Genomic DNA, 144179 nt, shown 5'->3' on the forward strand with positions numbered 1-144179 from the left:
GTATAAAAATCATCATCTCACCTCACACTTCAGGCCACTTCCTTTTTTCCCCAGATCTACAAGGAAGATTTCTTCTTTTGCCTAGAAATAACATTTATATGATCACATTCTGCTCTTTTACACAGACAGTTTGAACTGTATTAAAGAGAGTCCTTACCTTTGTCTCTTTTGGGGGATTGACTAACACAGCTTCCAGTTCAGTAACAAGCTCCTTTAATACAGTCTTATGCATTGCATCCGTGCCTTTCAACGTAAAACCCGAGACGAATACAGTGCAGGCGAGCAGCAGAAGTGTCTTCATCATTTTGTCTGTTTGCTTGGATTTCTCAAAAGATTAGTGGTCTGAAGGCCAGAGGTATACCTGATCCTCTCTCAGCTGCATGCTGTGTATATATACGCTCTCCAAAAGGCAGGCCCTCGCTATGAAACATCCTTTTTGCATTGTAAGCTAAGCGCCGCTTATTACTGCTCGCTCACAGAATATCTTGATTGAGATGTGGTCGGTTGATAACAACAGTCCTAATTTCCTAGAAGTGACACTGTCTGCCCTGAAAATCATAATGATTTTGGCTAGATTGGGGTTGAAGGCTGCATCTCGACTGTTTGCTCGTGCAAATAAGTTTCATTATTGCAATATGATCAAAACTGATAGCTTTTGCTGCAAATCTGTGTGTTCATAAATGAAGTTGCTTGGTGCCTACAGCTGATGCTGATATATTGTGGTTTAATCAGTCATACAAACGACGGCATCAAAGGTCCAATGACGAACATTTGAAATCTTATTATAAGAGGAGTAAAAATTTGCAGAATATTTTTAGAGACAATACATAATGACTATGGAAGGTTCCATGCAAAATGAAAGAAATGATCAAATAAAAGAAAGAACGAACAAATAACAACTAAACACCCACAGCTTAATAATTTGATACACAAATTCTAACCTGAATTTTTAAAAAATCTCATTAACTTTTACATTTATTTGACAAAAGATTTACAGATCTAGTAAATATACACACAAATATCAATGCACTTAAAAAATTAAGGTTTATTTTATTTTTATTTTGACATAAAACACTCTAAATAGTTAGGCCAGAGGTTAAAAATGTGTAAAGGTTATAGAATAACTTTATAAGAATTAAACTGTCTTAAAATAATAAGATGAATAATTGAGGGTTTCATGTGCACTGTAAAACCCAAAAAGTTAAGGTAACTCAAACCGTTTGAGGAAACCGATCGCAACAAATCATTTAAGTTCAAATACTAATTTTACGTTAAGTGGTTGCAAACATTTTATTTGGGCTGAATTTAAACAAACAAATTAAGTTGAACATTATTAAACTTAATTTGTTTGTTTAAATTCAACACAAATACATTTTTTTGCAACAGTTCTGCATGCAACACTTTATTTCATTGTAATGAGTACTGTGAACTTAATCCATTTGAGTAAACAAAGCAATTTGAGCACAGTAAAAGCCAATAAATGAAGAGAACTCAAACTAATGGAGTACTGGAAAACCCAATAAGTTAAGACAACTCGAACCATTTGAGTTAACAAAACAAACCTATATGAGTTCTGTGAACTTACTCCATTTAAGTTGAGATAATGAGGTATTTAATTAACCCATTGCCTTCAACACTGAGTTCAAAACTGTTCAAAGGAGTAAACTAACTTTAAGTCAATTTTTGAGTTAACTACACTCATTTTATTTGATAAAGTTGATTTTTTTTAAAGTTTTACAGTGTGGGCATAAAAGAAAGAAAATTGGGATCATGACTCATGACCTTGTTTTTTTTTTTTTACCACAAGACATGAGAGAATCGTCAAATACTTTCAAAAATGATTTCTCAGCCTCAGCTCAATGTGCCCAACTTGAGAATCTGGATGGCACTACATCACAAAAGTCATGCTGCTACGTTAAATACACTGTAAAACCCAATAAGTTAAGGTAACTCAAACCGTTTGAGGAAACCGATTGCCACAAACCATTTAAGTTCAAAAACTAATCCTAATGAGTACTGTGAACTTACTCCATTTGAGTAAACAAAGCAATTTTAGCACAGTAAAACCCAATAAACGGAGAAAACTCAAACCAACTGAATACTGGAAAACCCAATAAGTTAAGTCAACTCAAACCATTTGAGGAAACCGATTGCATCAAATTATTTGAGTTAAAAAAACTAATCCTAATGAGTACTGTGAACTTAATCCATTTAAGTTGAAGTGATGAGGTATTTAATGAACTCATTACCTTTAACACTGAGGTCCAAACTCTTTTCAAATGAGTAAATTAACTTTCAGTTAACTACACTCATTTCATTAGATAGAGTTGACTGTTGGGCTGTACAGCATATAGCCACAGAAGTACTGTTATTGAATATTCAAGAATTTTCTTGACAGGCCTGCCTGTATAGTCCATGAACATGTATGGCCCAGAACAATAAGAAGAATCAAATTAAAAGCACGGTGGAGTATTGCACTGAAGTCTTGTACTGTATCAACTGTCTGATTAGGCAATATCTAAATATTTAATTACCAATAAATAGTTTTACTCTACTTTGTCAGATTTATTAATGTAGTGAATCATCTAATTTTTATTGAGCAGGTTTAATATTCATTAATATTATTTAATCTGATTATTTTATTCACTATGTGCCGCTGTTTGGGGTGGAATGATAGTTACATCATCATTAACCTGCAGCTGTTTTATTTCCTCACAGGGCCACAAGAAAATAATGAATAAAAAGAGTGAGGCTATGGTCAAATAAATAAATAACTAAAAAAAGTGCAACTGCTGAGATTGCAAGCAGCTAGGGACAACGGCCCCCACGGCCAAAAAATGGACCGGCCCACTGGGAATTCTCCCGGTCCACCCGATTAGCCAATCCGGGCCTGTTCAGAATCTATCATCGATCTAATTTTTTCAGATCAATTTTTTCAATTACTTTCCCTACCGTGTGTGGAGTCATGTGACCCTGCTCTGTTAAGGTTGAATTATACCTGTATTATGATTTATTACATTATTATACTTCTGCCAAGGGCACGTGCACAGTCCAGCGCAGCCTTCACATACCCGAGCACCTCTCAAAAAAACTTACACGTCACAGCGACACATAGTGCAAGCTTTGTGATTGGTCGGTTTGGTAGCGGGTAAAGATCGTGGGCAGCGCAGAAAGCTGCGTTTTAGGCAATGCGTGTTTTAATTTCAGTTGTTCAGCATTGATGTTCAATAAATAATCATACATAGTAAACAGTGTGTGTGTTTACTTCAATTAATTTAAAAGCAAGTAATGCACCCTTAATTTAGAAATCTCTCACTTGTAATATGTGAGCATATTTACTGTACAAAACCTGTCATTGAACTATGAGGGCAAAAACATAAATAAAATAATTGTGAATTAATTGTAATCGAGTTAAATTGTTTAAGGCCAAATCGCCCAGCCCTATTTACAATTTCATCATACAATTTTGTACAAATTTTGCTCATCTTCCAATACCAGATGGGTTTAGGGCTGAACGTTGGCGTCACGTCTCCTTAAAAAAAAAAAAAAAAAACCCACAAAAATAAAACCCCACCAATTAGTCATCATACTGAGATAAAAATCTGCAGTATCTTACAGTTCACAAACTTCAAATATCCAAATTAGGCAAGGGATGAAATGCTTTGTAAAATTTGCCATTTGATACACTTTTAATAAATGTTTGAAAACTTCCTTAAGAAATGCAGCTTTCATATCACACCAGATTGTTTATTTTTATTATTGCTTTTTTTTAAAATCAGTACTATTACAGTACATGATCTGTCCTCAAATTCATTAATTTATTACATTTTATTAGTGAGCGACTTACTTTTATCTGGGTTCATACACATTTTAACTACTAAAATTCGATGACTTTTCCAGAACTTTCAAGTACATTTTCATGACGTAATGTTTCATGTAATGTCTAAATGATAAATAATAAGAAAAAGAATGACTTTTAAATTTCATAAAACACGCAACGATCTATTTAGCTTTAATTTGTTTTTATATCCATGTAAAATTGATTTTGATCATGCTTACACAGCAATAACAATGTGAGAGCAAGTTTTTGGCCAAGGACAGAAACGAAGTAAAGACAACTAACCTATATTCATCTTAAGGCTGCACAATATATCGTTTCAGCATCGATATTGCAATGTGTGCATCCGCAATAGTCACATCCCAGGATTTGCAATGTTGAGATAATAGTTTAATATTGAGTTTAATCATAATGGAGTAAAAGTTTATCATCTGCATGTATTTTTAAAGAGATAGTTAACCCAAAATTGACTTACCATTTTCAATACACCCTTTACTTGTGTAAAACATCCATGAGTTTTTTTTTTTTTTTTTTATGAACCCAAAGAAAATAATTTAATAACTCCTACAGTATTGAAACAAGTGAAGTGTGAGTAAATAGGGAGTACATTTTAATGTTTGAGTGAACTGTCCCTTTAAGGCCTGTGACTGTGTGAACGTTTCAGTATTTTACATTTTAAAACATCCGGACACAAGAATATTTTGTAGCTTTAATAAAGATTAGATAATACACAATGAAGACTATGCAGTGTTGATTACTCAATCTCTGTACCCGAATAGTGAATACCTGAAAACTAGAATTCACTTTTATCTCTGGTTGTAATTTATTTGTTATATATTATTCGAGATTTACTCTCTACAACCCCCCCAAATAAATCCAAATAAACCTGTTAAATCACCTGGTGAAATTATATTAACATTGCAATATATATCACAAAGATACAAAATATGGTAATGTCAGATTTTTTCCAATATAGCGCAGCCCTAATTCAAGTGTAGATACAAATTTTCATGACTTTTCCAAAACTTTGTGGGTTTTTCTGTTTTTCCAAAACTTTTCCAGGCCTCAAAACTATATATGTTAGACCTTTCCAGGTTTTCCATGACCGTGTGAACCCTGTTTATAATGTATTGTAAGATTGGTCAGACAATAAATAACAAAAGTAGGTAAAACTATTTTAACAAAATCAAAGTCATCCAAGAGGAGTTCACTCTGCTATAAATGGTCATCTGAATAATCTGAGATTAAGATTAACATGTAAAATCTATGACCAACTTGAGAACATTACTGACGAAAACAAATAAATAAGGAATGAATTCAGGCAATGGACTGAAACAGTGTGATTGGGCAATCACAAATCAAAGTGAATGTGCTGTAAGCAATCTTATGGAGAAACCAGGCATGAGGTTGATAGCAGCCACAGATAACCGATTGCAAGATTACTATCTGCAATAAACTGACCAGAGACAAACATTCAATAATTACATATACACAACAAATTAGTCGCAAGGACTTTACACGGAGGTTATTGTAAGCTTATTTTAATGTTCCATTCTTATTCACAGAGAGAAGATCCGGCTGGTCTTCAGAGAACTGTGGGTCAGGTGATGGAAAAAAACATATGTTCTTCTTAACCATTGATCGCTACAGTACCGCAAATCATTTGTTCCCTGTATATTTTCCCCAATCTTTTCAACACATTTCTAAACATAATAGTTTTAATCACTTATTAAAAAAAATATATTTCTTATATCTTTTCCATTGTGACATACTTTACTAGATATTTTTAAGATACTAGTTCATTTATTTTCTATTTTTTTTAGCTTAGTCCCTTCATTAATCTGTTGTTACCACAGAGGAATGAACCGCTAACTTGTCCAACATATGTTTTATGCAGCGGATGCCCTTCCAGCTGCAACCCATCACTGGGAAACATCCAAACACACTCATTCACTTATATACACTATAATTTAGCCTACCCAATTCACCAATATCACTTGTCTTTGGACTGTGGGGGAAACAGGAGCACCCGGAGGAAATGCACGTGAACACGGAACATGCAAACTCCACACATAAACGCCAACTGACCCAGCTGAGACTCGAACCTTCTTGGTTTTAGGTGAACTTGCTACCCACTGCTCCACCAAGCAGCCCAAGATACTATTATTCAGCTTACATTAATTATTAATTAGGAAAATTATGGTAATTAGGCAAAAATGGTTTAATCCTAAAATGTTTTTTTTTTAAAAAGTGCTTTTATTCTAGCGTAAATGAAAAAATCATAGGAAATAAGGAAATAAGTAAAAAAAATCTGTGCTTCTTAAAAATAAAGAATAAAAATAAAAATAAAGGGGGTGGGGGGTAATCATTTCATTATCCTGTCTATCCGGAATGACATGAATAAACAGAATAAACTGAGACAAACTCAATCCTGGACAACTCTGGCAACATCTCTAAGTGTGCTTTCACACTTGGTTCAGTTGCCTGGACCGTTCGATTGTCCCCCTTGCCACCTTCTCGGTTGGTTTGTGTTCACACTGTCTTTTTTCCTTCTGAACCCCGGTACGCTTGCGCCATCGAGTTGCTGTTGTGTGTACGGCCTTTGCTAGGTGATGGACAAAAAAGCAAAGCACTAAGATGGAAAGACGTACATACATCGCGGCCGTTCTGTTTTTACTAAATCTTTTGGTTTTGGACATACAACAAGCGACTCGTATTATAAACGTTTAGAGCATCACGCGATGTCTGCAGAAGCTGTTTTTGATGGAGACAAGCAGACATTATCACTGTGATTGCCCTGGCTCAATCTTGCTTGTCACCAAGGTACAGTTTGAAATACACAGACACACACATGAATGAACGTTATAAAAATGATAGTTTGTTGTACTGTTTGTGGTTCGCTTCCGTTATTTGGTACAATAGCAATCATACCAGAAGTGAACTGGACCAGAGTTCGCATAAACCGTACCCCAGACCAGCTCTTTCAGGCAGACTCGGGTACAGTTCGTGGGTGCGTACCAGAGTACAGAAGACATGTTAGCTAAACGTACCATACTCTGATGTCAAACGAATTAATACCTGTATAAATGATAGTTTGTTGTACTGTTTGTGGTTCGCTTCCGTTATTTGGAACAATTGCAATCATACCAGAAGTGAACTGGACCAGAGTTCGCGTGAACCGTACCACAGACTAGCTCTTTTAGGCAGACTCGGGTACAGTTCGTGGGTGCGTACCCGAGTTCAGAAGACATGTTAGCTAACCGTACAGTACTCTGACGTCAAACGAACCAATACCTGTATATATACATTATAAAATATACAGATAAAATAAATCAAACTATTAGAGACAAAATTCAGAGTCAAATTCATGAAATAGTTTATGCCAATATTCAAGGTCATAAAGAGTGAGCACAAACGCAAACTGCAATAAGAATGAATTCGGAAATAATTAGAGACAGGCTTTTATATATATATATATATATATATATATATATATATATATATATATATATATATATATATATGATCAATCGTATATATAGTTCAGAAACAGGCAATAGTTCAGAATTAGAATTACGTTAAATCATGTACCTAATCCATAAAACAAATTCCTACGTAAATTGTTTAAACCATTTTCACATTACTTGTTGACCTGAATTAAATACAACACTTTTACATGAGCATGTTATTGTGGACGATTTACAAAGACATTAGTTCTGCTCATGTTTCCTGAACAAGGTGTGATGCAAAAAAAACGCACTGACTGGTTGCTTACGATTTTTTTTTTAAAGTACAAGACAGCTGTGCACCTGTGCTAACTGAACTTTGAACATGTCACCTCTGAAAACATCTCTTTCCTCTCTCATCTGATCTGACATCAGTGCAGGTAGGAGTTGAGGCTGTTGATACTGCATTTGCTGATCTCTGAGCACTGATCCTGGTTCTTCCTGATCCTGTAGAAATGCTCCACATAGTTGGATCTTCCCAGGAGCTCCACGAAATCCTCGTCATGAGTGATGACAAGCAGCTGGAAGTTGCGCTGACGAGAGCGACTTTTGATAATTCTGTAAAAACAAACAGTGAATGAAACTTCTAGCTTTATCTCTATCTTTCTACTTAATAACTGGCTGTATTTATGTTTTAATTATTGTGACTGTATAATTGTGTGTGGGTGTTTTTAATAAAGACTTACTCCACAAGTGCATGTGCCAAAGACTCTATATTCTCCCTGTCTAAGTTGGTAGTGGGCTCATCCAGTGCCAGAATCCCACAGTTCAGGCAGAATGTCTCAGCTAGAGCCAATCGGATTATAAGAGAGGCGAGAACCTACAAACAAACGTGCAGGAAAGTATTGTCAGAATGACAAAAATGTGCAAAATTTGTAAGTACGTGTTTGGTACTGTAAATTAAATAGAAGCAATTGTCTACATCACGTTTAATGGAAATATTCTAAATAGTGGTGGGCCATTATCGGCGTTAACGTAAGGCTCTTAACGAACATAAAAAATAAAAAATAAAAAAAAATCAACGTTAATCAATTCTCAAGGTTGGGTTGTGTGCTGGGTCTGTTCTACGCAAACTGTGATGACTTTCACCTTGATATTTTAGCGCAGATGTATACCTGACCGGTGAGCCAACTGACAAAAAAGTGCCCTTCTGATTTAAATCAGCAGGATGCCCTTCTGGATCTTTCAATTACTTCAAAGAAACTGCTGACTACGTTTACATGGACATCTTTAAATCGAGTTATTTGCCTTTATAGACAATAATATAATTAAGGTGTTTACGTGGAGTGCTTTCATGGAAGAGTTTCCTTTAATTTTGTAACTTTAACTGCAGTTCGGCAGTTTTACTTGTGAACATTTCATTCATGCCCCTGTGACAAACTTGAATGTGCAAATAAGGAGTAAGGACTAGTGAGAGTGTTATTGATTTAATAACGCACACTGAATGGAAAGAAAAAAACTTCCGCAGTTCGCTATGTGTGTGTGTGTGTGTGCGGTCCTTTACTGACAGTCACGTGTGTGGATCTTGTCAAAAAATATGGCGAAAAGTCCTACATGATGGTAATAGTTTGATTGCTGTGTTTACTTTAATAATGCCACTACTATAAGCATAGTCCACATGTCTTAATTCCATTTCTGTTTAGTTCAGTTATGACCTTAGTCGGATTAAGGTGATCAAAAATCGCTGTTTGGAGCTTATGTAGGCCTGCAGTTCAAAATTCATGTTTAACTGAATAAACAGAGAGTAAACACAAGTACATCTTATTGAACATCATTTATTTTATCACCAATTATCACAGTAGAACAGTTTCTCAAGCAGTTTGTGATGCATTTTGGAAACAGGAGATGAGCCCCTGGTCTAATGCGCCACCTGGCTTGAGAAACCCGTTTTCAAAGACTTACTTTTAGTCATTATTTGGGTAGCGCACATATTCGGTAACACTTTATAATAACTACACACTGTAAATCATTTATTAAGCATTAGCTAATAGTGAATTTATCATCTGTTAAGCATTAACTCTACATTAACAACGCAAGTAAGCAGTTTATAAATGCAGCTACAAATTCTCTATTCTTGACTTATAAGCACCTGTATAATGTGTTTAATAATTATACTTTCATACTTAGTTAATGATTTATTTTTCATTACTAAATTAAGCATTGCATTATTTACAAACCATTTGTATTTAGGAGTAGTTGAGGGTTTTTAGGATCACTCAGAATGAGTTAGTAAATGATTAATAAACTATTGAAATCAACATTTATATGTCTTATTATTCAGGCATATTCTAGTGGTTACCATGTATATTAATAAATGCATTATTAACTCAACTTCATCTAGTTTTGTAACCTAATCTTAAGTGAGGACTATTTATGCTTTATAAACCACTTATAAATGACAAATAAAGGCTCAGTTAAATTCTAAACAGGAAAAAAAAAATGACTTTATTCATTCATATTCATTTAAAGATACACAAATGAAACTGTATTTCTGTATTAATGAAAAATTAATCTTTGCAACTTTATCTAAAATAAAATCACTGTACAGTTTAAAAATTGAATCTTATTATATTGTTAAATTATTATATTGTTGTTGTTGTTTAATCCAGTTTCATGTCGTATTTTGACACTCCTGTTATTCAGCAATGTTTAAACTTTACGGTAATTTTACTTTTTTAGAAAAGTTTGCAAGGATTACTGTTCACTTGATTCTGAGCCTTTAATAGTCATTTATAAGGGATTTATAAAGCAAAAATAGTCCTCACTTTAGATTAGGTCACAAAACTGCACAAAGTTGAGTTAATAAAGCATTTATTAACACATTAGTTAACTATTAGTATATGCCTGAATAATGAGATATATAAACATTGATTTGAATAGCTTATTAATAATTTACTAACTCATTTTAAGTTATCCTAAAAACCCTCAACTACTCTTAAATACAACTGGTTTGTAAATAATGCAATACTTAATTTAGTAACGAAATATAAATCACTGACTAAGAATGAAAATACAATTATTAAACAAATTATTTAGGTGCTTATAAGTCAAGAATAGAGCATTTGTAGCTGCAGTTATAAACTGCTTACTAACATTTATTAATGTAGAGTTAATGCTTATCAGATAATGAATTCACTAGATGCTAATGCTTAGTAAATGATTCATAGTGTGTAGTTAATATAAAGCGTTACCCACAGCCATATCACCCTGCAGCCCAAGACCGGTTACTCACTGAAGCTAAGCAGGGCTGAGCCTGGTCAGTACCTGGATGGGAGACCACTAGGGAACACTAGGTTGCTGTTGGAAGTGGTGTTAGTGAGGCCAGCAGGGGGCGCTTAACCTGTGGTCTGTGTGAGTCCTAATGCCCCAGTATAGTGAAGGGGACACTACACTGTCAGTGGGCGCCGTCTTTCGGATGAGACGTTAAACCGAGGTCCTGACTCTCTGCGGTCATTAAAAATCCCATGGCACTTCTCGTGAAAGAGCAGGGGTGTAACCCCGGTGTCCTGGCCAAAGTCCCTCTATCGGCCCTTACGATCATGGCCTCCCAACCATCCCCTTCCACCGAATTGGCTCGATCACTGTCTCTCCACTCCACCTATAGCTGGTGTGTGGTGAGCGCACTGGCGCCGTTGTCCTGTGGCTGCCGTCGCATCATCCAAGTGGATGCTGCACACTGGTGGTAGTGTGGAGAGACCCCCCTCATGATTGTGAAGCGCTTTGGGTGTATGGCCATACACAATAAATGCGCTATATAAATACACATTACATTACATTACATTACCAATTAATATAGAATAAAAAAAATGATCTATGCCCATCTATAATTCTAAAACAATTCTCAATGGAAGATGCATGTAGTTGCTTTTTGACCTTTTGTCCAGCACTGCATCGACCCCGCATGTCCAAGGCTGCGTCTCCTTTCACCATTACCACTCTATAGTTATAGGTCCTTCTCTTCACACCAGCAGATGCATTCTCATCCACATCAGAGCGAATCTCTACATACTCGATGTCTGTGGAAGATCAGAAGACACACTCTATAAACATTTATGCCAAAAGGCCATGTCAAACAATTCAACAACTACAGCAATTATAATGTTTATTCTCTCATTGTGTTTAAGGAATGAATCAACCTGAGATATATCATTAATTTGTTAAATCCCATGTAAATTCATGGGTCACACTTTACAATAAGGTTCATTAGTTAATGTTAATTAATGCATTTACAAACATGAACAAACAATGAACAATACATTTACTACAGTATTTGTTCATGTTAGTTAACGTTAGTTAATGAAAATACAGTTGTTCATTGTTAGTTCATGTTAACTCATGGTGCATTACCTAATGTTAACAAGCATGAGTTTGGATGTTAATAATGCATAAATGTTCAATTAAGATTAATAAATGCTGTACAAGTGTTGTTCATGATTAGTTCATGTTAGTAAATGCATTAACTAATGAACCTTGTTGTAAAGTGTTACCGATACATTCTTTCAACATATCGTTTAAAAACGAAGACAGACCTTGTCCTCTGTATGTGCTCCGCCACAAATCTCTGATGATTTTATTAATCTCCTCCATCTTCATGCTGTGAAACCTCATTATTGTTCTGTAAAAAAACAAAATCATAAATATATATTGTACAGGGATATATGATCTCTTTCAAACCAATAATCAAAAATGTACTATAATTTTGTGTTGTGATGACTAAACTTATGCAAAATATTGTTATTTAATCATATGAAGTACTTTAGAGAGACAATCATAACAAACTTTTGTATGAATTAAGACTTTAGACAGGGTTTCTGCAGATACACTGCACAAAATGCTTTTCTGGCTTAGATTTTTTGTGTTGTTTCAAGTCCAAATATCTACAAATTCTTAAATCAAGAAGCATTTTCTAGACAAGCAAAACATATTGTCTTGTTTTAAGAAATAATACGCCAAAATGAAGTGAGTTTTACTTTAAATCAAGCTAAATATTCTGCCAATGGGGTAAACAAGATAATCTTAACACAAATCGAAAAACAAGAATATTTTGCTTACCCCATTATGGGTATAAATTGTACATGTGTCATATGAAAAATATGAAAATAAGCCAATGTAAAATACTCAGCTCGGGTATCCAAAATACTGTGTATTTAAGTGTAAATAACTTTTATACAGTAGAATAAAAACCAAAGTGATGCATATGTGCATGAAATATAAATTCTACACTTTCAAACGAAACCACTGACGGGGGTCTGGTGCAATGCTAGCGCTTTAAATCTTCAAGCGAAAGTTGATGACGTCATGGACCCGGTACCGGGTTCGCGGAGTTTAACTGGTTAATTCAGTTAAACACAAAATAAGATATTGTGAAGAAAGCTGAAAACCTGTAACCATGACTTCAGTCATATGCAAAAAATACTATGGTTACACATGACTCGAAATCAACCTTTTCGCTTGGTAGCACTTCTAACTTTAAAAATTTAGGCGCATCAGCCAAAATTTAGTCGCACCCACCAATTATGAGCACCGTTACTACAAGTGTTATACAAACATATTGATTGTATTTGAAATCAACACTGATTAAACTAACAAGCAAAAAAAAAAAAAAATCATATATAACGTTATATGCAAATGTGAGGAAAATATGTCTCAACAAAATCCCGTTATCACAAGAAAATAGATTTTTATAACAGAACTGAGTGACCAAGGCATACACGGAGCGCTCACCGGCCCTGCACGCACTGCTTGAATCTGCTTGAATTAACGTGTTAACGGTATAACTAGTAAGATGTGTCATTATTTGCAACTGTAGATGCCATGGTTTCTAAAACTAAATCTGTCAGTGTTATCTTCATTCTCATCTTCAGCGCTTTACAATTTTTCGCGGTAGTAGCTCTCTGTCATCCGTGATTGACAGCTGATATTAACCAATCATTCGCATTCAGTGCTAGAGCAGTGGTGGGCCAATAAGAAGAGCGCGAAGGCGGGGCAAGCATTACGGACTTGGATTTGTTTACTGCAGCAAGTTGACATGACGACTGTTTTAAACCGTTCCTGAGCGATGCGTTTGGCGTTTCAAGTGCAGACAAAGAGCTTAGAGATGCATTCTGCGTGAATGTCTCCCGAATCCGCGCATGTGCTGAACATTTTGCAGTAAAAATTGGTCGCACACTACAATTTTAAACACTCGCAGAAATGCCCCCAAATATATTTCAAGGTCGCATAGATAAAATTTCGGGCGCATATGTGACCAAAATGGTCGAAATTTCGAGCCCTGTTACAGGTTTCCATCATTTAATGTTCAGCAGAAGGAAGACATGTTTGAAACAAGTAAAAGGTGGGCAAATAATGAAAAAATTGTCAATTTTGGAAGAAGTGTCCCTCTTACATTAGATCACGGGTGTCAAACTCAGTTCCAAAAGGGCCGCAGCTCTGCACAGTTTAGTTCCAACCCTAATTAAACACACCTGATCAAACTAATTGAGTCCTTCAGGCTTGTTTGAAAACTACAGGTAAGTGTGTTGGAGCAGGGTTGGAACTAAACTATGCAGGGCTTCGGCCCTCCAGGAATTGAGTTTGACACCCCTGCATTAGATAAAGCTTTATGTATCATCAACTAAAAAACAATTACAGCATTGATTAATCTACTACACATCGATTGATGGCTACACATATAACACATTTCAAAAAGCTTTGTATCCGCAGAATATTTATATCAGTGCACCTCATTCATACAGTAAAAACATTACAAAACAATAACGCAAATTTACATACCATGCATGTCAAGCAAACAAGTTGTTAAAGAAATAACCCTGTAATGAGGCATTATTTTGACTATTTTCAAATGTATGCAATACACTGAAGAAAAAAGCTAATTATTATTTGCTCTATGTTTTAATAGTGTGACTCATTTAACTAAACGTGAGAAACTGTTTTTTTCAGGCTTTTTTTTTCTTTTTCCAAAAACAAACCGTTATTAGAACTGATATTAGAAGAAATCGATATCTGATTGCCACACTTCCTCTGCTCCTTTGCACAAACAGCAATGATGGTATCATGGTGAGAAGAACAGGTCAGCTAGTTCAATGTGTGGTTTAATGAGGAAAACTGCTTTACCAGCATGCATTCAATCAAACAAACGCCTAGAAAAAGTACCACGGGCAGCTGTCCGTGCTTGATGTCCATTTGAAGTCTGAAAATGACTTCATTTTCAAGTCTGAAAATGCTCATCATTAATATGTGGATTCTTAAATGCATGCATCATTTCAAATTCTCAGACTTGGCGTGTGTGCAATCATGACATGTACAGTTGAAGTCAGAATTATTAGCCCACCTGTTTATTTTTTTCCCCAATTTCTGTTTAACGGAAAGAAGATTTTTTTTCAACACATTTTTTAAGCATAATAGTTTTAGTAACTCGTTTCTAACTGATTTATTTTATCTTTGCCATGATGACAGTAAATAATATTAGACTAGATATTTTTCAAGACACTTCTATACAGCTCAAAGTGACATTTAAAGGCTTAACTAGGCAGGTTAGTGTGATTAGGCAAGTTTGTTTTGTAGACTATCGAAAAAAAAATGCTTAAAGGGGCTAATAATTTTGACCATAAAATGTTTTTAAAAAAATTAAAAACTGCTTTTATTCTACCCGAAAAAAATCAAATAAGACTTTCTCCAGAAGAAAAAATATTATTAGACATACTGTGAAAATGTCCTTGCTCTGTTAAACATAACTTAGGAAATATAAAAAAAAATTCAAAGCATGTGATTTAACGAAAAAATAAATAAATAAATAAAAATAATTAACTGTTTCAGTCGAATTCAGATTGTTTTATGTCTACAAGTCTATATTCATATTAGTATTACAACATTGATCCAGCTTTCTAATGTACCGTCTTCAAATAGTATGCTAATACATACAATATATAAAAATCATACATTAAAGGGGATCTATTATGCTCTTTTTTTAACAAAGAAATGAAAGTCTCTGATGTCCCTAGAGAGTGTACTGTATGTGAAGTTTTACCTCAAAATACCCCACAAATACATTTTTTATAACTATTTGTGAAACTGCCTTTTTTAGGCTTTGATACAAATTGTGTTGTTTTGGTGACTGCCACTTTAAATTTGCACTATTTATTGCTATTTTCAGTCAAATACTACCCTAATTTTCAAGTTTTGCTCCACAATGTTTAAATAACATCCATTTGTGCTAGTTTGTGGGTGTTCAGGTCTGAAAAGGTGGTGTGTTAAAATGCATTGTTGGCGCATTGCTATTATGAGAAACTGAAATTGACTGAAATTTATTATCAGTTTTTTCTCAATCTGAAATTGTTCTTGAAGTAGACTACTGTTCTATGCTAGCCTACTGTATTGTTTTATGCTTAAATTGGTTAGAGACCTTATTTCATGTTTTGATAGAGATAAAACCTGCTGTGACACAAATTAAATTTAAAACCGTACTATTTTGATAAATGTGGTTTAATGAAGTGTAAGAGATAATAATAATAATAATAATAATTCCTTACATTTATATAGCGCTTTTCTGGGCACTCAAAGCGCTTTACATAGTGGGGGGGATCACCTCATCCACCACCAGTGTGCAGCATCCACCTGGATGACGCGACGGCAGCCATTTTGCGCCAGACCGCACACCACACACCAGCTGATTGGTGGAGAGGAGACAGTGATGCAGCCAATTGAATATGGGGATGTTTAGGTGGCCATGATGGATGAAGGCCAGTGGGCAGATTTGGCCAGGATGCCGGGGTTAAACCCCTACTCTTTTCGAAGGACATCCTGGGATTTTTAACGACCACAGAGAGTCGGGACCTCGGTTTAACGTCTCATCCGAAAGACGGCGCTCACTGAGCAGTATAGCGTCCCCGTCACTATACTGGGGCATTAGGACCCACACAGACCGCAGGTTGGGCGCCCCCTGCTGGCCTCACTAACACCACTTCCGGCAGCAACCTAGCTTTCCCATGTGGTCTCCCATCCAGGTACTGACCAGGCGCAGCCCTGCTTAGCTTCAGTGGGCGACCATGTGAGAGTTGCAGAGAGCTAGCTGCCGGCTATGCCGGGATGTTGTTAATACACTTTTATTTTCTCGAATAAACAATTTTTAAAAAATGTGTATGTTTGACCCCTGACTTTACTCACAACACTCAGTGCGGCCCTTACCAAGTTTGGATTTGACACCCCTGCTTTATAGCATCCAGCTGAGTGTTGTTTTGGGAGGCATATTTTATCGCTGTACCTTTTACCTTCTTCCTTGACCCTAAATGTACCTGCTATGTGTATAGAAAGAATGCTGATATGACATATGAAACATAATCGGTAGTTGGCAAATATATTGATTTGATATGTATGTAAATCTGACTTTAATAGTCAGTGACTCACCAGCCACAAACCTCAATGCACGTCATTGTTTGAGGCGGCACTCATGTCTAGGGCCAGACAGAATCTGCTGACATTTTTTGATATTTCTGCAGAGAATTTAATAAAAATTTGCAGTATTTATGCGGAATTTTGGAGTATCATAACTAAAAACTTAAAATATTTATCTTTTATTTTAACTTTTATTTAATGTTTCAATGCAAATCCAATTAGATCCATTTATTTGGTCAACAAAGCAAGTCTCTCATATAATATCTCTACTAAGAGAACATATTACTTTACAAACTGTACTGGAAGTAAATCATATGAACATTTAATATTATTATTATTATATCACAAAATATTAGTGAAATTAATTTAAATGCTGAATAAATATAAATTTACTCACATATACACAAGTAAATAAATAGACTCAATGATGGGCTAAAATTCTGTGGAAATCTGCAGATTTCTGCGCATGCAGATTCCGTGTGGGCCAACTCATGTCTCATCACAGGAGCAAACAAAACTGACATTTAGCCTACAATCCTTGCACAACCTAAACTTTTATCTGTTATTTTTCTTTTTTTAGGAAACAATTTTAAGGTGAGAGTTTGGAAACCAGATCTAAATTTAGCAGGAACGGTTGGGTCGGGTAGAAAACTGGGCGGGTCGGGCAGCGGGTGCACAAAAGCTGAATATACGGTGGGAGCGGTAAGTCGCGGAATAAAACCTGGCGGGAGCTGGACTAAAAATTTAGTCCTGCGCAGATCTCTATTTAGATACAACCACACTTCATTATTATTGTTCATTTATTTATTTGCTAAAAAATAGAAATGAATTTAGAAAGTTTGGAAACAAATCTTTTCACTTAACAAACTAAATTAAATATGTAGGCTAATAAATGTCTTCAGTGGAGTGCGTACAACACCGTTTCCTTATTCATGAGAGTAAAGGAGTAAAGAGTAAAAGTAAAGTAAAAAGAAAGTAGAGGTCAAATATAGGAGGCTCATTCTTTATCTTTGCGCTGCAGATGGTCTGTTCTCCTGTTTTCTTGCTAGTAAAGCATTCAGTTTTTCCTCTTACAAAGTCAGCCGTGTAAATCACAAATGCATCATGGCGTGACGCAAATAAAGGGAACGGGAGATAAGATTGGTTTGATGCATGTTATTCTCAAAACACACCTATAACTCATTAAGGCCCCGTTTACACTGCCAGTTAAATGTGACCAGTTCCATTTTTTTGCTCATATGTGACACAGATCGGATCTGTTTTTGGCTGTGTAAACACGAAAAAACACACATGCATTCGGATATTCAGAGATCAGTTTCAGGCCTCCTTCATGTGTGGAAATAAATCAGATATAGATTTCGGATATGTGACAATGCGACTGTCATGTAAACAGGCAGATCGGATTTATTGAGGCATTCCGTTCTGTACATCATTAAACTTGCGACAATGTGGAGCTTCTCCGTGGTTTAATGACAAAGAAGGAAGAGCGTGTGTGGAGATACCAACGCGGTAAACAACAACAACAGAGGAAACATGGAGGAAAGTGGTCAGTCGCCAGAATTTGCTCCGACCATACTTAAGATCTCTCGTACCCGCAAATTCCTCTGAATGGTGGAGGACATCCTAAAGCATAAAAACCATAAGCGCAAGCTGCGATGACGGCCCCCTTCCCAACTCCTCCGCCTCAAAATTATTTTAAAGTTGGGCGAACTTTGTGTTGTAACGTTTGCTTTTTGTCGCTATTACTACAGGCACAGATAAAGGCAAAAATCATACTCAAGTTAAAAAGTACCATTACTTGCCAAAAATGTAGTGCAAGTAGATTAAATGTATCTGTTGTAAATATTACTTAAAGTATAAGTAATAGGTAGCCCTTTCAAAAGTACTCAAGAGTAGTGAGTATTGAGTATTACCGACACAATCTCACGGCAATTCGTAACTTTTTCATTTAGTGGTTAATTCGTATGAATTCGTACGATTTAGTACGATTTGCTTTTCCCCTAATGACGGTTGGGGTTAGGGGTGGGGTTAGGTGCCACACCTCCTTTCTAAAATCGTATAATTTCGTACGACTGAAATCGTACGAATTCGTACGAATTAGCCACTAAACTGGCAAAACGTAAAATACTTACGTTTTCTTGTGAGATCAGGCTGGTATTACACTGTAAAAAGCTGATGCATTTACAGGTAATCTGTACATTCTGTAGTGCATTTAGTTATTGCCCAGCAACGTCATAAGACATTAATATTAGGTTTGATTTAGGTTGTGATGTCAGGTGACCAAAATTCAATGTCTAAGGACAACATTATTTTGATGTCCAATAACAACATCAAATGACATATTTGGTTGAGTTTAGATTGTGTTAAAAAGTGATGAAAATCCAACGTCGAGCCAGCATCTTAAACCAACGTCATATTGATGTCAAATACTGACATTTATTGGTCCAACCAATATCTGATAGACGTCATAGTGGTAACGTCCACAAACCATCAAGCTGTAACATCATTAGATGTAGATATTTGGCTGATTTCGGGTTAAACATTGATGTTGGCCTTACGTTGGGTTCTGACGTCAACCTGATTTTCATTTCCAAACAAAATGCAACGTTCCATGACGTTAAGGTACAACTTCAATCTGATGTCATGTTGACGTCTTGTGCCTGCTGGGTGTTTAAGGCCATTTCGGTCTTCGTTCAGTTAACGTCCATCATTTTTCATCAGTGACATGTCTCTGGGTCAATGCGTGTAAAGATTTTGGACATTTTCTTGAACACTTATATTGCTTCCAAACAGTTTGCGGCAATTATAAATCGTTCATGCCTTGAAGTTGTTCATTATTATGCGATTTACCTGTTTACTTCTATGTCTGATTTGATTGGACAGGAATCACAGGACCGAATTTTCTAATCCCCATAAACAAGAAAAAATAAAGTAGTTACTGCAGTTTGAAGAAACGTAATGGAGTAAAAGAACCGACACAGCATTAAAAATGTACTCAAGGGAAAGTAAAAGTACAATTTTTAAAAACTATTTAGCAAAGTATAATTTCAGAGAAAAACTACTCAATTACAGTCATTTGAGTATTTGTAATTTGTTACTTTACAAATGTGATAATGATAGATGAAGATTAAAAGATTTCAAAATGGAAACTAAATCCGCTGTACAGGGTCGGTTCGATTGCAATTTTAAAACCTAAAAAATGCGAATTTACAGCATTTTAAGACAAATTAGAGCCTTATTTTTATACTGTGGAATTTAAGACTTTTAGGATCCGTGGACATACTGTTTACTTTAGTCAAATGTATGAGCTTTAAATGATTATACAATAAAACTGTTACTTCTATTTTGTTATTTGTGGCCTGTGAATGTCACAACAGTGTTCCTGGCATATACAATAGTGGCATGTGGTGTGTTTTCATTCAGGGCACATTTGATGACAATCAGCACCTCCAAGTCCGAGGCCATGGTGCTTCACCGGAAAAGGTGGTTTGCCATCTCCAGGTTGGAGGAAAGTTCTTACCCCAGGTGGAGGACTTGAAATATCTTAGGGTTTTGGTGCAGCGGCAGCAATAATGCGGTCAATGTAACGGTCTGTTGTGGTAAAGAAGGAACTGAGCTGAAAGGCAAAGCTCTCGATTTACTGGTCAATCTACGCATCTACTCTCACCTATGGTCATGAGCTTTGGCTCATGACCGAAAGGTCAAGATCTCAGATACAAGCAGCCGAAATGAGTTTCCTTTGCAGGGTGGCAGGTAGATAAGGTGAGGTGCTCTGACACCTTGGAGGAGTTTGGAGTAGAGCCGCTGCTCCTCCACATGGAGAGAAGTCAGCTGAGGTGGCTCAGGTGGCTCTGTTTCAGATGCCTCTTGTACACCTACCTAGGGAGGTGTTCCAGGCATGTCCCACCAAGAGGAGGCCTCGAGGAAGACCCAGCGCACGCTTTAAGGACTATGTCTCTCGGCTGGCCTGGGAACGCCTTGGGGTCCCCCCAAGGAGCTAAAGAAGGAAGTCTGGAGTTTTCTCCTAAGACTGCTGCCCCTGTGACCCAGCCACGGAGAAGCGGTAAAAAATGAATAAATGTGTGGAAAAAACTGTTCATTCACTCGCTCATCCAGTCATTTCATTTTATGTAATGTAAACAAAATTGAGAATGACGCCAGGAAAAACCAAGTGGCAAACTTCTAAAATACACATGAACGTTTACTTTTCTGCAATATTTGCCAACAATTCAGATTACAGTATGTGAATTGTTACAAGAGCAGCACACAAATCAAACTAATCAATCTGTTACTTTTTTATCAACTCCACTGAATTTATCTTCTTTGGCTGTGCTATCTAATGTTGTGGTGTGGTAAACTAAAACGACATAAAAATAACTTTGAATAAATATTTGATTAAATATACAACATCCCTGAAAAGAACGTGAACACTGAAATGGCCTCATATCCAGTGGTCACATTCAGGGTTTGCTAAAAGATAAGCAACAAACCCTGAAACCTTGAAAGAACATGTTGTGGATTTACGTTGCGCAATTTGACCTAAAACAGTCATTACTGTTGCAAAATGAACAAAGCCCAAAATAGACATGCAATAAAAAAAGCCGTTGACCTATTAAGAACATATTTAGAATTCAGAAACAATGAGTCATTAATAAACTTCTACAGCTACTGCATCTCCAGCGCAATATTTGTATCAATGCCTGATTTGTATAGTATTGACAACTGTGACACGTTAAGTACATTAAAATTGTGTACATTATTTCTAAGGAAAGTGCAGATTAATGCCTCAAACAGTCAGGATATCATCACTGTAGATGTAAATGTGGCTGCAAAGCTACTTAGACACCCACAGTGTGGAGAGACCTTCCCTCATGATTGTGAAGCGCTTTGGGTGTACGGCCATACACAATAAATGCGCTATATAGAAATACACATTACATTACATTACATTACAAGTCTGCCATTAGAAAAAATAACTTATACTAAAAGCTAAACAACGTGTATTTGAAAACATATGGAGTCCTTTCATTAGTTATATCAAAGAAGTGGAATTAACAGAGGAAGAAGTTGATGGATAATTTTTGATGGACAATGCAGTTCTAGCTTTATAGTTCCTGAGTACCTAGTACTCAGTATGATTATAATTGTCATGTTAAAAATAGACATGCAATAAAAAAGCCGTTGACCTATTAAGAACATATTTAGAATTCAGAAACAATGAGTCATTAATAAACTTCTACAGCTACTGCATCTCCAGCGCAAAATTTGTATCAATGCCTGATTTGTATTGTATTGACAACTGTGACACGTTAAGTACATTTAAATTGTGTACATTATTTCTAAGGAAACTGCAGATTAATGCCTCAAACAGTCAGGATATCATCACTGTAGATGTAAATGTGGCTGCAAAGCTACTTAGACACCCACAGTCCTACTGATGTAATTTCTGTGAAGACGATACCAATCTAAAGCAATGATGACGACTTGGGACTTTCTCTGTAAATCACAGGAAACAAGCAACACCATTTCAACCAATAATTTCATTAATCATTAATTATTGATTAATAATTAAATAATAATGTTACTGATGACTCTGTGTATGTTAAGATATATATATATATATATATATATATATATATATATATATATATATATATATATATATATATATATATATATAGTAGAGATTAGGATTTAGGATTAAAGACAAAATTATAAAAATTTCTGTGACATTTAAATTCTTTTAAAAATGTTGAATTCTTGTTGAAATCTTGAATTTTCGGATAAAGAATGGGAAGCAGCTTGCACTAAAGCTCACACTATGTCTATAAATTCACGTCTTAAATTTATACAATATAAATGGATCATGCGGACATATGTAACAGCAGTACAATTAACTAAATATAATAAAAACATACCAGATATATGTACGGAAGCTAGAGGAACCTTGTTTCACTGTATTTGGCAGTGCACAAAAATTTAATTATTTTGGGAAGAGGTAAGAATCATAAATGAAAAAATTATTTCAAAACAAATCCTCCTCGACCCAAAGCGTTTTTTGCTAGGTTTATAACTAGAGGACCCAGCGAATAAGTATTTATAGACCTCAGCTTGCTTTATGCCAAAAGATGTGTAGCTTTGCTATGGACAAAGACGCAAAGACCAATTGCTACTCAATGGATAAGACAAATGTCATCTTTCGGATGAGACATTAAACCGAGGTCTTGACTCTCTGTGGTCATTAAAAATCCCATGGCACTTCTAGTGAAAGAGCAAGGATGTAACCCCGGTGTCCTGGCCAAAGTCTCTCTATCCGCCCTTACGATCCTGGCCTCCCAATCATCCCCTTCCCCTAAATTGGCTCTATCACCGTCTCTCCACTCCACCAATAGCTGGTGTGTGGTGAGCGCACTGGCGCCGTTGTCCTGTGGCTGCCGTCGCATCATCCAAGTGGATGCTGCACACTGGTGATGGTGTGGAGAGACCCCCCTCATGATTGTGAAGCGCTTTGGGTGTACGGCCATAAACAATAAATGTGCTATATAAATACACATTACATTACATTACATTACAAGTCTGCCATTAGAAAAAATAACATACTAAAAGCTAAACAACGTGTATTTGAAAACATATGGAGTCCTTTCTTTAGTTATATCAAAGAAGTGGAATTAACAGAGGAAGAAGTTGATGGATAATTTTTGGTGGACAATGCAGTTCCAGCTTTATAGTTCCTGAGTACCTAGTACTCAGTATGATTATAATTGTCAAGTTTGAATAGATTACCATTAATGACAAAAAGAGGAGCAGTTTTACTTTTATTTTATTTATTTATTTTTTGTTTCTTCACTTTTAGTTTTTATTATATATATATATATATATATATATATATATATATATATATATATATATATATATATATATATATATATATATATATATATATACAGTTGAAGTCAAAATTATTAGCCCCCTTTTGATTTTGATTTTCTTCTTTAAATATTTCCCAAATGATTTTTAACAGAGCAATGAAATTTTCACATTATGTCTGATAAAGATAAAATAAATCAGTAATTAGAAATGAGTTATTAAAACTATTATGTTTAGAAATGAAATCGGGAAAAAAATAAACAAAGTGTAATAATTCAGGGGGGCGAATAATTCTGACTTCAACTGTGTGTGTGTGTGTGTGTGTGCATAAATATATAGTTGAAGTCAGAATTATTTGCCCCCTTTTGATTTTTTTTCTTTTTTTTATATTTCCCAAATTATGCTTAACAGAGCAAGGAAAATTTCACAGTATGTCTGATAATATTTTTTTTTCTGGAGAAAGTCTTATTTGTTTTATTTCGGCAAGAATAAAATCAGTTATTAATTTAAAAAAAAAAATTTTTGGGACAAAATTATTAGCCCCTTTAAGCTAATTTTTTTCGATAATCTACAGAACAAACCATCGTTATACAATAACTTACCTAATTACCCTAACCTGCCTAGTTCACCTTATTAACCTAGTTAAGCATTTAAATGTCACTTTAAGCTGTATAGAAGTGTCTTGAAAAATATCTAGTAAAATACTGTCATCATGGAAAAGATAAAATAAATCAGTTATTAGCAATAAGTTTTTAAAACTATCATGCTTAGAAATGTACTGAAACAATCTTCCCAGAACAGAACAGAAATTGTAGAAAAAAATAAACGGGCGCTAATAATTCAGGGGGGCTAATAATTCTGACTTCAACTGTATATATATATATATATATATATATATATATATATATATATATATACACATACATACATACATATGCTTATTGTCGAACCCTGCTTTTAAGAAAACTAGAATTTAAAAAATTATTTCCAACCAGCCAAAGTGGCTAGTGGAGGTGTCTGTCTAACCAGCCAGAGCTGAAGTCTACCCGCATTTGGTGGGTGTTAATGTAAAGCCTTGCCTAAGATGCATTAATTACGTCAGGTTTCCACTTTTTTCTTGTGCTTGAATGTTAAAACTGGCCTTCTTTGAATTGTCAATCACCGAAATGGTTAAATTATTGTATATACTGTCAACACATACAGAATAGCAAGATAACTGTTGCAATGGTATGGTAAATATTTCAGGGGAGTTCCTGTGAAGTCCACTTGTTAGTGATGATTCATTTACTGAGTCAGACTTCCTCAAGTCTAGTTAATCTCTTAAATGCCCTGTTGCTGACTGACGCTTCTCTGATACGGTCTGTTGAACCACATCAAAACCAACCTACACATCCTGACAAACCGCTACCTGACTCTACCCATTAGAAACCCCCTGATAATAAAATCAGCTTACTGGTCTAGGGCTTTATAGTAGATGTCCAGGTCTTTATTGGCCAGCTCTGTTGTTCTCATCACAATCATTTTGTCTCTGTAGAGATCCTCGGCCCGGCAATATTGATCCTCATTGAGTTCTTTACGAAAGCGGAGGATCTCATCCTCGTAGCCTTTCTGTCGACCAAGCGCCACACTGCGGTTCTTTTTTAGGTCCTCCAACTTTCGCTCTACTTCTCGTCGCTCACTTGACAACAATAAATACATTTTAAAAGATGAATTTAGGTTCACATTAAAATGATTAGAAAAAAAATTAAGTGGGATGGAAGTTATATAAAGTATTCAAACTGTGTTAAATTATTGCATGCTAACAAATGATTTCATACTTGCGCAGCTGCAGGACTTGCATGTTGCCCATTTCCTTAATTAAGGCCTCTCGTTTTCTGGACACCTCTTTCAGCTCCTCCACGCGCTTTCGTAGAGTCAAGTTGTCCTGCAGCCAGCGCTCTTGAACCTTAAGTTAGACAATACATGCAGTTGAAGTCAGAATTATTAGTCCCCCTGTATTATTAGCGCCCCTTTTTATTTTTCCCCCCAAATTCTGTTTAATGGAGGGAAGATTGCTTCAGCACATTTCTAGGCATAATAGTTTTAAAAACCTATTTCTAATAACTGATTTATTTTATCTTTGCCATGATGACAGGAAATAATATTTTACTTGATATTTTTCAAGACACTTCTATACAGCTTAAAGTGACATTTAAAGGCTTAACTAGGTTAATAAGGTGAACTAGGCAGGTTAGAGTAATTAGGCAAGTTATTCTATAAAGATGGTTTGTTCTGTAGATTATCGAAAAAAAATTAGCTTAAAGGGGCTAATAATTGTGTCCCTAAAATGGTGTCTAAAAAATTATAAACAGCTTTTACTCTAGCCGAAATAAAACAAATAAGACTTTCTCCAGAAGAAAAAATATTATCAGACATTCTGTGAAATTTTACTTGCTCTGTTAAACATAATTTGGGAAATATTAAAAAAAGGAAAAAAATTAAAAGGGGGCTAATATTTCTGACTTCAACTATATAAATGCATACACACACACACACACACACACAGTTGAAGTCAGAATTATTCGCCCCCCTGATTTATTAGACCCCGTTTATTTTTTCCCCGATTTCATTTCTAAACATAATAGTTTTAATAACTCATTTCTAATAACTGATTTATTTTATCTTTACCATAATTTATTCATTCACTCATTTTCTTTTCGGCTTAGTCCCTTTATTCATCCGGGGTGCCCAGAGTGGAATGAACCACCAACTTATCCAGCACATTTTAAGCAGGGGACACCCTTCCAGCTGCAATCCATCTCTGGGAAACATCCATACACACTCATACACTACGGCCAATTTAGCCTACCCAATTCACCTGTACCACATGTCTTTGGACTGTGGGGCAAACCGGAACACCAGGAGGAAACCCACGCGTACACGGGGAGAACATGCAAACTCCACACAGAAACGCCAACGGACCCAGCCGAGGCTTGAACCAGCGACCTTTTTGCTGTGAGGCGAAATCACTACCTACTGCGCCACCACGTCGCCCTCTTTGCCATAATGACAGTAAATAATATTTGACTAGATTTTTTCAAGACATTTCTAATCATAATATTTTTAATAATCCATGTCTAATAACTGATTTATTTTATCTTTGCCATGATGACAGTAAATAATATTTTACTAGATATTTATCAAGACACTTCTATACAGCTGAAAGTGACATTTCAAGGGTAAACCAGGTTAATAAGGTCAACTAGCCAGGTTAGAGTATTAGGCAAATTATTGTATAACGATGGTTTGTTCTGTACCCTATAGATCGTTTAATAATTCAACTGTACTGTCATCATGACTAAAGAAATTAGTTATTAAAACTAATGTGTTGAAAAAATCTTGTCTGTTAAACGACACTATTTGAAAATGAATATTTTAAAATCAAGCAAAATGATTAGCCCTCCTGTAAAATTGTAAATTAACTGTATCAATTTTAGAATGAGTCATATAATACCGCAGGTCTACTACATTGGCACAATTGCAATTGAGGTAAAAATGCAAGGATAATAGCAAAGGTGCTCGGCACCTTCTGAGTGTCAATGTCTTGTCGGATGTTGCCCATGTCTTTATTGGTCTTCTCCCGCTGTTTTTCGGCCTCATGTAGTTGTTTGTCCATCTCCTGTAGTTCAGTTTCTTTTTGCTAAATTAGAAAGAGCAAAAATAAATAGAAAAAAAATATGAACACTGGAAATCAAATTTAAAAGAAAACACGCAAATATGTCGTACCTCTTTGTAGCTGTCTTTGCCCTCTTCAATGTACTTGGTGATCTCTTTTTCAAAGAGGGTGATGTTTTTCATTTTTTCCTTAATCGCATTTATCTAAACGAAAGTATAAAGCTTTTATATATGACGCACATTTTGATAAGCAAATTGAACGTAATACCTCTAAAGTAGTACATTGTGTTGAATCATTTCACAGTAAATAGAAAATATCAGATGAAAACTTAAAACACAAATGCCGAAACAAACACCTTTTCCTGTCCTTCCTCCTGTTTTTTCCTCCTGCGCTCAACGAGGTCCTGTTTCTCCTGCTGGAGCTTCTCCAAAGTAGCAGCTAGAGGAGAGGCCTGCTCCTTTGCATCCTAATAAACACAATTTGAGATAACAATAAGAACATGCTTACACTACCTTTTAAAAGTCTGAGGTCTGCAAAATAGTTTTTTTCTTTCTTCACACACTAATCTAACCCCCTATACTAAACCCCTAATCTAACCCCTCTATACTAAACCCCCTTAGTGCCTACTCACACTGTGCCATCCGTCCCGTGCCCAGGCCTGTTTCCCGGATCGTTTGAGAAGTGTGAGTGCGCTGAATCGGGCTCAAGCACGGTTCACTCGGCCGGCCCTGGCCCGGTTGGAAGAGGTGTGCCTGAGCGCGGTTCACTTTGGCTTTGGCGCGGTACGCTTGTGTGTGAGTGCAAAACGTGCCAAAGCCCGAAACTGAAAGCGAGACGTGACTTTTCAGGGGCTGTTTCATATGGATTTATTAATCATTCTTACTGTTCAGTGAACGCAAACTGCCGTAGTTTATTAAAGACGAGAACTCCTCACAGCACAACAGCTGTGAGGGTTCAGCAGACCTCCTCATTCCTGAAGCACGAGGGCTTTATGATTGTTTATGAGCGCCAAAAGTGGTGGATCTGTACGGCGAAATATCTGACTGCGTGTCACCGCATCCCTAAGGACTGTTTGGCGAAATATTTGACTGCATGTCACTGCATATCAAACGTCTGACACAATATAACTAGAGAAATCTCCACTGTGCTGCTGAGTGAGAGAGCGCTTCTCACTGAACAGCGCAGCAGCGATGACGTAAGCGTGCTCATTTGTGGTATGAGTGCGGGCCGTCGGGGGAGACGGGAGGGGGTGACAAGCATGCTTTGGCCCGGTTCAAGGCAACTGTACCTAGTGTGAGTACTGCCTTAGACTTTTATCTTTGGGGTCATCTGAAGGCAATTTTCTATGGTGTGACGATACATGATGTGCAGCACCTGAAACTACCCATACTGGAAGCCTGTGCTGGCATTTCTCCTGCGGTGTTGCTATCAGTGTGTGAAGAGTGGGAGAAGAGGGTTGCATTGACAATCCAACACAATGGGCAGCACATTAAACACATTTTATAAGTGGTCAGAAACTTGCAAATAATTCATTAAAGAATAAAGTTGTGTTAAAATCAAGTACACCATTGCTTTTCTAGTGAAATTCCCAATAAGTTTGATAAATGGCCTACCCTGTAGAATAAACTTGCTGTATGGTTTGATGAACTTAGTGACAAACATTAGGCATGACACCAAACAATCTGATAAAAAATTTAGAATCCAAAAGAGGAAGGATGTGGTTGCATAAAACTGATCAACCTGCCCGGAGGTACTGGATAGTGCACATATGAGTGCAAAAAGCCTTCTGCAGATTTAATGCTATGAGATATGACAGACATTAAACTGTTTTGAGCCCTCAGGGGCTAATCCTTATGGCCTTAGTGTTAAGCCAACTGCTCATCAAAAATCCCTGACTGGCTCAGCAGTCAAACACAAGCATGTTCTAATGGATGTCTGAATCAAAGCCATGACTATAGAGTTGTGTCCAGCAGATTAGCCAGTGGCGGATCTAGGAATGTTTTAGGGATGCACTGATATAGATTTTTTTGGCCGATATCGATAACCGATAACTCTTTAGATTTTAGACTATTACTTGTGTGTATTTAAATGCCTAAAACATAAATGGTTCCACTTTATATTAAGGGGCCTTATTTAATAGTTTGTTACAATGTACTTATTGTGTAAATACATGTATTTACTATGTACTCATGCTTGATTAAATACATACCTTAACCCACCCTTAAACCTACCCATACCACCAAACCTGTCCATAACCCAACCTCTATCCCAACTTAAAGGCACCACAAGTGTTCTCAAATACATTAAAAACACAGTAAGTACATTGTATTTATTTTTTTGATGTAAATACATAGTAGGTAAGGACACTTAATGGAACCACATAAATTAAGCATTAGGCGGTTAAATTGTGATAATATGATACGTCTTTTTTAGCAGGGTTAAGTTGGTTTTGTTTTCAAAAAGAAAAGAAAAAAAGAAGCACTTTTCCGACGGTCCCTTAATGAGAGCTCTGCTCAGCGCGCTTACGCTAACTTGTCATGCTTATCAAGCTGGATAACGAGTAAAACATCAGCACCAGGGACTTTACAGTCCTCACTTCAAAATGGAACAAAAGTAGGACCCTGCTGTCGAACTCCTTTCCTTCTCATCCCTGTCTATGAGGCGCCGAACTCATCATCGTATCTGTGCGCGAGAGACCGTGTTCACTCCGCTCCACACTGAACTAAAGTGTTTTTTAATATTCAAACGTCCCAATGTCACGCGACACAACGAATCAATTATGAAACTCGTTGCCAACGCTTTTAGTAATTGATTTTTATCGATTTGTTGTTGAAGCACACACTCGCATTAAGGGTGATTTATACTTCTGCATCAAACGCCGGTGTATGCTACGGCGCTGACGCATAGCCCTTCGCCGTGGCCGTCGCTGACGTGCACCTCTCAAAAATTGTAACTACACGTCGCAACGACGCATAGTGCAAGCTCTGTGATTGGTCGGCTTGGTATCGCTGATGAGTCTGGGCAGGACTGAGAGCCACGCGAATGGCGCGAGCTGGACGCAAGCACAATGGAGCGATTGTTTATAAGTGTGGAGTCCCGTGAAGGAGCTCCGGATGGAAAGTTTTGTTCTGGGTGTTTACTTCATGGTTAAAGTTGTTGCACGTCCGCCTGTTCCTGCCTCAAAATGTGCGAGTTTGAGCCACTTGTACATCCATGAAGTGTTCAGAAAAGCAAAACAGAAGCAAAGAAACTCGACACAGAGGAACATTTACACCTCACTGCCAACTAGCGTTTCGGAAGTGTTAATGCAGACCAACAGAGACAGCGCGCAGAAGTATAAATGCACAGCTGCACGTGTTGCCTGCGCCGTGAGTTACGCCGGTCACTTGATGCAGAAGTATAAACCAGGCTTTATGACTTAGACACGTTAAAAGGAAGTTGGCGATTCTCACTCGAATGTCCCTGTGGAGTGTCTGGATCTCGGTGGAGAACTCCACACACTGCTCCTCCAACTGCTGACGCTTCTGCATGTTGCTGGAGATCTGCAGCTTTTCTCCACGAATCTCGTTCACACTGCTCCTCAAGGCCTGGATCTGCTCCTGCTGGTCCTGAATTAGTTTCCTCTTTAGCTCGATCTTACTGGAAGCTACATATGTTGAGCATCACAAAGACAAACAAAAATGAACAGGGTCATATTTGCATAACATTTTCATAATAGTTGTTATATACTGAATTCATTAATTTTTTTTTTCTGCTTAGTCCCTTTGTTAATATGGGGTCGCCACAGCCATATAACCACCAACTTATCCAGCATGTTTTAACGCAGCGGATGCCCTTCCAGCTGCAACCCATCTCTGGGAAATATATTGAATTACTTTTATATATTGAATTAACTTTTATTGTTATTTAAACTATCATTGGGTTGCCTGATATAAGTGTTTTTATTAAAGGTGCTGCATGCACATTTTTGACTCTTCTAAAACATAAAAACACCAAAATATGCTTGCAGATATTTAAGAAACAAGCTAAATGAACATTCTTGTTTATCTGAAAAACAATGCTGATATTCTACTTTGTGGAAAACACTGCATTTCATTCATTCATTCAGAAATTGTGACCAAATTGCGACATCCGGTGGACAGTAACAACCTCTGAAATGAGACGCAGATTCAGAGTTCTACATGAAGTGGTTATTAATTAGCAAATAATATAAATATTACGGTGAGTAGGTCACATTTTCACCCCTTTGTAATTACAACACGAAACATGACAGAACTTTAAATACCACCATTCAGAAGCACAGAATAGTGCACTTACTGCACTCCAATGAAATGGTAAGGTTTATAATCTAATTAATACATATTAGACCTCTTTAACATTATTAAATGTACATGCTCAATCACTGACATGTGTTAGTTTGCATTGAGTCATGGTTCTAAAGTTCAGTTTCAAAGGGTTTATTTCATTTTCAAGATCTGAGGTGAACTTTTTGTTGCTGCTTTCAGTAGTATGGCAATAAATGTCATGTAAAATAGCATTCAAACTCATGTTTTTTTGCATTAATCACTGAATAAAGCACAGGGGGTGTACCTGAGGTTTCTGCTGTTCAGCTACAAGAAATAGAAGTCGTTTCTAAAATATATATTTCAGGTGTTGGTTGGAACAAAAACTCCTTTTAAAATGGAAATTATTCCTTCTATCGCTATTGCTTTTATTTAGAACATGGTTTAAACAAGCCTTTAGGTTCAACAATCAGGCACACTGCTGTTGGTTTTGTCAATCTGGCAACCTGTGCTTGCCTGTGTTTTGAATACCTTGAACTTAATATACCTGATGAAAACATTTTAAAAAATATTTTGAAATGTTATAGATTTTATTAATATTTTATATAAAATATTTAAATTTAAATACATATATTTTTATACTTTAATATTTTTAAATATTACAATTTGTATATTTTTTTTATTTAAAATTGTTTATATTTTATAAAACTATATTTTATATTTTATAAATGTTATACAGTTTTAATTCTAGAAAATCAACTGAACGTACTAGTGTCCAGGCGGTGTTGAGTCTCCTGTTTCTCCTGGCTGACCTGCTGCATGGTGCGACTGAGGTCAACTCCCTGCAACTTGGCTGCATGTTGAGCAATCTTCCTCTCTACATCCTTTAGATCAAGCTACACATGACAGAAAACATTCTGATTATGCACAATTAGATTACTTCAAATTAGTATGCAAGTTTGAGAATTTTTTGGGGAATCAGAATTTCTGAAATTGTGTATGATTTTAAAATACTTACACATGTAAGCAAACCAAATCTGATTCAAGTAACGATATCATATAAACATAGCAAAAAAAAAAAAAAAAAAGCTATTTTAAAGAGCCATACACAATTATCCACTATCTAGACAGAGAATTTTTTGCTTTGGTTTCTGATATCTTAACAAGATAATGGCTTACTTTTGCTCTGTTTATTACAAAGCTATTGTATGATTTTATAGGACTTGGAAATTAGATGCAATACATAATAAACCTGCAGTAAAATTCACTTTTAACAAGACCCTTCTAAGTAATAAATAAAAGCTTTTAAATGTATGCTGTGTTGTACTGCCATGTTACATTTCACCTAATTCTATAGTCTGTATTTGAACTGACTGGACATAAGTTTAGACCTGAAAGCGATCCATGAGAGAGATGTCCTGCAGACAGGCTTTGGCTGTCTCCTCCTCAGACACCAGCGTGCACAGCAATGTCTCCTGCTCCTCGATGTCTCCTTTCAGTTTCTCAATGTCCCGATTCACACGCTGGAGTTGATTTCTTAACTCTGGTAGCTCTTTCTCTTGGAGCTCCACTAAGGACTGCCTGTCATTACAAGAGACATACCAGCAAATGATTCACTGATATTTAACGCTTTCTTAATATGATGAAAGAATAGATGATAAAAGGTTTTATTTATATTTATTAATATATTTATAAATTCTTAAATGATCTTAGCATTTCACTTCAGTCTTTACATTTTTTTCCAGTTACATTTAGAATAGATTTTTTTATTTATTTAGAACAGAATAATAATTGGATAAAAAAAATAATACTTTTATAAATAATAAATATTTTAGAAAAAGTATTTATAAAAAAAATCTATATTTTTTAGATTTATAAATAAATGGGGGCGTGATTTGGTGTGGGATCCTTGTAAAACAACCCGAGCTCATTCTGAAAACGTAGTCCCGCAGACGTTTCTGGAGACAGCGGAATACGTCCCGGCGGGTACGTACGGCCGCGTTTATTTTTTTCAAGCAAACGCTGCGGGGCGGTGTGACGCTGTTCCCTATCGCGCTTGCCGGCAGGCCGGCCGACCGCTTACCTTCTTGTGGAGGGCTTCCCCGCTGCAACCCGTTTGTCCACTTAGCTCACCGTGTACGTCGGCGGGCTCGAGATGCAGAGAGGAGCTGACCACGGCGATCGGTTTCGAGTCCAGGGAAGAGCGGTTCCAGCAATCAGGTAAGACAAAAACAGAATCCCAAAAATTAAGTGAACGAGTTTCATAACAGGGTGAGAACGCGGTGAAAACCGAAAACGCGGTAGAAACAAAAAAAATCAGGGCTTTTATTTTTTTGGACGCCTTTTTGTAAACTGTTGCTCGGATATAGGGAAGCGAGCGGGCGGGTGGGTCGAACGGTAAAATTGGTTGGGTTGAGGGAAGGAAGAGGGCGGGTCAGCCGATTGGCCGGTCATGCAGTCAATCATCCGGTCAGTCGGACAGCACTCGCGAGAGGCATCTGAGATACGAAAAAGCGCACAACAGCGGACTCTCGTGGATTCGCAAAAACAAAAACTGCAGCCGTACATACCCGCCGGGACGTATTCCGCGGCCTTCAGAAACGTCCGCGGGACTACGTTTCCACAATGAGCCCGGGTTGTTATAAAAGCTTGTGCCTAAGGCCACTGCCCAGACTAGAATCCAGAGGAATCCAGGAGAACCCCAGAGGAGCAGGGGTCGACCTGATAAAACAGCACAGCTCAGACATTCCCATCTCCAATCCCTTTCTTTCTTTCCGTCGAGAGTCTAGTTAAGTTTAGTGCGACGTGAAACTAGTAATTAACACGACTACCCCTCTTGCTGCTTTAAAACTTTTCAAAACATTAATTCATTAAAAAATCATTCCATTTGCTGAAACAGAGAAAGTTGTGGCCAATCTGAGCCTCAAAGTCACCCCAAAGTGGATAAAAACATGCAACTGCACACGAGTGTTTAAGATGATCCCTCGGTTCCTGCTCGCATCTCAGCCTGCCTGTCAGACATTTCACACTGGATGAAAGATCATCATCTTCAGCTTAACCTTGCAAAAACGGAAATGCTTGAAGATTCTGCCAACCCGACTCTACACCATAACTTTTCAATCCAGATGGCTGGGGCAACCATTTCTGCATCCAAAATGGTGAAAAGCCTTGGAGTAACGATTGATGACCAACTAAACTTCTCTGACCACATTTCTAGAACTGCTCGATCTTGCAGATTTGCACTCTATAACATCAGAAAGGTTCGACCCTTCCTATCTAAACATGCAGTTTAACTCCTTGTTTAAGCTCTTATTCTCTCCAGACTGGACTATTGCAACTCTCTACTAGCCGGGCTTCCAGCTAACTCTATCAAACCTCTGCTTCAGAACGCAGCAGCATGAGTGGTCTTTAATGAACCTAAAAAAGAACATGTCACTCTGCTGCTCATCCGTTTGCACTGGCTGCCAGTTGCTGCTCGCATCAAATTCAAAGCTCTGATGTTTGCTTACAAAGCGACCTCTGGCTTTGCTCCTTCTTATCTGCTCTCACTTCTGCAGATCTATGTGCCCTCCAGAAACTTGCGTTCTGTGAATGAACGTCGCCTCGTGGTTCTATCCCAAAGTGGGACAAAATCACTTTCCCGAACTCTCGCATTCAATCTGCCCAGTTGGTGGAATGAACTCCCTAACTGTATCAGAACGGCAGAGTCACTCGCTGTCTTCAAGAAACAACTAAAAACTCAACTATTTAGTCTCCACTTCACTTCCTAATCTGCAATTGCCTCTCTGGCTCCACCGCTAACAGTACTTACATTACTAATGCTTTGCTTCTTACACTTTACACACCTGAAACTTGCCTACAGCACTTATTCATTGTTGCTCTTATAGTTGTGTAAATTGCTTCCTTGTCCTCATTTGTAAGTCGATTTAGATAAAAGCGTCTGCTAAATGACTAAATGTAAAGAAATATGAAACAAAATAGCTCAATGTGGACTGAGGTGTTTCGATACCCTAAAACAGGGTTGATTTCCACTACCATTAATAAATCCAATTAAAGTAAGTCAGGAACATTAAAGACCCAAAAAAAATCAAATAAGCCTGTGTAAAATGGGCATCCGATGTCGTGTTTAAAGGAGTAACCAATTGACAAATAGATTAAACAATGAAAGAATAATAAATGGATCATTGCCTGATGGGCTTCAGTGTCATCATTTCATCACGTCTGCGCTCCTTCCTCTTCAAGTCATGCTCCGTATTCTTCAGCTTGTCTGGGACAAGCCGCAGTTTGGACTGCATGTCATTAATGACGTCCTGGAGCTCCGCCTCTGATGGGAACACGCGCTGACATACGGGGCAGCATGGGTCACCTTCCTCCGTCAGCTGACTGATGAACTGACTGTACACAGCTGTGGCACCTGCCAACATGGCTGGACAAAGAATAGCCAGGCCAGAGAAAAAGAACAAAACAATCACATGGAAGAAAATCCAACATTAATGCCAAATCCCCATTCATCCTACGTCATCGCGTTCTCTTGCTTCATATGAGATCAGACGATCGTGACTGCTGTAGTCATTCCAGTTGCTTTATTTGTTGGTATTTATCTTCAGAAAATCTCTGAAGGCATATATTATATTATCATAACGATCTACTGTGGCAATAAGATCGTAACTGTACTGTGCATTTACACAGTGGCCATATTCATCCATGTAAACACACAAACTAACATTTACATTATAGCAGACACTGTAAAAAGCTCATTCCCAGCCACTAGACGTTTCTGACAGGGGATTCAAGTGTCATCGAGTGTCAGAATGTTTTGGGACTGCTGTACAGGAGTTAAAATGATAGATTATAGAAAGCGAAATTTATCGGTTTTTATTTTAGCGTTTTTTTTTTTAAGCATGACGGTAAAACACGAATACGGTTTTAAGTATATTAAAACATGTGCTTGTTTGTTGTAAAATTTCTGAATATTGACAAAAAAAAACTAATTTGTGGACCCCTCTATCTTGCGGGTACAGCTATGGTGCCGTTGTGGCTGGTGTATTCTGGGAAATTTTCTTACGTCTACGAGTGTGGTCCTGAAAAATATCAGTTCGAAGGACTATCTTTCCCTACCTCTTACTTCTACACCTTCAAGCTAAAGAGAATTGGGACACCCCTACCCTTTCAAGGGAACACACAAAATGAGGGGTGTGGTTCAAGTTCAAGTTCAAGTTGACATTAAGTACAGTATTGCCAAAGCACTTCAAATATGAAATATATTAAAACCATTGAAAAATGAATAGTAATACTGATAAGATATAATGACACACACACACACAAAAAACAATACATTTAATAAATATAATAATAATAGTAGTAAAAAGTTTAAATTATTTAAATAAGATAAACAAATTTACATTAACCATTTCTTATGGTGTGTAGGGTGTATACATATTTTGCAGCTAGTCTAAATGTCAATTCGTCCTCTCCGAGTACATGGTAAAGTTTTTCTGAGTCATTTAAATTAAAAAATGAATTGATCAATGTTTCAAATTGGGGGAAAAATATTTCTCTAGTCGTGGTGTATTTGGGGCAAAACAGAAGGAAGTGTGTTTCATCCTCTATTTTGTTTGTGTCACACTGTTTACATAATTTCTTTTCCTTAGGAGTCCAGGATTTTTTATGTCTGCCTTTTTCTATTTCTAAGTCATGATCACAGAGGTGATATTTAGAAAGAATGTGCTTTTCTTGTAATTGTTTTAATGATAAATAAATTGCCAACTGTGTGGTTCTATTTAGGGCCGAATAACATTTAAGTTTAGCCTGGAGGTTGAATTCAGTTTTTAATTTTTCATCATAGTTATATTTTAATGTTTTGTCAATTTGTTTGTGAAGGTTTTGTTTGGGGACGGGTTCGGATTGTGTTTTTTTCAGTAGTTCAGATACCAGTGTGTTTAGAGGATGAGACACTGTAGGTTTTTCATTAGCCAGAAGGGCTTTATATTGAACAGACTGGGGGTCCGACTGATGCAGGTGCAGCCAGAACTGAACAGCTCGTTTCTGAATCTCCAAGTTTAGCGGGTATAAACCCAGTTCAGCCCTGCAGGCAATGTTAGACGTGTTTCTGTGGATATGTAATATGTTTTTAGCAAATTCTAATTGTGTTTGTTCAATTAAACTTTTATTCCAATTTACTAATTTTAATACCGGTGCCCAAATTTCACTCCCATATAGTAAGATAAAGGACTTTTAAAATCACTTTGAATTTTAAATCGAGCACCTTATAGGTGCAGTACGTGATTGCTTCAGAAACATTTTTTGTTGCTGGTTGAAAGTCTCTTCACATTCCAATAGTAATAGTCCTCTATTAACAAACTTCAATTAGTACAAAATGCAGCAGCCAGAGTTCTTACCAGGTCTAGAAAATATGATCATATCACCCCAATTTTATCCTCCTTACACTGGCTGCCTGTTAAGTTTCGTATTGAATTTAAAATATTACTCCTCACAGGGTAACATGCTTTGTGAGAAGCTTTCCATACCTCTCTGTTTGGAGCACTTTTCCAACTCATCCTCCAGTTTGCTTAAGTCTGACTGGAAATCCTGGCTTCCACAAACATTAAAAAGTCTCTCTTCATATTTGGCCAGCTGCTCTTCTTTTCGTTTGATTTCTGCAGTGTAATGACTCTTCTTCTGTTCTCCAGATGCAAGCTCTTTACTACAAAAACAAAACAAATTGTTAATTTCAAACCTTTTCGTGTGGATAATGATCGCAGAAGCAGTTTATGAATGACAAATCCAAGACAAACCAAAAATCTATACATTTATTCTACGATGACCTAGTTTTAGGGTCTTTTGATTTCGGTGTTTGTGGTTATAAGTGAGAAAAATTACAATTATTACAGAAACAAACAAACAAACAAAAAAAGAAAACCCTCAAAATGAAAACTGTGTGAAATTGTGATAAAAATATATTACAATTGTAGAGAAATATGCAGTCGATGGTTTTACTACATTTGTACGAGCAATAAAAAAAGTGTTTCAAGATTTTTCTTCTATTTTTAAATAAATGTACAAGTTCTACCATTTTAGCCTTAAAACAAAATGGAAGTAAAAAATAACAATAAGCAACACCTCTATTAAAGTGAATTTTCTCTATGTAAAATGCTGATAAATAAAACAAGCTTCCTTATTTCAATTCAACACTCCCTAGTTTTAGTGGTGAATGGAGAACCATTTACTTGGAAAAACAACCTTTAAAAAACTACATTACCAGAGGGTAATTTACATGCATAAACTTATTTTACTGCCTGAGTGGTTTTGTTACACGGAGTAATATCTATTTAAGCAGGACATTTCTAGGACAGTTTATTTCTGCTGCATTAAAACCATCGATATCTGAATACTGCACCACGCACTCCTGTGGCCTGAAGATGACCTTTTGCTCAGGATCTGGTAACCGAAACTGAATATGCAGTGAAAATGATTATTATGAATATCACGTGGGCGTCTGCACAAATGTCAGTATTTTCTATTACATCAATGCCGGTGCATGTGTGTGTCACTGATCATGTACACATTTTGATTATTGGTTACCTGAATAGAATAGAATCATCTCAATAGAAAACAAATTGTGTGAGATGATAACTGCAGCCAGAAGAGAACACAATGTCAAATTAACTGTCCCGTCCATAGACGCTGCATTAGAAACACCTTGCATAAACGGTAATTCATTTTTTGTCATTTAATGCAAAGATTACATGTATTTGTAAATGAAAAGTGCCTCTTTAAAGTATTCATAGCGCTTCACTTTTTCCACATTGTTTTATGTTACAGCCTTATTCCAAAATGAATTAAATTCATTGATTTATTTCCTCAAAATTCCACACACAATAGCCCATAATGTAAATGTGAAAAAAGATTTTTTGAAATTGTTGCAAATTTATTAAAAATAAAAAACCTGAAAAATCACATGTACATCAGTATTCACAGCCTTTGCTCGATACAAAGGATGCACCTGTGGCAGCAATTACAGCCTCAGTCTTTTTGACTATGATGCCACAAGCCCTATCAGGTTGGATGGGAAGCGACGGTGTATAGCCATTTTCAGATCTCTCCAGAGATGTTAGGTCTGGGCTCTGGCTGGGCCACTCAAGGACATTCACCGAGTTGTTGCAAAGCCACTCCATTGATATTTTAGTGGTGTGCTTTAGGTCATTGTCCTGCTGGAAGATGAACCGTCATCCCCAGTCTGAGGTCAAGAGCACTCTGAAGCAGGTTTTCAGGATGTCTCTGTACATTGCTGCATTCATCTTTCCCTCTATCCTGACTAGTCTTCTAGTTCCTATTGCTGGAAAACATCTCCACAGGATGATGCTGCCACCACCATGCTTCACTGTAGGGATGGTATTAGCCTGGTGATGAGCAGTGCCTGGTTTTCTCCAAATGTAACGCCTTGCATTCACTCCAAAGAGTTCAATTTTAGTCTCATCAGACCACAGAATTTTGTGTCCTATAGTCTGAGAGTCCTTCAGATGCCTTTTGGCAAACCCCAGACGGGGAGTGGCTTCCTTCTGGCCACTCTACCATACAGGCCTGATTGGTGGATTGCTACACAGATGGTTGTCCTTCTGTAAGGTTCTCCTCTCTCCACAGAAGAACACTGGAGCTCAGACAGAGTGACCATTGTGTTATTGATCACATTCCTAAGGCCCTTCTCCTCCGATCACTCAGCTTAGATGGCCAGCCAGCTCTAGGAAAAGTCCTGGTGGTTCCGAACATCTTCCACTTACAGATGATGGAGGCCACTGTGCTCATTGGAACTTTGAGCAGCTGAAATTTTTCTGTAACCTTCCCCAGCCTTGTGCCTCGAGACAATCCTGTCTCTGAGCTCCACAGACAATTCCTTTGTCTTCTTGCTTGGTTTGTGCTTTGACATGCACTGTTAACCTTGAGACCTTATATAGACAGGTGTATGCCTTTTCAAATCATGTCCAATCCACTGAATTTACCACAGGTGAACTCCAATGAAGCTGCTGAAACATCTCAAGAATGATCAGTGGAAACAGAATGTACCTGAGCTCAATTTAGACAATTTCACATAGTCATTATATTATTATATTGTGTGTAGAATTTTGAGGAAATCAATTAATTTAATCAATTTAGGAATAAGACTGTAACAAAAAATGTGGAAAAAGTGAAGCGCTATGAATACTTTCCAGATGCACTGTACATAAATTTTTTGAAATGAACATATTAAAAAAAACTTTTAAGGATTTAAGATGCTGATGACTGTTAAATAATATGCTGCATAAACATCTTGTGAAAAGGGTCCATATACAAATGTTTGTTGAAAAACAAATTGCTAAAATGTGCCACAGACTTCATTTTGGTGATCTGCTCTCTAGTGGATTTGATCTCTCTGGATTTGGAGTAGATCCAGTCCTCCAGCTCTTTCTTGTTTGGAAAGTGTCCCAGCAGAGACACCAGCTCTTCATTATGTCTCGACTTGATCTTCCTCACCTGCTCCTCTTTGTCCATCTGGAATTTAAAATAAGACAGTCACTTTGGAAAACTGCTTAAGAGACACGATTAGATATCTTAGGCTGCATTTACACTGCAGATCTTGATTGTCAATTCCAATTTTGTGACTGTATCCATTTTTTTTTGCTGACCTGCTTACATCATCTTTTAAAAGTGATTACTGTCCAACCGTCTGTATCTACACAGCACATGGCAAAGACGCAATGACCTGAAAAGTAGAGCGGGCGCTGACTGACAGCTCATTATAAATGAGTGCTCTTTTCTCCATTCCTGTATTTACTGTGTTCACGGGGTTTAATTTATCAAAATTCTATACTATATTTTAAGACAGAAAAGTTCTCATTTTGCCATCTTCTTTTAATCTGGGCTTTTTTTAAACCGGTAGGCAGGCATCCTAATGTAATGTCCATGGTGTGATTAATGCACATGATGTATGCCACAGTTTTATAGTAGTTCATAAGGGTTCATAAATTAGTTCAGAACTTTTTGACTTTTCAAAATGAGCAAATGTACGTTTGGAGAAGAAAGGGCACAAAATTCAATAAAAAAAAAAACTCTTTCCAACTATTAAACATGGGGGTGGATTGGTGTATTGCAGCCAGCGGCACAGGGAACATTTCACGAGTAGAAGGAAAAAAGGATTCAATAAAATTCCAGCAAAATTTGGATGGTAACCTGATGGCATCTGTGAAAATCTAAAGTTAAAGAGAGGATGGCTTCTACAATTGGATAATGATCCTAAAAACACCGCAAAATCCACTGTGTATTACATCAAGAGGCGTAAACTGAAGGTTTTGCCATGGCCTTCACAATATCCTAACCTCAACATACTTAAAAATCTATAAATAGACCTTAAAAAATCAGTGCTTAAAAATGAATATATTACCTAGATGTTTATATCTTTTTCAGACGCATTAAATACCTATATAGAACGTGAGGCCATAATTTCAAGTTTTGGAATTACACCACAGTCCTTATGTTTTAACAAATGCAAGATAAATGTTATTGCATTTGCTACGCTTTTAGCTAGAAGATTAATATCGCTGAAATGGAAGGAAAAACTTCCTCCAACCTTTAAGCAATGACTTATGGAACTTCTACACCACCTGACTTTAGAAAAAATATGATGCACTCTGGGAGGCCGTACTGATATGTTTTTTTCTCATCTGGCAACCTGTTTTAGATCACATAAAAAAGATGGACCCCTCAGTCATTTTAGAATAGTAGAACCTTTTCTTTTTTTTTTTTTCTATTTTATTTATTGTTTTTCTTCCTTTTTTCCCTTATACAGTATATGAGAGTAACATATGTTTTACTTAATATTACTATTTATTTGTATTTTATCTTAATATTATTTAGATTTTTTTCTAGAACCTAAATGTATGTGTGCGACAGGTTTTGTTTGTTTGTTGTGTAAAAAAAAAGAAAAAGTGAAAAGCTATTTGTAATGTATGTTTCATATCTAATATGTTCAATAAAAATGCTTTTGAAAAAAATTTAAATAAAAAAGCAGCGCTTGACAGAAATTTTAAAGAACTGGAAAACTTTTGTAAGGTAGAATGGGCAAAGATACCCCAAACAAGAATTGAAAGACTCTTGGCTGGTTACAAAAACAAGCTGTGATGCTTGCCAAAGGGGGCAGTACAAAAAAAAACTTTCTAAAGGAGGCGGTGCATGCTATAAACTCTGCAGGGTGCCCAAACTTTTGCAGACACCATTTTTTGTTTTCTGTTATTTTTAAAGAGTAAATGATGGAAAAATATCTAACTTTTTTTGACATTAAAAGAACGTCTAATCTGTAATTTGATGCCGTTTGGAGATTATTCCATCTTTCCTTGGCTTCTTTATGCACATTAATACAAATTTTTACCTGGGATGCCCAAACTTTCAATCCCCTCTGTAATATTGTCCAAAGAGTTTGTTTATATGTACGAAAGCTTCAGTCTGAACATGGACTGGCATAAGAGTGACGTTGTGAGAGCTCACCTTGGTTTTCTTCATCATGTCCATCTGTGCACGTGCCGTGGTGTGTGTGTTGAGCATTTCCATCTCTTGGTCCAGTTTGCGCTGTGCCTGATCCAGTTGAGCCTTTTCCTTCAGTAGTTCAGTTACCTCGACCTTCAGACTGTCCACTGTACAGGCCTGCACAGCATTATCAAGCTCACGCTCCTACAGGACACATAAATATCAATGTTAAAAACACATAACAAAAGGCAACATAGCATAGCGAAACATAACGCATTTGACAGCTCAATAATAGATTTACATTTGAGCAATTCCATGAAAATGTCAACCTTGCCATGAAAGGAAAAATGTTTTCACCAAAATAGCGAAACCATTTCTACATTTTTTGCGCAGGCAAGTGTTTTACAGTACTTTAAAAATACTTAAAAATGTCTCTGTTAATGTTTTCAAACTATTATATTTGATTTACCAAAGTCAAACAAATGGCAATTTCACATCCGTCACATCCATAACGAAAAAGTGTCACATCCATAACAAAGCTTTTCCCTCAAAAATGTCAAAATAAAATAAAATCAATCAGTTTTGTTCTATAAAGAGCCAACTCTTATTCGTTTGTTGAGCATTATTTATTTTGGGTTGTGCAGTTTAATTCACAGAATTTCTACGAAATATGTTGTATACTGTAAACTCACTTTTTTGTCACATCCATAACGCTCGTTTATTTTCCTCATTTAAAGTATAGAAATGTTCACAGATTGAATTTTTTTGATCCCATAACTCTGTGGTTAGTTGTTTTGGAAAATATAAACAGATGATTCAATATAATGTTAACATATACTGTCTCTGCGAATTTATGTTTTGAATTTTTACTGCAAATGTCACATCCATAACGCTGGAATCAGCCATTTACATTTTCTGTCATCTACTTTTTAACACACAGTTTTCGCAGTGGTTATTTTGAAGCCAAAGCTCCAATGTATATAATCCTAAAACTGTATTAGTAATATGTAATATTGTTGTATTAAATGTAAAGTTATATTGCCATTGATGGCATTAAAAGGAATAAAATAAAGCTTAAAGATAGCTTAAACATAACAACTGGTGAGAAACAACAAAATTAAAAATAAGGTATAGAAAAATTACATTTTGATAACTAGAAACTAAAACTTCAGGTGACACAAAAATAAAATTCCCTGATTCTCCATGATTCAGCCAAAAAAAGTATCCACATTTAATGTCTGGAATAGACCTTTTTTAAATTTACATTATATTCCAGAAATTCCATGACTCATGGGTAATATATTATACTATACTATTCTATTCAGTGCATCTAAAATATGGTAATGGTGCAGGATCTAACCGCTTTCTGAAGCTCAGTGTCCAGCTCTTGCAGTCTGTTGGAGGAGCCCTCCAGTTTTTGAAGGTCAGACTTGATATTCTTCAGTTCTTGTTGCTTTTTGGCCTGTAGGTCTTTCTTTAGCTCAATGGTTCTCTCTAGACCTGTCTTTTTATCCCGGAGATCATCAATGTTGTGCTGTTTCTGGGTCTCTTTCTGCTGCATGTCATGCTGAAACACAAAGAAATTATTATAAAACAGCAAAACTTACATTACTGAAAATAGTATATATATATATATGTGATGTGTGTGCGTGAGTGTGTATATATATGTATATATGTATGTATATATATATATATATATATATATATATATATATATATGTATATGTATATATATATATATATATATATATATATATATATATATATATATATATATATATATATATATATATATATATATATATATTAAGGGTGTAACGATACACAATGCTATTGCTAGTTACAAGACACCGTCTCTCAGCATCGACAGCAATAAACATCTTGCAAATGACACTACCAATGTGTCGTATAGAACCGAACCGTGATTTTTGTGAACCGTTACACCCCTATATATAAATATGTATCTGTATGTGTGTGTGTGTGTGTGTACGTGTTTTTGTGATACATCAGGGCACAAATCTGTATAATGACATGGGTATGACACAGGTATTACAAAAAGGAGGTGAAATATGAGGACATTGGTGACGTCCTCATTTCTCTAAAAGCTTATAAATCACACAGGATGAGTTTAATCAGAGAGTAAAGCTGCACAGTCTCCTGTGATGGTGGGGTTTAGGGGTAGGGTGGGGTGAGGGCAATACAATATACGGTTTGGACCGTATAAAATGAATGGAAACCTATGTAATGTACCCACTTTTCACAAAAACAAATGTGTGTGTGTGTGTGTGTGTAAACAAGGTGGTAAATGTAGTGTCATGCAATTATCTACCATAGTTTGGTTGAGGGCTTCCGAGTCCTGGTCCAGTCTTTCTTTGATTTGTCTGTAAAAGCTTTGGAGTTGTCGCTCACTAAGTGGCGTTCGATCATAGCCCTCCAACTCCAGGAAAGACGCCAAAGTCTTTACCTGGGTGTCTCTCTTTTTAATGTTCTGTGTGTGTCTATCTGCCTCCAACTGCAGACGACCTTTAAACAAACAGAAAAAAAATTGAAGAACGGCTCTAAGAAAGAATACGTTCATCTTAAATAAATGAGAAATAAAAATACAATAAGCTGATGAGCATGAGGTTTGAAATGGTCAGCAGGTTGCCATATATATCGTTTGTGCTATTTACTCCTGGACAAGTACACAAGAATTTCTTATAGTTTTGCTGACTTCTATTAACCTGCTTAATGCTTTCAAAATCTGTAAACTATTTTAACATTCCAGGTAAAATCAAAAAGCATTTATATATATTTATATACAAGTTATTAAAATGTTACCATAATTGCTCAAAGAAAGAAAAAAGTTAACAAAATTTTATGCAGCAAAGGTTTGTCAGCATAGCTATATATACATTAGATGTCGCCTGGCCTATTGTTGTCTATTAGACAGAATGCGTCAATAGTGCCGCCATCTTGCTACAGGGTAGCGCTCCTTTGAAATTAATGCGGGACCAAAGTACAGTGGAGGACTGTGGCCATCCAAAGCCAGAGATATACACATATATCTATGATCGGGAGTTTTCCTGGATGTTAGTATGTAATTTTTTTTCTCTAATTACGAAAATGATAATTTTACATCACTTTTCTACATTGATGGATCAGTGACCGCACGGGCATTCCTGACAAAAAGCTTGTGTTTGTGTGTACAGAAATGTACTATTCACCCTCCCTGTTAAATTTGATCTAATCATGTCCTGAAACACAGCTCCTCTCCTGCTTTCACTTCTCATACTGACAGAGGGAGCGATTCGTTTGTGAATGAATCTCCGTTATGAACGACTCGTTCACTAGCCGACAATAATACAAGTTTCTGGCAGCGCAGCATCTCGTTGTCATAATTCTTTTGCATTGTTTGCTGATTTTATTCAACAAAACTAGCATAAGCCGAGTGTTTAGTGCGAGTTGGAGCTGCTTTGCCTTATGGTGAATGCAGTAAGTGACTGTTATCATCAATAACGTTACCTGATTAGCACAAAAGTTCAGACCATACAAAAACAGAAAAAAACTTAATATTACCTATGAAATGTTCTACCTTTGTGCTTTGTTTTCTTTGTTTGCTCGTTACTACACCCATCCACAGCGCTAAAGTCCAGCGTCTTCACGTAATAACACTGTCTTGACTAATGCGGTTGAATGACATTTGTCCTGGGAGCACTGTACCAATGTGGCGGCTCTATTAACGCATGCTCAGGGTCCCTATGCGATATCTAGTGTATATATCTATGGTTTGTCAGTAGCCAAACGAATGTGTTTATAACAACCTTCACCCCAAAAGCGTTATAGATATGGAAAATTTGTCTTTACTGTTTATTAAACAGTTGAAGTCACATTTGTCCAGTTTAGAATTTGACGTATTCTAAGAAATACTTCTCGTGTAATTTACTTGGTTGTCCATGTCAATTGAATATTGTACATTTCTACGTCTTATGATAACCACTTTGGGCAATTCAACTTATAATTAAATGTGCTGTAGAAATAAAGCCAATGGAATATGAACAGCCAAGGAAGTTTGATTACCTTGCTCCACTAGCAGCTCAGACTTGATGCGGTTCATCCTCTGGCATTCTCGACCAGCCCTTTCAAGCTCACGTTGGCACTCTACAAGTCTTTTTTCCTTCTCTTTCACGGTGCGCTGGTGATTCTGATACATGTCCTGTAGCTGATCATCTGAGCCCTGAAACACCTACAAATAGCAAAACAGAGTCAGAGCTAGCCTATTAACAAGTGATGTGACACAAGGCGTTGTATTGGGTCTTTCTGTTTTTGTCCTCTTACAGTAGGTGAAATTTTTATGAACAGTGTTAAGCAATGAAACAGTTTACTTTTCATTGTTGTGCAGAAAACTTCATAAAGGCCCTATCGTACATTTGGCAGTGGCACCATGTGTTATTTGCTAGTTTTAGCCTAGTGCAGGTATCATTTACACATTTTGGCGGACACTATTTAAATAGCAAATGCATTTGCACTTGTTTGTGCGCCCAAGGCAGTGCTGGTCTGAAGAGGAAGCGTGTTAAGACGCATTGTTCGCACATTGCTGTTTTGCGTCAACTAAAATAGAAAGCTCCATTGACCAGCAAAAAGCGGGTATAATGTCAATAGTGCAGGGTTTTTATTTGTTATTTGAAGAGCATGCGAGTTCAAAACTTGTGTAGTCATTGCTCATTCAGAGGCTCATTTTATAGATGGTCTTTAATCATGCAAAGACGGTCTTTAACCCTTTTCTTGCTAGTGAAGCTTTCAGCAATCAGACTCTGTCAGGTTTAATGCATGTTATTCCCAAAACACACCCATAACTCATCAAGAAAACAAGAACAACCCTTTCAAACCATGTGCTGGACTCACAGACCATTTTCACCATTCCTAAAATAGCAAAAATGGACTCGGATGAGTGAAAGTTCACCAAACAATTTAGACCAGTGGTCACCAAACTTGTTCCTGGAAATGTCCTACAAATTTTAGCTCCTACCCTAATTAAACACACCTGAACAAGCTAATCAAGGTCTTACTAGGTATACTTGAAACATCCAGGCAGGTGTGTTGAAGCAAGTTGGAGCTAAACCCTGCAGGGACACCGGCCCACCAGAACCGAGATTGGTGACCCCTGCTGTAGACTATTTAGAACCTCTATAATAACAATATATCATCAAGCAAAGGGAAAAGTTGTGAATCAAATTAAGACATGACTAAGGCCGTATTTATACTGCACAGTTCAAATGACTCAATTCCGATTTTTTTTTCTCCCATGTGGCACAAATCGGATTTTGCTCATGTACGTGTAAGCAGGAACAAATCACATGGATTCAGATTTACTCAAATCAGATTCAGGCCTTGTTTATATGTGGAAATTTATCCGATATGAATCAGATCTGTGTTTTCGTGTCTGCAGTGTAAGCAGGTAGATCGGATTTTCACCTGTTAATACGAGTTGCGCGTAAAAAAAAAACGTAGCAAATGACAACAAGTCTGACACTTTCATTTTAGAACAGACTTCAGCAGAGCCGCAAACCTTGAATCTCATACACGAGGACTTAAACAGCTTTGATATTGTCATATAGCACAGGTCATGGTTTCCGCTACATTCATTCTTCCATGGCGGGGCGCCACGGCAAAATTGATACCCCCACGGCTACATTACAACTTCTCATTCAAACATTCAGTCGTGTTTTATTTAATAGCGAGTGATAATCGCACCAAAACATATTAAAAGGTAAGTAAATTATAACAGCGCAAATTTTTCTGTAATCGTAGTAGTGCTGTGCCTTATTCGTTTAACCCTTTAAGATTACGTGCTGCCTGACTGACTGACAGGTGCGTGATGCGTGAGGCCAGCAAACATGACGTATAGCCGTTTCACTTTACTTCAGGACGCATTAATGTCGCTCTGTAGGTCTATTAGAGACATTCATTAATATTCCTAGCACTTCAGCAGCGTTTATTTGAGAGCACACAAGAAGATCTGCATTTGAGTGGGCATGCTAGAATTTTTGTGCATGGGCAGAGGAAATCGGCATGCAAGCAAAGAGATTCTCATGCTCCAAGGCTATATTACATAAATGCGATCTCGACTTGTAAAACTGCGCTCATGACATTTGTGATTAACGCCACAGGTAGTTGGTAGATCTGTGTAAAAAAGGCCTGCCGCCACAGCTGGAAAAAATCCTAGAGAAAACACGGCAGGTATTTAAGCATGTTAACGTAGCATTTAACGCATGTTAGCGAGAGAGCGCAATGTCCGCCACGTAACCAATATATATATATAAAACTAGTGCATTCATCATGTGCATAAATCACGCCATGGACATTACATTAAGATGCCTAAAGGTTTAAAAAAAAGCCTATCTATTAAAAGAAGATGAGAACCTTTCTGTGATAAACTATAGTAAAACAGCTTGTCAAAAGCTGCGAACAGATTACATAAAGAAATAGAGAAAAGAGCACTCTTTATTATCAGCTGTCAGTCAGCGCGGCTCTTTTTTTCCAGGTCATTGCGCCTTTGCCATGTGCTGTGTAAATGCAGACGATCGGATACGAGCCACTTTTAAAAGATGATGTAAGCAGGTCAGCAAAAAAATTGGATACAGTCACAAAATCAGATTTGACCATCAAGATCTGCAGTGTAAAGGCAGCCTGAATGCTTCAACTATAAGGAAGAACTAACAGTTTATTTTGAACAGCAGACGTTCATTTGAAACTTGAGGATTTATAGAGTTATAATATGAAAACAGTTGATGGACCCCTTATTTTATCTTAACACAAAGTAAATTACAATAAAAAAACAAGCCACATGTTCCATCATCAAATCCAAACAAAAAAAAAGGCATTAGTAAATATACCAATAACAGCATTACTTAATATCCTATACAGGTTTCCTTGGGGTAATTCTTCTATGCTTACATATGATCTAGCAACTATGAATAATACTGAAAGTAATCAGTTCAGTTACCTGTTCCATCTTTTCCTCTAGCTCCCGGTTATCATCCTCCATCTGTTTCTTCCTACTGTCCAGAGCTTTGATGTCGTTGTCCAATTTCATCACTTTGCCGAGGCTGCTTTCTATGTCATTTAGTCGTCTCTGAAATGATGTAGAAGGTGTATTTGATGAGAATAGGTTTATGGGTAAATTTGATTGCGGTTTATCTATTGTTTTAATTGTCCTATAATATGAGGCTTCTTGCACCGATTATAGACTTAATTGGGTAAAAGATCCAGAAATTTGGAGATCCAGAGTTTGGACCACGTCAGGCATTTAAAGGATTACTTATGCACATCACCTTAAAAAAGCAGAGGAGAATGGCCCTGAAGCACACAGCAAAAGGTAAGAGATGACAGCGGTCTGTGCTATCTAGGGCCGCATAGTGATCATGCATGTATTGTTTTCACTTCTGCGCCATTGAAACACCGCGATTCATTCAACAACTGTTTGATATGTGAATATAATTCAGTAAAAAGAATGTTAGAACTGTATGAGCACCAGCAAGAGCTTTCATTTGAGCTGTAACTTGTACATGTGTCATATGAAAAATATGAAAATGAACCAATGTAAAATACCTAGCTCGGGTATTCAAAAAACTGTGTATTTAAGTGTAAATAACTTTTGTACAATAGTATAAAAAACCAAAGTGATGCATATGTGCATAAAATATAGATTCTACACTTTCAAACGAAACATCGCAAGGGGGTCTGGTGCAATGCTAGCCCGGTACCGGGTCCATGGAGTTTAACTGGTTTTGCAAGTACTGTACATGCCAACTAATTCTCATTAGATTGTAAGTAGACTGTTAGCCTGGGGTTAGGGTTAATGTAAGTTACTACTAATACTCAAACGGACCATCAAAAATAAAGTGTTCCCCAAATACTATAAATCAGACCCCTGGCCTTTTCTCACTGTTGATTTTAAATCATTAACAAACATTAACTAATAAGACATTAAGTTTTAACTATTGTACATTATAATGCTTTTGCAATTTCATTTGGTTAAAACATTTGTTTACTCTGAACATTTAAATATCTAATATATAAATCATTTCCCAGAGATGGGTTGCGGCTGGAAGGGCATCCGCTGCGTAAAAACTTGCTGGATAAGTTGGCGGTTCATTCCGCTGTGGCGACCCCAGATAAATAAAGGGACTAAGCCGACAAGAAAATGTATGTATGTATTTAAATCAATGAATAAAAAGGAAAGCCTCAACTCTAAAATTCCACAGTAAATTCCCCTCATGCTTAATCTTCTAGAACAACATAAAGACTGATTTCATAAATTCCAATTAGATTTTACCTCCAGAGGGTCAATCTGACCCTCGATGCGATTGACACTCTCTTTGGAGGAAGCTAGCTGAGTTTCTTTGGTGGAAAGCAGCTCTCGAATCTCTTGGGCTTTATCTTTGTTCTGTTTCAGGTACTTGAGCTCCATCTGGCAGGATTTAACAGTGTTGGTCTGCTTCTGCCTCAGCGTCCGCAAGGTCTCCAGCACCTTAATGTACCTTTAACCAAAGCATATGTAAACATTTTCAAGCATTCATCTGTGATGGCAGCTTAATTGAAGTGAATAAATTCCTAATACAGGGCAAAGCAACCTATTAACAATACATTTCACGCGGTAGGTTTTAACATGTAGTTTTTAAATTTAAGTTAGGCTTGTCATAAATATTATTACGAACATCATTTTAAAGGCATAAACAGTGATGTAACACAAATAATTCTAGGTTTTAATTCTAATAAAGTAATTAGCAAATGAACTTTTTCAACAAAATAGCCGAGCTTATAATTAGCTATTAATAAATATCATAAGAAACTCATTTATTGGTGAAGTTATTTACAAAACTCAAAATACAGAATGTCACCAGGCTAAAGACATGTAAAATAGCTAAATACACCATTTGAAATCTTTCTTTAAAGCATAAAAAAATTTCATGTTTTGATTTGATGAATAAAAATGTTTCTTCTAGGCCTACATTATGTATTTTTTCTAAAGTAACGACAATAAAAATAGAAATAAAAATTAATTCTAAAAATTATATATATATATATATATATATATATATATATATATATATATATATATATATATATATATATATATATATATATATATATATAACACATATATATATATATATATATATATATATATATATATATATATATATATATATATATATATATATATATAAAATCGGCCTATATATATATATCAGCTATCTGCCTCCAAGTCTGAAGAGTTCTCGGTTATTGACATCGGCTAAAACATCCATCTGGTGCATCACTAAACAATAGAAAAAAATCTCTACTCTTGACTGATTATTTATTATTGCTTCATGCATGGGGCAGTAGCTTCTGTAAGAAATGAGTTAAAAATACCTTGTGGCTGAGAAAATCTCATCAAACTTCTGCTTGAGGGCTTTCCCTTCACTGAGAGGCCAGTTGGACTCTTCTTGGTGGCAAAAGATGACATGGTTGAGAACAGCTCTGGAGACGCCCAGGGAAGAGATCATCTCACGGTCTATCTCAGCACATTTAGAGCTCAGGCTTACTTTCTCACCATGCCTGATGTCAAGAGAGGTCAAGATAAATTCATGTCAAACATAGTCTTTCCAACAGGAACCATAATGTATTCTTTTTTTGAGGGAAGCATATACAAAAAGACATACATGTGCTATATAATTATATGAACCTTCTATTCTTCTTTCTATTCTTGCTGTGCTGTTTTTTTTATTAAAGGAATGCATCCTTGATAACATTAAACATCTTTCTAACAAAATAAAAGCCTTATAAACCCCAAACAATGGTATGGTAGTGTGTGAGAGCAATGTAACTTACTTTATTCTCGTAATGACGCCCTCAAGCGTTTTGAATTCTGTTTTCTTGCCTTTCTGTGTGCACTGCATAGATCTTTGCACAGCCACAGCATCTCCATTCACATCTCTAAACTGGAGTCTGATCTGTGCCCGTACATCAGTCTCATGAGCATCCTATAACAAACCAACATTACTGTTGACACTGTGTAAGAAGAAAGGTCCATAGTAACACGTTTATTTAATTTCTGTAATCATATTCATGGTATGTATTGTCATCAATACATACTAAATCCGGAGAACAAAATTTACATTTTTGGGGGGAGTCAACTATTATTTGCCCTGTTCAATACATCTAGCAATATATTGAATAAAATATTTATATTTAGACCAGCTCTTATAATGCACAGTATAATCCAATGTTTGCAGAGACATGAAAAGTACATGTTCAGAACTCAGAAATTGTATACAATGAGTCATTTCTGTCAATGACTTACTTTGGGATCATGGACAAAAGTGTTTCCTTTACTTCCTGGTGGAAAGTCTCCTGATGTGATGTACTTGAGACACTCAATGATGGTCTGCAAAAATACAAAGAATTAGTTTTAATGTGCTACACTTTTAGCAATTTTTTAATTGACTATTTGTTGCTTTTACATTTTAGCAGCGATAAAATACAATGTTGAATTAAATAATGCATAAGATTCCATGAGTGTATCGTAATGCTGCTTCACATCTTGAAGGTAAACACCTTGACATATCTCTAGCTTGTGAAGACAAATAACCAGGGCCCGGTTTTTCAAAAGGTTTAATCCGGATAAAATTGATCCAGATTTAGTAATCCTGTTTTTGCAATCCGTGATCACGTAATCCAGCTTACTTTTTGAGCCAGTTTTTCAAAGCAACATTGGATTGGATCAATCTGATCCAGATAGGAACTTTTCAGGATCACTAAATCTGGATTACCAGTGCTCAATCACAATGTAGATGGATAGATAGGCCTATGTAAAGAGCAACAAGAAGAATAGCCAGTGTGGGGTAAATATAACTTTATTTTTATTTGAAATGAAAACTAAGAATATTTTATAAATGATAAATTATAATAATAAATAATAAAAGCAAGAAAACCCCGACCCCATACTCTTCCAGCAGTCCGCTCATCTGAGATCTACAACACTGTACATTGAGGATATTCATAATAAGTTTCAAATATAGATGTATTGAATAAAAATAAGACAAATGTTGAAACCTCCACAATAATGTCAGACTTCCTCATCTGATGTGGAGAGAGCAGCTTGTCTGAGCGTATTCTTTAGGAGGGAAATCTCAAGTGTGGTCTTGGTTTGCTGCAGTTTGGTCAGAGACAGTTGTTCCTTTCTGAGATGAAGCTGAACTTCTGCCCAGTCTCTTTTTGTAATTGTTAAAAGTGATTTAAAAAATCAGGCATTGCCATTATTTGCATTTTTTTTTTGTTATGCTATAATCATTGCATGCATCACTAATAAATATTCTAAACACAAAAATATTTTCCATTGTGATGAAATATATATATATATATATAGTTTTTGGTAAATTTTGACAGCTGTTTGGGGGATTATTTTATGAGGCCAAACTCTTTCTATTTTGCTGTAGGCCTATACTGAAAGGCTAAATACATTAAAGTCTATAATCACTATAGCCTGACAGATGAACAAATAAAATTAAAACCTTATGAATAAATAGTATATCTCATAAGATACTGCATGATCCAAATATAGTTTTATTTAATAATTTTTTTAAGTTTTAATTACATTTTGGGCATGAAATCCACGCTAAATCCACCCTTCTGATGGGATCAGTTTATTCCAGGTTTTTTGGATCAAAGTGATCCAAATCCTACAAAAAAGGTCTGAAAAACCCAAACTAAAGGTTTGATCCGGATCAAAACCAAGATTGGATTACGTGATCTAATCTGATTATGTAATCCGTTTTTTCCTTTGAAAAACCCATTTTCAAGATTTGATCCAATCCCTTATCCAAAATCGTAGTAGATTACTTTTGAAAAACCGGGCCCAGGGCTTAAAGTGAATACAGGCGGAGTGTTTAGTGCTGTCGCCTTATAGCAAGAAGGTCGCTGGTTCGAGCCTCGGCTGGGTCAGTTGGCGTTTCTGTGTGGAGTTTGCATGTTCTCCCCGCATTCGTGTGGGTTTCCTTCAAGTGCTCCGGTTTTCCCCACAAGTCCAAAGACATGCTGTATAGGTGTATTGGGTAAGCTAAATTTGTCCGTAGTGTATGTGAGTGTGAATAAAAGTGTATGGGTGTTTCTCAGTGTTGGGTTGCAGGTGGAAGGGCATCTGCTGTGTAAAACATATGTTGGATAAGTTGGCGGTTCATCCCGCTGTGGTGACCCCAGATTTATAAAGGGACTAAGCCGAAAAGAAAATGAAGGAATAAAGTGAAAGCTTACCAAGAGCCAAATGAACATGAAAGTGCATTATGTGCCAAAATCAATAATAATAATTACTATTAATATAAATATAAATACTTTACAATTCTGTAATGTTTTTAAGTTTCTGTGTTTTTATTCAAATTTACCACAAATGTTACTATTAATAATTTTAAATATGTATTTATCAGCTATTTAGCAATATATACAGTTGAAGTCAGAATTATTAGCTCCCCTTTGAAGTTTTTTCTTCTTTTTTAAATATTTCCCAAATGATGTTTAACAGAGCAAGGAAATTTTCACAGTAAGTCTGATAATATTTTTTCTTCTGGAGAAAGTCTTATTTGTTCTATTTCGTCTAAAATAAAAGCAGTTTTTAATTTTTTAATCACCATTTTAAGGACAAAATTATCAGCCCCTTTAGGCTATTTTTTTTCCGATAGTCTACAGAATAAACCATCGTTATACAATAACTTGCCTAATTACCCTAACCTGCCTAATTAACCTAGTTAAGCCTTTAAATGTCACTTTAAGCTGTATAGAAGTGTCTTAAAAAATATCTAGTAAAATATTATTTCCTGTTATCATGGCAAAGATAATTAACCTAGTTTAGTCTTTAAATGTCACTTTAAGCTGAATACTAGTACCTTGAAAAATATTTAGTACAATGTTATTTACTGTCGTCATGGCAAAATGACAATAAAAATAAATACAGTAAAATAAATCAGTTATTAGAAATGAGTAATTAAAAATATTATGTTTGGAAATGTGTTAAAAAATCTTCTCTCCGTTAAACAGAAACTATATATACATTATAGTTGAAGTTAGAATTATTAGCCCCCCTGTTTATTTTCTTCCCCAATTTCTGTTTAACAGAGATATTATCATATATATATATATATATATATATATATATATATTTGCAAATATGATTTCCCTATATATTATTTGCAATATACACACCGTTTTGCCAGCTCCATTAGGTCCCACAAGCACCGTGAGAGGGCTGAAGAAGGAGATCACTTGTTTATCTTTATCCTCCACTCCAAAACTCCTCACTCCCAGAATACTCATCTTCTCAATCTTTGACATTTTGGACCAGTGATTTAACTTCGAGCTAAAATGAAATATTAACCACAATTCACGATTTAATAACCAGAATAACACAATTATAATTGGGGTAAAGTTGGTTTTATATTTTCACATTCGTTCATGTAAGTTAACTGTCTCTATATTGTTTTTACCACCCTAATTTTAATATTCGGTCAGAATTAGCATGCAAGTATGACTTTAAAACAACATTAGCACTATCTAACGGACTGTAAACATGGTTGTAAAGTTACTTTGATAATCATTGATGCTAATATGATTTCCCTATTTAGAATTTGGACAGAATACTTTTCTCAAATCATATTATTAAGGAGAATATCTGAATATAAAACCAACTTTACCTCTATACAGATATTATATGATCACTGACATAAGTGATTAACGTTAGACTGTACAATCAGTATGAAAAGGGGTATACTTATATTCGTAACACACTCATTTTATAAAGTGCAGTTGAGCAAGCAAATCAATACATATATTAACGCGGATGCAAAACACCTTTACATTTTCTTAGAGTAACGTTAACTCACAAAAAACAATGAAGCAAGTTTCCCTTGAACTCAAGCTTACAGGACTTACATGAACCAAGACGTGTGTTTCCCGCGTCGGCGCACTGACGTGCTTCCGCATACAACTTCTTGACGAAAGGCATCTAGAAACTACAAACCCCAGAACTCAGACAAAAAAAATAAATAAATAAAACGTATGCTTTTGTGCTCTGTGATTCGACATTTCAACAACGAGTAGTCTACGTGACATGTAATTATTTTATTAATATGTATTACTAATTTTAAATTAATTTAAATAAAAAGTGGTTCCATTTATAATTAACGTTAGGGCAAAAACATACTGAAACTGATTCCACTCATTTCCCGTATTTTAGATCTACAGTTAATTTTCACTATAAAAGTGCCTTTGAGACATCAAAAAAAGTTTCATTTTTTTTTTATTTAACCACATTACTTTTATCATGACCATAGGCTGTAGGAAATGAATGTTGGTCAAGCTCCTGCACTTTTTGCAAATAATCTGCAAACAGAAAAACAGTAAACAATCCTCAAATTCTGTCAACCCTGTCATGGACAAATTCAAAGTAGTATAAGTATATTTTCATTGCAGTGTATTTATGAAATGTATTTTCAGAAAGGTAATGTGTCCCGGAAGACCGTTCCCGCCACTGAATTAAAAAAAAAAAAAAAAAAAAAAAAATATATATATATATATATATATATATATATATATATATATATATATATATATATATATATATATATATATATATATATATATATAATTTTAAAAAAATTATAAAGTCAGAATTCTGGGTTATAAAAGTCACAATATTGAGTTATAAAGTCAGAAATTGCGAGTTTTGCGTTTCCTGTTATGGCGACCAAAATGGAATGTTAAAGATGCATGCACATTACTGTAGCTCATAATCACAACAAACCTATATCCGACTTTTCATTGTTTATCACGCTTTCAAAAAGGAAATTGAACTAGGCTGTCTATTTATTCGAATGGATTTGTTATTTTTTAATTATGCTATATGGACCATTTGGTCTAAATAGCAGCTATAAAGGATTAAATTAAGCGCCTGAAACTATTAGCTGTAGGTTGTGTGATTCCTCCAAAAGTTTAAAATTAGGATTTCTATATCATTTATCTCTTATATGTGTAACAGTGATATGATTTATATTTTGTTGCAGCTGTTACTTGTTTCATATTGCAAGAGTGCCCTCATGTGGTGTACTTGAGAGCTGCGAACATATACATAGACGTTACAGGTTTTTTTGTTGTTGTTTACACAATTACTTGTACTTCATACACATTGACTACAACATGTAACTGATGCACCAACCCCCTGAACCAATCCTGTTAAACTACAAGCACAATTCCTGCTTCACACCCAAATTGCAGGTTTAAAACACTTTTTTTTTTAAAGCACTACACACAATTAATTCTCTGTATTTGGCATAATTTTCATGCAGAAAATCTTTTGTGTTTCACAAGGAACTTGTATGTCAAAATTGTAAAATCAGTTGCCCTACTTTGCATACTAGCTCATCACATAGGTAAACAACTGTCACACAGAATTGCAATTTAGAAATCAGAGCTCATCTGGTTCATAACTGGTTCACTGCCCACCCAGGTTTTTTTAGTTGTTTCCTCCATATTCTCCGTTCCTTAAACCTAGAATTTGCTCGAAATAACGCAAAAACTACCAATTTTCACTTTTTAGTGAGATATATATGTCCTAATAGTGTTTTAAGCAGTGTGGGACACATACACGACTGTCAACAGCTCAAAAAATGTGTTTTGGTGTTTCGTGACCCTTTAAGCACACAATGTTTCCCGCATGGTAAATAGCTGTCCCTAATGTGTATATTTTAAGTCCTGTTGATTGGTAATTAAACATAAAAACGTTTCTAATATGTATGTGTTATTTATAAGTTATTGTTCATATTTTACAAGTGATATTTCTACCCCTGTGAAGATAATGAATATCAACAACCCGTTATAAGAGAAATATTTTTTGTGCGCATAGCGGAGTCTAACTCAAGCTAGAGTTTATGAAAGATCATTTATTTTGCAGTCCAACATATAATTAAAAACAGCTTACATCACAGTTTTAAATTGTGTATTATTGCGTGTTTTTAAATGTAAGTGCCTATATTTATATTAGAGAGCCTTTGTTATAGTTCAGATATGGGCGGTCGAATGAGAAGTTCGAGGAGTGTGGTTGATTTGACGTACAAGAGTTTGGTGGAAGCTTAATTTTGCGGCTTCGCCTCTGGCTCCATCAGGTAGTCCCTTCTGCGCATGCTCAGGCCCCAATTTTAGCAGTGTTTTGCGACAGTTTGTGCCTCCATATTTTTCACAGTCATTGGGTCAGTCCTCATAAGTGGAAATGTCCGTGTAGTGCGTAATCAGTTCAAAAGTCCATGTAAAACTAAATCTAACACACACACATTTATCTTTACACTTTTTGCATGCCACATGTAACAGGAAACACATTAATATACACTTCTATATCGACATCCATTATGTTAATGTATAAATAATCCTGATTTTAGTACACAAACTGAGATTGAAGCGTCTTCTTTTGTACTGACATGAAGCTGTGGAAATGAAATAACGTAGTGATTTTACTGTCTTTATTATAAACATGCACTGTTTTAAAAATGTTTTAGACTAGTAAAACTCATTATTGAGGTGCAGATGATCACAGAAAGCTAAACAGTTCTTTTAATCTCAGTTGTTTTGTGTACATCCTGTCTTGTAGATATGATTATACGAGTTCCTTTGGAGACATGTTAATACGCGACTGTCAATCAATTCAGTGGGCAGGGAAATATGCAATAAATGCACCAGACATTCTGTGAAAATGCAGAGCCTATATGTCACTTTCCAAAACCTTTTCATTCAATGTTCCTCGTGTAACCCCTGCCATTCCTGCATCACCCAACCAAGTTGCTTTACCAAGGAGGCTAAAGACCATGGCCCTAGCGTCTGTTACTAGAGCACCTTTTCGGGTTCAGAGGAGTGAGGTTAACTACACAGCACTTTACTAGCTGGCCTCCATTAAACTCACCCCCCTAAACCTCACTCCCAAATGTAACCCCCGCCTCTCCTACATCACCCAACCCGCTTCGAGCTGACATCAAACTGGCGACCTTCCGCATGGGAGAAGGCTAAAGACCATAGTCTCTAGTGTCTGTTGCTAAAGCACCTTTTTGGGTTCAGAGGAGTGAGGTTTACCTACCTAGCTGGCCTCCATTACACCAGCTGGTGAAATGATCTTCCCATTTCCACTTGGACTGCGGATACCATCTTCTGAAGCCTTTCATGACATGCCTAAGGCACTACGCAAGAAATGCAATGAATCCTGCCCACTTCAGCTTCTAACTAATCACATTAAGTCCTGTACTGACATTGTTGTGGAGGATAAGGATGATTCTCAAGATGCGCCTCGGCATAAGGCACAGGACATGGAATGTCAGAACAAGAACAACAAAGTCAAGAGCAATGAACAGGTAAGTTTCTTACTACTGTTGTATATTTGACCCAATGAGATACAATTGAATAAGATAAAAAAAAAAAAGATGAGATATAAACAAATAATTTGTGTGTTTGTTAGATTATCTGCATTATAGGCTTGCCGTCCTATTTTTCAGGAAGAAATGCCGTTTGAAATTTTGGAAGTCCATGCCAGTGAATGTGGGAAAAGGTTTGCAAGCTGTAAAATGTTTAACACAGTTGAGTTTTCATTCATGGATAATAAATAAGTAAACAGCACTGCTGATTTTTCATTCATGGATAATAGTAAAATGTAATTGTGTGTTCTTTTTGCATTGTTGTACTGCTGATGCATTGTTTAAAAAATATAATTTAATTATATCTGATCTTATCTGGATCCAAAGATAGCTGCATTATTTTACAGAAAACAAATTCTTAAACATCCAAACAAATTGGATGTAAGTTCAAGTGCTGAAGAACGGAGCAGGCAACTAATCAACTTTTACAAGCAAATAAATGTGGAGTGGGCATGTCCTGTTAAATGCCAGCTTCAATGTACAGCCTAGAGATAAAAAGATAAACCTGTATGCAATAAAATATGCAGTTCATATAGTTTATTCAGGTTCATAGCTTTAATTACTGTATCTTAATTAGTTTTAGGACATGCTGCAGTTGGTGAAGGAGTTTCCAAGCAATTTTCCCACAGTTCTTGAAAAACAAATATGGTTTTGGTTTAAAGGAAACTAAGGTATGACATTTTAATCATCAACCATCAACTTGATATGTATGTTTGTCAACTTGTTCAACTTTTTTTTAATATTTAGACCTATTTGGAAGTTATTGCTGTTTCATTTTTTTTAGGTCAGTGGACAGTCTCCATTGAACGAGGATGGGTACACTTAAGTCCTGGAACTTTGTTTGTCTTGGGATCTTCGTGGTCCAACAGATGAAAGCAGTGTCAGGTCCTTTGTCTGACCACCTGGGTTTTTTTGTCCGTTCCATATTGTTTACATGTCATTTAGCACATGGTGTGTTTTGATCACACTCTCTGCATGCTTATTGTAACATGTCTCCACCCACCTTTCCAATTCCTTCCTTTTATTCAATTAAGCAGAGATTTCACTCACCTGTTCTCCTTGCTTTGCTGTAATTTCCCCACTATTTAGTTTACTTTCCTTTGTTGTCCTTTGTCAGATTGTTGTCGCATGTATGTCTGTTGTCAACCTTATTTCAGTTTCGCTAAACCAGTCCATGCGGTCCCTGTTGTGTTGTTTCATGCCTGGCTCCCGGTCAGTTATTCCTTTGTTTTTACTGCCTTTTTCTCTCTTTGCCTTCTCTCTTTTTTATCTTAACATTATGGAGTGGTTTGTGTTGATGTTTATTTGAGACTCTAATTCTTCTGGTTGATCTTTGTTTTATTGTATTTATTTATTTTTCTTGAGCCCCTCTAAGGAACCCTTAAGCTAATTTTTGTCTTCTTCTGAACAGTTTTTTGTTAAGATTTCTTATATTTTATTTCTCACTGTGCTTGAAGCCTTTTGGAGATTTATGTTGATTTTTGTGATCTAATAAATTTTTTGAGACCTGCATTTGTGTCTATTCTAAATTCTGACAGAAAGATCTGACCAAGATGGACACAGCAGGTCTAGATCCTGTCAGATCAGCGGTTGTCCAACATGGGGTGCTTCTGGGCCAATATGAGACACGACTCCCTAACACCAGCAGAGAGGTGGAAATTCTTCCCAATCAGGTGGCTTAACTTACTACTCGCTTACAAGAACTAAAGCACGAGTACACTTTGCGAGGTTTTCGCCATGAGCCTGAACCACGTTGCAATAATCCAGCACCGTATGATGGGGACCCTAACTCATGTCAGCCTTTTTTGGCACAATGTGAGATATTTGCCCTCCAACCACGCATGTATTACGCAGAAGAGACTTAGATGGCCTATGTGTTAACCCTTCTTACTGGCAAGGCCCGTGAATGGGGAACTAGAGCCCCTTGTTGTGCCTCTTTTAATGACCTCCGGCTGGAGATGGAAAACGAATACAAAGGAATACAAGTGACCCTTAGGCTGAGAATTGCCTGGGAGAAGCACAGTCTTAGGGTCAATGTGGAGGCAAGGAGGTGGCCTGGGACTTTCTGAACACAAGACATAGATCATGGTACTCTGCTGGGTAGCACGGAACCACGTTCACTCATTGAGTATGCTTTTTGATCGGTCTGCTAAAGGACAGGTGGCTGTGGATCAGCTCGCCTGCCTTAATCAGGGTGGCCGATTGGTCACTGAGTATGCCATCTTATTTTAAACCTTGGCAGCATCCTGTGACTGGAATGAGGGGTCATGTCAATCTATGTTCCGTGCTGGTCGGAAAGAGGACATCCAGGATGAGCTCGCCACTCATGAACTACCACACAACTTTGATGACCTAATAAATCTGGCACTACGCATCGAGGTTTGCCTTAATCGCACAACAGCGACTAGCCCGGGGTTTATGCCTTAATCGTGGTAAACCTCAACACTTTGCTTCAGTCTGCACAGCAAAAGCCAGGTGAAGGCAGTGTATCTGACTGGGGTCCCAGCAGAGTACCATGATCTACGTCTTGTGTTCAGAAAGTCCCAGGCCACCTCCTTGCCTCCACATTGACCCTAAGACTGTGCTTCTCCCAGGCAATTCTTAGCAAAAATATGCTGACACCCTCATCCTTGTAAACCCTCTGGGTTTTCGAGTTTGTGTGAAGAAGGATTTTACAATATTAAAATTGAACCAGACAGGTCAATAGAGATTATTAATGAAGAAATAGTACAAGCAATACAAACTGCAGTGAATATGTATATAGCAAAGAGTGTAAGAGGAAGAAAGAATAAAATTGTCCAGTGTTGGAATGATTACTGTACAAATGCAATTAGAAAAAAAAGAAAGCATTTAGGAGAGTCAGGATAACTCACAATCATTTGGATTTAATAGAAACAAAACACAAGCAGAGGTAATGAGGACTGTAAGGAAAGCCAAGGTTATGTACTGTGTTGGAATATCAAGCCAATGCCATGCATGTTTAATAAGAAAGGTCTGGAGAGGGTTTTCATCAATGCCAAAAATATTAGTAATTTATTAGAAACAAATGAATAATTTGATGACAGGGCTCTGGGTTTATTTGCCCCAATGCAATACAACAATTACATTCAAGAGGTTCGCAACCAACATACATTTCCTGACTCCAGCATATATGCAACTGATATTAACAGGTGGAGTTTTGGTTTTACGTCACTTATCAGTCATTCTGCAGTCCTTTGGCTCTTGTGACATATATCGATCCACATGTTTATTCTAAAGAACCATTGTGAAAGTCACATTTCTTGTTTGTGTGACTTGTCTTCTTCGCCTGCAAGAAGGCCCACTTCTATTTCTAGTTTTCTATTTCTAGGGGTGTCCAAACTCGGGTGTCTTCAACTTGAAGACCTTTAAAATCAATCTTCCATCCAGTTTTTGATCTTCAGTTAACCTCGGTTTAATGAGCTTATTACCACATCCCATAAGTATTTCCAAACTACACAAAATGAAAACCATTGGTACTAATACATCATCAAATAATGAATCAGTAATGTGAAATATACAGTTTTACAATTACAATACTTATAACTTAAAGAAAAATAAAAACATTTACCTTACATCGAGTGGCACTTTTACTTTAAAGTCTTCTTTGATTTTTCTTAAAGGCTACTGTCCCATGCTTTGTCAAATTCAAGTGCATTTAATATGTGCCCAATCTTTATACAATTGTTTTTTCCTGTTTTACAACAGCTTTATCATCAGGGGAGGTCAACAATATTACATCTTTGTTAAAAGTTTGATGGTATTGTGCCCTAGACCCGTAAAAACAAGCTTCAACAGCATTTGTCAGAAAATACTTGACATCTTTAAATCTTTTGACTTTAAAACAGCGGTTTAAAATTAAAAATTTATACCATTGGTTCTTAGTATACACTATGACTTTTCACTGTACCATTAAGACGACATCACCTTCTCAAAATGTTTTATCAAGTAGCTAGGTTCAGCAAAACGTGCATTTAATGTTTTGTTTCATCCATTCAGAGAGTTCCTATGTGTGTTGTAGGTGGGGCTACAATCAGTGTGACACCGGGAGAACGGTAAAGCTTCCATCAGTTGCGTGGTGTACGCCGGTGGAGAAGCAAGGTTATTTTTGCTCTCGTTTATCGTGCATTTACAGTCTCTTTGCGATCATAATCATTATATTTTTGATGTAAAATTGCTGCTAAGTGGTTCTGTCATCATGTGTATCCATGTGATCAGTGTTTTTTTTTAACTGTTACTCTAAAATGCAACGTTTATTGTGTTTTATTGTTTCATTCGCACCTGTATTTTTCATGCAGGGATGAGAGTAACGGTGTTAGTGTGAACTTACTGTACAGTACTTCACTCTGTTTAAGGTATGTTATTTAGGTTATTAACTTGTTATTTTCTGAATCCAAATATGTGATTTAGTTTAAATTAGAATAATTATATCATTTAATTGTATTGTGGCAGATTTTCACATTATAATACTGTTAACGCAAATGGAAGGAGTTTTATTGTATGAGTGATTCAATATCTGAATATTAATGCAGTTTACAGTCACGATACAAGTCAAATGTAACCATTTGCTGCAAGTTTACATGTTTTATTTACATTATGTAATTATTGTGCTTTTTATTTGTATTTAAATGTTTAATATAAGAAAATAGAGATTTTTCTCTGTGCACGTGGAGAAGCAGAGCGATAAGAGAGTAGTTTTCCGGTGGTAGTGTGTTTTCACTGTACCTCTTTGTTTCCTTCACCTCATGTGGGATCGAGTTTCTGTGGTGTCTGAGAGGGATATCCATTTGAGATTTGCTACACAAAAAAGACTTAAACACTACATCTATAAAATAAAATATTAAACAGGGCTTGACCCTTACTGACCCTTTTTTCAGGAGTGGCACATGCGCTCTCAAGTTGAAAAATTTTGGAGCACATTAGAGAATTTTACGAGCACAGTGAAAATATATAAAATAAATAGTGATTTTTCCTAATAACTGTACACGAGGATATCTTTACAAGCAAAGCGGTTTCACTCATTTAAATGCAATAAGTACAGTAGGTTTTATTTTACTGCAACAACAGCTGAAATAGTATTTAATAACTATTCATTATTTAAGCTGTATGGAGTTTAGCTAGCGGTCTACAGCAGGACTGGGATCAAATTGCTCTAATGAAGGCCTCTCTAAACTGGTCTGTATCAAGTCTTCAGTTGTGTACATGCCTAGACAGCTTGTTCAATTTTTGATCCAGTTTCAAGCTGTAAAATCTTTCACGCTGGACAACAGAAATGGGGAGTTATTTAGTTAATAAAAATGTGCAGTATGGTTACTGCAAACAAAGACATGACTAGAGCTATTTAATCTGTATTTGTATCATAAGTGCCTGGTAAAAGTAATCCACTAAATTTAAATAACATTAATAAAATAAACAGGTGCTATATATATTACACATGTATACAGACACACATTTATATACTTAGACTAGTCTGAGAAAAACGAATGAAACAAATGAAGCTGGCCGTAGTCAGACCATGCACATCCAGACTCTGAAGAGCCGGCGGCAGGTGTGCCTCGTGGCACTGGTCCCGCCCGTGCTGAGGCAGAGCGGCGATTAAAGTCGTGGGGATCGCAGCTCGATCTGGCAGAGGGGATGGAGACAAGCTCGAGGGCTTCTTCTCCTTCTACTGTGAGATCGAGGTCCAGTCAGCGCGAGCTGGAAGCCTGTTCATCGGCTTCTTCCTCTCGCGCTGATGGGCGGCTGCTCCGCCTCCCGGCTTCTGAGGGAGTCGAGAGTATGGAGGGCCTTCGGGGCCAAAATGACGTTCCCCCATTATGCCCCGAATATGATGAGCTGGCAGAGGTCCTGGCCAATGTAACAGCTAAATATAATATTAACTGGGAAGTAGAGAGGCAGGAAGTGCGCAAAAAAGCTGGTTTGTGTGATGAACGCATCCTGCCATCACGAGACATGCCTCTGAGGGGGGGTCTTCCATTTAACAAAGATCTCCAAAAAGAGATCGATTCGGGCAGCCGCAAAGAGGATCAGACTGGGCCAAGCCATCACAGTCAAACAGTTCCAGAAGCTGTTGGGTCTACTAGCGGCAGCCTCCAACATAATCCCATTGGGTCTGCTACACATGAGACCATTACAGTGGTGGCTCAAAACCAGGGGGTTTTCCCCAAGGGGAAATCCGTTCCGCACAATCAAAGCATCGAGGCATTGCCTACGAGCGTAATCGATATGGAAAAAGCCCTGGTTTCTGTCCCAGGGCCCTACACTAGGAGTAATATCTCAGCGCCTGGCTCTGACATCAGATGCCTCACGCAAGGGCTGGGGAGGGACCCTGAGGGGCCTTCCCGCATCGGGACAGTGGAGGGACCATCATCTCCACATGCATATCAACTGCTTGGAGATGTTAGCAGTGTTTCAGGCTCTAAGGCACTTCTTCCCTCAAGTGAGAGGTCACCATGTGTTAGTGAAGACCGACAACACATCGGTGGTCTTTTACATCAACCATCAAGGGGGTTTGAATTCGCGCCCTCTGTGCAGGTTGGCGAATCAAATCCATCTGTGGGTTCAGGGGAGGCTGCTCTCTCTGAAGGCAGCTTACATCCCAGGTCCGATGAATGTGGGAGCGGACCTCCTGTCGAGACAGGGGTTGGAGCCTGGGGGATGGCAACTACACCCAAAAGTGGTGGCGGCCATTTGGCAGAGATTCGGCAGAGCCGACGTCGATCTATTTGCCTGTCAGAAAACAACACATTGCCCATTGTGGTTCTCCCAAACACATCCAGCACTTTTGGGGCTGGATGCCATGGTGCAGACGTGGCCGAGGCTTCGTCTGTACGCTTTTCCCCCAATCGCTCTGCTCCCGGGAGTCCTGGAGAGGGTCCGTCAAGGGGGGGTACAACCTATTGCTGGTAGCCCCTTATTGGCCCACACGAGTATGGTTCTCGGACCTAGTGTCTCTCCTCGACGGTCTCCCATGGGAGATTCCCGTCCAGAGAGACCTCCTGTCTCAGGCGGAGGGAATGATAGTACACCCCCGCCCGGACCTCTGGAAACTGTGGGTGTGGCCTCTGAGGGGGCCCACCTTGTAGATCTTGGTTTGTCAACTGAGGTTGTTCAAACCATACTAAGCTCCAGAGCTCCCTCCACGAGGAGATTGTATGCCACCAAGTGGAAACTTTTTACTTCGTGGTGTACAGACCACCACCTGGATCCAGTCCACTGCCCTGCGGGGTCAGTGCTGCAATTTCTCCAGGAGCGTTTTGAATTCGGTTTGACTCCGTCAACGCTTGAAGGTTATGTAGCGGCAATGTCCGCATACCGTACTGATGGTCTTGGCAAAGACCCTCTGGTGGTCAGATTCCTCCGTGGAACGAGGAGGTTGAGGCCTGCCTGCGCCAATAGGTTTCCTACTTGGGATTTGTCGATAGTGCTTGAGGGCCTGTCGACAGCCCCGTTTGAACCAATTGAGGATGTGTCAGAAAAGTTTCTGACCCTTAAAACGTTTTTTTTTGTTGGCCATTACATCCATCAAAAGAGTAGGAGATTTACAAGCATTGTCTGTAGCTCCCTCTTGTCTGGAATTCTCACCTGGTATGGTGAGAGCATTTCTGTACCCCAGAGCAGGGTACGTTCCTAAGGTCCCCACTGAGGTTGTGCGACCTACTGTGCTGCAGGCCTTTAAACCTCCACCATTTATGACGCCAGATCAGGAGCGTTTAAATCTGCTTTGCCCAGTGCGGGTCCTAGATGCATACGTACATCGTACGTCTGCTTGGCGTACAACACAACAGTTGTTTGTTTTGTATGGCTCACCCAAAATTGGGGCGCCAGCATCTAAGCAGTCTCTGAGCCGGTGGATAGTCGAGGCTATTTCATTAGCATATGAAGTCCTGCATCGGCCTCTACCTGAGGCGATCAGGGCTCACTCAACCAGGAGTATGGCGGCTTCGAAAGCCTTTCGTGCTGTCAGAATGGTTGGTCAGTGCCTAGAAGAATGTGCCTGTGAAATTTGTACGCAAGCCAGAAGAAGTAAGGGAAATAAATTGACTGAAGGCAACCGAGTTCAGAAAATTCTTACTCTACATGTTATGGTAAAAAAAACCTGCTCGCCACTGAGGCATAAAAAAACTGCTGCTGCTTTTTGTGGGAATCCTAATCGTTTGTAATGACTAATGCCTAATTGGTGATTACTATGACTATGTCAATTATATTCTCCGACTTTTTGTCACACACATTAAACAGCTATACAGTCCCAGATTCCTGTTATATAACATCCCCTGTCTTGTACATCTTGCAGAAGATGCAAAACACCATGGTGTACTTGACAACTTCAGTGCATTCATATATGAGGACCACCTTAACAAGCTGAATAGATTTCTACGGAAACCTTCATGTGTGCTAAGCCAAGTTGTGAGAAGGTTCTCAGAACCTCAAAGCTGCAACAAAGAGGGACAAAACAAAAACAACCCATCAAGGCTCAGAAAACCACATGCTTGCTGGTCCTCTACCCGAGTCATTTGTTGAGTTTCATATTTCAAAGAACTACAGTTTGCAAAGCCACAAAACATAATTTCAGAAAAATTTGACATTTACGTGGCCTACACTACTTTCAGCAAACATTAACTTTTTTGGACTATCCCCTTCTATCTTCAGCACACGGTATCTACCTTGTTGATGTAATTTCAGGACCAACACAGCTTTGCAAGATCGAGAACATTGAGGTAAAAGCTTTCTTTATCCCTTGCGGCAGCTATTTTGTTTCAGTTCCACTTTAACAGACACAATAATTCCCTATTCCAATTTTTTGGAATTTTTTTTTTTCCATCACTGGCATTTAATAACTTTTCAGTTTGAATTACATTTATGGCTCATTTTATCTGTAAAGCACCTGAATTTAAAGCTTTTTTTTTCCACTTCCAGGCTTGACAATTATATAACAATTATGAATGATACAAATGCAAAAATAGTAATGGTTATTAAGATTGAAGTTGCTTGGAATTTGTAAAATATGCCCTAAAATATGATCTGAATATCAACTTGCTCAATAATTTTGCACACAATGTAGTTTTGTGTATTTGCACATAAACAACTGAAATTTAATACATGTCATTCAACATTATAGGGCTCTTTCAGTTTAAAAAAACAAATGTACCTCATAGTGGAGTTCATTCAACAAGGGAGTACCGGTCCTATATCATAGTCTTGGTACTCAGAGAGTCACTCATGGTGGCCTCCATACAAAGAGATGGACATGCTATTGAAGAGTGACTGGTTAATGGAGGCACCACTACCAGATAAAGGTTGGACCAAGGATCAGGCCAGAATTCTACACGAGTCGTTTAAGCAGGATGAAGTACATTGTAAATAAACATTATTAAACAAAGAATAAAATCAATTATATATGTTTCAAAGACTAATGCTTTTGTAAATTTGGTTACATAATTGTTTCTTTCAGCATCTTTTGACGAGACTTCCCAAAAATGGAAACAGGCTTGCTGAAATGTCTGCAAAAGGAATTCCCAAGTAAGTTGTCAAAATATTTTACTGTGAAAATTGATACATTTACAAGCTAAAAAATAAAAACAGCTATATTCTGTATTTTTAAGTAACAAAGATAAATATATTTAATTTTAATCTTCAATTTTAATTCAGCCTTAGTTTTCACATCCCAATCACACTTAGAAATTGGGTATGTTTAGTTTCAAATGGTCATAAAAAAATTGGCTAAAACAGAGCCATATTACCACCAAAGCATTCTAAAGGCTGAGAAGCGGTTTCATTGTTTATGTTAAGCATAATAGTTTTTGACATTTTAACCGTTTAATTTTTATGTTTTTATATTTGTGGGCTGCACTGCATTGCAAAACTATATACTATTTTTCTCCCAAAATGTATTTTTTGTTTTTTAACAGGTGCAGCTATGAGGAAGCCTGTGCTTCCGTCTACAACAGATGCAGAAGCAGAAAAACATTTTAAAGACTATCTCCGCTTGGCCCCAGGAAGAATGGCCGCTTAAGCTTACTTTTAATTTACTTTTTAAATTGGTTTTGTTTGCTTCTGAAAAAATATAAACTATAATAAATGATAATAAAATAAAATTTTACAAATGATTCTTCAGCAGTTGTGTTATTTCATTTTGAGTGGAAAATACCTGAGCTTAGTTATCATATATGTGTAGTCAGATGTATAATCAGTGTAACTAACTTATTTACAGCAGTATGGATGAGGGAATGTCTAAATAAAAAATAAAAAAACGGCGACTATTCTACATAAATGTCTCACAGATCTAATATTCTTATAAAAAAAATCTGCAATGCATTGCGTAGACGTTGTTTGAAAGTCTGACAAGGACAACTAAACAACGTTTTCCAGATGAGCAAGCACCCTACATAAGACATCTCCCAGATGAAAACTCAAATGTCCAGCAGACATCTCTGTGATACACACGTGCTATTTGGGTTCAGCTTAGTCCCTAATTGTTGGTTTGCAGTTTCATACTAATTCATACAGATCTATATGCTGAAAGTAAGACGATCCCTGCAATCTTTGTTCAGTTTATTGCAGTACAGTGTACACTTGATTTACTTTTGCTTCCCCAGCCTGAACTTCGTTATGGCACGTATCCCTCTTACGTCATATGTCTCTTTGAAATTGTCTCTTATTGCTCACAGAAGCGATGCGCTAAAAATGCCGCATACGTGACATCACACACAACAAACGCACATGACTGATTAGCCTAGCCTCAGTTGGTGTGAAATGAATTCTGTGACTATACAAACTAAAAACTAATGCCGCTTTCGAAATCGCATACTTCGATAGTATATAGAATGCTAGAATCAGTATGTGAGCCGAGTAGTATGTCCGAATTCATAGAATTTGAAAGTCGGCATGCGAGAAGTACCCGGATGACTTACTACTTATCTACTTACGAGATTCTGGAGTGCGCATCCCATGCATGCTGCGCTATCCCATGATGCCCCGCAAGATAATTCATTAATGGGAGTGAAGCAACGCAACTCATGCAGCCAGGTAGGTCACATGACCATGACAAAATGGCGAATGTAGTACGTTCGAACTCCATTCATACTTTTCACATTCATACTGTATAGAATGTACTTTACTAATGTCCGAGTAGTATGTTTAAATTCAAATACAATACCTACTGAATAGTAGGCGGTTTTTAGACAAAGCCTAATAATTCTAAACGTACTATTCTTATTGAGAAAGTCAGATAGATGGAAGAAAAATTTGCAATTTGCATTAGTTCTGTTTACATCCCGCGTGGGATTGAATCGAATTGATTTTATCGTACGTGTTCAAAAGCTTATCATTAACATGCAATCAGTGTACAACAGCTAGTGTATAAAATGCAAGTGGTCTAGCGGTATAATGAAATAGTAATCAATCATATTGTTTTCTTTATGTTATTATACAAAATGGCAGTCAGTTTCAGGTGGGATCCGACTCTTACAATTCATTATTATTCAGTCGATTATTATACCAAATGGTCTGAGGTCTATCCAATACCCAACAAATCAGCTGCTGTTGTTTCTTAATTATTAATTTATTTTATAGGTTTGGGGCACTAAAGAAGATCCTAGCTGACCAAGGTACAGAATTTGTTTGCTACTTTGTTAATGAATTACATTCAGAAAATAGGTGTAAATGTTTTGTGCAAATCAGAATTATATAAACCTTGCATATGTTTTGCAAATAGATCAACAAAGATCTCTGTGCCTTCCTCGGTGTGGAACAAAGCCTTTGTGCCCCATACCATCCAAAAACGAAAGGCCTTGTGGAAAAACTAAATGGAACCATGCAGGTGAGTTGGCATTGTGGGATTGCAATATTAAATATAATGTCGGATGTTCTTACAATTGTTTTCTAAAATCAACTTCTTTGTGAAGCAGAATGTAAAAAAATGTAATCATAAATGTTACATTTTCAGCTAATTTTGTTATAAGCTATATTGTTTATCTTCGCTGAACTCTTCAATCTGGCAGATTTTGCATATGTCAGTTGATAAACTGGGATACATTATTCGGCAGCCCATTGATTTTAAACTACTTTAATTATTCTGACATACACAGAGCTGCTGTTACTTCGAAAGAGAGCATCATATTTACCTATTTATTTTCTCCACTGTTAGAAAATATAGCTGTGGTTAAAAGTTTTGGAAGTGTGGGGTATCCTAAGTTAAAGAGAGAAACACTCCAAAAATTGCTCAGCATGCGCTTACCACTGGCCTCTTTGTCTCTTTATTTCAAGATCCACATCATAGAGGTGAATGAAAGAGGAAAGTCTGTCTGTTAGGCACAGCTATTCAGATATTCAAGATTATGATCTTTATGAGAAGAGTAGATCTATAAAGGGAAGAATTCCTTAAGCTGGATTTAGGCTTGTAAAAGGATCTTTGCAAGCAATGGGACACAGAGCTACTTGGAGAACAATGCAGATGTACGCAACGTGTAGACGGTGCTGGGGTACTTTAAAGTATGGTCTAGTTGTCTTGCATTTGTTACAGCCGGCTCTTAAGCTCCAAGAAAAATGAGGACCAGACACAACCATCACAGGCAAAATAACATTTATTTTAACTTCTTTTGGCCCAAGGTGTTTTTTACATGCATTTTTTATTTCTTTTTGCTATTCGGGGTAATTGGAACCTAACTATAATAAAAGCTAAGTATTATCTTTTGATATGTACTTTTAAAGCAAAATGATGTCCATATATGTGGACTCGTGGTCTGAATTTAGATAAAGCACTTTATCTAAGCACTATATATATATATATATATATATATATATATATATATATATATATATATATATATATATATATATATATATAATTATTTATTTATTTATTTTTTACTTGCTTTGACTATCAGAGAGTAAAAACAATTTTTTTCCCCACATTTTGGACGGTTAAAAAGCACACCAAACACTGTTTATATTCACATCCCAACAAGCGCCACCTGTGTACCAATCATGTCACCTCCAGCCTTTAACTGAAGAACACTAGACTGGAACACCACACACACATGCATTCACATCACATGGGCTGAAACATCACACACCCCTTAAAAAAAAACATAACTTTAATAAAACAATTAAAACGAGCACCCATGAATTTTTATAAAGCATTTAGGATAAACCTCACTAATTACACCTTTTCTTTCTCTCCAGCAATCTGGATCCTGAAAGCAAATTAAGGTGATAAAGAAAGTGAGAAAAGCAGAGAGTCAAAGAAAAAAAAAAGTCAAAATTAAAGACTTAATCATACAGTGAAATCAGACAGTGAAATACGAGTCAACGCATCGACAATCACATTGTCACCTCTAACATTTCTAATGTTCAAATTATAAGGTTACAAATATAGAACACACCTTAACAAACGTTAATTTGGACTCTGCAGTGAATGCAAAAAAAGTCAGAAGATTATGATCAGAAAAAACCCCACCTCTGCACCTCCCACATTAACATCAATATTTTTTAGCCTCGCCAGTTTGCTGATTTTCTACTCTTGAGACAATTTTTTTATTTGCTTCTAACTGATGAACATGTTTAAGTTTAAATGATGAACGTGTTTTTGTTAAGTACTTAACAAAAATAAACTGTTTAAAAATTTACACAATTAAAGTCGCTTTTTTGAATGTATTTGCTTAAGACTGGACTCCTCACCTCTGGATGCATTGTGTCTGGAGTTAAAGACAGGGTTCTCTTCCCTAGCCCTACTTGCATTAACTCTAGCTCTTCAAATATGGATTGGGTTATTTTGGATTTGGATCCCAGGAAAGAAACAGAGAGATCAAATCTTTTCTGTGCCTTTGCTGGTACTGCAGGCCTGTGACTTCTGGCAAGTTGTCTTTTATGTTTGCCAGTGTTATTTAACCATGCACAGATCTGCAAATGACAGAACAGGTAAAACTACAAATACTTTTTTTAAGAAGCAAACAATAAAGTTGTCCTGTACTGAATATATGAATTTCAAATGTAGGTTCAAGTCTGTTTGCCATTGACATGACTAAACAGCTAGACAAATATGTAATCTACTTCTAAGATAAACATATTTGAAAATTCTGTGTAACACCTGAACTGGCCCTTTAAAATATGCTTGCTGTTCTACAGTACCTAGCCATTTCATGTTCCACTGTAGGTCTTTCTGACTGCTAGGGTTGGATCTGAGTCTGCTGTCTGGAGTTTTCGTCTATTGCTCTTGCCACCAAGGACAAAAAGTGTTGTGCAACTTTGGTAATAGCATGTTGATCATACCAGGGGAAAAAAGGTTTTGATGCAAAGCACTACTATCACAATACTGATCAAATCACAAATTTAATATCTGATTACTTTATAGAAATTAGATAAAAATTACCTGTTGCTGCAATCTGCCTGGTTGGTTTTTCATTCTGTGATTAACAAATTGAGATTTTGATAATTTTTAATACCTCAAGTAGACACCACAGGGGCGAACCGGTTATAGGGTCGCCTGATAAGTCAATCTGGCCTGCCACCATGAATCTGGCTAGGAAGCCCTTGTCTGAAGCCTGCTGGGGCAGCATCTGTGATTTCATTGTTTAGAAACATAATAGCGTCGACGCCATTACGTTGTGTCAGTAAACTACAACTTCTGTATGCACATTCACACATGTACAGCAGGAAGACTAATATATAATATACAGATACAGCAGTTTTTGATTATTGTCTTTAATAAACATATAAACATTTATATATTTTCATAGTGGAATTACTATGAATTACTATCACTAGTCCCCCCCAGGACTTCCTTCCTGCCATCTCCAACATCAACAGGTGGGCAGTCTTTAAAAATGACACCACATTCAAGGCATTCTGTCAAAGCATATGGCATTCTGTACTTTTTTTTTGTATTCCTTGAAAAATATACACTAGTTGATGATACCTAAATAAAATCAAGTACGTTTTAAGCAAGACACAAATGTAATTCAAAGTTGGAGTACTGTAAAAAGTGCTAATCTGTATTCTTCATCATGTGTATACATACAATGAATATAATGTAAAATACTGTATGCCAAGCACTTTCCCAAGTAGTCACTATAAAGATTTGTTCATATACTGTAAATAACGTAATGTCCAGCCAGATGTAGTTAGCCTACTCCCTGAATGTAGAATCACAGACAATTTCTTTGAAGATCCAGAGGTGCATGAAGGTCACATCACTTTCCTCTGTGGAAAAGGATGTGCTGCAGGATCTCAGGTGGTGATTTGTACAAAATATCCAACAGTTTGACCAAGTTGCTGCTTAACATACAGCATTTTAAAGTAAAACTCAAAGATTTTAAGATGCTTGTACTAGGCACACCATGGTCATAACTGTCCCAGGTCAACTGGGGGGTGTCAATTTCCAATTGAACAATAAAAACAACAGCTTTTTGTATTCCTGCTAATTGTATCATTAAAAAAAATAAATCATACCTGCTCTCTAAATTCTTACCCTTTTCCTGTGGCTTTTTTTTTCAGCATCCTACCTTAAAGTGTTGAAATATTTAAAAAACCTTAATGTAAATGATAAAAAAATTCTCAGGTTTTATGTAAAATTGCTAGGCTATAAGTTCAATTGAAAACATTTTACATTCAGGAGAACTTGACCTAACTTACTTCAAAGAGTAGTTTGTCAGCAAAACTATGCACCACCACTGTCTAAGTCAGGGGTCCCAAACTCAAGGCCTGTGGCCCGACGATAGTTTCTATCCCCCACCTTAATTTAAAAGTTTAATGATGGTGCGGCCCACAAGTTTAATATGTATGGCACTTTACAGTGTTGTGTGTATGAGCCTCCTCATTGATGCCACTATCCATGAATCACTTGTTTCCTTTTTTGTTTCCTAAATTTACTATATTTCAGAGATTTTTATAAGGATGGTGTATTCTGCAGTTATGCAATGTTATCTTCTGAATTAAAACTACCACTTTCACATCCTTTCTGTTATTTTCTGACCAGGCACTGCGCTGTTTCTTTATTCCCAAATTTTCCCTGGCTTCCACCTAATTTGGTATTGGAGGATTTTCTCATGTATAAATATTTTTGAAAAGGCACTCTTTTTTTTTTAACTTATTGCCAGCTTATTGATTTGGAGGACCGTAGTATTGCTAAAATGAAAAGTGCCTGGGAACTTGAGTTGGGTAAAGAGTTTTAGATTGACTGGTGGGCAAATGCTGTTGACAGAATGTGTTCAAGTTCAATAAGTTCTCTGCTTTCACTCATACAGATTAAAATTCTGCAAAGGGTTCATTACTCCAAAGCTCTGCTCTCTAGGTTTAATCCTAAAGTGGATGACAAGTGTGATAGATGTCACGTCACCCTGTTATTTATGTCATGTTTTTTTTCTTTTCTGCCCAGTACTACAAAACTACTGGAACAATTATTTAAAAATCCATGTCCAAAATATTCCAAACCAAGGTGAATATCTGTCCAACCACTGCAATTTTTGGTGTCCTCAAGGATTGGACCCGATTTACGTGTAAAAAGTTTGAGATACTTGCCTTCACCTCTTTAATAGTTAAAGGTCAGATTTTATTTATTTGGAAATCTAAACCACTAAGTGTTTCACAATGTTTTATTAATAATAATAATAATAAAGATATGGTTATGGTATTTGTGCAAGAGTAATTTGAGGATTAATCAAGAGTTAACATTGACATATAAATGCATAACCAGCAGCAACTTTTCATTTATTCAATCTTTATTGATTATATTAAAACGATTGTCTTAGCAGGAGCACTGACAAATTTAACTGTAATATTGTGAAGTGCATTCACGCATGATTAGTTAATAATACTGCAATAAATTAACATTTGTGACCATAACCAGACAAAGGTTCTCTTCGACATTGAATCACTGTATTTGCAAAAGGTAATTAAATTGGCACTAGAGGGCAGTGCTGTCAAACTAAATTTTAACTGTTACTCCATGTAGTTACGAAAACCTAATCTTAAAAGTGGCACATATGAAATTTAATTAATTTGTATTTCGCATCTGGCTGGATTTCCTCTTTTAATCTTGTTGGGGTTTGGGGTTGGCATATTATGGTAAAAACTAGCAATTTTGATATTGATTTGTTCTGTAAGTAACATAATACAGACCTTTATGTTATTTTCATTGATGCGATTTCCATAAAAAAATACAGAACGAAAAAAATCCTAAAACATAATCAAAAGTCTTTTATCAAAAAAGGGGTTATGAAGTACCAATAAAATATATGTAATAAGGCATTAATTTTGTATTTGATTTAATTCATTTATTTGAAACAAAAACAAAAAAAATCATATACTTAAATCTATTCTTTAAACAAAAAACATTTAATTGTGGTCAAAATGGAGCAGGATGAAGCACAAGCTTGTTATTTACCCTGCCATACTACCACCCACATCATTTGTCTATTACTTCAGCTTTTTTTTCTTTTACTTATCTCTTTATTTTTACATGAGACATATTTCAACCTTTTGCCATCTTTTACATATTATATATTTAATTCACCATTTGCACGTTTCCATTTTATAACATAGACTCCCCAAAAATACATAGTATTGTAAAGAACCATTAACTGAAATTTCATATCTTTCTCATTGTTATTTTTTCAGTCACCTCTATTCATCAACATGTTTCTTTAATACTATATATATTTTTTATGTTTTAAACTATTTATAGTATACATTTTCCATATTTTTACGATCACCTCTATTAATCAATATCTTTCTTTAACAGTATAATCTTATACACATTTTTATTGATTACTAGTCCTAGCATTGTTCAAGAATTTCATACCACACACAGACACACATCTTTGTTTTAAAGTTGTCATTATTAAAAAACATTATATTCCTCGGTTAAAAATTGCTGAATAATAAAAGAAAACTTATTGGACCTGTTGTAAAAAAAATAAATGATGAAAGAAGAGAAAAACCCAGTCCAGGAGACTCGAAACAAGCAGAATTCCTTTATTAAGACGTGTTGGTTTATCTGCAGTCATACAGCGTCTTTTAAGAAGTCCATGTGTCTGCAGAGCCTTCTGGAGGTCCACAGCCTTTAAGTTCTATCACAAGTCTAAATTGAGACAAAGATTTCATGTCTTTATTGTGTTCTTAGAAGGTGGGGAGATGACTAAAACAAAGCATGCAAAGTCAGTATTGGAGTCGGCAGGGTAAAATGCCTTTTCAGGTCTGATCTCATCATGTTCTGGAGACAGAAACCGCTTGACCAGTTGACCGAAAAGAGAAAAGAAGTTACACAGCCGTGCTGTGCGTTTCTGAGTGGAGTTTGTTCTCCCCGCGTTTGTGTGGGTTTCCTCTGGGTGCTCCAGTTTCCCCACAGTGCAAAGACATGTACAAGTGAATTGGGTAGGCTTAATTGTCCATAGTGTATGAGTGTGTATGGATGTTTCCCAGGGATGGGTTGCAGCTGGAAGGGCATCGGCTGCATAAAACTGATCGGCTGCAGAAAATGAATAAAAGAATGTACAAAATGTAAAGAGAAAACTAGAGGAGATATCTGCAGACATCCTGTTATACTAATGCCATGTGCATATACAAAGTGTAAGAAATGAGTCTGCCTCGACCCAACTTCCACTCTAAATGGTGAATTGATGCTCATTTCCCAAAAGGGCTGACTTATGAGAGAAAAGAGAAGTCAACAGGGTCTTGTCTCTGCATTGTTTGAGGTGACTACATCTCGACCAAATGGTTACAATTGCAGAATGGGGATGGGTGTGGTGCACAAAGAACCATCTCATCAATGGTGTTGAAACTGCATTAACATGGAGAGATAGGGAGAACAGCTGGGTCAACAGCCAAGGAGCAACTTTATTAACATCTAAAGGCAACATCAAAAACAATATAAAGGTTTGAGTTTAAGAATGTTCAGAGTTCATTCTGACTCGGGTGAACCCAAGGTACTGCCATGTATTTTGAGACTGCTATGCTGAATAAACATCTTTCATGAAGATTTTCTTCATCATCATCAGTTTTTTCTTACAAAAGTGTATATATTCCATGAAAAATAAAGCACAAAGGACAATGTACACTGAAAAAAGTTATATATATATATAAAAAAAAAACATGACAGCAAATGGTTTTTGTTACTTTAATTCAGGGGTCACCAATCTTGGTCCTGGAGGGCCGGTGTCCCTGCAGTGTTTAGCTCCAACTTGCCTCAACACACCTGCCTGGATGTTTTAATTATACCTAGTAAGACCTTGATTAGCTTGTTCAGGTGTGCTTGATTAGAGTTGGAGCTAAAATCTGTAGGGCACCGGCCCTCCAGGAACAAGTTTGGTGACCACTGCTTTAATTAATTTTAATAGCTTATCAGGATCAACGTTTTTAGCTATATGAAATGAAACGTAATGTTCAGTCAGTTTGATGTTGAAGTTGAGATGACTAGAAAATATAATTTGATAAAACCTAATTAAAGCAGCAAGATGTTTTAAAACAGTTTAGTGGATTATTTGTTAATTAGCAGAATATATTAGCTTTTTCCTTTGAATAAAGTTTCCCCAGACCAGAAATGTTCATAAAAGAACACCTCAAAATTAGCTTTGAGTAGTGGCAGGAACACAATTTGACCAAAGAGATTTGTCAGGGTTTTTTTGAGTGCAAGTTAAAGGGATACAGTGAAACTGTAATTTAGTGCAATGGTTGATGCTTAATTATTCAGAATTTCACAGTAAGAACTTCAATTTCTATTGCGAAACTGTTATTTTAAATCTTCAAAACTTCACAATGGTGTGACCATAACAAACGCAGTCACTCAAAAACAAAAGTCTTCTAAGATTTGTGACCTTAACACAGTTCCACATGGTCAAAGAGGACATCAATGAGTCAAGCTCAAGACTGATGCCGGCAAAGACCTCAATGATGGACAAGTCTCTAAATTGATCCCTTTGGCCAGCCTGAACACTCACTCGAGACCTACTTGTACTTGCACCTTTATCATGGCTGACACTCATTGTGCTCAAGGCCACAGAACGTTTTTCAAGACTGAAGCTTTGCCTCATTATTTGTTTGACCAGAGAAGAACTGGTCCCCTGACTTAGCCTGGTTTCCGCCAAGGTTTATTCTCCATTTGTTGAGAATAGTCTATTTGGTGGAGCTGCCCTTCAGTGAATACTCTTCAACAATAGCTGTTTCTAACTATTGATGTGAATTATATTTCTGTGCTAATCTAAAATATTGCATGACGTATTTGAGAACAAAGTACCATTTCCGTACAATGAGTCAAAGAGAAAATCATTACTGATTAATTGGCACCAAATATTGAGTTCAATTCATGTTTATTTATATAGCGGTTTTACAATGTAGATTGTGTCAAAGCAGCTTAACATAGTTCTAGTAAAGTCCAGATTTCAGAGATGAAGTTCAAACACTGAAGAGCAAATTCATTGATGCGCATCTCCACAATTTCTGATCCAAGCAAGCCAATGGCAACAGTGGCGAGAAAAAAAAACCTCACCAATTGACAAAGTAAAGGGAACAAAACCTTGAGGGAAACCAGGCTCTGTTGGGCACAACCATTATTCTTCTGGCCAAACTTCCTGCGTGGAGTTGCAGTCTAGGCGCCGGAGGCTGGAGAAGCTGGACATCCATCGTGGAAAACTGCAGGTGTGAGTAGAACACCGGCCGGTGGTCAGACTGGCCCACAGGATCAATGCAGGGACTCATTTGTAACTTTGGTCTTTCAAGAATCAGTCTCATGCACTCCATACCTTCATGACCACCACAGCAGCAGCTCAGGATACGGCCTGGTCCAGGATTATGGATACCTTGGCATCATTTCTCCACAGGTCTTGAATTGCATCAATGGTGCTGCATAGTCTCTAGGGGCCTCAGGATGAGTATCCCCAGGTGGAAATAGAGAATAAAGAAAATAATTAGCGTAGCTGCTGTTCATAGTGTATTTAAACGAGATGCAAAAATGTGTTATAAATGAAAATTGCAGTTATATTAACAAACATGTAAAACATATGAGTGTTCCTAACAAAATGTCTGGTGCATTAAGACAGGAGGAATGTGTCCTACCGGTGGTTGTCAAGCCAGCACACCAGTGTGGAGCGCATTCATGCAACATATTGCTTTGCAATGCACTGAGTGTATGCGTTACTAGATAAAGATAGGTCTTTAATCTAGATTTAAACTAGGAGAGTGTGTCTGAGCCTTGGACATTATCAGGAAGGCTATTCCAGAGTTTAGGAGCCATAAATGAGGAGGCTTGACCTCCTTTACTTGACTTTGCTATTCTAGGTACTATCAGAAGCCCTGAGTTTTGAGATCTTAAAGAGCGGCTTGGAAGAGACAGAAGGTTTGTCAGACAAAACAGGAGCTAGATTATTTAAAGCTTTATAGGTAAGAAGCTGATTGATTTTATAATTAATACAGAACGTAACAGCCAGTGTAAGTAGGATAAAATTCTGGTGAAATGATCATATTTTCTAGACCTGGTAAGAACTCTGGTAGCCGCATTTTGTACTAGATGAAGGTTATTAATAAGAGTATGATGGGAAAGCAGCGAACAGAGCATTACAGTAATCCAGCCTAGAGGTCATAAAAGCATCGACTAGCTTTTCTGCATCTGAGATAGATGGCATACTTCGAAACTTAGCGATATTTCTGAGATGAAAGAAGGCGTTTGTTTTTTTATTTTGTTAAAACATTTTAAACATTAAGTTGCTAATATAACACCCAGATCTTTTACAGTATAGCTAATACTAACTTTGTTAATTTAACTTTTGATACTAAATATCAAAAAGTAAAAAAAAATATGCAGAAGATTTTCTTCTAATATAATAAATTACCTCAGAAGATACAAATGAATGCGTGGTGGTTTTTGGAGGCACGGGACTGCTTTTTGGGGGCACAGCCGCTCAAGGCTTACCTTCTGGGAGGTAATAATACTGAACCACTTTGATGATGAATTTTGGCTATGGGATTTTAGAATGACCGAATAACATTTCAGATGTTTTACAGAAGTTTTTGTAATCTGATTGCTTTGATGACGTGTTTTAACGGCAGCTTATGAACATTTTCTTTCGGTTGGATAAAACAATAATCCTACCCACTTGTGCACATACCCTTTTTTTGTCTTTGGAAATGTTTGAGAATCTCTGCATTTCCATTAGGCATTTTATACCAAAATGCAAGTAATATAGGTAGGGTAGTGACATTAGTACTGAACTGAAAACAAATAACAAACCGGGACTACAGCAGCATTTTGCCTGATTTATTGAATACGTCCCACAAAATTAAATATTGTTATCTGGCTTTTTCCTGTTATCCACGTTCATCCTTGAAAAGTGGTTTTAACACAACTTAGATTGTATAAAGCCCTATATAAAATAAAGATGACATTTGCATATACCATAGTGCTAGTATTATATATGCAATGTACAAAAAATACAGTACCTATAGTCTTGCGGCCTGCACATACAAAGTTCCGTTCGATGATCCTGAAACAACAGGCAAAGGCATGTGAAGGGTGGTATGTAGACAGAAAGTTATTTTAAGGTGAGTTGGGAAGCAAATCCACTGGATCCATGGAGACTCGAATGGTTTCTAGCAGACACTACAGAGCTATGTTACACGAAAGAGAGGCTGATTTAACAAGCTACAGCTCAGACAGATGCTATCTTCCCATGCCCCTGACTATACATTCGGAGACACTGGTTTTCTACTGTCTCTATACTATAAAAATAAGGCATCAGAATAAAAAAAAAGACTGTTCCTTGATGAAACATTTATACATGCCTTTTTTCTATTCTGAAAAAAATGCCTTAATAAAATACATGATATAAGAGTGCCTTAAAATTTTTATTGACCCAAATTCAAGGAAATAGCTGATTTATATCATGGGCCCAATACCAATTCTGCCCCTTAGCCCTTGCGCTTACACCTCGTTTTGTGCACTCACATGAAAAGGTATAGGGGTGTCCAAATTCTCTTTAGTTTGAAGGCGTATGGTAGAGGTCTGCATTCGAGCCGCGGGACCCGACCAGATTTCTGCGGCACGGGAATACATTTCCGAATAAAGTGCGGGAGTGGTCGGTAACTGGTTTCATTATGGACGGGAGCGGACCATCTAGCAATATTGCTGACGACTCCCGAGTGAGCGAGCTTACGTATGTATTGGGTGAAGCGTGATGCTGCGTTTAGCTTGTTTGTTGCTGTGTGTGTGTGTGTGATGCCTATGTGTGTGTGTCACTTGCTTGGTGCTTATGTGTGTGTGTGTATGTGTGTGTGTTTATACAGACAGCTTGTTATAGACTGCACCCCCCCCCCCCCCCCCCCCAAACCCACCTCCCCTGCTCGTTAGCGGAAATGGGCGTGGTGGGAAGAAAACTTGCCGGGTCGGGCAACGGGACAACAAATGCTGAATATAAGCGGGAGCGGTCTGGTTCAGGCTAAAACCTGGTGGGAGCGGGATTCAAAATTTAGTCCCGCACAGATTTCTAGCGTACGGCTAAGGGGAAGGGTTAGCCCTTGATACTGAGATTTTCCAGGACCACACTAGAAACCAAATAGTATAAAACTTTACCAGCTACGGCAACATGGCTGCACAAGTGAATCAGGAGAGGCACATATTTACGTGTTTTTTTGGAATTATTCATAATTTTTGCTACAAGCAAATTGTTTTAATACATTCATAGCAGTGTTTGTGTTTTACGGTCATCATAAAAAAAAAAACATTTATAAAATCTAAAATCCATAATAATATCTCCTGTACAGCAGTCCCACAACTAACTTTCACATCTGTTACTGAATGACACTCGAATACCCTGTCAAAAAGTCCAGTGGCTGAGAGTAATATTTTTACATTGTCTGCTATAATGTTAATGTTGTTTTCATGTGTTTAGATGGCCATGGTGTAAATGCACAGAACAGTTACGAGCTTATTGCCATATTATATCGTTATGATAACATATAGATAATAAATAAATAAATAAATAAATATATATATATATATATATATATATATATATATATATATATATATATATATATATATATATATATATATATATATATATTGATATAGATAATAATGTATGCCTTTAGTGATTTCCTGAAGATGAATACCAAAAAATAATGCAACTGGATTAAAAACAGCAGTTGCCATGGTCGATCTCATATGAAGTAAAAGCTTGCAACAACATACAGTATGATGATGTGTGCGGGTGCTGTCCCATTTCTTAGGGGTAAATTTTGAAGCCCTTCCCATTCATACTCTGTTTTAAGGCCCAAGGAGAAGGGTTAAGGGTAAAAAATTAAATCGGGATTGGCCCTCTTATTATGTGTGCCTGTGCTATATTTGATACACAAAATTATATATATTTAGTTTAAACAAATGACATACAGGGCTGTTAAATGGTCTCTAATAACAGCATTCAATTGCTAACAAATGGTCTAAGCCTCTATTATCCTCCAGAGCACTGAGTTAGATTCATAAAAAATTACTTTTAGACACAAACAAAACTCTCACAAATATATTTAAATACACCAAACACAAAGGGGGTGTAAATTTTGTGTGTAGGTGTTTTGTGACATATCAGGACACAAATCTGTATAATGACATGGGTATAACACGGGTATTACAAAAAGGAGGTGAAATATGAGGATATTGGTGACGTCCTCATTTCTCAAAATGCTTATAAATCACACAGGATGAGTTTAACCAGAGAGTAAAGCTGCACACAGTCTCCTGTGATGGTTGGGTTTAGGGGTGGGGTGGGGGCGATACAATTTAGGGTTTGGACAGTATAAAATGAATGGAAACTTATGTAATGTACCCACTTTTCACAAAAACAAACATGTGTGTATGCTGTATACACTGTAAGACCCAACAGTCAACTTTATCAAATGAAATGAGTGTAGTTGACTCAAAGCTTACTAAAAAACAATTCTACTCATTTGAAAAGAGTTAATAAAAAACATCATTACTTCAACTTAAATGGATTAAGTTCACAGTACTCAGAGTTAGTTTTTGCACTTAAATGGTTTGATTTACCTGAACTTTTTGGGTTTTACAGTGTGCATGTATGACAGACACCAGGGGCCCCTACATTTTGCGCTAAGCCACTGCTAAAACTTATATAAAACTGTGTATATATGCTACTCAAAGTTGTTCATTCATTAACTTACTTTTCGGCTTAGTCCCTTATTAATCTGGGGTTGCCACAGTGGAAGGAACCGCCAACTTATCCATCATATGTTTTACACAGCGGATGCCCATCCAGCTGCAACCAATCACTGGGAAAGCCTTACACATTCATTTGCACACATACATAAACTATGGGCAGTTTTGCCTATCCAATTCCCCTGTACCATGTCTTTGTACTGTAGTTGAAACCGGAGCACAATGCAGGGAGAACATGCAAACTCCACACTACCTACTCAAAGTTGTTAAACATCCAATTTATCTTAAGCAGAAGCTGATCTTCAAAACTGTGGCAGTCAAGCCTAGCTCTTTTGGTGCCGAAAAGCAATCCTGAAGTGCTGAGGAGCCTCTCACAGGCAACCGATGAAAGAAGATGTGTATTAGTCTTGACAGAGGCAGCAAATAGCAGAGAATGTGAGCAGAGACTCCCTGGTGTCTGAAACACAGGCGGATATCCATCTAGTTGTTTGCTGGCTTCATGTGTTATCGGCTTCAAAGCAGGGAAAAAAAATCTTCATCGGATGAACTGTTGGGCAATTCCATATTGCAGTCCAAAGACTCTAAAATGCAGTCTGATTAAGCCCGGCCAACAGGCAAAGTGAGGAAAGACAGAAAAGTTTGTTTTAAGGGTTTTCTGGGAAGAAGTCTTACAAGTTATGTGATCCCATTCTGGGCTAAAATATTTAAAATTCTATCTGAAATTTTACATTGTGAATTGGTTTTCGACCCACTTTTGGTTATATTCGGAATTTCAGACAAAACTAGATCACTTCAGGATTCTCAAAAACAACTGTTGTCTTACAGTCTTATTGTGGCAAAGAAGCTGGTGCTAAGGTTTTGGAAATCAACAGAATCCCCATCATTTAGATCTTGGCTGGAAGAATTAACTAAATTAGCACATTTGGAAAGGATTAGATTTCTTATGGCAAAGAAATTGAAAATTTTTTACAAGATTTGGTCTCCTCTTCTCCTCTATCTTGAAAGCGTAGATTAAAAATCCAGATGGTGAAGGTCACACCAACAGTACTGCATAAGCTTCAGTCCCAGGGGTGGGGTGGGTTTTAGGGGTTAGATATTCTGTTGTTGTTTTTTTTATTTTATTTATTTTATTTTTTTCCTCTCTTAACTATTTTATTTTATTCTATTACAGATAATGTCATTGTTTTTTATTTTTACTTTTTTTTATGTGTGTGATATTTAATTTGTTTATTTCTTTTTTGCAAAAGAAAAAAAAACTTGAGATGCTGTAACATCTGCTGTAATGTTGTGCAATGCAATGCAATGAATATCTCAATAAAAAAATTAAAATAAAAAAAAGAAGTCTTACAAGTTATGTAATTAGTTTGACATGCAATGATCTGCAGAAACATGCAAATCCTTTATTTTAGCATACATTCTAAAAGCATTTCCGAGCCACATAATATGGGAAGTTTGTTCAAGATGCGATATGTTAGATGCAGTATGAAAATATAAAGGGTAAACCAGATACAGTACAAGCTGCGTGGAGCGGGGTTCAAGTAACAAAACAATTAAATACATAATTTGGAAGTTATAGAAAACAAGGAGGCAACCACTTCAATTGCATTTACTTCCACTTGTGTAATGGAGGAAGAAACTGATCCATGAACTGTTTACTGTAAAGCTCTGACAGTCCCATATTGACCTTATTCTAAAATGCGGATGTGCGCCTGTTTTCGCGATTGTCTTAGGGTGCTTTCACACCTACACTTTTGTTTCGGAACGTGTCTCGATTGCCCAGTTAGCGCGGTTCGATTGGCATATGTGAACAGGGCAATCGCGCTCTGTTCCGCGCCAAAGTAATCGCTCCGAGATCGCTTGAATGAGGTGGTCTCGGCTCGATTGAAACGAGCCCTGGAGCGGTTCGATTGCAGTGAGAAAGCGATCCGATCCGGGCGCGGTTATATCACAGTGTTTTATGGATATGTAATAGGCTTACGGCTATATGAAGAGAGAATTATGAGTAGGGCGGGAAGTTTCGCGAGTCTCCGGATGCCCGCAAACGAGTGATGATCTCCCGGTAATCTCGCGTCTCTCTCCCTGTCCACAAATAGGCATCGTCGTGCACCCTTCTCACCCCTCCCCACCGTGTCTCTCCTCAGACACGTCACGCGCGCGCACCCTGTCAATCACCACCAAACCACCACCTCTCCTGACAGCTGAGCGGGACACTGCAAATAAACCCTGACACTCTGACCAATGTAAAGAGAGTTTACTCGTACGTGACTTGTTTTAGCTCTTTTGGTCCGATTAGAAACTTTGCAGTGTGAAAGCGAACCGCTCCAAGAGCAAAGAGCAACAATGTAACAATTTTAATCTCTGTTTCGGAACAACTGAATCGATTCACAGGTGTGAAAGCACCCTTAGAACTTCCGATTCAATCGCCTATGTGAGAAATGACTAGGAATAATAAACGGCAGAAAAAGGTCAAACTACTTGCTCTACAAACAAATGTTTGCATGACTACACAGACCAAGTAGAATAATATAATAAGAAAATATCAAATTGCAACATCAAGCAGCGTAACGAACGTCAACAAATGAATGGAAGTAATTGTGACCGGAAGTCGCGAGACAAAAAGATTCAAATAGCACCCGCTCGTCGGCGGAGAATAAGGTGAATATCAATAGTCTTTTTTGATCATTAAAAAACAGGGGGGTTTCAATTTTTCTGGGTCTGCATGCACATCACATGAGCGGGGCTTGAGTTCCATATTGACGTCATGCGGACACTGCTAAACACTCGTGTACTGCTGCGATTCATTCAAACCACTATGAGTCGACTCTTATATAGATGAATCAATAGTTTTAAACATGGTGCATTTGCAGATTTAAAGGGTCACCCCCCACTCTGTCCCAAAAGCACAGATTGACCTGTCCACCCACTTCCCTAAAGCAAACCAGAAAAAGAAAAGCCTGATTTTTACCAAGTTTTCAGATTTTACCACATTCACACCCTGTTATTAACTTGTTTATTTTATTTTTAGGCTTTTGTTTTACCTGCTTTCTGCAACCATTCTCTGCTGGACTCGAACCCTATCATCACAGTCAACTCTGACTTAAGTCTGCTGACATACACGGCGAGCCACTTGCCAAACTGGTAGCAGCAGAACACCCATCCATACGGAGGTAAGCGGTCAGCTGGTAAAATCGAAAAGGAACAGGGACATACTGCGCCGTAGCGTTCGTTTTAAAGATAAAATGCAGCCATACGTTCCTCTGGCTACATAATCTCCAGAAATAAAGTAAATTTGTCAAGACCTTAAAAGGCAAGATTTTAATGGTACTAAAGTTCAGTTCAAATGAAACAGTATCGTGAACTATGAGTTGTGTGAGTTGGATGTTGTCATAAAAGATGATAGGGTGTGAGAAGATTTAACTTCAGAAATTATTCAGGAACTCGCCAAACTTCAGTGAGAAGAAAAACAAGTTATTTTGTGAAGGATAATTTCAATGTAATAAGGGCATTTGTCCAAGATTTATCTACAGTTTAAAAGTGCAAAGTGATAGTGTCTTCATTTAGAGTTAGAGATTTGCTGTTGAGATAAATCATTGAGTGCTGCTTAGTATGGCCAGCATACTGTCGTCTGGACTTAAGTTCTTTTTCGTTCTTCATTTGAGGACAAAAAAACAGTCTGAAAAGGTTGAATGATTGCAAACTGTTTTTACAGGGCAGCACAATGGCTCAGTGGTTAGCACTGTTGCCTCACAGGCTCGGCTGGGCCAGTTGGCATTTCTATGTGGAGTTTGCATGTTCTTCCCATGTAGATTTGCAAGTCCAAATACATCCAGTATACTGTACATAAATGGGTAAACAAACTTGCCCTTTGATTGGAAGAGTGGAAAAACGTTACCTTGTCTGATGAGTTTCAATTTCTGCTGCGACATTTGGATGGTAGGGTCAGAATTTGCCGTCAACAACATGATAGCATGGATCCATCCTGCTTTGTATCAACCGTTCAGGCTGGTGGTGGTGGTGTAATGATGTGAGGGATATTTTCTTGGCACAGTTTGCACACATTAGTACCAATTGAGCATCGTGTCAACGCCACAGCCTTCCTGGGTATTGTTGCTGACCATGTCCATATCTTTATATCCACAGTGTAATCACATTACCTAAATAAAGTCAAGGACATATAAAAGAGGTCAGTATTGAAAGTGGGGATCTCATAATGGTTATGTTGGCTATATGACCCCTTATTCAATGCACAAACTGTGCTTGAATTGCTGCCAAATGCTCGTTGGTGTCATATGATATTTGTTGTCACATGACTCTGGGCTATTTTTATCCGTGTTCAAATGCATAGAGAACATAAAGCAGCCTCTATTTCACAAAGCCAGCCCAAGGGACAGTTAGACACGTTTCATTTCCCAAACAATCCAATGTAACCTAATCAAAAAGCAGTTAATTTACTTCATGATCTTGATGGTTTGTGTAAGCTATCAAAGTGTATGCTTTTTCGGGATTTCCAATTTATTTGCTCCCTTGGAATGTTCCCATCTTCTCAAGCAAAGTCAATTATAATCCAAAAATGTTTACTGAAATGAGATTTTTACGGAACCCCGGAAGGGACATAGTGGAGGAGAAAAAAATTGGCTGGGTGAAAAAAAATAATGGGTGAAAGAAAAAAATGTGAGGGAGGAAAATATATATTTCTAAGTTTTTGCGTTATCTCGCAAAGATGTTTTGCGTTCCCTCGCAAGAACGCAAAACTTTGTGAGAGAACGCAAAAACTTAGAAATATTAATTTCCTCCCACCCATTTTTTTTCTTTCACCCATTATTTTTTTTCACCCAGCCAATTTTTTCGCCTCCACTATGTCCCTTCCGGGGTTCCGTAGATTTTAGTATAATGTTCAATCTGAAAAAAATAAAATGGTTTAGGGTTTAGCCATATTAGCTGCCCAGTGAAAAAAACAAAACAAAACATCAATATATTCCCAAGTTTTCAGATTAAAATATGCCTGGACCGCATTGGACAAATTGACCAGTCGTTAAAAGTGTGAAGTGGTGTAAATTGGATTGCCGGAAATGTCAGTCAGAACATCAAAGTTGAAATGGCTGATGATTAAATGCCAAGGTCACTTGTTGGCCACATAGCCTTAAGTCAAACCGCATCCTGGTTGCTGTTTGAAATGCAGGCCCGTTCGTCTATCCAATTTAGCAAACACTGAAATGGTAGAGGAGTTTGATTAATCTGCTCTCCCACCCTGAGCACTTTTGGCCTGCTAATGGATCTGTCTGCATTGCTTTGCTATTCTTATGACAAATCATACTCTGGGAATAAAAAGAAAAAGCTTCTAGTTGTGGGTACCAGAAAAGTTGTTGCTTGTCACTCCCTTTCTCATGCTGCTGATAATCACTACTGACAACTACATGCCAGTGTGTAGAATATCACCAGGCAGTGGTTTAATTATGGTACCGGGGTCATAATGGAGTCCAATTATTACCATCCTGAGGACAAATTAAATGAACTTAGTGTCATTAGGGACACTCATTACTTTGGTAAATGTCTGCTTTTGCCTCCTCGTGTTTCCCAGACTGATTAGACGGCAAGGACTTTCTGACCAGACATGGAAAGTCATTTGAAATTATACAATGCAAAAACCTTGTCTAATCTTCATACGATTCGATTGCTCTCATTTGCATGCTATACACGTGTCAGCCACATGGAAAACTAGTCTTTGAAAATAATATATATGTACTCCCACTGGCCGTTTTATTAGGTACACCTTACTAATTTGACCGGGTTTCACCCCCTTTTTGTCTTCAGAACCGCTTTAATCCTGCATGGTATAGATTCAACAAGGTACTGGAAATATTCCTCAGAGATTTTGGTCCGAATTGACATGATAGCTGCAGTTGTTGCAAATTTTGTATGCTGCACGTCCCTGATGCGAATCTCCCTTTCCACCACATCCCAAAGGTGCTCTATTGGATTGAGATTTGGTGACTGTGGAGGCCATTTGAGTACAGTGAACTCATTGTCATGTTTAAGAAACCAGTCTGAGATGATTTGCACTTTATGACATGGTGCGTTATCTTTTTGGAAGTAGACATCAGAAGATGGGTATACTGTGGTTATAAAGGGATGGACAGGGTCAGCAACAATATTCATGTAGGCACGATGCTCAATTGGTACTAATGGGCCCAAAGTCTGCCAAGAAAATATCCCCCACACCACTACACCACCACCCTCAGCCTGAGACGTTGATACCTGGCAGAATGGATCCATGCTTTCATGTTGTTTATGCCAAATTCTGACCCGACCATCCGAATGTCGCAGCAGACATCAAGACTCGTCAGACCAGGTAACGTTTTTCCAATCTTCTATTGTCCAATGTTGGTGAGCCTGTGCGAATTGTAGCCTCAGTTTCCTGTTCTCAGCTGACAGGATTGGCACCAGGTGTGGCCTTCTGCTGCAGTAGCCCATTCGCCTCAAGGTTCAATGTGTTGTAAATTCAGAGATGCTCTTCTGCATACCTCAGTTCTAAGGTATAAGGTATAAGGGGTTATTTGAGTTACTGTTACCTTTCTATCAGCTTAAACCAGCCCTTTTCCTCTGACCTTTGGCATAAACAAAGCATTTGCACCCACAGAACTGCCGCTCACTGGATATTTTCAATTCTTCGGAGCATTCTCTGTAAACCCTAGAGATGCTTGTGCGTGAAAATCTCAGTAGATAAGCAGTTTCTGAAATACCAACAGCCATGCCATGTTCAAAGTCACTTAAATCACTTTTCTTCTCCATTCTGATTATTGCCTTGACCATGTCTACATGCCTAAATTAATTGATTTGCTGTCATGTGATTAGAATTAGAAATTTGCAGTAACTAGGAGTTGGACAGGAGTCCATCTAATAAAGTGGGCGGTGAGTGTACGTTATGAACAAACATTTATTAAATCCCATAAACTTGGCCAGTGTGTATACATAGTACTGAATTACAATAAAACTGCACAATAATGAAACATTATTTGCCTGGGGCTGAGACTTAATAACCCATTTCTCATGTATTACTCGGTTTGACCAAAATTTCTGAACACCGACTGAGGTAAAATGACTTTGTGACTTCATTTCGTGCGTGTGAATTGGCAATCAACACATGCGTCCGATCCATTTACTGGTGTATGTGAAATGCTGAGCAGACAGGATGCAGACAATCTCTGACATTGTGCTCTTGATATCCATCCAGGATCTAGGATCGAAATGATGTCAAGTAATCAATAGAAGTGTTTAACTCAAGGTTAAACAAATCATCACTTTCCTGGTATTATGGTGACACTCTTGAGGAACCTTACAGTATAAGTTTTTTTATTTATTTAATAAAATATGAGGCGAAGCAGTGGAGCAGTAGGTAGTGCTGTCGCCTCACAGCAAGAAGGTCGCTGGGTCGAGCCTCGGCTCAGTTGGCGTTTCTGTGTGGAGTTTGCATGTTCTCCCTGCGTTCGCATGGGTTTCCTCCGGGTGCTCCGGTTTCCCCCACAGTCCAAAGACATGCGGTAAAGGTGAATTGGGTAGGCTAAATTGTCTGTAGTGTGTGAGTGTGTGTGTGTGTGTGTGGATGTTTCCCAGAGATGGTTTGCGGCTGGAAGGGCATCCTCTGCATAAAAACTTGCTGGATAAGTTGGCGGTTTGTTCCACTGTGGCGACCCCGGATTAATAAAAAGACTAAGCCGACAAGAAAATGAATGAAAAATTATATATGATATGAATTTGTCCCAGTGATGGGTTGCAGCTGGAAGGGCATCCGCTGCGTAAAACATAAGTTGGCGGTTCATTCCGCTGTGGCAACCCCAGATTAATAAAGGGACTAAGCCAAAACGAAAATGAATGTATGAATGATATAAATTGCTTGCCATAATAATATCCTAAGTGCTCTGTTGGATTGAGATGTGATCGTGTGGAGGGCATTTGAATATAGAAATATATTTGCTAATAAAAGCCACAACAAATCTCTGCTTTCACGTTGTTTACATCAAATTGAAATGTGCGGCAGAAATAAAAAGCAGGTGATTTGTTTCAGTCTTCTTTTGTTCAGTTTTGCTGTTCCCATGTGAATTGTATGATTGGATGTGTTGTGCATACAGAGATACTCGCCTGTTTTTGAGTTACTGTATTTGATTTGCTGTTGCCTTAATGTCCTCTGAACTCTGGCATCAATGAGGCATTTCTGGCCACAGAACTGCCGCTTACTGGATATTGTCTCTTTTTCTGTAAGCCCTGCAAATCTTTGTCCTTGAAAAACCCAGAAGATCAGCAGTTTCTGAAATGCATCAACAAACATTCTGCTTTGAATCTAGTCACCTCCTCTTAACTGCCCCAGAATATTTTACCACCCGGTCTACATGCCTGATTATGTGTCATTAATAAAGTGGAATGAAGTGCAGTACAGTATATAACATAAACTTATTTGGTTTTTAGAATTAGCTGTACTTACCAAGAAAAAGCTCATAGAAATGTCAAATATAAAAAAAAAACAAAAAGTGGAAAGATCAAATTAAGTTCAAGTTAATGTTACCAAATGTCCCAAATCCGCTTATTAAGTGTGACGTCACGGCTTCCGGGTCCAAGTGCTCTATTCAACTGAATGGGGAGATTCATGAAATGGTAATAATAAACGTTTACGAAGCGATTTAATACTTTCGAAAGTCACGATCGCAATATATATGTCCATGCCTAATATCCGATGGCCAGAAAGTAATTCATTGTTTTATAAATTGTTAAAATTTTGGTTTTTGATGTGTAGCAAGCCCAGAGATTGTTGTGTACACTATGACTTTATATAAAATTAACTTTAATGTGCAATATGAATAAAAAGTGATCATAAACGAATGATTTCTCAACTCAAGTGAATGGCGGCTTGGACCCGGAAACAGTATTACATACGTCACAAACACGTCACCACTTAACAAGTGGATAGTACTCGCTGCAGCCGTAATGACAAAATATAATACCCACCTTGCGGCAGCGGCGGCCATATGGGGGATTGGCCAACCTAGTATGCATTTTCAATTTCACATCGGCTTTCATTCGTCTTGATGTATTAAATGAAAATGGATTTTTTTTTCAATTTCAGATTATTCTTTTAAGTCAGAATTATTAGCCCACTGAATTATTAAACCGCTTGTTTATTTTTTTGCCCAATTCCTGTTTAATATAGAGAAGTTTTTTCAACACATTTCTAAACATAATAGTTTTAATAACTGATTTTTAAAAAAAAATCTTTGTCATGATGACAGTAAATACTATTTTACTAGATATTTATCAAGACACTTCTATACAGCTTAAAGTGTCATTTAAAGGCTTCACTAGGTTAATTAGGTTAACTAGGCAGGCTAGGGTAATTAGGAAAGTTTTTGTATAACAATGGTTTGTAGATTATCGAGAAAACATATAGCTTAAATGGGATAATAATTTTGTCCCTAAAATGGTGTTTAAAAAATTAAAACCTGATTTTATTCTAGCCGTAATAAAACAAATAAGACTTTTTCCAGAAGGAAAAACATTATCAGACATACTGTGAAAATGTCCTTGCTCTGTTAGACATCATTTGGAAATAATTTAAAAAAGAAGAAAAAATTTAAAAGGGGGCTAATGATGCTGACTTTAACTGTATGTCTTGGAAAATGCTAACTGAAATACATTGCCATTTAACATATTGCCTTGCCATTTTGCATATAACTTTTCAAAATGAATTAAGCTACTCATATGCTTCCATACAAAAAGGTTGAGTGTTCATTAACATACGCATAATAGAAAAGCCACTTTATTAAAGAGCCCCTGTTATGGGTTTTTAAAAGTGACCATCCATGCAGTGTGTAACAGCTTTAAGTGAAGTGAAATATGCAGTTAAGGCTTAAATCTGAAAGTGCACAGTGTTTGTAACTATTGATTTTACTGTTAAAAAAAGTAGACTCAGAGTGGTTCGAATGAATCGCCACTGTAACGAGTCTTTAGTTGTGCAGCATGACATCAATACAGAAATCAACCTTTCTGCAAAAAATACCTCAGCATTATAGCCCCAGCTTGTGCTGTGTTCCCGTCATTTTTCTGACGAGTGCTACAGCAATCTACATGCTTACAACTGGGGGTTTCATCAGTCGTTTGTCAAAGGAAGGATCAGAAAAGACTATTGAGGTATAGGTCTTTGTCAGAGCTTAACAGGAACTTTACAGTACACAGTTCATGGATCAGTTTCCCCCATTTCACAAGTGTAAGTATTTAATTGTGTTTTGTTACTTGTAACAGTTTGTTCTGTATCTGGTTAACTCTTTTAGGGTGCTTTCACACCTACACTTTTGTTTCGGAACGTATCTCGTTTGCCCAGTTAGCGCGGTTCGATTGGCATATGTGAACAGGGCAATCGCGCTCTGTTCCGCGCCAAAGTAATCGCTCCGAGATCGCTTGAGTGAGGTGGTCTCGGCTCGATTGAAACGAACCCTGGAGCGGTTCGATTGCAGTGAGAAAGCGATCCGATCCGAGCGCGGTTATATCACAGTGTTTTATGGATATGTAATAGGCTTACGGCTATATGAAGAGAGAATTATGAGTAAGGCGGGAAGTTTCGCGAGTCTCCGGATGCCCGCAAACGAGTGATGATCTCCCGGTAATCTCGTGTCTCTCTCCCAGTCCTCAAATAGGCATCATCGCGCACCCTTCTCACCCCTCCCCACCGTGTCTCTCCTCAGACACGTCACGCGCGCACACCCTGTCAATCACCACCAAACCACCACCTCTCCTGACAGCTGAGCGGGACGCTGCAAAATAAACCCTGACACTCTGACCAATGTAAGGAGAGTTTACTCGCACGTGACTTGTTTTAGCTCTTTTGGTCCGATTAGAAACTTTGCAGTGTGAAAGCGAACCGCTCCAAGAGCAAAGAGCAACAATGTAACAATTCTAATCTCTGTTTCGGAACAACTGAATCGATTCACAGGTGTGAAAGCACCCTCATATTCTCATATCGCATCTAAAGCCACATTGAAACTGTGACACATGCCGCTTTGTTTACGAATTTAAATGTGTTTGTGAGCTTGTGATCCACTGCCGTTAGTTGTTGCTTTAGCCATTGTCAGCTATTCCTGGTTAGATTTAGGTTGAAGTGCCTGAATAATAGGGGTGTCAAAATTAATTGTTTCTTCGGTGCACCGCCATGCAGACGCGGACAATTCGGTATCGGTTCAGTAATAATCATAACCGGTTATTCTGTACTGACGTCATTTATCTCCTATGCGCTCTGTCGCGAGGAAGGTGAGCGCCGCTATTTACAACACTCAGGAGCCAACTCGGGGCTGGCCCGTGGCATAGACACCATAGGCAAATGCTAAGGGCGCTATATATCCAGGGAGGCGCCAGAAATGAGCACGGTTAAGTTGGTTTTGTTTTCAATATTCCTGGCGCACATTCAGTTATAGACGGCAATAACTCAAAAACCTCTTACCCTAAAAAGATCTAAAGTGTGTTTCCAACAAAAAGACAAAGCTGGTTATGTTTCACAGCTGTCTTTCTTTTTTTTTTGCTCGACATTACGAGCACTGCGCCGATTAAGCCCTGGCAATATGTGTTTAGCCGGGAGAGCTCGTGCTGAGAGGAGCTCTCAGTAAGGGACCGTCGGAAAAGTGCTACTTTTTTTCATTTTTTTTGTTTTTCTGCTCCGCACAGCGCGAGCTCTCCCTGTTGCGAGAGCTTAAGTTTGTGTGTGTGTGTGTGTGTGTTTGTTAGGTGCTGTCTATGTTTGTTTATGTGTTTGAATGAGAGACAGTGTGGTGCTGTGTGTCTGTGTGTTTATACAGACAGCTTGTTATAGCCTCCCCCCTAAAATATAACGTTGTATATGGAAAGCAACGTCAATGCACCGTTATGCACTGAGATATCGAATTGAACCGAATCGAAGGCATAATAATCGTAACCGAACCGAACTCTGAGACCAGTACAGGTTCACATCTCTACTGAATAACACTGTTGAGAACCAGAACTGTGAGGGACATTTCTTTCTGTCTCACGCTGAACACAGTCGACCAGTCACCGAAGAATGGGTCATGGGACCAATAAGCGCAGATTAGCATCGTGTTAAGGAGGGTTTTGGAAACAAATGAATCACTGAACAAATCATATGGGAGTCATTGGAATAATAAGGTAAAAATAAATGCATATTATAAGAGAATGAAAGTGTTTATTGACCTTGCATGCATATCAGACTGTTGTTGGAGACCCTCAAAACCAAAATATGACCTTTTTATAATGCAAAATAGGTGCTCTTTAATAGTTTTTAAATTGTGTGCATAGATTTGTGGTCAGCTAAAATTTCATATTATGTCTTGAGAATACAGAATCTGTTTTGCTTTAGGAGGCATCAAAGAATGATTTCTGAATGACCGTCAGACTTTAAAGACTGGACTAATCATATTGAAAATTGAGCATGGACATCACAGAAATAAACAGGAAAGTTAATCCGCTCTACTGTGTTTATACTGCATAAATCAGCCTTTCAAAATCAGTTGGAAAAAAATATAGTATTTTCTAAGGAAATTGCGGGGTGATATCAGAATTATCTGTATGAGATGTTGGCAGCAGAATACAGTACTATCCCAAGGTTAAAGCAAGCATCCATTAGCAGGCACTGATAGGAGAATGAATAGCCCTCTCCTGGGAATCTATCCTCTTTAAAACGATACACTCAAGAGAATTATTGCCACGGGAGAGAAAGAGCATCAGGTGCCTCATAGGCTTTTCTATTTTCTGGCCTTTTTCGATTTGAAGTCTTTTGTGAGCCTCAGGGAAGATCTTCAAACAGCCATATACTGTACAGAGCTTTTGCAGCTTTTTCACAAAAGGTGCCCCATAAAACACAAACAAACCAATCATAACAAATGCTGAATATTGAGTTCAATGCTTTTTAGGCACCAACTGATTTGCCTGGATACTATCGAAAAATGAACGAGCGGCAACTGATGCATTACAAGTAACTGACCTAAACATGGAAATTAAAATCTTGTCTGAACAAAAGCCCTGCTGCACATCCCTATAAGGGTCCATCTATTATCCCAATGGCAAAACCTAAAGCACGGGTGAAGGATAAAAGCGTGTCAGCCTTTTCTAGCACATCTAAAAATATATATATTTTTCTAAATGAGTTAAGTGCAACTTCTAAGCTTTATGCAGGTATGTCTCTCGTGTATTTCTCAAGGATTCGTGGAGATTTCAAAGTTTTTTTCTGACCACAGTTTACATGGAGCCTGTGTTTCACGAGGACGATTGTAACAACAAAGCCTCATGGGCGTGGTCGCATTAAAAATAATAAGCTCAGACTGAGAAACTAGACATTGTGTTGGTTTCATACTGATTACTTTATCAAACAATGTTTGTTTTCAACATGCACTTGCTGCATTTAAAAAGTAGACACTTCAGGCTTTCTATAGATATATGTCTCATGTCAGTGTGTTTGTTTCAGTGCATTTTACTGACACGTTTCTAAGTGAAGTTTATTTATAAACTAATTTCGAGAGGATCACATGCTTATGATTGCTTGCAGCTTGTCCCGCAATCACCAACCAGATGATTCCTAAGATACTAAAAATACCCTAAGTTCCATATAACAGCCATCTTTGTTTTGAAGAATCCCCCTTCCTCCTCCTTTTCCTAGATGGGTGGCACGGTTGCCCAGTGGTTAGCACTGTTTCCTCACAGCAAGAACATCACTGGTATACTCAATTCTAGCCCTTATCAAGTCAGCCAACATTTCTGTGCGGGGTTTGCACATTCTCCCCATGGTCACGTGGGTTTCCCATGGGTTCCCGTTTCTTCCCACCATCCAAACACATGCAACTTAAGTTAATTGACTAATCCAAATCGGCACCATAGACATGCTTCTAGTAAATAGTTATCTCTTAAGAGCAATCACTATCTGTTCATTAGCTTCTACAGTAGGGGAGTTCTCGAGATCTACCTGTCTGTTTTCCTTATTTTGCAAAAGCACACACCTTGTAATTGTGAGTGTACAAAAAAAAGTAGACACCTAACAGATTTGATTGATGTATTGGTCTTATCTGTACCTTAGTATCTTATTTCCACTGTTATCAGGAGAAGATGCCTCAAACCGTGTATATGCAGTCTTCGACCCATGAGGATTAATGTGTTTCCTGTCATATTTGCAAAGTTAAACACTATGTTGCGTTATGTTTCTGTTGTCTGTGTGTGAACTTTGTAACGACATTGTGTGTGACTCATCATTGCAGAAAGGCTTGAATTAACTCCACAACAAATACAAAAAATATCATCATTGGGAAAGATTTTACTCTAGTATTTCTCACGTTACGTGAGATCTGCTTTCTTTATGTCTGTCACTGTGTTTATTTGACACAGCAGAGGCAGAGATTGACAAGTGGTGCTCGCTGCAGAGCCATTTGAGGAGAGCTGAGCTCCAGCGAGGGGGAGCTTAAGCTTGAGCTCCACCTTTTTTGCACTTCTTCTACGAGTGATGTCACTGGGGGTAGGGTTAGGGGTGGGGTTGGTGTACGCATTAAAACAGCTTACAGGAGGAGGAGCGACAGCTCATGCTCCCCCTCGCTGGAGCTCAGCTCTCCTCAAATGGCTCTGCAGCGAGCACCCTCTCGAGATTGAGGCACACTCTGACAAGCACATGGGAACAGTGGGTGGGAAGAAATAGCATTAAAGGCACAGGCAACGAAAAACAGCTACATTGTATTTAAAGCTAAAAATTTAAATACTCTGATGCTGCGTTTACACCAGACGCAGAAGAAGCGCCAAGTGCGAGTGATTTACATGTTAAGTCAATGCTAAGGCGCTAATAGACATCTTGCAGCATGAAAGAACTTCCGCAGACATTAGCGCCGCGTTAACCAATCAGGAGCTTTTTCTTGTAGGGGGGTGCTTATGACGCAGCGCCTGTTGTTGGTGTCCCAGAGGAAAATCCTCCTGCAGACACTGGACATCAGTTAATCAAACTGGGCTCGGCTTAGTCAGAAGCAAGGCTGAAAGACTCCATCATCCAGGTTAATTTACTGGAGGAGTTTATAAACTCACAGAGCTAAAAGGACCTCTGAAAGGATGTATAGGACTCAGACATGGCTCCAAACGTATTATATCAGCCTTAATAAAGCACATAAACACAATTATTTTCTAAATAAAATTCATTTTAGCCATTTAGCAACGAAGCTAGAGTCACTAGACACACAGAAGCCGTTGTTCCGTGCAGATTCTGTGTCTACTGTGAAGCAGATTTGATGCATGAACATTTTGAGTTTACTTGCTTCACTCACGCGTCTATTTACGTGCAAATAGCACGGTTCATCCACGCGTATTGCGTCTGGTGTGAACACAGCATGAAAGGAATAATAATACACTGATGGGTGTTTTGAGCTGAGATGAGGTAAAAGGGGTAAAATAGGTACCCTTTAAAGTATCTTGTCAGTACTGGTATCAAAAATATTTGTACGATACCCTGCCTAATCATTGATCATCAACTATTATTGGACATCATGATTTTTATAAGAAACCCAGCCAAATGAGTGATACACATTGCCTGGCTGTTGTAAAACGACATCGCTCAATTGGAGGATTAGAATTTGATGTTGAATCTCTGCGCTAGTCTAATACCCGCCGGAGACCCAGAGTCAGATATGTGCCGAGATGTCAAAGAGGATTTGTGGTTCTTGATGTTCCGAGTCATAAGCTTGACATTGCTCTAAGCAGTGGGTGGTAACGTGAAATCGGACCCTTTGTTTCTCAAAAATCCCCAGCATGACTTCTAGACATCTTGAAAGAGATCTTGATGAGAGGAAACATCTGGGTGACACACATTAACCTGCTTAAATGAGATCTTTTTCTTCTTGGCGGCTGAAAGTTGCATTAGACAAGCCAAATGATTAGCGATCACTCAGATGAGAAAAGCGTCGGTTCTGTCGGTACAGCGGAGGCAAATAAAGAGGTTAAAAAAAAAAACATTACAAAACTGTGTCCCAGTGTGCCAATTACTGCTTTTAAACTTAATGAGAGCACTTGACCATAAAACTGCAGCTGTGCAAAGTGTAAGCTCTGAAAATCTAAGTTCATTCTAATAGTTTTATATCCAGTAAAAAAAAAAAAAAAAAACTTGAATTGCTTGTTTGACTCCCTGCTTTCCATGAATAACTTTTTGGCGTTAACAAAATGTATTACGTTGTTACCCTAATGCTGTTTCTGAATTAACAAATAAATATAATTATTAATGCTTATATTTAATTATAAGTAGATCTATTTGTCATTTAATATTTTATAGTAATGGGTCACGTGCTACTTTGGATATGCGCATAAAGAAATGGTTGATGGAAACACCAAGATGCGAGATGCGCATAAATTTTCAAAATGCGCATAAAAACGTATGTGCGTAACTGAGTAGGATAAACTTTTTGTTCGATAAGAAAAGATGCGCATAAACTATGATATAAACACTTTTACCGTACAAATTCCAGTATGCGAATTAAAAAAGGTCATGTGATTTTGTTATAAGACATCATGGGATGATAAAAATGTGTATAAATGGACAAACCAGCAGGCTGAGCACACTGTAACACATCTGAAATTATGTTTTGGTCATTCTAAAATGTCTTAAGCGTTTCAGTATTAGTGTTATTATATTATTAATGACCTCTAGAATCAAGAGCGTCTGTGCTTACTGTAGCTATTGTGCATTTACTGCGTCAGGATTGCCTTCTGAGGCACAAGTCATTTATTGAATGAAGAAATGATTCACGCAGCTCCTTCTACCGCAGTAAATTCCATATATATTGTTGATATTTAATGCTAATTAAAGGTGCAGTAGGTGGTCTTCCACAATGCTAACAGCTTAGCATAAATCTCTGAATCACACTCCCTCCTCTGCTGTCAAGAGCCACACCTCCTGAAACACGAGCACGCATACCTTAAAGATGACAGCAGAAGAACCCTCTCTCTGTTTAAAGCGAGTAGTGCTTGTCCAGCAGCGTGCAGGAATTACACTCATTACTAAGCCAAACTGACATGCTATTTCAAAGCGAATATTCAGAGTAGCATGGTAAACAATATAAGCACAGCACCATAGGTCGTCATTGTTCAAAAAAGAACAAGTGTGATGTGAATATAAAGCCATCTTCACCTCAGTAAAGCAGGCTAGGCGGAATAGCGCTACTTGGGTTTTGTTGTTAAACTAAATAAAATCTACATCATCGATGCTGTAAAAGGACCTTATAAAACTGAAAATAGTCACATCAATATTTTACCGGAAGATTTTAGTGGCTGAACAACACTTCTGTGCAGATATATAACCCATTTGTAACGACAACATTAGCTATGCCTGAAGCTAAAATAGTTTTAAAACAAAACATTACCTGTCTAAAAGAAATACATCAGCCATGATGTCATCCATTCTCCAGCGTGTAAAGGCAACTCCAATATTGATTCAGGTTTTTAAAAAGTTTTGATCCAGCGGGTTTTTACAGATTGTGCGCTCTCTCTCTCTCTCACTCTCATGAACGCGCAATGCACAAACGGCGGAGCTGTGTACAAACAGCAATTATCAGAATTTTGCGAGATGTCTGCCTGACTTTATCCAACTGGATGAACATATTTTAGTTTTATGCCTTACCCAGATTTTAAAAACACATAAAAATACATTTAGATCATTAACTTTAATCAATACATTTTGTAATGTAAATATACTTTCAACCGGCACAACAAAACATGTTTCTGAAGACAATCACCTACTGCACCTTTAATCAGGAAGTGACGATTTTGTTAGTTTTGACACTTGTTGGATGGAAACGCTGCTTTATTCGCACATCTTTAATGCAATAATCCAGTTTTGTGCATAAGGTAATTCACATTTTTGGATGGAAACATAGATACTGATGTGTATTTTGTTACTCAACAACAACAAAAAAATCTGTTAATTACAAAATTGCGATTTTTAAAGTAATTTTTAAATATAAAAATAAATTAAAATATATACATATTTTTTATAATTTTCAATTTTAATATATCAAAAAGTTTTGACACAAAAGCAAGTTTGTTTGATTTAAATTCATTTAAAAATAGAAACTGATAAATAACTGCTTTCTGCTTGATTATACGTTCAAAAATTCATGTATTCCTGTGATGCAATGATGAATTCTCAGCTGCCGTTACTTCAATTCAGAGTCCTCAACCCTTTGGAAATTTACATATAAATATGCCTATATTACAATTTCAAATTTCATGCCATGGCTGATGTGTACAGTGACAAATGCCGTTGGCACTCATGACGTGGTGTGTCAGATTTGAATATGTGCATAATCAAGTTGAATAAATGATGGCTGAGAACTGATTGAGAAAGGAAGATTATCAGTAAATGCATTCATTAATGCACAGTTATTGTATACTTTCAGATGATGTAAAATAAAATATTCATACACCAGTTTTATGGTAGCTTTATGATATCTTTTTTTCTTTCTTTCATTATATTAAAACAGCGAGCAAGATATTCTTCAGAAATGTAGCTTTAATGTTCCACAGCATAGGGAAAATATCATGAAATATCTACAGTATATAGAGGAGTTGCTCAAAAGTATTTCTTTTACCGTCTAACAACATCCCCAGTCTAGGTCAATAAGGTGTAAGCAGAAGGACTTTTAATTTGTCAGTAACCTGGGTCAATTGCTTCCGGTGAACTGTATTACAAAATCGCTGTGTTTAAGGTCTGTTTTCTTCAAATATCAACCATCTTCTCTGTCCGATTGATATAGGATATAATGTGAGTCTCAGAATGTACAAGAAGCACTGCATTAAATGACATTTGTCTGCGTCATATGTTTAAAATATGACAATTTATTTTACCCCAGTATTCACAATGGAGTTTTCATCTCGTTTTACGCTTTACGTTTTAGTCTATTTAACTGACTCTATTTTAATTACATAACAACATCGATGCTGTTAAAAGAAGTGTATGAAATTGAGTAACAGCTGTGCATATACCCTGTAGCAGTGTTGGTGTAGAACTGGTTCTGAGCAGCCGGACAGTCTGCCAAAATTTCTTCAAGGCCACTGTCATTAGGTCATGGTCTCCCCGAACTCTTCCCAGGCCAGAGTATCTGTTTTCGCAAGCACCTGGGCTGCAGCATGCTTAGCCAATCGGTACCCATTAGTTGCCTTGAGAGTCCCACAAGCCAATCAAACCTGGTAGGACTGGCATCCCTTGCTTCCAGTGTCCAACACCAGGTTCGGCCATTCTAGAAGCTTTATTCTACCAGTTGAGTTTTCTTGGCTGTGTTTGTGATTACTGTCTTGCTGAAATCTCCGTCCTTGTTTTATCCTCATCATCCTGGTAATGTGGATGTTGGACTGAAGCAGCTAATATTAATTTACACTGATAAGAGGCAGGGTTGCTTTCTAAATACTGATAGATTTCAGTTGCTGTCTGGGCTTTCCATGTTTTTTTACACCTGTTTCTTTGTCTTCATGTGTTCAGTTTTTGTTTTCTGTGTTATTTTATTTGATCACATCTAAGGCAAGGCAAGGCAAGTTTATTTATATAGCACATTTCATACACAGTGGCAATTCAAAGTGCTTTACATAAACAGGAATAAAAAAGACAAGTTTAGGAACATAAAATGCAGACAATAAAAAATCTAACTGAATGGTCACACTTTATTTTGATGGTCTGTTTGTTGATTTTTAAGTTACACTGCATCTACATGCTAATTCTCATTAGATGTTAATAGACTGTTAGGTTGGGGTTTGGGTTAGTGCAGTGGTTCTCAAACTGTGGTACGTGTACCACTAGTGGTACGCAGGCTTCCTTCTAGTGTTATGCGGAAGAATTAAATATGTTTTGTACATGCCACACACATTTCAAAATTTTTAAAAAATGATGTATATAATATGCCATATGACATATAGCCTATATTTCTGAGGTAATCTGCCACGTTTTTTAAAACTGTGCAGAGTTGTAGCTGCTTTACTGGGCCGACTACGCTACTGTATTTCAATACTGCTCATTTTGGTGGTACATGGAGAGACAATTTTTTAATGAGGTGGTATTTGATGAAAAAAGTTCTCGAGCCACTGGATTAGTGTAAGTTGACATGTACTTGCAAAGTTTCTTATAGTCAGTTAAATGTCTGTTTAGCTGCAGTATCAACAGATATTTAGCACACATTCTACAAATACTCAAATGGACCATAAAAATAAAGTGTTTCCAACTGACTTTCTATAACAATTAGATTCGTTTTCTTTGTATGAATGGATTACTTTGGTTGTTACGGACATCTGGTGAGCACTTCAAGTCAACAGCTTCTTTAGAAACAGGTTTTCTGGGAAAAATAGTGGCTGTTCAATACTGCTTGTGTTTGTGTGCATGTTTTTATTCTCAGAACAAATATATTGTACCAGTCCTGACCTAGTTTCCATATTATCTACTGTACCTAAACAATCTTTTAATCTAAACATTCTTTCTAAGAATTTTATGGATTAGTATTACATTTGCTTATGTCGATGGTTTTACAGTACATGCTCCAAAATAAAGCATTGAGCTTATAGTCCTATATTTCAAACGTACATATATATAATACATATAATTTGACCAACCCAGATTAAATATGATATTAAATTATCAGTATATAAAAGCCAGTTTGGTAAACTGTTGAGTTTAGTTTTCAATAAAGCTTCTTACTACTGAAATGGACAATCTCAAAAGCTATCGTAATGGAGTTCATGGTCCCATATTGCAATTGGAAAGCATAAATAAAACACATGTGATTCACAAGCTATGGGAATTAAGCTATGGGAGTTTTCTGTTAAAAACACACTCAAGCTGCAGTCACATTAGAGTTTGAGCATGGGATATTCTGTTGTGCGGCGCTGCGAGAAAGGGTGGGATTAAACAAGCTTATTAGACATTTAAAAAGGCGATCAACTGTTCCATGTTTTAAATTTTTTGTCCAGAGAGGTCATGTTTGATCCTCGGTTGGTCTCACGCTCACGCAGTCAAGTGATACGATTTCGCAGGTCAGAGTACACCAAGCTTGAACTTTGCACCGCAGCAACCTGCGAAATTTGACGCATGACAATGCGTTTCCAGTCTGACGCATTCGCGTGCATATGAATAGAAGTCCATGGGAGGAAAAGCCCAGTGTGACCGCAGTTTCACTGGTCACTTTATTAGGTACACCTGTCCAAGTGCTCATTAACACAAATTTCCAATCAGTTAATCGCATGGCAGCAACTCAGTGCATTTAGGCATGCAGACATGGTCAAGACGATGGTCTGAGTATTTCAGAAACTGCTCATCTACTGGATTTTTCATGCAAAACTATCTCTAGGGGTTTACAGCGAAGGTAGGGTCAGAATTTGGCATGAACAACATTAAAACATGGATCCATCCTGCCTTGTATCAATGGTTCAGACTAGTGGTGGTGGTGTAATGGTGTGGGGGATATTTTCTTCGCCCACTTTAAGCCCATTAGTACTAATTGAGCATCGTGTTAACGCCACAGCCTACCATGCTGGTCATGTCCATGTCCAACCCTTTTTGACCACAGTGTATCCATCTTCTGATTTCTACTTCCAGCAGGGTAACACGTCATGTCATTGAAGCGTGAATCATCTGAGACTGATTTCTTGAACGTGACAATGAGTTCACTGTACTCAAAGGGCCTCCACAGTCACCAGATCTCAATCCAATGGAGCTCCTTTGGGATGTGGTGGAACGGGAGATTCACATCATGGTTTTGCAGCCGACAAATCTGCAGCATTTGCTCGATGCTATCATGTCAATATCAATCAAAATCTCTGAGGATTTCTGAGTCCAACCCGGTACTAGTAAGGTGTACCTAATAAAGTGGCCGGTGAGTGTATATGCCATACAACTTTGTGTGTGTTTGTTTGTTTTTACAGTGCAAGTAGTCAATAATAACTGTACATTTTATTTTTGTTTAATGGTGAAAGACCTTTAAATAAAAACAGGTCTCATTTTGTTGCCAAAAATGTTTTAACGTCATGAAAAAAATGCAACAGCAAATTAATCAGACCTGTACTTCTTATATTCATTTTCTTTTCAGCTTATTCCCTTTATTAATATGGGGTCGCCACAGCGGAATGAACCGCCAACTTATCCAGCACATGTTTTACGCAGCGGATGGCCCTTCAGCTGCAACTCATCACTGGGAAACACCCATACACATGCTACGGACTATACCACATGTTTTCGGACTGTTTGGAAAACCGGAGCACCTGGAAGAAACCCAAGCGAACACGGGGAGAACATGCAAATGTAACAGAGGGCAGCTAGTAAGTGCTGTGCAGGTAAAACCTCACTCCTCTGACCTCTAAAGGTGCTCTAGCGACAGACGTTAGAGGCCATGTTCTTTAGCCTCCTTGTTAGAGAAACCGACTCCCATGCAGAAGGTCGCCGGTTCGATATCAGCTAGGAGCGGGTTGGGTTGTGTAGAACCTGTGGGGTTACACAAACCCCACACAGAAATGCCAACTGAACCAGCAACCTTCTTGCTGTGAGGCGATTGTGCCACCCACTGTGCCATTGTGCTGTCTTAAATTCATTCATTCATTTTCTTGTCGGCTTAGTCCCTTCATTAATCCAGGGTCGCCACAGAGGAATGAACCGCCAACTTATCCAGCAAGTTTTTATGCAGCGGATGGCCTTCCAGCCGCAACCCAAATCTGGGAAACATCCACACAAACTATGGACAATTTAGCCTACCCAATTCACCTCTACCGCATGTCTTTGGACTGTGGGGGAAACCGGAGCACCCGGAGGAAACCCACGCGAAGGCAGGGAGAACATGCAAACTCCACACAGATACGCCAACTGAGCCGAAGTTCGAACCAGTGACCCAGCGACCTTCTTGCTGTGAGGCGACAGCACTACCTACTGCGCCTCTGCCTCGCCCGCTGTCTTAAATATCTATATAAATTAAAGATAGACTTTTTTTTTTGTTGCTGTAAATCATTGTAAAATATACAGTGTGATAGTCATTCTCTCTTTGCTCAGAAAAAAAAGACATTTTAATAGTCTCCTTGTATTACACTGTTATTGTTTTGGAGCTTGAAACCCCATTTTATTTTTTGACCCGTAAAATGGTTTGTCCTCTCACAGACCCTTTAATTCAATACAATTATTCCAATAACAGATTAAACCCATTTAAAAATATATGGACTCTTCAGTGCCATCATAAAACCCATTCTTTAGCCAAAGCAAAAGGTCTATTAGGTAGTAAACTATTAGCTAGTAAACTCTCTCTCCTTCTCTATCTCTCCTTTTACACAGTAAACAATCCCAGCTGTCTAGCCATCCTATTCTAGTGTGAAGATTGCTCATCACAAATAATTGCGCCTGTGATATACTCAAGGAATCGACTAAACGCGTCAATAGCTTTGTGTTTGTCTGTCCTCTCCCTGGACCTCTTTGTTAGTTGACTGAATTTCTTGGAAAACGCTAAGCTATAAACATCATGTGGAGATATCAAGCAGAAAGGCCTTTTCTTTTCCCCAACCTAATAGTGACTTATCAGCTGAATTTCATATCATTACCTTTCAGATGTATCTTATGTTGGCTTTAGCAAGGTTCATGAGATTACACCCTATTATTTGAAAACGTGTTGGGTAAAATGAAAGTTTCGACCTCGGTGTCTTTGCCAAGTAAAAACGTATCAAGCAGCTTCACCTTAGGAAGGTGCATTTGAACTCTATCATGGCTCTGATAATACTGACAAAGATACAAAGGGCTCATTTGTGATATGGCCTGAAACTGTCACTTGATTCTTACTGACTTTTTTGTGCTGAAGCTAAATGGGCTTGAAAATCCTTCTGACTGAATGGCTATCAAATCTTCTGTTTGAAACCAATGGGAAGCTTGACCCCCGCGCACTGAGAGTCAGGCAAGTCCAATGAGAGGGTTTGTGGTAAGCTGGAGGATTTGAGTTATTAACCCAGGCCGTTTGTTGGCGCTGTCCAAGGTACTGTCATTAACCTAATGTTCTGGTGGATGAAGCAGAACATCTGACGTGCTTTAGAACTGAGTAGGGGAACACAATGTACGAAAAAAAAGTAATACAGATAAGTAAAATAATAAGAATAATTATTATTAATATATAATTAATAATAATTTAGTATTAATATAATAATAATTATTATTACTGATGTTATTTGTATTATTTTATTATATAATAGTGCATTATTTAAATTTAAAAGATCTGTTTTCAATTTTAATATAAATGATGAATATACACTCACCGGCCACTTTATTAGGTACACCTGTCCAACTGCTCGTTAATGCAAATTTCTAATCAGCCAATCACATGGCAGCAACTCAATGCATTTAGGCATGCAGACATGGTCAAGACGATCTGCTGCAGTTCAAACTGAGCATCAGAATGGGGATGAAAGGAGATTGAAGTGACTTTGAACGTGTCATGGTTGTTGGTGCCAGATGGGCTGGTCTGAGTATTTCAGAAATTTTCAGAGTATTTAGGATATTCATGCACAACCATCTCTATGGTTACAGAGAATGGTTTGAAAAAGAGAAAATATCCAGTGAACAGCAGTTCTGTGGACGCAAATGCCTTGTTGATGCCAGAGGTCAGAGGAGAATGGCCAGACTGGCTCCAGCTGATAGAAAGGCAACAGTAACTCAAATAACCACTCGTTACAACTGAGGTATGCAGAAGAGCATCTCTGAACACACAACACGTCCAACTTTGAGGCAGATGGGCTACAGCAGCAGAAGACCACACCGGGTGCCACTTCTGTCAGCTAAGAACAGGAAACTGAGGCTACAATTCACACAGGCTCACCAAAATTAGACTATAGAAGATTGCACTCATCATTGGTCTGATGAGTCTCGATTTCTGCTGCGACATTTGGATGGTATGGTCAGAATTTGGCATCAACACCATGAAAACATGGATCCATCCTGCCTTGTATCAACGGTTCAGCCAGGTGGTGGTGGTGTAATGGTGTGGTGAATATAGACAAATATAGACATATAGTACACATTTAGGATGTGGTGGAACGGCAGATCCTGAATGTGCAGCTGACAAGTCTGCAGCAACTTCATGATGCTGTAATGTCAATATGGACCAAAATCTCTTGAGGATTATTTTCAGTACCTTGTTGAATCTATGCCACAAAGGATTCTAATAGCTCTGATAACAAAAGTGGGTCCAACCGGATACTAGTAGTTGTACCTAATAAAGTGGCCAGTGAGTATGTAACAGTGATCCAGTCAGTACACACAGAAAACATTCTAATACAGCGTGCCGATTTGCTACTTGGATATTTTCTTCATTATTGTCAGTGTTTAAAATTAGTAATAAGAAGACTAATAAAATTGTTAATAATTCAGAACCATTAGTAATTGATAACTGAGCAGCAAATTTTAAAATGACTTATGAAGTTTTTTATTGCAGAAATAAAATTCAATATGCATAGTTAATGTTGCATTTATGTTTATTATTTATTATATTGTGTTATTAATTGTTACTTTTTTAACATTAAAATACACTGAAAAAAATATTCAAAGATAATTCATTGGATTTACTAAATATTTTTAAGGTAAGTGGTTGTAAACAATTTATTTGGCCTGAATTTAAACAAACAAATTAAGTTTAACATGACTACATTTAATATGTATGTTTAAGTTCAGCCCAAATAAATAGTCGGCAACAATTTTGCAATTTTACTGTTTTGGCTGGCGTCATACTAATTCACATTTATAGTCTGATCCAGCAGATGGCCCCATTGAGCCATTCCGTATGCAAAATCCGCTAAGCCTTGTGTTTCTTAAAATAACCCGTTCTTGCTCCAGTTTTTAGTTTTTTTTTTCTGAATGAAATTGCATGTTATAAAAAGCAAATAATATGTTGATGATGGTGCTGTTTTAATTTATAACCCTTAAAGCAGTAATGAAATTGATGCATGGTGGATGGGTAATGATTTTGCAGCTAAGAAAAATTAAATGCCCGTGAACATTCCAATAATCAATTTGTGATGGTTCTGGATGCAATGCGCTCCTCAAAAGGCATGGCAAGCCATATTAATTCTTTCATACGTGTGCACAATATTTCATATACATTCAGAAATGTATGCTATTTAGAATTGCTGTCATCATGAACTCATTATATGGATTAAGTACTGATGTTTGTTGAATAGCAGCTAGTGATAGTATTATAAATAGAAAATACACCAGCCAAAGCTGGATTGCTTAGCATTCTTAGTTTGAAGAAGTATGTTAAAACGGCTTGCCATAACTTGAGACCTGTCAGAGCTTCTCTGCTTCTCTTCTAGAAAAGAAGACCGCAAGCTTGCTGAAAAACTCATGCAAACTATTGCACAGACAAAAAAAAAAAAAAAAATAAAATAAACACGAAGATGTACAAGCCTATTTGCAAATATGCTAAGGAATTGCAGATGTGCTGAAATAGCCTTTCATTTTGCTTTATTTTCTATTTAAATTATTTTTCTTTATTAAGAATGATGCAGTTTTTCTGTTTTATAGTAATGCAATGCAGAGTTGACACTCCACGAGTATGCACGCTCCATTGCAACTGCTAATGCACATGTGATATGCGCGACAGGACGAGTGAGTATGAGCTGTAATTCTACATGAAGTGCACGGGACAACAGCATCCTTTCCGGACTGATGCGAACGCGTTTAAATCACTTTTATGGAAAACTTATTCAAGGATGATATTTTTCTTCAGACTAATCGGATGACAAAATCGGACGCCAGAAACATGAGAAGCGCGCCTGTGTGACTTTACTGTTGATTCTCGTGCGTTTGCAGCGGATGCGATTCGGGATGCGCTGAAAGCGACGCGATCTGGATGTACACAGGAACGCAACGCAAAGGAACACAGTACTTTGTTGATTAAATAAGCGAAGAAATCCTGCTCGACAGAAACAATGTAAAATGCGAGCCTCTCGTTTCTCAAAGCGAACTGTCATCCGTTCTCTCTCTGGAGTCGAGTCTGCTTTGTGAACAACATGACACGGACGCGCTTCTGCTGTCATTAACGGGGACAAATCAGACCAACACAGCGACAATCCAATCAATACAGTATCGATGAGCTTATATATAAGGCTAATCATCACGCCTGCCTATGTTTGCTTAACCTCTTTCGGAGAGTATGCTGTGGGACGGTGAACAAACTGCTGACAAGGTATTGAGAGACGAAAGAGTCTTAATTATACAGCATTATCTATTTATAAACTATATTAAATGCTTACCAGATGATTACTAAATGTATGTCTTTTTTTCTTCCTTTGGTCATATGTTCACGGGGAAGGTCTGTGGGAGTACATGGATCCATTTTTGAGCTCCTCGAGAGATTTTAACATTGAAAATATGATATGTGCTTTGCAAGATGACTCCAGCAGTCAGCATAACTACGGACAAACCAGATCAACCAGTTGCTCCGATTCACGTGTAAGCACTCTTAGTTTGGTCTGGAATTATGGGGTGACTGCTAACTCGACTCGGTGAAAAGCCATGGATGTGAATTACTCCACAGTCCTGGACAGCAGTGTGTCGCAGCGCGATTCATCAAAGCGAGTTTTGACTGGTTGTTTCCTCTCACTCCTCATTCTGACCACCTTACTGGGAAACACGTTGGTCTGTGCTGCAGTCACAAAGTTTCGCCATCTGCGCTCTAAAGTCACCAACTTCTTTGTTATATCACTGGCTATTTCTGACTTGCTTGTGGCCATTTTGGTGATGCCATGGAAAGCCGCCACGGAGATTGTAGGTTTTTGGCCGTTCGGCGCCTTCTGCGATGTTTGGGTGGCCTTTGACATCATGTGTTCCACTGCCTCCATCTTGAATCTGTGCGTCATCAGTGTGGACCGCTACTGGGCCATTTCAAGCCCGTTTCGCTATGAGCGAAAGATGACACCAAAGGTGGCGTTCATCATGATAAGCGTGGCATGGACGCTGTCCATCCTTATCTCCTTCATCCCTGTGCAGCTAAATTGGCACAAAGCCCAGACGACTAGTTATACAGAGCTTAACGGTACCTATGGCGAACTTCCCCCAGATAACTGCGACTCCAGCCTTAATCGGACATACGCCATCTCCTCCTCGCTGATTAGTTTTTACATACCTGTGGCCATTATGCTGGTCACTTACACCCGCATCTACCGCATTGCCCAGAAGCAGATACGTCGGATCTCGGCGCTAGAAAGAGCTGCTGAGAGCGCAAAGAACCGCCACAGTAGCATGGGAAACAATGCCAGTATGGAATCTGAAAGTTCTTTTAAGATGTCTTTCAAACGTGAAACCAAAGTTCTCAAGACCCTCTCGGTCATCATGGGTGTTTTCGTGTGCTGCTGGCTGCCCTTTTTTGTTTTAAACTGCATGGTTCCTTTCTGCAACCCAAACGAGAGCACTGACTTCTTGTGCATCAGTTCCACCACATTTGATGTGTTTGTTTGGTTCGGTTGGGCGAACTCATCACTCAACCCCATCATCTATGCCTTCAATGCTGACTTCCGAAAGGCATTCTCCATCTTGCTGGGCTGCCATCGGCTCTGCCCGGGCAGCAGCGCTATAGAGATTGTGAGTATCAACAACAACTGTGGCCCTCCGTCTACTTCTCAGTATCAGCCTAAGGGCCACATTCCCAAGGAGGGCAACAACAGCAACTATGAGATCCCTCACAGTATCATATGCCAAGAGGAGGAGAACCAGAAGAAGGAGGACGACTCTGGCATAAAGACCTTTGATAAACTGTCACCTTCCATGTCAGGCACTTTGGATAGTGATGCGGACGTCTCACTAGAAAAGATCAACCCCATTACACAAAACGGACAGCACAAATCCATACCCTGCTGAGCAGCGGGTGAGATCTGACTCCAGCAAGGAATCCTTGTTTATATACAGTACAGAATCCAAAAGCTTCACTGAGGACCTTAATAACAATTTTTGGACTTAACGAAACTTGTGGAAAACAAAAGAATGTTCCAATCGAAGGCACTTTATGCTGGATAACTATCTGCAAAATTTTCACAGCATTTATTATTGACATTAACAGGTCAGTTGTTGCAAAACATCTACGGAAAGTAATGCGAACAAACGATGCGTGCATATGCATACATGTGTATACATATGCACGCATGTGTGCTTGAACTATACTGTTGTTAATATAAAGACAAGAGTTAGGTCTCTAGTAAAATATCTTGTAGGTGAGTTCACTTTAACGGCTCACAAGTAGAGAAATTTGGTCGTGTCTACTCTGTCGACAATAAAATGTACATAGCGTTGTTTAAATTTTTCACCATTTATCAGAGTTGGCTGAGTCAACATCTCCTTACGCTGCTAGTTGTGAAATTGTACGTGCAAACTACCCCATAATGTGACTTGAGAGCAGTAGCCATTTTTCAACCCAGTCTTCTATGTGTGCATTGGTGTGATGTCAAAGATGTTGGAGAGCAGTGGATTGTTCTGCTATGTGATTTATTATCAGCTGTGGAAGTGACCATGATAGTTGGATGTAATTTTTAACATGTTGATGTCAACGACTCCTTCCTTACCCAAGCCCTTCCTTACTGCCTACCCATCAGTTGTCACAGCACAGAAATTACAATCCCATTAGTAATCTCACCGGTCATTACTTTCACTTCGATTGTCGAAAGCTTTAAGGGGGAAATTGGTTTATTTTAAACCCCATGGATCTCCCCCAGGAGATCTACCAGTTTACGGTTATGCTTTTAAACGTGAATCCTTGCTCCGCTTTTCCTTTCTCGATTCCATCCACTCTAAATGTACTTTCAGGCACCACGGCTGCCTTTAAACGGTTTCTTTTGCCAAATCTATGTGGATGAACTTTGCTTTGGGACATGTGAAATTCAGCTAATGTACAACGGAAAACTGTAATGACTGTATCTTATGCAATGCTTCCGTCCAGCCACCCAGAAAGATGTTGTGACCTTTTTGAAAACATGATAAGAAGGCGCTTCAAAGCATATCCAGGATGAAAACCATTTCGCATCATGCATAGTTATTGTCCAAAACCCAGCCCCTGAACTGTTATGTCAGCTGTCCAATGAGCGGGTGTACTGTATGATTACCAATGTGTGTTACATCCGTGGGTACATTCGCCTTTTAGCTTGGTATTTCATTGTCCTACTGAATAGGTGACATATAAACTGCCGTCCCACTTATAATAATTTGTTGAGCTGTTTTGTTATGCAACTGCCCTTGATCTAAGTTAATTCCAGGGCCTTCCCTGTAGCGAGAACTTCCCTTGAACATCAGGATATGAACGAACTGACATGTTCTCAGAGTACAATAGGAAAGAATGTAAGCAAGATAGAAACGAAACCAACGTGATTCCTATAAATCAACGATGGTAGCTTTAAGATTAGCTTGCCCTTTTTTGTTGACCGTATACAGTCGTAAGAGAGAAAATCTCTCATGGTTTGCCTTCATTTATACCCTGTGCCAAAATACTAAGGACGTCTTGCTCAGCAGTCTTTGCCAGCCTCCTTGTCTTTTACCCTACACGCTCAGAAATAAAGGCATGCAAGTTTTCACTGGGGTGGTACCTTCTGAAAAGGTTCAAATTTGTACCTAAAAGGTCCATATTAATACCTCAAGGTTCTATATTAGTAGCTAAAAAATACAAAAGTGTTCCTCTTAAAATTTGTAGGTACTAATATATACTTTTTAGATACCAATATGGAGCCTTTAGGTACAAATGTGTACCTTTTCCTGCTGAAAAATCCAGCTTAAACCAGCCTAGCATGGTTGGCTGGTTTAAGCTGATCGACCAGCCTGGTTTTAGAGGGGTTTGGTTTTAGCTGGACAGGCTGGGAGATGACCAGCTAAAACCAGCTTGACCAGCCTAGCCAGAATGGGAGCCCAGCCAAAACCAGCTATGTCCAGCTTAAACCAGAATGGTCAAGCTGGTTTTAGATGGTTTAAGCTGGTCACTTTACAGCCTGACCAGTTAAGACCAGGCTGAAAATGGCTGGAAACCAGCCTGGAAGTGGCCAAAACCCCTTTAAAACCAGGCTGGTCGACCAGTTAAAACCAGCCAACCATCCTATACTGGTTCAAGCTGGATTTTTCAGCAGGGTTTGAAAGGTGCCACCCCAGTGACCGCTCGTGTACCTTTATTTCTAAGAGAGTACTATTCTCCTTTTTTCTGTATGTTCTTCCATCATTCTGTATGTTCGACTCCACATTGGAATTTGCATACAGTGAATTTTTACACAGCTTGGATGAGTTGGACAGAGAGACTAGATGAAAACAGACTTCAGCACACATATTTGTCTAAAACTGGACATGCGCTCCAGGGGATTTTCCAAATGACTCTTGTTTACTCACCCGGCTGTCAGATACCCGTTCTTCATACTGCTGCTATGGAAATATTCAGCTATATTTTTTATTAAGCTCCAAAAATTAATAACCTCTGTGTATCAAACTGCATTTCAGCTCAAATGCAAATGCCTGAATATTGACAATGGCTACTTTTAGCAGCAATCAGTCTAGCAACATCCTTGCCAATGAGGCGATTAGCATTTAAAATGATCCTCTGTGACATTCACAAAAATCCCAGGTGCTTCTTTTACTCCAAATGCTAAGGTATGCCCAGAAACGCTGAGGAACCACGGGCAGTTGTTTAATTAGAAGTGAATAAAATGACTGGGCCAAATTGCTGGTTTACTTTCTTACCAAAGATTGCAGGTTTATCTTCTGATTTTGCAGGTGTTGTTCTGTACGCTTTCACAAACCGTCGGGTTGAGAGCTGTTGTTTTCAGTTCCTTTCAGAGGAGGCTAGAAATGACAACTAGTGACAATGGCTACCCTGCAAAAAAAAATGCTTTCTTACTTAGATTTTTGTCTTCTTTCTAGCCCAAATATCTAAAAATTCTTATATCAAGAAGTATTAGGCAAGCAAAACATGTCTTGTTAAAAATAATAAGCCAAAATTAATTTAGTTTTCCTTTAAAACAAGCTAAATAATCTGCTAATGGGGTAAGCAAAATAATCTTGTTTTTCCTTTTGACATAATATTATTTTGCTTACCTCATTGGCAGATTATTTTGCTTGTTTTAAAAAAAAAATTGTGTGAAAAAAAAACAATCTCACAGCAATTCGTAACTTTTTCATTTAGTGGCTAATTCGTACGAATTCGTATGATCTAATTCGTACATTTTAGAACGATTTGCTCATCCCCCAATGATGGTTGGGTTTAGGGGTGGGGTCAGGTGCCACGCCTTCTTTTTAAAACAGTACAATTTCGTACGACTGAGCTCGTACTAGGCGAGGCAGTGGCGCAGTAGGTAGTGCTGTCGCCTCATAGCAAGAAGGTCACTGGGTCCCTGGTTCGAACCTCGGCTCAGTTGGCGTTTCTGTGTGGAGTTTGCATGTTCTCCCTGCCTTCGCATGGGATTCCTCCGGGTGCTCCGGTTTCCCCCACAGTCCAAAGAAATGCAGTACAGGTGAATTGGGTAGGCTAAATTGACTGTACTGTGTGTGTGTGTGGATGTTTCCCAGAGATGGGTTGTGGCCGGAAGGGCATCCGCTGCGTAAAAACTTGCTGGATAAGTTGGCGGTTCATTCCGCTGTGGCGAACCAAGATTATTAAGGGACTAAGCCAACAAGAAAATGAATGAATGAATTCGTACGAATTAGCCACTAAACTGGCAAAACGTAAAATACTTTTGTTTTCTCGTGAGATCAGGCTGGATAAACACACTTCTTGAAGTGTGACAATAAAACAAGACATTACAACATAACATTTTGCTCTCCTAGTTGATTTAAGAATTTTTAGATATTTGGGCAAGAAACGACAAAAAGTCTAAGTAAGGAAATATTTTTAGCAGCACTTCCCCCTTGATACATAACTTTATCAGCTGCATTGTACCACTATTGTTTATAATATTTATTCCAAAGTGATACAACATGATTTCGAACCTCTGATAAATTAGCCCAATGTAACATAAACAGGAGAAAATAAAACTGTGTTGTATGATGTCAAATTAGAGATGTGAACACAAGTGCTTTTTATCTTTAAGTCCTTAATTGTGAGTAGAGAAAACAAATGTACGTGTTGTTTTCATGTGGGTTTGTCATGCAGTTAAAGCACTGTACTGGTTTCTGTGGTTTCATCAAGTACTATGTGCTCCTGGATTAACGTGTTTTGATTGTCCCGGAACAACATTCTTGTCCTGATTTTAAAATGAACTACAGTCAGACAGAATTACTGGTTGATATTGTTTTATAAGCCCCATCTTCATCCTTAAAGGAGCAAGTCAAGTACAAAGTTCAGTACAAGTTCAGGTCACATTTTATTTTGATGGTTTGTTTGTTGAATTTAAGTTACATTGGATCTACATGCCAACTAATTTTCGTTAGATTATAAGTAGACCGAGTGCGGTTAAGGTTAGTGCAAGTTCACATGTACTTGCAAAGTTTCTTACAGTCAGTTAAATGTCTATTGAATGAGCAGTATTAACAGATATTTAGCAAACAGTCAACTAATACTCAAGTGGACCGTCAAAATTAAGTGTTACCCAAGTTCAGTTAAGCGTTAAGACAGTATGTAAGTAACAACAGATAAAATGTTTGGCCCATCGCTTGTTTCTTAAAATAAAAAGAATAATAAATCAGTGTTACAGTAAGTCATTCAAAGACATGAATTGTTATTGAAGGCTGCCAGCAAACAATTGTGTGTTTGATAGATGTCTAATAGACATTGAAACGTAGGCAAGGCAGTGAAAATCTAATAGACATGTAAGAATAGTCCAAAAACTAGACTAGTCGTCAAATAGGCAGATTAGACAGACTTTATATGTGTAGTCATTCATTTTTGTTTATTTGATGACTAGTCTAGTTTTGGGCTATTGTTATTCGTCTTAGAATTTCACTGTCAGTCTGAATTTAGCCTTGTTTTAGGCAAGACGACTATGTTTAGACTAGGGCTGCTCGATTTTCAGAAAAATGTGTTATTGCAATTTTTTTGACATATATTGCGATTTACGATTATGATGACTAGTCTAGTTTTGGCCTATTCTTAGATGTCTATTAGATTTTTACTGACAGTCCAAATTTAGACTTGTTTTAGGCAAGACTACTATGTTTAGACTTACGCCCCATTCACAGGGGGTGTCAGCGTCAACGCTTCCCATTCACTTTGAATGGGTGACGTCAGGCGTTGCCGAACTGCATTGTGGATCCGTTGGCGCCGCTTCAGAGGCGTTGCTTGCTGCAGAAGTTGGGACTAGCTCAACTTTTCAAGTGCCGACGAAAGTGTCAGCCAATCAGATCGCTGTATGCAAATACACCAGTTAGACAGTGGCCTATTGCTGACTGAATTTCATTGGCTGACGCTGCTATGATGATCGCGTTAGACACGCCTTCAGTCAAGCGTTGACGCTGAAGCCCCGTGTAAATGGGGCGTAAGGCTTTGCGATTTGTGAAAAATGTATTATTGAAATTGTTTTGACATATATTGCGATTTACGATTTAATTCAAGCTGATTTTAATTTAATTCAAGCTTCAGCTCAATAATCTGTAAGCCGTGGCAACAATTCTGCGACAGCTCTAAAAAAAATTACCTGTTTTTTATGGTGTCTGTGTCTTTCAAACCAAAATATTCCCATATTACCAATGCTGTTGTATATTAATTGATCAAATAATGCTTCTGCAGCAGCAGATGCCATAATCCTACTTGTCAGAGCTTTCCTGTTTGTTTTCGTTTTATTAATTGTGTTGTTCAGCTGCGCAATTCTGATTGGGCATAACAAAAGTATGCTCACTCAATTGGCTAGTTATAAAGCCCGGTCAAATCACACGATTACAGCACAATTTCCTTGACGTAGGGTGGCGTAGGGAGTCGTAAACAACAAAAGGACGTCCTGACGCAAGATTCAACCGTTTCTTCTCATGTAAAGTGGCATAGTTCACGACAACAAATACCATGTCTGCAATGCCTCGCAGAAAGTCTAGCATGATTCATTTTCTGAAGCATAGCGCACTGGTTTTGTAGCTCTTAACCTCAGATGATATTCGTTATCCTTGTTTACATATATATTTTATATTGCAGCATTTTGCGATTTAACTAATCACAACGTTTCAAATTGCGATTCGATGTCGATTAATCGCACAGCCCTAGTTCAGGCTTCTATCAGACATTTATTAGACATCTTTTAAAAACAAAAAATGCTTGCTGGGCTCTGTGAAGCAATTAAAAATATATATTATGAGAGTATAACCGTGCATTTTCGAACATATGCCATGCTTTAATTGTCACATTATGGATTTATGGTGTTAAGTTGTGACAATTTGTCATACCTGTCAACAAATAAGTAAACAGCTAATATTGTTCCCCTAAGAAGTTGATCCAGGAACATGTCCTACTTGTAATAATCTCAAACGCTGTACAGGTTTATATGTGTGCTGCAGTTCTTCAAGGTATACCCAAACATAAATACAATACCTAGTTTACAGTTTGTAAAAAATGGTCCCTTTCTATTTGCTAAATAAAGGTGTATGTTGTTTTTGTAAGCCTGTTTGCTGTATACGTTTCATTCCTCTCACTATATGGGTGTTATGTATAAATATGCACGGGTATTACAGTTATGAGGTATGCCGCTGCCAGTTTTTTTATTTAAAGGTCAACACTTTGTAAAAAAAATCAATTGCTATTGATTACACCATCAATGACGCACTTTTGTCAGCTAGAAGTGTGTCCTCAATTGAGCCATTTACGTAACTTTTTTTTTTGGAGAAGGAAAATTCAGCTTCTTTGATTGATTGAATTTTTGTTTAACCTTTATTGTCATTCTGTGGCCAAAAGGCTTGTGCGATGAGAGGTATGAGTAGTGATGCGACATGTCACAGGGCCCCTGGAGTACACTGAAGTTAAGCGTTTTATTCGGGGGCCAAACAGAGGAGATTGCAATACTACTATCAGTAACTCAAGGGCAAGAACTAGCTTGCAGTTCCTATTCATTCATTCTTTAATGATCAGGGGACACCACAGCGGAATGAACCGCCAACTTATCCAGCATGGATAACGCCCTTCCAGCCTCAACAACAATTTAGTTTATTCAATTCGCCTATACCGCATGTGTTTGGACTCTCAGAGCACCCTGAGAAAACCCACGCCAAGATGGGGAGAGCATGTAAACTCCACATAGAAATGCCACCTGACCAAGTTGGGACTCAAACCAGCAACCTTCTTGCTGTGAGGTGATGGTGCTAACCGCTAAGCCACCATGTTGCCCCAGTCAATCCACCTGGAAATAAATTAATGATATAATTCACACTGAAATGAATGAAAATCATAATTTACTCACCCAAATCTGAAAGATTGCAGTTCTTATTTCGAGCAGTCCGTGATCCGATTCTCATTATTGATTTCATGAACATTTTAATACAGTGTGCCAGCAGAATTTGAACCGTAAACTGTTATTTTACCCTGAAAGTTGACAAAAAAAGGTTTGAGACCATAATGAAGAGTATGTGCTCAGGAATTCAGCTTCAGTTTCAATAGGTCACATTGAAGGTCAAAATAAATAAGAAGATGTGCGTATACATTTTAGCACAATCCCAAACTTGCATATTCGGATGGGATTCGATTTCTCAGAGGAACCTCGAGTTATCAAAGGAACAGTTGGTAATTTGCTCCGTAATTTATTCTGAGATTGTGTGAGGAAAAACACAGATGTGTTCAATTCAGGTGAGATTTAAATCATCAAAGTAAGACTGGATAACACAAAAATAGAGAAACTCCTCGAGGAAAAGTAGCAAAACTGCAGCAAAAAAAAGACTAAACAAAATTGCTGTCTGGGCATAATTTAGCCATAACTATAAATCATTTTATGAGTACAGACTACATTTTGCTTTATTTAAGTAATGTAACATGACATTTAAACTATTTACACATTTTTTTTTACACATAGCTGTTTTATATGATCCCTTTTATATTCGTTTTACATTTATTGATCTGTCATGAAAGTGATTTATGAGTAATTTATAAGAACTAAAATATTCAATAGAAAGAGAATAATACACCATATTAAGTACACAAATAAAACAGCAGTGTGTGTGTGTGTGTGTATGATTGATTCATTTTGTTAAAAGCTACTGTTAGTGCCTCAGAAAGACTTTGTGCTCCGGTTACCCCCACAGTCTAAAGACATGCAGTAAAGGTGAGTTGGGAAAGCTAAATTGTCCATTGTATATGTGTGAATACGAGTATATGGGTGTTTCCCAGTAATGGGTTGCAGCTGGAATGACAAATGCTATATAAAACACAGGATAATTTGGTGGTTCATTACGCTGTGGTGACCCCTGTTGAGTAAAGGGACTAAGCCGTAAAGAAAATGAATGATTGTTAAACCCAGGCCCAAATTTAGTTTCGATCCCCCTCCTTACATACTCCACCCCTTCTCCTTCCCCACCCCAACCGCTCTACACTTTCGTCCACGACCCCCCTCCCGTTCTTTCCTTTCGTCCTCGACACCCCCCCCCCTTCTTCCCTTTCATCTGTGACACCTCTCCCTACTCTGGTAACATGCCGGACCCATTACCCCAATCCGTTCCGGGACCTCGCAATTTACAAATTATGCACTGGTTAAACTAAAAGATGAATTCTGACAGAAAGCCACAAAGAAAATTCTCTATATATAATAACTATATGCAATTATTCTGACTTTTATCCTTGAATTGTGAAAAAAAGTTTAAAAATTATTTTTATCATTATTATAACCCACACTTATTCTGATTGTGTACCCCTATATACATTTCTGAAGAGCGCCAAATACATCCCAGAAGCTATGTTTTTTTTGCAAGTTTTTGTTTTCGTGAATTCACCAGAGGTATGTTTTTTTGGATCTTAAATTTCTCTCACGAGCGCCATTCACACCTGCTGTTCTTACGTAAATCTACCAGAGGCTGTTTTCATCTGACTGACCAACTGACCGATTCCCCTTCCCTAAACCCAACCGATAGTGTTTTCACAAGCAATCAAAAAAAAAAGAAAAGCCCTTGCTTGATTTTTACAGTGTTTTCAAATTCTACATTCTCACCCTGTTATTTACTTGTTTGTTTCATTTTTGGCTTTTGTTTTGGGCTTAACTGCTTTCTGGAACCGTTCTTTGCCAGATTCAAACTCCCAACGTCACAGTCAACTCCACTCTGGGTGTCAAATTTTCCGACGTATGCCGTGAGCCTCTGCACAAACTGGTAACAGCGGAAAAGCCATCCATATGGAGGTAAGCGGTCAGCTGTTAGCATGAAAAGGAGCGCCATCATACTGCCCCGTATTTGTCTTATAAAGAAATAATATGTGATCTCCAGAAATATATATGTAATTGCAGCCTTACACTGGAATGTTTTTCATTGAGTTTATTTTCCATTCCTGGTTTGAAAAATTGTTTTTGTTGCAACCCAGGCTCATTCTAATTATGCACCCCTATATACATTTCTGGAGAGCGGCGAATACGTCCCAGGAGCTACATAATTTTTGCAGTTTTTGTTTCTGCGAATCCACTAGAGGAGGCCGCGGTGTACGCTTTTAAATTTTTTAAATTTTTATTTCATTTACTTGTTTATTTTATTTTTGCTGATGTTTTACCGGCTTTCTGGAACCGTTTTTCGCCAGACTCAAACCTCTTTGTTATGGTCAGCTCTGCATCTCAAATCCTCCAACATACACAGTGAGCCTCTAAACAAACTGGTAACAGCTGAAAAGCCGTCCAAAGCCATGGAGGTAAGCGTTCAGCTGGTAAATCCATCAGAGGCCGCTGTCGACTGACTGACTGAACAACCAATCGATACTTCCACCCACCGCCTTCCCTAAACACAACCAACAGTGTTTTAAAAAGCACCGATTGACCAGCCATTGAGGTAAGTAGTCAGCGTTAATAGTAACGGCATCATGCAGCATGGCATCACGTTTCTCTGGCTACATAATTTGCTATCTCCAGAAATGTATATAGGGGTACGTTTTCAGAATGAGCCTTTGTTGTATTATTACTATTATTATTACCTAGTAGCATTGTCATACTGCATGTTACTGTATATAACAATGCAGCACATACCGAAAAAAAAAACAGCTTAAACCAGCCTGATTGACTGGTTTTAGCTGTATGACCAGCCTGGTTTTTGAGGGGTTTTGACCACTTCCAGGCTGGTTTACAGCCATTTCCAGCCTGGTCTTAGCTGGTCAGGCTGAAAAATGACCAGCTAAAACCAGCTTGACCAGCCTGGTTTAAACTGGACATAGCTGGTTTTGGCTGGGCTCCCAGCCTGGCTAGGCTGCTCAAGCTGGTTTTGGCTGGTCATCTCCCAGTCTGACCAGCTAAGAACAGGCTGGAAATGGCTGGAAACCAGCATGTAAGTGGCCAAAACCCATCTAAAACCAGCCAACCAGCCTAGGCTGGTTTAAGCTGTTTTTTTTTCAGTAGGTATCTTAAACTTATACAGTTAATGTATAAAGATGCAGTCATAGACAATCTTATTGTGCATGCTGTTACATCAGTCATTCCATGTTTTGCTGAATGTACAGCATACATTTGCCTATTTACATTTTGAAATGCAATACACTGAACTAGTACCATGGCTTAATTGTAGAGTATTTTCTGGCATGTTTCTAGATGCTCATTTGAGAACAGTACGTTTCTCACAACAGCTGGATGAGTTCAGCACATGGAAGTCGCCTTTAAGGCGTTTTTTGGTTTGCTCTCATTTTAATCCATAAGGCGCTTCAGTGCTGGCCATTCAAGTGTAGAATACAGTATCATGAATAGTCAAATGCATTCTCTCCATCGATATCAGTATGAGAATGTGATGAGTAATAACAGCCATAGGCCAAACACGCACCCCTGAGGGTTTCTCGTCTGTGGAAATCTGACCCGGTCTTTATTTCTGAGCGAACCCAACATACAAACCCACCAACATGCATTGGAGTTCACAAGGTCCCTCTTTGGAAAAACACATAGTCAAGGTTAATGACAGGCCTGAGGCAAAGCTCATTGTAGTGGAAAAGGGATGTCTATGAGCCGTTGTAATGTTCTTATGTAACAAGCATTCGGGCCCCGATTTCACCATGAACACTGTTTGGGAACCGGGGCATGCAGAGTTATAAAAATATCCCTCATGCAAAGATACCAGATCTCCTTTTTCCTGCATTGTTATGTGGATGTTGTTACTTCAATCCTGGCTGTTCATCTGGTGCGGAATAACACGATTTCATTTTCCCAGGACCCCTGTGCAGCCGTAGCATTCCCATTATTTAAAATATGAGTCAGCAGCACACACAAACTAAAGGAACATCACTCTCGCCAGTTCTAAAGCTGGCTGCCCTTCCTGAAAGACATAAAGATAGATAACAGAGCGATTTGACTTTGACTGAGCAATGCTCTGAATTTAATGCTTCACCGTCTCTCTAAGAACAGGGAACTTTTCCTCGCTAGCGTTAGCATCAAAGACGGGTAAACAAAGCTTTGAGTTTGGTAAAAACAGTTCAGTGCATTAGTTCATAGCTGTCTTGGCTGCTGGGGCCGGTTAAATATTAATGAGGCAATTTGAAGCTGACTCAGATATTCATTTGTTTTCAGTTGTGACACTTCCCGTGTTGTTGCCGTTTTAGCTAAAATCTTGTTTATTACTTTGTTGCGAGTGCTAACAAATGACGCACCCCAGTAGCTTTCAGTAAAACTGTGTAACCGGTCCTGCTTTTATCAGTGCTGTATACATTTTGACATTGGAGTACTATTGATTGATACAGCACAATGGTATCAGAAGCATTGTAATCACTCTGTAAAGGGGAGTTCAGCATTTGGAAAAACTCATTTGTATTTAAAGAGACACACATACAATCATAGATAAAACACAAGGTAAACAGTGAAGGATTATCTTCTTTTTCTTAGGGTTCTTTTACATCTGTGGTTTGGTTCATTTGGTCCAGACCAAGGGCAATAAATGATACATTGTTGATTGTTGCTTTTTCTGCCGTCTTTGGGTTGTTTTCACTACACATTGATTGCTTTGGCCCAAAACAGTTAAAAAGAACCAAAATGCAGTCATCTGACAAAATAAACATCACTTATTGGCCAGATGTTACTGAACGTATTTCCTAAACTGCTTTGCGATTGGTCAGAATTTATGTGCGGGAAAATGCCAATGGAACTCCTGCAAGTAAACAAACCGGCAGACACAAAATGCCGCTTCTGACTGTGGAGCTACGACTGTGCTGGCTGATTGTATCCCTGGTCATAGTATACTATTGTAACGACGGGGTGGAGTGACAAAGACATCTGGAGGTAAGATCCAATATGCAGGTTTATTCAGCGTCAGGCAAGCAGTGATCAAATCAGGTGTTAACAGGTATATGCAGGCAAATCCAAAATCGTCGTAGTATAAACAGGCAATAGGTCACAAGGCAGGCGGCTAAACAGGGATACAAGGCTAAGGTTTAACACAGAGAAACAAGACAAGGAACCGCGTTGTAATGTCACACTAGGGTAAACAAGACTCGGCAACCAGGGTGAGTGAATGAGTGGTTTATGTATGGTATGTTATCAGTCTCTGATAGGGTTCAGCTGGTGAGTGCAATCAAGCAGATGAATGAGCATGGGTGTCTGGGAGCAGTGCATGTATGAAAATGTAGTCCTGGGAAATGCGGAAGTGTAGTCTTGATGTTCGTGTGAGAACCAGCGATCTTTGGAAAGCGATCGCTTGTTGTGTGACAACTATATAGTTTGTATACATAACTTTAGACAAACTATACATTTAATCTGAAAAACAATGTTTTAAGGCATTGCAAGTGGCGATGGTACATTGCAGATCACTTCAGGAGGAGGCGTGAACTAATTTTGCTAAACTGCGACATGGTCATCTTCTAGAAATATTACCAACGATCCATCAGGTAATGTTTCCCCTCTCTCCTTCTGTTTTAAAAGTGCTGTCAACAAATATTTTTGTACCACAATCCATGATGCACAGCGCATCGGCCTAGAGCAGCTGGATTAGTCCAAAAAGGCGCAGTACTTTTTGGGGTTGGGTCTGTTTTAGTTCTGATCATATTCTCACCACAAACAAACCGCTCCAGAGTTCATTTGAAACCATACCAAGACCACCTCTTCAAGGAGGTCTTGGTATGCTTTTTTGGTACGCACCCAAGTACGATTGCTACATTTACACCAGCCCAAACAAACCGCACCAAGAGGGAAAACGCACTCTAGTGCGATTCAACTGAACTAAATAAGGCAGGTGTGAAAGCACCCTTAGGGCCTACTCACACTATGCCATCCGTACCGTGCCCAGGCCCGTTTCCTGGATCGTTTGAGAAGTGTAAGTGCGCTGAATCGGGCTCAAGCACGGTTCACTTGGCCAGCCCTGGAAGAGGTGTGCCTGAGCGCGGTACACTTGGGCTTTGGCGCGGTACGCTTGTGTGTGAGTGCAAAACGCGCCAAAGCCCGAAACTGAAAGCGATACTTGACTTTTAAGGGGCTGTTTCATATGGATTTATTAATCATTCTTACTGTTCAGTGATCGCAAACTGCCGTAGTTTATTAAAGACGAGAACTCCTCACAGCATGACAGCTGCGCACCTTCAGCAGACCTCCTCATTCCTGCAGCACGAGGGCTTTATGATTGTTTATGAGCGCCAAAAATGGCGGATCTGTTTGGTGAAATATCTGACTGCGTGTCACCGCATCCCTAAGGACTGTTTGGCGAAATATTTGACTGCATGTCACTGCATATCAAACGACTGAAACGATATAACTAGAGAAATCTCCACTGTGCTACTGGGTGAGAGTGTATGGCAAGCCGTTTTAGCATTTAAACCTTGTTCTGACTATCCATAAATATATTTAGAGATATCTCTAATTCTATTTTGACTAGTCATAATTATAATTCGACTAGTCAGATTGGAGATATCTGCAAATATATTATGACTGACTAGTCATATTCCTCCATTGACTTCCATTGAAAAATATTTGCAGTCAAAATTCATTTGGAGATATCACTAATTACAATTGTGACTAATCAAAACTCATTTAGAGATATCTGCAAATATTTTTCAATGGAAGTCAATGGAGGAATATGACTAGTCATAAGATATTTGCAGATATCTCCAATCTGATTTCGTACTAGTACAATTTTATTTGCAGATATCTCTAATTGTCATTCTGAGTAGTGGAATTATAATTATGACTAGTCAAAATATAATTAGTGATATCTCTAAATATATTTATGGAATCAGAACAAAGATTTAAATGCTAAAAAGGCTTGCTATAGAGAGCGCTTCTGAACAGCGCAGCAGCGATGACGTAAGCGTGCCGAGGCCCGATATGGTGTGAGCGCGGGCCGTCGGGGGAGACGGGAGGGGGGACAAGCGTGCTTTGGCCCGGTTCGAGGCAACTGTACCTAGTGTGAGTACGGCCTTAGTAGCATTGCATAGTATAGTAGCATTCAATATTGTGATCAAGGTTTGGGCTTGTTGTAGATGTGTTGGGAAGCATCTCGTAACATTTTAATGTTATTTTGGCAAACTGAACAAACTGAGTGAAATGACTCGGAAAAAAAAAAAGATTTGTTCATCTCGATGAAAGAGACTCAAAGGTCTGAGTCAGTAAAATGATCTTCCCATCACTAGTATCTAAACACCACTTCCCCCTTTTTTATCCAAACAAATACAAATCTAGTTTTGCATAAAATGAGCTTAAACCACATTTGAAATCTAATGAAGAAAACTGAACTGAACCTGAACCAGCATTGTTCTGGCCACTTGTTGGCAACAAGTTTTAAGGACAAAGCTCCCTCTGGGAAAACTCAAGTCTTTTCAATACAATGAGAGCAAAGACAACCCAGAGAAAACAAAGAGAGAGTACAAGGATCCCAAAAGCTGATTTCTGTCTGAAAGCCTATTATTGTCTTGCTCAGTTAAAATTCATTGAGGTCTCTCCCAACACCTCATGCACACAATACATTGTTATACATTATATTTGAAGGTACATTGATTGTAAAAGTATAAACGCACTTTAGAATGTTCCTACATAACATCATACATCTTTAATATTGTTGGTTGATTCTATAATTGCAGGTACATTTGGTATGCAAAGTCATGTTTTTTTATAGATTTAACAAAATGATTAGATTTTTGATCATTTCTAAAATTTGTTCCTTATTTTTATAAACACACGATTTTACATGCCATAACAATATTCTCTGTAAAAAATGTTTTACAATGCCAAAAATTATGATTTCTTTATGTCTGAATTAGAATATTATTTTCCATCATAATCAAAATATTTTGTTTTTATATTTCCTTTGGATATATAGGTGAGCAGAGCTAATATATATACACACACACACACACACACACACACACACACACACACACACATATATATATATATATATATATATATATATATATATATATATACACACACACACACACACACACATATATATATTTCCACCTACATCTCTAAACCCAACCAATTGTTTTCAAAAGCAAAGATTGACCCATCCTCCTAGTTCTCTAAACCCAACCGACAATGTTTTCAAAAGCACAGACTGACCTGCCCACCTTCTTCCCTAAACCCAACCAATAGTGTTTTTAAAAGCACAGATTGACCCATCCTCCTACTTCTCTAAACCCAACCGATAGTTTTTTCAAAAGCACAGTTTGACTCATCCTCCTACTTCTCTAAACCATACCGATACTGTTTTCAAAAGCACAGTTTGACCCATCCACCTATTTCCCAAAACCTAACCGACAGTGTTTTCAAAAACACAGATTGGCCCGCCCACCTACCTCCCTGAACCCAACCAACAATGTTTTCAAAAGCAATCCAGCAAAATGAGCATATGTTGTTTTAATTAATTAAAATGATCAATCCAAATAAAAATGCTCCATATAAACACTTCAATCATACCAGAGGAAATTGTAATTGTTTTGAGAAGGGTAAGATTTTTTTTTTTTAATAATTTTCTAAACCAAATGAAATAAAGATTCCAAACGCTTTACACGATTCAATCAATTACTTGATTATTTTGCTTCTACGTCACAATTTGCAAGATATTCCACACAGCTTGAAATAGCATGTACAGTTGGTGGCTGTGATGGATGTTATTAATATGAATATATTGGTCATACAAATGCGTGCAATAAAGTGAGCGGCATTGTTTCTCACTTTATCTGACACACACAAAGCCTTCATTTCAAAAGCGTGTATCAGGCTTTAAAACTCGATTCCCAACATCAATCTTTTTAAGGTTACTGATGCAATGTTCGCTTTGATTTAGAAACACTAGCATTGGCTGTAGTGTATGAGTTTGTGTGTGAATTAGAGAGTACTGGGTTGCAGCGGGAAGGACATCCGCTGCATAAAATGGCGGAATAGTTGGCAGTTCATTCTGCTGTGACCAGCCCTGATATATAAGAGACTAAGCTGAAGGAAATTAATGGATGAATGATTTCAATCTTTTTGTATAGTTCGCCTAAATTCATGCCTCAAACATCCCTCTACCAGTCTACACAAATGCATGAATGACTGGGGAGTGGTGACTCATGCGAAAGTTTAGTGTCAAGTGAAGGTCACTAAATTCCAGCAACACAATCCGCTCCCACCAGCCCTTTTTATCCACACCTTGCCTTTCTGAATAAGAGGTAGCACCAAAACTCAGCTTCCTGCACCTTGTGGTTTCCTTGTAGCCTACATGACCCTTTCAGCAGTTGTATGCCTACAAATTCATTCTGTTGCTTGATTAAGAGCATCACTTTAAAATAAAAACAACATGCATGAGAAATAATGAAACTGAACTCATGGTTACAGAAAGAAAGGCAGAATGAGTGGTGTGTGCATTCCAAATGAAAGAGGCACATGTAAACACCAAGAGTTCCCACTTATCTGATGATTGATTGTAAAGCTTGTTTGTCATGCTGACCCGGGAGAGAGCCCTGAGCTCCTTAAACCCTCAAACCCAGGGCTCTCTCCCGTTTGCAAGGCGAAAGGGGAGTTTGAGCTCAGGCAGATCTCCAGAACTCCCCTGCTCTAGAAGCTAATGAAGGCAAGGCAAGACAAACTTTATTTATGAAGCACAATTTTATACAACCGTAGTTGATCCAAAGTGCTTTACAATGAGATCAAATATTTAAGAAAAAAATTAAAATAAAACTTGTATTAAAAATGTAAGAAAAGGAAATATATGTATATATGTAATACTAAAATACAGTATAGAAATTACATGTATAAGTCACTCAAAAGCAAGGGAGTAAAAATAACTTCAAGTTAGATTTAAAAGTATCCAAGGATGGAGAAATCCTGATGTTCAACGGGAGACTTGGGGCCTCAACACAGAAAGCTCGATCACCTTTTGATTTGCAGCGAGACCGTGGGATCGACAAAAGAAACTGATCATGGGACCTTAATGGTCTACAAGCTGTATATGGCCTAATGAGTTCACTGACATAGGCCGGGGCAGAATTGTGCAAAGCTTTTTATGTAAAAAGAAGGATTTTAAAATCAACTCTGAATTTTATAGGAAGCCAGTGCAATGAGGCGATGACGGGAGTTATGAGCTCTTTTCTTAGTTCCTGATATGAACATATAGTGATTGCTCTAAAGCAGTGGTTCTCAAAGTGGGGGTCGGGACCCCCCGAGGGGTCGTGGGACAATGAAGGGGGGTCGCCTGGTGATTTCCAAAAATCTATTTATTTTTATTAAACCATAAGAATTACCATATTTCATCCATAACCTACTGAAAAGAAAAAAAAATAGTCATCTATAGTCACTACATACTACTGTATATAGTTACTATAGTAGCTTATAGTTACTAGTTCTATTGGATTGCGATCGCTGGGGTAATTACATTATATTAAAGACACAGCAATAGCTTCAGATGCAGCAGATTGATGACCAGGTTAAGTTTTCTGGCTCATTTACAGCCCTAATATACATAAAAAAAACATCTACGAAGAATAGACTTTGGTCTATTGGTGTGTGTGCGCCATTGCATGCAAAGTTTCTGTATTTATAACCACCTCAGAGGATATTGGGGGTCGCGAGCCACTGGCATTGTTATTTTAGGGGTCGCGGGCTGAAAAGTTTGGGAACCCCTGCTCTAAAGAGATAACTACATACTAGGAGCATGTCTATGGTGCCGATTTGGATTAGTCAATTAAATAAACCCCACGTGAGCACGGGGAGAATGTGTAAACTCCGCACAGAAACGTCAGCTGGCTTGGGAAGGACTACAACCAGTGATGTTCTTGCTGTGAGGCAACAGTGCTAACCACTGGCCCACTGTGCCACCCATCTAGGAAAGGAGGAGGAGTGGAAGGGGGGCATTCTTCAAAACAAAGATGGCTGTCATATGGAACTTAGGGTATTTATAGTGGCTTAGGAATCATCTGATTGGTGAATCATAAATTAAATAATGCGCGAGCAAGCAATCTCAAGCACCTGATCCTCTCAAAATTAGTTTATAAATAAACTTCACATCGTGATAGATAAGGGCTCCTGTAAACATATTGCCAAATCTTTCAATCAGAATGATTTTAATCCAGCATAGTCTCATTCTAAAAACAAAGTTCTCAACAAACTCTACGGTGCAGGATGACGCCGTTTCATTTCTCTCTTACCAGCTGGCCGCTTACCTCCATGTGGAAAGCTTTTCCACTGTTACTAGTTTGACCAGTGGCTCGCTGCGTATGTCTGAGGATTTGAGACGCAGAGTTGCGAGCGCTTCATTCAAAGACGCTGCCAGCCAGTGTTGCCAACTTACCGACTTTTCAAACCTGAATCTCGCGCCAAATTTTCAAGAAAGCGACTAGCAGTTTTTAGGTGCTACTGGAAATTTTTAAATACTCTCATGTTTTCGTGCTGTACCGTTCCTAACGTTACTCTTCACATTGAACTGCGGGTGATGCCGTCAGTCTCTCCCCCGCCTTAGAGTACTCAAAGGCAGCACAGCGATCTCTCACACCTGCAGCACTAAGAGCTTCGGGGAGATATAAAACACACACAAATTATTTTAATGCAAAACCGAGATAACCGCAATTCACAAGCGCGTATTGAACCGTGGAGGCTGTACAGTACGGTTCAATATTATATTAAGAACCGTGGCATCCCTAGTTTCTTCATTGTATAACGTACACATTCTGATTAATGAGCAACGAATGAATGATTTATTTCCATTTTTTTCGTTTGATTACATTAAAGAACAGACACTTTAAAAATGCACACATCTAACAATATAATGCAAGCATTTGACTTCTTTCCTTTTTTTTTGCTCATTTAGAACAAAATTACGTGTGTTTGAAAAAAAAATCCCACCAAGATCAACATCTTTAGATATTATTATTATTATTATTATTATTATTATTATTAATTTTGTGTATATCTGTTTAAACACACAGCCAAAACCCAGACTTTTGTTCTGCATTAAATCACGAGTACAGAATCTGATTGGGAAACAGTGTCTGTTTATCACTTTGGAGCGTGTCAGATGACAGTCATGCAGCGTTACATGACTGTTTTGAGGATTGCATTTGAAGGGGAGACGGCACCTGTTTTTACGTTTATTTCAGAGTTTTCATGCCTAAACAAATCGAATGCACAGAACAGACTCGCATTGAAGAGCAAGGGACAGCCCCTGGTGGTTCGGTGGTATGGGTTGCGTATAGGGAGGCTCGACTCTTTAATGTTTATTTGTCACCCTTCAGAGAAAGACTGAAAATACAGGAGAAATACGAGAAAATCACTTTACAGGATGATATTGGATAGAACTGTAAAATACAGGAGACTCCCAGGAAAAACGGGAGGGTTGACAGGTATGAAGAGAAAGAGAGCAAGCAAGTAAGAGCGAGTTCGCATATCCACCGTGCTGCTGTGTGTCGCTTGTTATAGTTGTCTAATTGCTATACATTTTGCATTCTTCCTTGGCCCAATATGTACCTGCCATGTGTAAAGAAGTAAAGCTTATGGATATGAAACACAATCGGTAGTTGGCAAATTTGGTGGATGTGTTTATAAATTTGACTTTTGACTTTCAAAAAGTCAGTGCCTTACCAGCCACAAACATCAGCGCACATCACTGTCTCCTAGTACTTACCATATTGACTTTGGAAGCTACTCAATTAGGTTCTGTTACGTCTGCCGTCCTCCACGTCATTTGTCTTCATAGCATCTTTCTCCTCTTGAGCCTTGTTTGCGCTTACTGGGGAACAGCACTTAAACGCACAAGCTAAGAATAAAACCCTGCTGATGTGCTCTCCCAGACTCGCTCCTGCAGTGTTTAAATGGGTGTACTGAGTCCATTGGGAGATTCATCCACTGGCTTCTTAATTCATCTCATGCACTTCTATCCTGTCCTGAGCTCCCAGGGAAAACAAACTCACAAGCCAACCCCCGTCCTGCCCCAGAAGAGCCTGAAATACTCTCTCTGTTGACTTGTCAAGAAATGAAATCTGCTTCAAACATACATTAGTCACTGTGAAGGGCACACAAACAGTGTTGCACATGTGGGAACCCAAGGACACTTGGAGGACGACGGCGTGACTTCAAGTATGAACACTTTCTTTTTTTCCTCTTCTTTCTACTTGTCATTCACAGGCTATCAAAGATGTAGAATGAAACATCGTAGACGGGGATGAATGAATATCGCTCTCGCCTTATGAATATTAATGAGATTAAGTGTCTGCAGTGCGCTATGCCGCGCTGATCATAACAGACCAGTGAATGACATGGCCACAGCTGTACACGAGTTGGACTTGTGCCTATGACAAACTCAGACATCAATGACACAAGATCACAGATGGCTGGGTTGAGATGTTATCCGGTGCGACGTGCTCTAGAGATGAAAAAGAACACAGCAATTGCTCTGATTAATATAATACCCCTATAATAATTTGCAATGCTTGGAAATTAGATTTTTTTTTATTGAAATTTGCTGCAAGTAAGGAGGTACAAACAAAACCACAGGATTCTTCAACCCAGGCTCATTCTGATTATGTACATACATTTCTTGAGAGAGTAAAATATGTCCCAGGAGCTATGTTTTTTTTGCAGTTTTTGTGAATTCACTAGAGGCCACTGTGTACGCTTTTTCAGACCTCAAATTTCTATCGCGAGTGCCGTTTGTGTCTGCTGTTCTCACATAAATCCACTAGAGGCCACTGACTGATCAACCGACCAATCCCCTTCCTCCTCCTTCCCTAAACCCAACCAATAGTGTTTTAAAAAGCAATCCAGAAAAAGAAAAGCCCTCTGATTTTTACCACGTTTTCAGATTTTACCCCATTCTCACCCTGTTATTTACTTGTTTATTTAAATTTTTTAAACTCATTTTGAAAATGTAGCCCTATATACATTTCTGGCGATTGTAAAGTATGTGGGCAGAAGTACGTATGGCTGCATTTCATCTTTAAAACGAACGCTACAGGACGGTAGGATGCTGTTCTTTTTCGCACTTACCAACTGACTGCTTACCTCTGTGTGGACAGCTTTCCTGCTGTTACCAGTTTGTCCAGTTGTCCCCATTATGTTCATAGCTGTAATTACAGTATACATCAAAATTAAATACTCCAAATTGATCAAAACTCAATATTTTATTAGTAAAGTACAATTATAAGCACAGAATTGACTAACAAAAATCAAAATTAAATACTCCAAATTGATCAAAACTCAATGTTTTATTAGTAATGTACATTAATAAGCACAAATTTTACTATATACATCAAAATTAAATACTCAAAACTGACCAAAACTCAATATTTTATTAGTAATGTACATTAATAAGCACAAAATTGGCTAATATACATCAAAATGAATACTCAAAATTTATCAAACTCGATATTTTATTAGTAACATAGATTAAGCACAAAATTGACTAATAAACATCAAAATTGAATACTCAAAATTTATCAAACTCAATGTTTTATTGGTAACGTACATTAATAAACACAAAATTGACTAATTTACAGTTGAAGTCAGAATTATTAGCCCCCCTGAATTATTATGCTGTATTCACACCAGATGTGGAACGCGTGGATAACATTTGAGTTTACTCGCTTCATTCGCGCGTCAAATCCGCTTCAATCGCGTGTTAGGGATTCGCGTGATGGGCAGGGCTTCTGTCTGCCCGGTGACTCTAGCTTCATAGCTAAATGGCAAACATGGATTTTATTAAGAAAATAACACTGTTTATGTGCTTTATGGAGACTGAAAAACAGCGTCGATACGTTTAGGGTTCTGTCTGAGTCCACTACATCTTTTCAGAGGTGCATCCAGCTCTGTGAGCTCATAAACTCCTCCAGAAACTGAACCTAGATGACGGAGACTTTCAGCGGTGCTTCTGACTGAGCCCAGCCCAGTTTGAAGACTTGTTGTCGGTGTCGCCTGGAGGATTTCCCCCGGGACACCATCAACAGGTTCTACGTCACAATCACGCCCCCACAACAGCAAGCTCCTGATTAGTTAATGCGGCGTGAATGTCCGCTGAAGTTCAGATTTTCGAACTCGAGAGATTCGCGCGAAACGCTCATTAAGCGCGTCAAACGCGCAAACGCTCAATTTGCACCGCGCATTTCGCGTCATTCGCTCGGCGCCATTTTCGCGTATCGCGCTGAAGGATGTCTATTCGCGCGTTTGCATTGACTTAACATGTAAATCACTCGCGCTTAACGCGCGTTCCGCGTCTGGTGTGAACGCAGCATTAGACCGCATGTTTATTTTTTTTCCCTAATTTCTGTTTAATGGAGAGAAGATTTTTTCAACACATTTCTAAACATAATAGTTTTAATAACTAATTTCTTATAACTGATTTATTTTATCTTTACCATGATGACAGGAAGTAATATTTGACTAGATATTTTTCAAGACACCTCTATACAGCTTAAAATGACATTTAAAGGTTTAAGTAGGTTAATTAGGTTACTAGGCAGGTTAGGGTAATTAGGCAAGTTATTGTAAAATGATGGTTTGATCTGTAGACTATCAGAAAAAAATATATAGCTTAAAGGGGCTAATAATTTTGACCTTAAAATGTTTTTAAAAAATTAATAACTGCTTTTATTCTAGCCGAAATAAAAAATTAAACTTTCTCCAGAAGAAAAAATATTAACAGACATACTGTGAAAATTTCATTGCTCCGTTAAACATCATTTGGGAAATATTTAAAAAAGAAAAAAAATTCAAAGGGGGCTAATAATTTGGACTTCAATTGTATATAGAGGTACATTATCAGAATGAGCCTGGGTTGAAAATTACTGTATATATGAGGTCAAATAAATATATTCTCTTGTGTTCATTTCCTTTTTTTTTCCAAGTCGCACATTTGCCTTGCAGTGTGTAAATACATAAAATTATATGTATAATCACATACAGTTACAAAATACACTCTAAAGAGGAAGTGTAATGCTATTGTTGTGTTAAATTATTCAGAAATGTATAACATAATTCATACTGCTTCTTTATCTTAGAGCCAAAAAAGACTAGAATATAGAATAAAATGAATATTGATACTTTTGGAGACAATATCAAGAATTTTGTCACTTTTTAATCTTTTTCGACCAATTATCATCTTAATTTATTCATCTCATTAAAGAAAAAAAAAGCGTTTTTTTTTTACACCATCTTTATTCTTTAATATGCGTACAATTATTTATTATTGTCTTTTGTCTCAACAACAATGTTCAATAAATGACAGGTAATTACATTTATAAACTTCATGTGTTATGTTTATGTGTACAACACACTCAGCAGCATATTCTCATCCCCCGACTATTTGCACAACACCAAATGAACAGCAAATCATAAATTACCTTAAGTGAATTCACACAAGCCTGCTGCAGCAGAGCGGTTTAATCTTAACAAAATCAGCATGAATCATCAGCCTGCAGGTGATCATACATATTCTCACTCGCAAATTTAATAAGCTGCACAATTACCATACAACACCACAGCAGCAATCATTTTTATTCAGTGTTGTGGTGTGTAATTGCAATGAATAAACATTAATTATGCTTTTTGAATGCAAAGTATGAGTGAGTGAAGCTGTTGGCTTCAGCAATTTGTCTTTAATGGGCAAAAAAGACTACTGTATCTGAATCTGACCATGAGGCTATTCTGAAGAAAATGTATGCACAATATTACAGAATAGTGTGCAGAAAATGGTCAAGAAAGCAAATTGTGCTGTGATATGTCAACAAACATCACTGCCATCCAAATATACTACCCTGTGGGGAAATACTCTGATTTATTTTAGCATTGATATCTTTGCCATTGCTGTTTGAATGTACACCAGGTTTTAGACTGCTCATTCTTTTTTTATTATGCTTATTTAGTTGCTTCTGGTAGCTGTATACAGTATAATGATAATAAAGCAGATGTAAATACTTACATTAGTGTTGGAGTCACTTCGAGTTCAGCCGTATGAAATTGTACGATTTTAAGAAGGAGGCTTGGAGTTCAGACGGAACGTTCCATTATTCACGGGGGCCCCTGAAAATAAGTAATAGCGTTTAAATCTTAACAGTAATAGGCAGATTTTACAACATATAAGAGAAAATGTATAAAAGAGCTATATTATTAATAGAGGCTTTTTGCTATTGGTTGGGGCTCCTTAGTACCTCGTGGCCCTAAGTGGCTGCTAACCTTGCTTATTGGTTAAGTCCACTCGTGAACCCAGCAATAAAGACAAATTGGTATCACACTGTTTAAATATTATTAAAAGTTGTTTTTTCTTAATTTTTGCACACAGTAAAAAAATATATTTATATTTTATATATATATACTGTACATATATTTTATATATATATATATATATATATATATATATATATATATATATATATATATATATATAGTTTATATATATATATATATATATATATATATATATATATATATATATATATATATATATATATAGTTTATATATATATATATATATATATAGTTTATATATATATATAACATTTTTATATATATAACGTAAATATATTTTCTGATATATTTAACGTACAATTCAGTAAAAATGTAAAAAATAAATCATTAAAAAGCTCATATATTTATATTTTGTTTATATATATAATGTACATATATTTTATATATATATATATATATATATATATATATATATATATATAGTTTATATATATATATATAACATATTTTTATATATATATAACGTAAATATATTTTCTGATATATTTAACGTACAATTCAGTAAAAATGTTAAAAATAAATCATTAAAAAGCTCATATATTTATATTTTGTTTATATATATAATGTACATATATATTTTATATATATATATATATATATATATATATATATATATATAGTTTATATATATATATAACATATTTTTATATATATAACGTAAATATATTTTCTGATATATTTAACGTACAATTCAGTAAAAATGTTAAAAATAAATCATTAAAAAGCTCATTTTGAATGCAAAATTACTTGTAAAAAGTTTGATTGGAAGAACTATATGAAGTTTTAAATGAACAAGAACTGACAAATGTGTCTTAGCAGTATCCTATCCAACACAATCTCACAGCAATTCGTAACTTTTTGACTTAGTGGCTAATTCGGATGAATTTGTGCGATCTAATTCGTACAATTTAGTACGATTTGCTCATCCCCCAATGACGGTTGGGTTTGGAAGTTGGGTTAGGTGCCACGCCTCCTTTTTAAAGTCGTACAATTGAACTCGTACGTATTGTACGAATTAGCCACTAAACTGGCAAAACGTAAAATACTTACGTTTTCTTGTGAGATCAGGCTGTCCTATCATATACAGTAGGTATGCTTTCTTGCCTAAAAACTACTCAGATCTTCTAGAAGTTTCATTAATTTTTCCCTGTTTCTAAAAAAAGAATCTGTGCAGTGTCAGGAAGGTGTTGTCAGCCCCCAGACTGGAATATAATTAGAACACTAAGTAGAGTTTAAAAATGCAGAATGTTTAAACAAACGCCATGAGTCATCAGCATTGTAATTTTGTTTGTACTGTATGCATAAGGTCATTGTCAGAGGCCTTTCGTATTGAAAGTGTTCCAGCAGGTACGGCAAGCTTGGCTGAAATATAATGAGATGAAACTAGGCCGTAGTACTTTTGACCCAGAGGGGAAGTCCTGGAGGGAGACTGTGGTGTGAGATATCCTAGACACACTGCATAATCAAGAACATGCACACACATAACTTGAAGGAAACCCTGCTGAAAATCTTGCTTATAGTAGCAGGAATTTCCCCTCTAAAATTGTTTTTGGAGACCAGCAATGGTCATTTTAACAGGGGAGCATCCTCACACACACACACAAACATTTAGGAGGTGTTATAATTGGACTCCATGAGACTGCGAGGTCTCAGACGAACACTGAAGGTTCAGATATAATTGCTTTTGGGGCACTTTCTACTCAGCGACCATGCCTCTGTATTGCTTCTGGCCTATCAGCTTAATAAGATTGGTCAAGTCACTGCGATGTTAACAAATGAGCTTTTTTTTTTTTTTTTTGTCCAGCCCTCTAGTGGCCATGGCAGTTAAATAAACAATCATGAAATGGGTAAATGTGCAATAAATGGATCCTCTTTGTGGTTTGCTCTGATGAGGAAGCAGAAAATCTTTCCGGGCGGACTGAAACGGCTCTCTGTTGCCGTTCAAAATCCTCGCTATAAAAAAGCAATTCCATTTGATCCAGCATATGGGGCTTTTTGAGTCACAGATACTAAGGCTGGCAATATTCCCCTCTCAACAGGCTTGTCTGGAGAAATATTTTCAATGAAGAAAGTTTGCTGATTGTTTAGAGACTGGCAGATTCCCAACATGCATCGCAGCGTGCATGAATTATGTGCTTATTGATTTAAGATAATTTGTTTGAAATAGTTGGCTGACTTTATTTATGGCTGACGCTTTCGATGTCATTATTTATTTGTGTGCTAAGAGCTAATCTTTTTACTTAATGGGTTTTGTTAGGGTATGTTTACACTCAAATGTGTCTCCGCATAATGAATAGAGTGCTGTGTGACGCATTTTTGGAGTTAGTGGGTTTTTATGAATGGATTTTTGGCTTAATGCCTTGAAAAGGTCTCTTCTTAATACAAGCTCCGTGGGTGCTAGAATGAACACTTTCCAGGTGAACATACAGTTGAAGTCAGAATTATTAGCCCCCTTCGATTTTTTTTCTTCTTTTTTAAATAATTTCCAAATGGTGTTCAACAGAGCAAGGACATTTTTACAGTATGTCTGATAATATTTTTTCTTCTGGAGAAAGTCTTATTTGTTTTATTTTGGCTAGAATAAAAGCAGTTTTGAATTTTTTATGAACCATTTTAGGGACAAAATTATTAGCCTCTTTAAGCTATATTTTTTCTTGATAGTCTACAAAACAAACTACTGTTATACAATAACTTGCCTAATTCCCCTAACCTGCCTAGTTAACTTAATTAACCTAGTTAAGCATTTAAATGTCACTTTAAGCTGTATAGAAGCGTCTTAAAAATTTGTAGTAAAATATTATTTACAGTCATCACAGCAAAGATAAAATAAATCAGTTATTAGAGATGAGTTATTAAAACTATTATGTTTAGAAACATGTTGGAAAAATCATCTCTCCCTTAAACGGAAATTAGGGAAAGAATAAACAAGCGGTCTAATAATTTAAGGGGGCTAATAATTCTGACTTCAACTGTACAAGTCTGTTTTGTCCTACAGTTATTAAATAATTTAAAATCAAGGCATGACCATATTTTATTCTTGTAAAATAAGTGAAATCAAGAGGCCTTTGCCTTCAAATGAGCCACATCTGATACCAAATGATCAACTAGAAGTCAAATTATCCTTTGTTGTTCAACAACAAAAAATTGATAGGCAGTGTACTAACTCTATTTCCTTTAAATATCCTTATTTAAATATGTTATTTGTTAATAAATAATTTCTCTTTGCAGTTTACCCAGTCTGCATTGTCTCTTTTATGTTACAATTTTGAGCCGGTTGTAACACTCATGCTCCCTGAACCTCTTTTATAATTTCAGCATGATGGTATTGTCATCTTGGAATATGCCCGTGCCATCAGGGAAGAAAAAAAAATCTATTTATGGAATAACCTAGTCATTTCGGTATATTCAGATGGCCTCATTTTTTGGGCATATAACATTGAACCTAAACCTAACCAACTGCAGCATCTCCAGATAACAGCGCTGGCTTGCATAGTAGGTATGGTAGGCATGGTAGGGGAATCACTTCATCCACTTCTCTTTTCACCCTAATGTGCCCATCACTATGGAACAGGGTAAATCTGCACTCATTAGACCACATGACCTTCTTTCATTGCTCCCGAGTCCGATCTTTATGCTCAATAGTATATTAATGCTGTTTTATATTTTAATTAGCCTCACTGATATGTGGTTTCTCAAGGCCACACAGCTGTTTTGTCTCAATCCTTTAAGTTCCCTTCTCATTGTATATGTGGAAATGCTCTTACTTTCATTATTACACATAGCCATGAGTTCTTGTTTCTTTTTTTACTATTTGATTTCACTAGACATTTAGGTGTTCATTGATCTCCATCATTCAAGACTTTTCCCCAACAATAGTTCTTCATTAATGGTTCGCCACTATCCTTCACATTTAAAAAAATGCATTGAACAATTCTTAATCTAATTTTAGTAGTTTCAGCAATATTCATAGATGTTTTCTTTGCTTAAGTCGGTCCCACTTTATATTAAGTGGCCTTAACTAATATGTACTTACACATTAACTAATAGTTTGTTACAATGTACTTATTGTGTAAATACATGTATTTACTATGTACTTAAGCTTGATTACATACATGTATGTAATTACATCTGTAGTTAACTTTTGTAATTACATTTGTAAATACACTGTTGACCATCCCTTACACCTTAACCCACCCTTAAACTACCCATGCCACCAAACCTGTTCATAACCCAACCCCTATCCCAACTTAAAAGCACCACAAGTGTTCTCAATTGCATTATAAACACAGTAAGTACATTGTATTTATTTGTTGATGTAAGTACATAGTAGTTAAGGACACTTAATATAAAGTGGGACCCTTAAGTCTCCTATTATACATTTAAAAATAGGATCCCACTTTATATAAAGTGTCCTTAACTACTATGTACTTACATCAAAAAAATAAATAAATACAATGTACTTACTGTGTTTATAATGTATTTGAGAACACGTGGTGTTTTTGAGATGGGATAGGGGTTGGGTTATGGACAGGTTTGGTGGTATGGGTAGGTTTAAGGGTGGGTTAAGGTGTAAGGGCTGGTCAACAGTGTATTTACAAATGTAATTACAAAAGTTAATTACAGATGTAATTACATACATGTATTAAATCAAGCATAAGTACACAGTAAATACATGTATTAACAATAAGTACATTGAAACAAACTGTTAATTCCTGTGTAAGTACATATTAGTTAAGGCCACTTAATATAAA

General features: G+C 37.5%; 3 protein-coding genes, 1 long non-coding RNA gene and 1 other non-coding gene across 8 annotated transcripts in view; 2 read left to right on the forward strand and 3 right to left on the reverse strand.

Moving 5' to 3' along the window:
- Positions 1 to 367, reverse strand: part of il13 (interleukin 13) — a 2951-nt gene extending 2584 nt beyond the window's left edge. Inside the window, exons 1-2 of the mRNA NM_001199905.1 lie at positions 158 to 367; positions 22 to 81 (exon numbers count right to left, since the gene is read on the reverse strand). Coding sequence (NP_001186834.1) covers positions 22 to 81; positions 158 to 304 — 207 coding nt within the window. The 5' untranslated portion in view covers positions 305 to 367. The remainder of the gene's footprint in view (positions 1 to 21; positions 82 to 157) is intronic.
- A 6827-nt stretch (positions 368 to 7194) lies between these two features.
- On the reverse strand, positions 7195 to 57015 carry rad50 (RAD50 homolog, double strand break repair protein). Of its 2 annotated transcripts, none has more exons than XM_691767.10 (26): positions 56980 to 57015; positions 56254 to 56407; positions 53363 to 53446; positions 52891 to 53042; positions 52432 to 52617; positions 51350 to 51554; positions 50018 to 50146; positions 47092 to 47257; positions 45362 to 45555; positions 44393 to 44599; positions 43054 to 43236; positions 40907 to 41064; positions 38067 to 38242; positions 35728 to 35965; positions 32931 to 33120; positions 32309 to 32435; positions 30709 to 30902; positions 27612 to 27722; positions 27367 to 27459; positions 27167 to 27280; positions 25419 to 25546; positions 25055 to 25279; positions 11874 to 11959; positions 11218 to 11360; positions 8031 to 8164; positions 7195 to 7902 (listed from the first exon to the last, which is right to left on the reverse strand). In XM_691767.10, exons 2-26 carry the CDS (start codon positions 56380 to 56382, stop codon positions 7716 to 7718), a joined length of 3939 nt encoding a protein of 1312 aa, XP_696859.4. In that variant the 5' UTR covers positions 56383 to 56407; positions 56980 to 57015; the 3' UTR covers positions 7195 to 7715. The 2 variants fall into 2 exon arrangements, with proteins under 2 accessions (XP_696859.4, XP_005167995.1); XM_005167938.6 differs by having other exon boundaries at positions 56931 to 57004.
- Positions 57016 to 64584: 7569 nt separating this feature from the next.
- Positions 64585 to 70621, forward strand: si:ch211-79h18.2. 3 transcript variants are annotated; one of them, XR_662696.4, is made up of 6 exons: positions 64585 to 64616; positions 64814 to 64870; positions 68809 to 69232; positions 69634 to 69871; positions 69967 to 70034; positions 70424 to 70621. It is a non-coding gene; the product is annotated as a si:ch211-79h18.2 (transcript). The 3 variants fall into 3 exon arrangements; XR_662698.4 differs by having other exon boundaries at positions 69165 to 69232; XR_662699.4 differs by lacking the exon at positions 68809 to 69232.
- A 10181-nt stretch (positions 70622 to 80802) lies between these two features.
- On the reverse strand, positions 80803 to 94257 carry LOC141379910 (uncharacterized). Its single transcript, XR_012396924.1, has 4 exons — positions 94145 to 94257; positions 93805 to 93970; positions 81248 to 82984; positions 80803 to 81137 (listed from the first exon to the last, which is right to left on the reverse strand). It is a non-coding gene; the product is annotated as an uncharacterized lncRNA (long non-coding RNA).
- Positions 94258 to 112838: 18581 nt separating this feature from the next.
- drd1b (dopamine receptor D1b) lies at positions 112839 to 115007 on the forward strand. The gene is given in 2 exon segments (NM_001135976.2): positions 112839 to 112892; positions 113019 to 115007. A coding segment is annotated over 1 exon segment (1341 nt). The 5' UTR covers positions 112839 to 112892; positions 113019 to 113221; the 3' UTR covers positions 114563 to 115007.
- The last annotated feature ends 29172 nt before the right edge of the window (positions 115008 to 144179 follow it).

Source organism: Danio rerio, chromosome 21 (assembly GCF_049306965.1).
Source record: "Danio rerio strain Tuebingen ecotype United States chromosome 21, GRCz12tu, whole genome shotgun sequence".
NCBI lineage: Eukaryota > Metazoa > Chordata > Actinopteri > Cypriniformes > Danionidae > Danio > Danio rerio.

Bases quoted from the DNA above. Each gene is read 5' to 3' on its own strand.
- rad50 (XM_691767.10), bottom strand. From the start codon at position 56,382: ATGTCAAAGATTGAGAAGATGAGTATTCTGGGAGTGAGGAGTTTTGGA. The intron at 52,618-52,890 runs GTAAGTTACATT...TCTTGACATCAG, and splicing joins GGCGTCATTACGAGAATAAA to GCATGGTGAGAAAGTAAGCC. The intron at 45,556-47,091 runs GTAATCAAACTT...GTTTGTTTAAAG, and splicing joins TGAGCTGCTAGTGGAGCAAG to GTCGTCTGCAGTTGGAGGCA.